The 106945-nt window shown below is 41.4% G+C and overlaps 5 protein-coding genes across 51 annotated transcripts; 2 read left to right on the top strand and 3 right to left on the bottom strand.

The window, feature by feature from the left end:
• Window positions 1-3212: 3212 nt before the first annotated feature.
• Window positions 3213-8569, bottom strand: LOC139576266 (ras-related and estrogen-regulated growth inhibitor-like). 2 transcript variants are annotated; one of them, XM_071402151.1, is made up of 6 exons: window positions 8486-8569; window positions 8142-8194; window positions 5284-7182; window positions 5042-5098; window positions 4799-4872; window positions 3213-4064 (listed from the first exon to the last, which is right to left on the bottom strand). In XM_071402151.1, the coding sequence occupies exons 3-6, from the start codon at window positions 5402-5404 to the stop codon at window positions 3579-3581; spliced, it is 738 nt and encodes a 245-aa protein (XP_071258252.1). In that variant the 5' UTR covers window positions 5405-7182; window positions 8142-8194; window positions 8486-8569; the 3' UTR covers window positions 3213-3578. The 2 variants fall into 2 exon arrangements, with proteins under 2 accessions (XP_071258252.1, XP_071258253.1); XM_071402152.1 differs by lacking the exon at window positions 5042-5098.
• A 2900-nt stretch (window positions 8570-11469) lies between these two features.
• celf1 (cugbp, Elav-like family member 1) lies at window positions 11470-67940 on the bottom strand. Of its 44 annotated transcripts, none has more exons than XM_071402105.1 (16): window positions 65634-65793; window positions 64065-64109; window positions 44400-44522; window positions 33202-33389; window positions 28932-29014; window positions 28076-28124; window positions 27770-27904; window positions 27168-27247; window positions 25658-25819; window positions 19733-19811; window positions 18715-18885; window positions 18360-18476; window positions 18048-18248; window positions 17428-17571; window positions 17131-17304; window positions 11470-15260 (listed from the first exon to the last, which is right to left on the bottom strand). In XM_071402105.1, exons 3-15 carry the CDS (start codon window positions 44501-44503, stop codon window positions 17177-17179), a joined length of 1641 nt encoding a protein of 546 aa, XP_071258206.1. In that variant the 5' UTR covers window positions 44504-44522; window positions 64065-64109; window positions 65634-65793; the 3' UTR covers window positions 11470-15260; window positions 17131-17176. The 44 variants fall into 44 exon arrangements, with proteins under 44 accessions (XP_071258206.1, XP_071258207.1, XP_071258232.1 ...); XM_071402106.1 differs by having other exon boundaries at window positions 11470-13822; window positions 65634-65792; XM_071402131.1 differs by having other exon boundaries at window positions 11470-13822; window positions 18048-18233; window positions 18763-18885; window positions 19733-19799; window positions 65634-65792.
• On the top strand, window positions 65843-69172 carry ptpmt1 (protein tyrosine phosphatase mitochondrial 1). 3 transcript variants are annotated; one of them, XM_071402155.1, is made up of 4 exons: window positions 65843-66016; window positions 67704-67784; window positions 68160-68351; window positions 68489-69172. In XM_071402155.1, the coding sequence occupies exons 1-4, from the start codon at window positions 66014-66016 to the stop codon at window positions 68618-68620; spliced, it is 408 nt and encodes a 135-aa protein (XP_071258256.1). In that variant the 5' UTR covers window positions 65843-66013; the 3' UTR covers window positions 68621-69172. The 3 variants fall into 3 exon arrangements, with proteins under 3 accessions (XP_071258256.1, XP_071258254.1, XP_071258255.1); XM_071402153.1 differs by lacking the exon at window positions 65843-66016 and adding an exon at window positions 66877-67571; XM_071402154.1 differs by lacking the exons at window positions 65843-66016; window positions 67704-67784 and adding an exon at window positions 66972-67571.
• A 6234-nt stretch (window positions 69173-75406) lies between these two features.
• On the top strand, window positions 75407-81997 carry LOC139575052 (NADH dehydrogenase [ubiquinone] iron-sulfur protein 3, mitochondrial-like). Its single transcript, XM_071400007.1, has 7 exons — window positions 75407-75825; window positions 77409-77465; window positions 77728-77825; window positions 78327-78476; window positions 78672-78797; window positions 81230-81349; window positions 81715-81997. The coding sequence occupies exons 1-7, from the start codon at window positions 75771-75773 to the stop codon at window positions 81874-81876; spliced, it is 768 nt and encodes a 255-aa protein (XP_071256108.1). The 5' UTR covers window positions 75407-75770; the 3' UTR covers window positions 81877-81997.
• A 598-nt stretch (window positions 81998-82595) lies between these two features.
• LOC139575051 (complement C1q tumor necrosis factor-related protein 4-like) lies at window positions 82596-94151 on the bottom strand. The gene is made up of 2 exons (XM_071400005.1): window positions 93900-94151; window positions 82596-85675 (listed from the first exon to the last, which is right to left on the bottom strand). The coding sequence occupies exons 1-2, from the start codon at window positions 94040-94042 to the stop codon at window positions 84562-84564; spliced, it is 1257 nt and encodes a 418-aa protein (XP_071256106.1). The 5' UTR covers window positions 94043-94151; the 3' UTR covers window positions 82596-84561.
• Between the last annotated feature and the right edge of the window lie 12794 nt (window positions 94152-106945).

Here is a 106945-nt window from a genome sequence, read left to right as displayed (position 1 = left end):
TGGTGCCCCATAGCGGCCTCTTATATCGCTTATGACTAGAAATGGCGCTGATCAGTTGTGTGTATCCAGCTATATGCCTTAACGCCAAATAAATGGAAGAAATCTGGAAAAGACATGATGATTATCTTTTCCATTCATTTTGGATTGTGGTATATAGTTAGATATACACACCTGATGGTGTGGTGAAAGGATTAATCCTGACATTACTTTTGACATCTGAAACCCTCCAACAAACTTTGATTTTGGAGTGTAATGTCCATTTAATGGTCAACATTTTGTCAGTCTGTCAAATAATGTCTGTTAGTCTGTATCAATTCAGTTTCATACATACATTACCTTTGTCCAAGTGTTCTTTACTCCAACCTGCCTGCTGTAAAGGAACCTTTGTTATTAGTTGGCCTATGCTGCCATCTAAGGATATATATTTTTTTACATATTTTTTTTAACCAAACTAGAATACATATCCTAAAGACCGGAATTGAGGCATTACAACACACACGCTCGCGCACACGCACGAACACGCACACACGTCTGTTGAAAGTCTACTTGTCATCTGCTGCCATCAGGTGGATTTCCCCTCCCAGTACTATCCAATTTGAGGTACTAGTTGTGTCAAAAGGCACCCAATGAAAATAAACAGATCTGAGCGTCCAAACCGAGGTCTCATATGGATTTCCTGTTTATATGTTAGGGAAAAGATCAGATATGTATCAGATATTCCAAATAATTGGCAAAAAATCAGAATTCGGTTGACTGTGAATGCACCCAAATTGTACAAAAACAGCACCCTGATTAAAATGTAATATAGTGGTGCAGCGGTCTAAGGCACTGCATCACAGTATTGCGGCATCACTACTGCCTGGGGTTCAATCCCATAGGGACTTAACCCGGAAGCCAGTGTCGTCCATGATTCGGAGGACGCATGACTCGACCTTCTTCTCTCCCGAGTCTGTTGCAGTGATGAGACAAGATCGTAATCACCAAATTGGGATGAAAAAGGGGGTAAATAAATGGTTATGGTGAGGGTTAGGGTTTCAGTGAAACTCATGTTTAATGAGTGGAATTTCTTTGAATTGCACTGAATTCAACTCTACTTCCTGTCACTCAAATTCTCATTCTATATCCTACGGGGTGGGGCCAATTCAAATTTCAATTAATGAGTTGAATCGGAGTCAATTACAAAATGTTGAATTAAGCCTAAGGCTGGTTTATGTTACTGTAGGGTATCTTCTGCCGCTAGCACATGGAACAGCTTTATTCTTGGAAAAAGTGATATTTTGAAATAAAGCTAATATTTTCAATTCAAGATATTTGGCAAAGGTAAGTGTTTGGAAACCTCAGAATCTGCTTTTTTTGATACTACACTGACCAAAAATATAAACGCAGCATGTTGATCCCATGTTTCATGAGCTAAAATAAAAGAGGCTAGAAATGTTCCATACGCACAAAAAGCTTCTCTCAATTGTTGTGCACAAATTTGTTTACATCCCTGTTAGTGAGCATTTGTCCTTTGCCAAGATAATCCATCCACCTGACAGGTGTTTCATTTCATGAAGCTGATTAAACAGCATGGTCATTACACAATTGCACCTTGTGACAATAAAAAGCCACTCTAAAATGTGCAGTTTTGTCACAACACAATGCCACAGATATCTCAAGTTTAGAGGGAGTTTACAATTGGCATGCTGACTGCAGGAATGTCCACCAGAGCTGTTGACAGAAAATCTCATTTTAATTTCTCTACCTTAAGCCACCTCCAACGTCGTTTGAGACAATTTGGCAGTACGTCCAACCAGCCTCACAATCGAAGAAAACGTTTAACCACGCTAGCCCAGGACCTCCAAATCTGGCTTCTTCACCTGCGGAATCGTCTGAGACCAGCCACCAGGACAACTGATGACACAATGGGTTTGCACAACCAAAGAATTTCTGCAAAAACTGTCAGAAGCCATTTAAGGGAAGCTCATCTGCATGCTCATCGTTCTCACCAGGGTCTTGAGCTGATTGCAGTTTGGCGTCATAACCGACTTCAGTGGGCAAATGCTTACCTTCGATGACCACTGACACAATGGAGAAGTGTGCTCTTCACGAATGAATCTGTTTCAACTGTACCTGGAAGATAGCAAGCGTTTATGGCGTCGTGTTGGGGCGAGTGGTTTGCTGATGTCAACGTTGTGAACAGAGTGCCCCATGGTGGCGGTGGGGTTATGGTATGGGCAGGCATAAGTTACGGACAGCAAACACTACTGCATTTTATTGATGGCAATTTGAATGCACAGAGATTGAGTGACGAGATCCCGAGGCCCATTGTCGTGCCATTCATCAGTCGCCACCACCTCATGTTTCAGCATGATAATGCACAGGCCCATGTCGCAAGGATCTGTACACAATTCCTGGAAGCTGAAAATGTCCCAGTTCTTCCATGACCTCATACTCACCAGACAAGTCACCCATTGAGTATGTTTGGGATTCTCTGGATCGATGTGTACGTTCCAGTTCACGGCATTATCCAGCAACTTCACACAGACATTGAAGAAGAGTGGGACAACATTGACTGTTTTCTGATACACACCCCTACCTCTTTTTTTAAAGGTATCTGTGACCAACAGATGCATATCTGTATTCCCAGCCGTGAAATCCATAGATTATGGCCTAATTAATTCATTTAAATTGACTGATTTCCTTATATGAACTGTAACTCAGTAAAATCTGTGAAATTGTTGCATGTTGCATATTTTTGTTCAATAGCACCCATAAGCTTTGTTTAGTCATCTTCTCCCTGGTCTTCACAACTATCCATCTTTCCATGTGTATAAACATCAAATTACTATAGCCAATATACATTACATTCCTTGCACCCCCCGCACATCAAAGCAACTATAGAAGTCTTTTCTATTGCAGGTGCCCCTAATCGTAAAGGCTCGTATCAGGTTTCAGAAATAGGATCCTTTTAAAGGCCCTTTTTACTCAAAAGCCCTTAAACTGTGCTGAGTATATGGTTAACATGAATATTTGATGGGGCCACTTTAAGTTCCATGTTATCTTCTGTGTATATACAGTACCTCAGATAGTAGGTGTAGTTTGTGGCTTTCAAAGAATATACTTAAACATCTAAGCAGGTAATGCTTTCTACTGCCTTAAATATCGATCTTGAGGAAAGATCAAACACACCTGCCTCTTCTACTTTCAAAAATATACTCTCTGTGCACATCTGCAGAATGTTCATTTTATTCACATGATACTGCAACAAATATTTACATTTTATTACTAGAAGTTTTTGATATTTTGTTTGTATTTTGATGAGACATGAACAACAAACAGAATTGTAATACTCTTATTACGCTTGATTTTAATCTTATCCCCACAAATATTTATAGAATGACATTCTACAGTAGTTGCTAGGTCCATCTTCCGATCGAATGTGTCCAAGTCTCTTATCCAGGTATCCAGGTGTATCACTTTCCATAGAGCACTAACACAGCTATTCTAGAGAGGCACGCTGCCAAAACAACATGTTTCACTTTCCCCCTGTGAATACCCAAATCGCAGACGCTGTTCAGAGCCCCAACCCATCCGGCTCAGTCAGGCAGGAAGTCCCTGAATGAGCTGAAGCTGAAGCTGCGGCCAGGGGTGCCAGGAGGATTGGAGTTGATCCTGGGGATCTTCTCCATCAGCTTGGAGACTGCTCTCCTGCGAAATGAGGCTGGGGAAGTGTCAAGCTGCTGGATCACATCTCCATAAAGAACACTAAAGACGGCAGCTGTCTCTTCCCATCCGTCACGCACTGAAATCTCATGGAAGGGCAGTTTTAGGCCCTGTGACAGGCCTTCTCCATCCTCAGTGCTCACCATTCGGTCAAACTCAAGGTCCTTCTTGTTGGCCACAATAACTATGGGTGGAGGCTCAGGGCTGCACTTGCGGGCGCCTGAAGAGGAGTGGATGTGATTGACGAGGAAACAGAGGCGCATGACCTCGTCAAAGCTACACCTATCTGTTACAGAGTACACAATCACAAATCCATCTCCCCACTTTATCTTCTCTTCGATCAGCAGGGCATCTTCCTCCTTACAATAAATGTATATTTAGATATAGAACTGCAACAACAATGCAAAAATCATATATCAATACAAAAAACTATACACTGAGTATAACAAACATTAGGAACACCTTCCTTAATATTGAGTTGCACCCCCCCAACTCCCTTTTGCCCTCAGAACAGCCTCAACTCGTCGGGGTATGGACTCTACAAGGTGTTAAAAGCGTTCCACAGGGATGCTTCCCACAGTTGTGTCAAGTTGGCTGGATGTCCTTTGGGTGGTGCACCATTCTTGATACACACAAAACTGTTGAGTATGAAAAACCCAGCAGTATTGATGTTCTTGACACAAACAGGCGCGCCTGGCACCTACTACCATACCTCGTTCAAAGGCACTTAAATCTTTTGTCTTGCCCATTCACCCTCTGAATGGCACACATACACAATCCATGTCTCAAGACTTTAAAATCATCTGGTCAGCCTATGTCATGGAAAGAGCAGGTGTTCTTAATGTTTTGTATACTCAGTGTATATGATTGAGTGGAATGTATTTGCAGAAATAATATGGCCAATTGACTGGTAACACATAGGTCTTCAAACTACTGACCATGGTTGCATTATAATGAATACTCAGGATTCTGAATCTGGACAGAAACATGAGTGGTCAATGATGATTAGATAGAATTGTAGGCTATGTCAAAACAACTTAGATTGTTTCATAGGATGATTGCATAACTGTTAGGTTAAGCCAAGCACGCTCACCTGCCCTGCTGTGTCCAGTATTTCAAAGTGTACCACATCACCACCAATAGACATCTCATGTCTGTATATGGTCTCTGCAGAAAGACATGCCAATTGTTTGTCAAACTTGAGTGAGCCATATTTATATTAGATTCATTCTAATGATTTATTAGTCCTTAATACACTAGGCTACACTGCGTCTTTACGCATGGCATGACATATCGGATTAAAGTCGACGCAATCCCTCTCCCTCTGAATACCTACCGAGCGTTGGGTCATACTCGCCAATGAATCTTCTAGTGATAAATCGCACAGCCATTGCTGTAAAATACGAAATGAAATATGAGTTTTATGAAAATTGATTTTGATAGATATTACACGTGTGAAACTGAAGCAAGTCTGGAACTAGAGCGCAAATCAGGATAATCTGATGATAACCCATAACCTATGCTATAATATTTTCTACATCAATGATTGTTTCTATGCTAAAGTGGCTCTGTGCTTACCAGTTTTGCCAACAGCCGCTTGGCCCAATATCACTATCCTGACCGTTCTCGAAGACAAACTGCCTGTCCTTTTCAAAGTTCTTGATAGACCAAAATTGGTGGACATGGTTTCTTTATCCATTGGATGTTGTTAAATTAGTCATCAAATTCAACATTCAAAACCATAAAAAGTTCCCAATTCATATTCGATGCGTTCCCCCGAGCTCTACGAGATTGTACCAGCACCCGCACTCTTGAATAGCAACCTGGACTCAGGAGTAGACGTAACATAGTAAACAAAAAGCCTGGCCATCAAATTAGTATGATATGGTATGTATTAATTTGTGGATGTCCATTATCCATTTATAATATGTTAGGTATTAGAATTCGTATGGTTAGCTAACCTTAACAATTTAACCTAAGTAGTTGCAAAGTTGTTCATTAGCTAAAATGCTAAAGTTGCTCGTGATGACATTCAAACACGCAACATTTGGGTTACTAGACATCCACACTGCCCAATCACCCTCCGAAGACAGTAACATTCTGTCTTATATAATTATACCATAATATTTTGAGGGAGTTTTAAAAGAACTGACCTTTCAATGAGGACTCAAATCTTTTTCCAGTTCACTTCACCTATTTTGTGGGCCGAGTCCTCTTTGCATTCACAATGCTATGTTTAGAAAGGAACCAAGATCTTTTTCCAACATGCACTCTGGGTTTTTACAAAGTGCAGGACAAGCCATTTAATCCAAATGTGTTACTGGACAGCTAGATATACCTACTTACATTTTAGAAGCTAATAGATTGCATTTAGTTAAAGGTACATTTGATTGGTAACATAATACATAGCAATAGAGTAACTGCAGAATAAATAATGCTGTCATTGAAAATTGTACACCCAAGGTGCCCCTTTGTACACCTACTGCCCCTTTAAGAGCTAGAATAGATTGCCTACCCTATGGTGTGATTTTCACCAAATATGTTGTCATCTCACACTATTCAAACTCCACAATCAATAAACAGCTTATGAAGCTCTCTTAGCCTATAGATCACATATAGCAAAACAACTATCAACAAAAATTCAAGTCCTTGACAATTGCTAGTCAATATCCAAAAACAGCAGTTTTTCCCGCGAACATACACATCCTCATAAACTCTCACCAACGTGAGGGTTTATGGCAGGGGAAATAGTGTTGCAGTAGTCTAGTGTGTGGTGCGGGAATAATGACAAGCGAACTTGGAGAGCTTGGCGTTCACATTGTCCTAAAAAAGGGAACCAGACCCCATATTCAAGCAAAGCGAAGTCAGACCACCTCTCGAGATGGTCTCAGTTCGGATCGCTTCGGGGGCTCTTTTGAGGGGTCTGAGTTCTTTTGGAGTGTTCACACTGCACACAAAAAATTAAGCAAACCACAGAGTTCACAAAAATTGTCTGAAAGGGACCAAGTGTGAAAACATTGCGTCTCGGATTTTTGTTTACTATGTTATGTCTAGTCTATGAGACCAGGCTGGAATACCTCAAGTTTTCCTTCTTTTCTGTCTTCAAGCTAGGTTTCTCAACTCCGCAAGATATCATATGGCTATTTGTCATATAGGCGAGAAACTGTGCCTGAATTTCACCAATTTCATAACAGATTCATAAATAATTGACCTATCACAGATTGTTGTAGATGTACAATATAAGCACATCTTCTTACATAAAAAAGGTACATTTACAAAGATTAACTTTAAAGTTACCAAATGTTGTGTATAAATACATTTTCCCATTATATTTTCATACTGAGCACGTGTTCTCAATTTCAGTGGCACATTCACTGACCAAAAGTTTATTTACAATTCAAAACATATAGCATCATGTCAATCTGGGAGCAACTTCAATTGTGTTGATCCGAAGCACTGTCTGTGGTTGCACAATAACTGAAAAAGGAAAAGACAATAGTTAGTCTTGCAGCAGCCACACTTATGTAGCATTATTCTGAAAAACACACTGTCAGGTTATTCATATTGCTTTCACAGAATTTACTTCAGAGGATGAATATCCTTTAGAATATTTGAACATATAATTCATGAAAAATGCAAGGCCTCAAGTGTGCCTCTTTTCTGTTGTGATATCCTGGGTCATTTCCGCTCTCTGGAGAGATTTAATGTTCCTGTTTACTCTAAAGAAAACAATATCAAATTATACTCGACCAGTAAATGGCATGTGTGGACAGAGGAATTTAGGTCATTCATTGAATCTAAAAAAAGATGATTATGATCCAGTGATCACCCAACTATGTATCCCTTAATTAAAAAGTGTGTAGTGTACCAATTCATACAGTGGTTTCCCACTTTCCTTTTCTACTAGCTACCTTGGAATGTGTCACTTTCCCACACTAAAACTCTTGCAGCTTTTACACACTTGTTCATGCTGACAATTCTCCCTGGGAAATGATATTTGACGTTTACATTCGAGTGTTGTTGTTTAGATTGTTTCCCAATTAAATGAAAATAGCCTTCATAGGAATAGTGTTGTGCTAGCTTAGATTTGTACACTACACCATTTTAGATATTATTTTAACCTCATTGCTTAAATATCAAGAAAAACATTCAACATGTAAAAAAAAATATATATATAAATATATATATACTTCTTTTCTTCTGGTATCTGTGTCTTTTCCAGAACCGCATGTGAACTTTGGGCCAGGATTCAGTCTTCTCAATGACAGTTGCCTCTACTCTGACCAAATCACGACTACATGTGAATAGAGGAGGGGAAATGGCTGTTAAATATGACAACAAAAAAGTGAAGTATATTCTACGCCTTACTGCATACATTCAAAACCCAAACATGCATAATTTCCTCCTCAGTTGAGATATAGAACTAGAAAACTTACCCGAGTAGGGGCCTCCCAATCAGTGTGAACTCTTCTCCACCAACCAGCAGCACCTATTAGATGGAAGGATTTTGTCCATAAAAAAAGTGTAGTCTACAAGACTGCACTTGATGCTAGGGTCTACCAACATTGCAGTTAACAGACTTATTTGTGTGCCAAAAATAGGGCAAGCGAAAGTACATGTGTTTGAGAACTGTAATTTAGTAATATCCATAAAATAATTTACAGCAATGGAGTTGGTAAGAGCATAAAAAGATCTGGGACAAGGCTAAAAAGATTTGGCACGTGTGGAAAATTAGTCCTTTCCAAATCGTAATGACACTAAGAATATAAAGCACACAGACCTTCTCAAGTCTAATCTGGTCACCACATTCAGCATCAATGTGGTTTTCAATGAAGATCAGGTCCTCATTTGTCACTTTCCATTGTCGACTTGCAAAATCGACAACTGCAAAAAGTCTTCCATAGTCTTCCTTTGCAAGAAGAGTGTTCACATTTTCTAGAACCACTGAAAGGCAATGGGAGAGTGATCGTTCAGACACAGTAAATTACAAAAACAATGAGTCTAAAGATTGATTTAGCCCTAGGCTGAAATTTTATGTCCATCTTTCACTCCAAAATAGGCATGTATTAAAACGTTTTAGAGGACAATTATTTATCGTAAATAGTCCTTGATGTGTGTTTAATGGTATTGCTTTATCAAAACACCTTTGTGCTGCCTCTCCTCTTCTTCACAGCTGGTGTGGGACATTTCTGGCCACAAGGGTCTGGATAAGGACGTCTGTGGTACATAACTGCTGGGGAACATGAGCCGAAATTGCGTTATTTTGAGTCTATCATATTTTGGGTGGGTGAAGGTGTTCTCTTTAAATAACTTGAACTCGGACATCACACAGTAAGAATTGTAATCTAGAATCAATATGGAGTATGAAGTAATAATTTTACATTAAGAAGTTGAGTGGATATACAGTACCTTGATGGTAATTTGATGCTCTGAGAACTTTGATGACGTGCTAGGGCAGGACACAGAAGTCCTGAACGACAGCTCTTCAATTAGTTTTTTCTCTCCCTCAGAGGGAGATTGATCCTATTCATTAATCTCTGAAATACACGCTTGTTGTGTAACTACTCACTGGCTATAAATTACTTACACACCAAGATTATGCTCAATACATTCAATTGCGACCAATTTTATACAGACGAGACGCATTAATGAAAGCTGCTGTTTTGCCTTTTGATTTCAACAGAACACTCATCAAGTTTATGAGATGTAATGGTTAGCTAATGTGCAAATTTAGCTTGCTCTATTTCAGAGATAATACACTGCACGAATCATTCGACCAATTTAGATTTGTCGACATACGGGTAACGTTAAAGGACCTATCCATTTGATTAAGAACAGGAATTTTCATATGTGCTTGTAATCTCCAGATATCCATTGCTCAAAATCAGCGCCATTTTGCCTGTGAACGGTAGGTGTTACAGTCATTATATTCCCCGGATTACTGTCAAGTAAAATAAATTCCATAAAAAAACTATTGCTATTCGTAAATTAAATTAAAGATTAAAGATGCACTATACATAACTCCCTTCGCCATTTCCTGGTTGCTAAAATTCTAATAGTCGCCTAATTTCATGTTGTGACAAAACAAGCAAGAATAGTGTAGAGATGTATTGTACTGTCTAAACCGCTGTGAAATACATTTTCCATAACAAAAAATATTGTATTTTCAGCTGTTTGAAGCTGGTGTACAAAACCGAAAGAAAAAGACCAAAAAATAAATGTAAGAATAGGAAGCATATAAATAGCGCACATAGAACAGAGCTACTGGTTTCAATGAGATATATAACGCACATTTCTATGTGCATTTGGTCGGTCGCCCAAAAAATGACATATTGCAGCTTTAAGAACCAACATTTGACAATTTTTTTTTTGCAAAACAAGTATTGAATACATAAATGCAGTGGAAGGCAGAAATTGGTGTGAATGAGAAATATGCTGCCACATACCTAAAGAATAACATATATCATTAATAAGACGCCAGCCACTCAAGTCATAGACTGTTCTCTCTACTACCGCACAGCAAGCGGTACGGATGCACCAAGTCTGGAACAAACAGGACCCTGAACAGCTTCTACCCCCAAGCTATAAGACTGCTAAATAGTTAACCAATAGCTACCTGGAATATCTATATTGGCCCCTTTTCTCTAATCTCTTTAAACTCATCACATACGCTGCTGTTAGTCTTATAGGTACTTCATCCCTACCTATGTGTACATATCTACCTCAATTAACTTGTACCCCTGCACATCTACTCTGTACTGGTACGCTGTGTATATAGCCAAGTTATCATTTATTTTTTTACAATTTCTATTTTTCTTTCATTGTTGGGAACGTCCTGTAAGTAAGCATTTCACTATTAGTCTAACCCTATGGTTTACAAAGCATGTGACAAATATTTGATTTGATGAAGACTTTTTATTCCAAAATAAATACATTTAAAAAACTAAATTTTTGAAGGTTCCCATGAGGACTTTTCCAAGCCTCAACACTTTGGCAAAAGCAAACAGAACAGCGTCTGTTGACACCTCTGTGGCAAAGCAACAGCTCCATTTTTTAGGGGGAATACCAGTACTGTAGGTCAAATAATGAAAGTCACAGTGGGGTGCCAAAACACAGAGTTGCCTGTGAATTGTGTATTTAGGGTTTAATATTACTGGATTGAATGACCATTTCCTTGTCAAGATTGTGGGATATCTTTTTTTTATTTATAGGCATTGGCAGAGAAATGTATAACTAACAGAAGCAGACTCCAGTGCTGCAACCTTTGAAATACCTGTCCTTAGTCTTATTTTGCTTGCTCCAACCTGTCCCTTAACATTTTGTGGGTTGGTGAGAAAGACAAACACGTCTGGTAATTTTCAGCACCAGAGCCCATGCTTCCCAAATTGTCTAGTCAGACCTCTCTCTAGTTTGGCCAATGGTAATCATAATGGAGGCCATACTCATGCCACATAAGGTTCGTCAGACTCCCAGCAGGAGAATGGGCCTATCCTAGGCCTAAATTGAAAAGGCTTCCTGCTTTTACAAATTGCAGTAAATCAAGATACCAGTACCAGTCCTCATGTAAAGAAATTAGCTAAACTTGCAGTTCAGGCTCTCAACAGGGATCTGTCAGCCGTGTTCCCCTACCATGAAATGTACTTTGACGCAAGCAAAAATATGTTCAGGAAATGTACCTTTTCTAGTTGACTCAGATATTTCAACACATTATGCCTTCATATTTTGTTCAGAGAAAAGGGCAAATAGTCAGAGACAATTTTAATATTAATTTTAAAAATATTTAATTGTACATAAACAAACCAACCAACCAAATAGGGATCACAATCTTGGCTCACAAAATGACTGCTTATTGAGTGTGCACTTAGCTTCACGCCTGTGGAGACCGTGTTATCCTTAATCCAAAACATTGAAGACAATATCGAACTGAAATTATTAAAAAAGCAACTATTTTGGCCATGTAATAAATTCAGCAATGTCTATGCCTTCACAGCAAAATCACAACATTGTAAAACAAAACAAATATAAAGAAAAGCTTTTAATTGAATTCAACTAAAGGCGACTTCACAGAAATGCATTATTTTATCAATTAATATTACAGCTGTACAAACTAAGGTTTGGTCATGTGGCAACTAAGCTCTACATGGTTGAACTTCTTTGAATTTCAATGTCACATTGTGAAATATAATAACTTTGTTCAAGTAGAAAAGGCAAAAACTGTACAAACCAAATGTTAAATAGAAAATCAGTCACTTTGTACCAATAATAATGCTAAAAATATCCAACAGGTTTCTTTTTTAGGATCACATTTAAATTCAGACCTAGCAGCTGACATATCTGGAAATACAAATCTGTCACAATGTTAAAATTAAATGAGCCCAGTCAAACCAATTACAATTTGTCTATTTTTTCTGCAGGTCAATTAATTTAAGGAGATTCCATCCATTTTTGTTGAACAATGGGAGATCAATAACCCAGAGAAGTGGTTTTTAACAGTGAAAATAATTAAAGGGTAGTTCCGAGTACAGAACACGTGACAGTTCTATGATGTGGGAAGAGGTTCCATTTCTAAAACCCAACCCTGGTTTGAGAAGAGGGCCCTGACGTTAACCAACAGGGATGTAGCCATGTTTTAACTACTGCAAAGACAATGGTTTGTATAGATGAGGACCACTTAAATGATGACAGTGGAAGGGATTCCTATTGCCCAAGTAAAGCAAATTGACGAGGTTAATGCACAACGACACACACTTAACATGGCAAAAGTTATCAGACAAAATCATAAGGTCAGATAAAGCATCACTTCACACGCTACAGACTGTGCCAATGCAATACAACTATATTAAAGACAAGGTATACTAATAAAACCTGTGCTCTCTGGGAGTAAAATACAACGTTTATCAGGACCTGCATGAAAAGGTAGTGTTTAACCTTTATTTAGAGACAAAACAATAACTGAAAACACTCCCAACCCAAGATAATTAATCCCGAAGTGCCTACAAATAAACCTTTAAGGGCACATGCTTTATAACCTGGTTTTAATGCAGGAGATCTTTGATTTTGTTGTTTGACCTAGGGACTACTTGTACTACAGAAAAATCTAAATAATTCCAACAACTAACTTCACCTCAAATCCTAATATAAAATATGGGTCTCTAAAATGAGTCTAAACACACACATGAAAACCTACGAGGTACAACCCACCACATTAACGTTGAAAAAGAAACCAACCCCTACTTTTTGTTGCCCAGATCTTAACTTCAGTGGGTAACGTGTAAGAGATAAATGTGACCAACAGCATCGTTTGGCACTAGTTTATTCATAATTTTATTATTCTATAAACAAAACTCAATCACATTTTGCTGAGGACTTCAGTGCAGTTACAAAAAACGTGCATGCTAAATATATATTTAACTGTGAAAATAAAATAAATTCTGCATATTTTATTATTCAGACTAAGGATGATTTCCACACAAAAGGAAATTAAAAACAGTATGTGTCTGTGATGACTTCACACACTGAAAGACAAAAACGGTGATTCAAGTGTATATCGTTGTCACTCAAAAGAAACTCCCAAAAAATGACCATCATGCCAACTAGCCTAGCACAAAATTACAGTCATCCCCAGTTCAGCAAAATGTGACAAAAGACATCCTAAAAAAAGTGTATAACTTACAAGAGAAAAAACACCCAAACACAGAAGTCGTTTCTATAAATTGATTGGTTGTTTTCAGACACAAAACAAAAACGAAGGTTGGGGGCGCTAGGAAGACCGCTCAAAACGTAATGGAAAAAAGAAATGAGTTCACTATCAAGGTAAAATTAAACAAAACAAAATTAAACAGATTTGGAAAAATCGAGTGGTTATGTCAGTAAGTTCTAGAAAAATAGATTGTCTTTTTTGCTTGTAACAATACTCATGTAGCTTTATACATAGATTTTCTTGGCAGTCTTTCTAGCGCACCCTACTGGCAGCCCCCCCACCCAATAAATGCCAAAAGGTCAAAAAGGTGAACAATTCAAGCATCAGAGAAGTGCAGAGGACAACGAACTGGACGATGAACTTTTGACGTCACATCAACATGCTAGGCAAACGATGAACAAACGGGCACGAAGATATCTAGAATAAAACAAAACAGGGAGACAAACCTAGGTTAAAGCAACAACAGAAAAAGGAGAGGGAAGAAAAAAGAAAATCATGAATGATTATCTTTGCATGGGGAAGGGGGTCACTACCAGATACACAATCTAAACACAGAACATTTAATGTGAGACAGAAGAGGTGAAAGGGTGAGAGGACGGAGGGGGCACACAAGCAACATGCGAACAGAGAATTGAGGTGAGAACTTACAGGACACAACACCGAGACCACCACACTGACTGCCTACTACTGTACAGTCAACATTTGTGACTTAGTATTACGTTTGAGGATTTTTAATATAGTAGTCAAAAATAAAAAGGAAAATAAATAAATTATCAGTAGTATTCCAATTTCAGAAAACAATTCTCCCAAGGGGTTTAATGCCATCTGTCCCAATGTGCCATTATAATTTCCTTACTGATTGTAAAAATTGCAATTTTTTGATATTCATTGCTTGTAATGAGTCACCTGGGTTATGAGCCAGCAATAGTAGATGAAGTGTGCTTTGATAGAATGATCTATGAGAGCTGATTGTCAACTAATCTCAACTGACATTTCTCTTTTGGTTTTGTGCTTTATCTGTTCATAATTCCATCATATGCAATGCAGCTAACTTACATCCACAGCAAAACAGTGAAGTACAGTATCTGGCAAGGAGGTAATTTCTTTTTAAATAAGAGGCAGTTTGTCAATACAATACAGAAAGGGTAAGTAAAGACAGCGCAAACAAACCTCAGACATTTGATATAACAAATTAGTAAAAAAGTTTAAGCTATAAAACATTAAGACTACATTAGTCTGTTTCACTTTGTAAACAAAACAGCTTTTCTGTGAGTGTTTGGCATCATCTCGACCATAATCTGCTGCTATTCTTAAGATTCGTCTTCTGTACGCTTACTCAAAATTATGCCTTTCATACAAAACAAATGTATGAGATGTACAGCAAAGTTTACAGAGATGGTTTAGTTCATATACAACAACTATGAACAACTATGTGCACCCATCAGTTGAGATTCAGTCTTTGGACTTATTTTAATGGCAGCAAATACCCTCGACTTAACCCTGCTTAAGCCTATTTTCTCAGTTGGTATTGTTATACACATGGAAATAATAGTTAAATAGGCACACATCTATTCTTAAAATGTAAGGAGACTACTGTTTCAAAATATTTAGCAGCACTGGCAAATCCTACTCATTGACAGTTCTTTACAAAATTGCCACCTGTTGCACATTAAGAAACACTTGAATAGGGCAACACAGGTCAGTAGTTTAACCCTCACATATTTAAATGTAGTAACCAACGTCACATTAGGATTCTACAAAATACTGTTGAAGATTCTTGAAAAAGATCATTTAAATTCAGAGAAATAATGTAGGCAATAAATAGTTCTCGACACTCCGGAGAAGTATAAAACCCCTAGAAAAATAGAAAAGGCATAATAGTTTTGTAATATACATCTGGACAATTGTTTATTTTAATTTCCATAAAAACACTTCATAAGTTAATGGAAGTCTAAGAAACGGATTACTGTGTTTGTTGTAGTGATAAACATGTATTTAACGTCGCTAATCATGAAACGCTAGCGTTTTTAGTCAATAATAAATACACAACACTGGAATAAAAATCTGCAGGGAAGCCAGTATTTTGAGTGAGTAGTCTCATCTAACCAGCTCAGAGGTAGAGCAGACTACTTAAACTGCGGATGACGAATAATTACAAAACATTTGGGTTAACACCGAGGATAAATAATAATAAAATGTATTATAATATCTACTTAGAGCATTATCTTTGCATCAGTAATTAGTAAAGACGATTGGATAATTTAGGATGAATCTGACAAAATGCTCACTTCGAAAGGGCCCGATGTTGCACTTTTTTGAACATCTTTTCCAGAACACTCACTATTGCTGCAAGCCTAAAATGCCAAGTGATATTCCATTTAGTGTTAGAAGTAGGACTGATGATCTACTTGAACTGACAGCTAAAAACAGAAAGGAAATAGATTGAATGTGAATATTCTAAAATGGGGCGGAATGCTCGTTTGAAGTTAAAGATCATGGCAGAATAGAGACTGTATAAGTTATTCCCACTTAAAAGTCCTGTGAAGGGCAGCATTAGACAGAAGGCCAAATGTACACATCTGACAGGTGGGGAATAAAATGACTTAAGCCAGATGACAGCATAGTGGCTGTGTTCATTAAAACTTAAAGTAGGACCCAATTATACCTCCCTTCACATACATTCAGCACAATATCTGTTCAATGATGCAGGACCCCATATTCTCTATCAGATATCCAATTGAAAAAAAGGGTGAAGTATTTCAGATAAACGACACTACATGCCTGAAGCAAGGGTGTGGCGTTGTGACATTGTCTTGAGACAAATCAAGAGGTTGGCAAGTTAAATATCTCACAAAACCATCCAAGGCAATACTGCTGACGTCTTACAAATCAATTCATTCAGAGTTGTAAAAAAGTATATTTTTGCGCCAAAATATAAATGTTGAGGAAAGAAATTCAAGCTTCTTGTTGGTTGTTGAATAAATAAACAAACAAACAAAAATATAAATAATAAGTAAAAGCCTACTGTATGCATTGTATTCCTGGTACAGCATCACAAAATAGACTTCAGGCAACTTATACAAAAGAAAAGGTCTCGTCTGCTGGAGTGAAGTCAGATCTTGCGGACATGTAGATGATTGATCATTTCATTTGGCAAACAGCTATTGTTTTCTTGCCATTATCCATTTAGGTTTGTCCATCCTCATTTCAAAAAGGCAGTTTTCTGGAAGGCTCCACATGACACTCAGTGTCCTAATGTACTGTATCAGTTTACGAATGCAACCATGGGGATGGTTTGGTTATGATGGGATTCATTTGAAGTGGGGTCAGGGGGCATGGGGCAGGATTAGGTGGTGGTGGGAGCAGGAGTAAAAAATTAAGGGGATATTTTGGCAACTGGCTGTCATTGTGCAACATCATTATGACTTAACTTTTACACAGCAAACTAATGACCACCTTAACTTAAAAAATAGAATTATGTTTAAAAACAAACTACTTCAAAACCAAAACAGAATGTAAGTATCCAGTTTCAGTTGAGCAAAATATACTTATAATTTTGCATGTTTTTTTGGGGTTTTCTGCTTGCGTTTGTTAATACAGAGAATAAAAAGGAGTGACCCCAGCAAAGTGGTCATCTTGTCATGCGTAAAGGGAGAGGGAAGAATGAGGAGAGGGTAGGGGTCTGCAGCAGGGTTTTAGTTTCTTATTTCACACACTCCACTTACCAGAAAAAAACATTTCCTAACCAAGTCCAATTGAGAGATAAAGCGCTCAGTATGGCTTGCTGTCATTTTTGGATCGCTTCAGCTGCACCTTTAGTCGCTTCATACCAATTTGGAAACCGTTCATCGACTGAATGGCGGCCTGAGATGAGACTGGATTGTCGTAACTCACAAAGCCTGTAAGAGAATCCAGTTAAAAGTCATATGCAAGATACAAATCAATCCTTGCCTTCTTAATAAGAACACACTATATACACAGCCTTACTAGTGATGTGCTGTTTTCCCCATCCTCCAGCTTACCAAAACACTTGCTGAGGTTGGTCTGCTTGTCAATGAACACCTTAGCGGAAATAACGTTGCCAAAGGGCATGAACATCTGGAGCAGGTCCTGGTCTCCAAACTCCTGGGGGAGGTGGTATATGAACAAGTTGGCTCCCTCAGGGCCTTAAGAGAGCAGGAAATAATTTATTAAAACGTCTGACACCACAAGATGGCAATGGATACAACTAAGCCAGAGGCAACCATTTTGTTTTTGACAGATTAATATCATTTCAAAATGTTATCTGAGGAGCCTTTTGATACGGATTTCTGCTCATTTTAAAATGAAATTTTCAACAACTAGTACTGTGAAAACATGTCAGAGTGTTGCAATTAAATCTTACCCATGCTCCGACTGTCGCTTGCTGTAGCAGCATATTTAAAACAAGACAGAACCCTCAGCAGGTGACAATACATATTTTCACCAATATGCTACACTAAGGTCACATCACAAATGATTTAACCTAAACTCTTAATATCCCTTGCACTAGTACTACATTCAAACATCAATCACAGCGTAGCATGTGATCCCTGTAGAGCAGACATTTGAGTTAACACAAATCTCCCCATCCCCACTTCAACCCGTTTATGCCCCTACTTGCCTTCCTTCTGGCTCCCTGCAGCACTGACACTCTGTTGGGAGAGCAGGCTCTGGTTGTAGAGGCTGGGGAGGGCAGCAGCAGCGTACTGCTGGATCCCGGAGTAGGCCTGGGTAAGGGCTTCCATGGTGCTACCAGTTCCGTTCGACATGCCCCCGCTGCCTAGACCACCGTTCAGGGCTGCCATTCCTAGACACAGGAGCTCTGTTACAAGATTAGGGCTAGAATACCTTGAATATGTATCATGCACTCTTCACATTTGAGATAATATATTTGTTGTAAATAATGAATACAAATATGTTTGAGTCTGCTAACCTGCAAGTGAGCCCATGTTGAGGCCGGCTCCAGCCCCTGCGGCCAACGACTGCAGCGCCCCTAAAGAGGCCATGGGGTTCACTGAGTTGTTGTTACAGGAGGTGGGTGACGATCCTGCTGTGGAGATGAGTCAACCCCAAAACAATTAATCACCTAGAGGAAAACTCCGGTAGTAGGACTTCAAAGTCTTAATTCACAGACCAGGGAACAGAATGAACGAGAGACTAGGGATGGGGAAGGCAACAGGAGGAAAGGTTCATGAGAAACAATCAACAGTGTTTACAGAGGCAAGTCCATGGAACGAGGTTAAAGATGCATACAGGTGAGGGGGTGAGAGATAAAAAGTGTGACCAACCCTTGTAGGTATCCCATGATGAGTGTGCCTGCTGTCCAGTACCCGTACCTGAGCTGGTGAGCACGCTGAGGGGACTGCTAGAGGTGGTGAGAGCGCTGCTGCCCGTGGGCGTGGCCTGTGTGGCGCTGGCCGCCGCTGCCAGAGCAGCCAGGTTCTGCATGGCATTCAGCCCTGAGACATGCATAATCGGCACTTAATACGGGCCATGGAACCTAGATCTCGCTTAGGTCAATATATAGGCTACACCGAGTTGAAACTAGGATCATGCAATCACTGTTTTTGTTTTAGAGCATGTGAAGCTTACAGCAGAGAGTTGCAGGTACCTTTCCAACACAATCTGAAAATGGGTGAGATGGGAAGCAAAAGTACAAACTTAGCCGCCCACTCAATCAACACAACAAGAACACTGGCCATAACACACAGAAAGCAGATACCCCACAGATCACTGCATTGTTGTAAGTCAAGAACAGGGATAATGAGCTAACTTTGGTAAACATTTTGAACCAACTCAGATGAAGTTTCAATATGAAGTTAAAGCAGGCTTTGTAAAATATTGAATAATTGTAGCTTGCCCCATGACATACCACGTGGTTATCATATTGGAATGAAAAACATTAAATTGCTCCGTTTTTGCCTTGATGAATTCGATCAGTAGCCACTCGCTGCAGCAGACACACTGCTAGAAACCAGATTTAAAAAACACCCGTTTGTGTGTTAGTGTTTACGTCTGGAGTTTCCTGGTGGCAGCGCGTTTCAGCTCAAAATGTGATTAATATATGAGGAGCAGGATTTGAACATGTTCCCTCACCACTGCTTAACACAAACACACCACACTGAACAGATTACGTGGGAGTTCAGGCATGCAGGGAATGATGCACGCAGCAGTATCAATAATGCACATCTTCACCAGGCACATTACTGATGGCAGTTGGACGAGGAGGAAAATACATTTAGCATGCAGGTGTAAGAATGGAAAGGGGGAAGAAGGAAGAGAGGTAGGAAATGTCTTTGTTTTTACCTGACATACCAGACATGGGGTGAAGGTTGTTGAGGGTATTCCCAGAGGTGGCAGACTGCTGGAGGAGCTGTAAATAAAGCTAGACATTACACCAAAACAGAGAACACAAAGGGTCAGGACTGCATCCAGGACTGTGCTTTCAGGAAAGAAATAGCAGAGAGAGACAGAGTGAAAAAAGGTAAAGTGGGTCAGGAGGACAGATGTAGCGTAAAAGGACAGGAAAGAGTGGAGGTGTAAATGTTGGTGATGAAGAGGGAAAGAATCACAGAGAAAAGAGGTGAAAACATGATGCTGAGCAACACTGAGTGGGATGAAATGTGAATTAAGAGGATTTAAATGGAAGGCAAGACAGTGAAGAAAAAGAAGAGGTTGGAAGATTTTCACAGCACACCCATGGAGCAGCACTAACAGCATTGTAGAAAGCTCTGCCGTCTATATTGGAATGGCCACATAATTGGAGGGTCAGAATTAGAGAAGCCAATTGAAAACATACCAGGTCTTTAGATGAGTTGAGACTAGATGGCCATCCAACATAGATAACTGGCAACGATGCAAATATAAATCTAACATCTGTCAAGAAACACAGCAAACCAAATATAAGCAAGGTGGGGAAAATGGGTCTTCATCTAACCTGTCAGATTAAGGAAATGGCCCAAAGACTTATACAAAAGAATAAGATAATGTGTCAACTCCCTAAGGTCAGGGAGAATACTTACGAGGCAAAACTAACAATGTTCAATTCATGGAAACCATATGTCAAATTAAGTCTTATAACAAATTGACAACCTCCAGTTGGCACTGTACAGTCAATGCTCTAGAGCAGGGGTGTCAAAACATATGGCCTGGCCCGCGAGGTGGTCCAATTCAGCCAGCAGGTGGTTTGTAAAAAATAAAAAAAGGAATCAAATCACGTTATTTGCCACATGCTTCGTAAACAACAGGTGTAAACTAAAAGTGAAATGCATACTTACGGGACAATGCAGGGATAAAAATGGAGAAATAATAGACAAATAACACAATGAATAAATACACTATGAGTAACTATAATTTGCCTACATACACGGTGCACCAGTACAGTGTCGATGTGCAGGGGTACGAGTTAATTGAGGTAGATACAGTTGAAGTCGGAAGTTCACGTACACTTAGGTTGGAATCATTAAAACTCGTTTTTCAACCACTCCACAAATGTCTTGTTAACAAACTACAGTTTTGGCAAGTCGGTTAGGACATCTACTTCGTGCACGACACAAGTAATTTTTCCAACAATTGTTTACAGATGGAATATTTCACTTACAATTCACTGTTTCACAATTCCAGTGGGTCAGAAGTTTACATACACTACGTTGACTGTGCATTTAAAAAGCTTTGAAAATTCCAGAAAATTATGTCATGGCTTTAGAAGCTTCTGATAGGCTAATTGACATCATTTGAGTCAATTGGAGGTGTACCTGTAGATGTATTTCAAGGTCTACCTTCAAACTCAGTGCCTCTTTGCTTGAAATCAAAAGAAATCAGCCAAGACCTCAGAAAAATAATTCTAGACCTTCACAAGTCTGGTTCATCCTTTGGAGCAATTTCCAAACGCCTGAAGGTACTACATTCATCTGTACAAACAATAGCAAGCAAGTATAAACACCATGGGACCACACAGCCGTCATACCGCTCAGGAAGGAGACGCGCTCTGTCTCCTAGAGATGAACGTACTTTGGTGCGAAATGTGCAAATCAATCCCAGAACAATAGCAAAGGACCTTGTGAAGATGCTGGAGGAAACCGGTACAAACGTATCTATATCCACAGTAAAACTAGTCCTATATCGACATAACCTGAAAGGCCGCTCAGCAAGGAAGAAGCCACTGCTCCAAAACCGCCATAAAAAAGCCAAACTACGGTTTGCAACTGCACATGGGGACAAAGATCGTACTTTTTGGAGAAATGTCCTCTGGTCTGAAGAAACAAAAATAGAACTGTTTGGCCATAATGACCATCGTTATGTTTGGAGTTAAGGGGGGAGGCTTGCAAGCTGAAGAACACCATCCCAACCGTGAAGCACGGGGGTGACAGCCTCATGTTGTGGGGGTGCATAGCTGCAGGAGGGAATGGTGTACTTCACACAATAGATGGCATCATGAGGGTGGAAAATGATGTGGATATCTTGAAGCAACATCTCAAGACATCAGTCAGGAAGTTAAAGCTTGGTCGCAAATGGGTCTTCCAAACGGACAATGACCCCAAGAAGACTTCCAAAGTTGTGGCAAAATGGCTTAAGTCAACAAAATCAAGATATTGGAGTGGCAATCACAACAGGGAATTTTTACTTGAATTAAATGGTCAGGAATTGTGAAAAACTGATTTCAAATGTATTTGGCTAAGGTGTATGTAAACTTCCGACTTCAACTGTATGTACATATAGGTAAGGATAAAGTGACTAGGTAACAGGGTATATAATAAACAGTAGCAGCAGCACATGTGATTCAAAAGAGTTAGTGCAAGAAGGGCCATTGCAGATAGTTAAATATTTAACCAAATAGCGTACCCGGACAAACTACTTAGCAGTCTTATGGCTTGGGGGTAGAAGCTGTTCAGGGTCCTGTTAGTACCGATGCAAGTCTGAAACGATCATCAAGGACATCAACCACCCGAGCCACGGCCTGTTCACCCCGCTATCATCCAAAAAGCGAGGTCAGTACAGGTGCAGCATCAAAGCTGGGACCGAGAGACTAAAAAACAGCTTCTATCTCAAGGCCATCAGATTGTTAAATAGTCATCACTAACCGGCTACCACCCGGTTACTCAACCCTGCACCATAGAGGCTGCAGCCCTATATACATTAGAGGTCGACCGATTAATCGGAATGGCCGATTAATTAGGGCCGATTTCAAGTTTTCATAACAATCAGAAATCTGTAATTATTATAATAATTTTTAATGTATTTTTTACACCTTTATTTAACTAGGCAAGTCAGTTAAGAACACATTCTTATTTTCAATGACGGCCTAGGAACGTTCTGCCTCGACAGATTTTTACCTTGTCAGCTCAGGGATTCAATCTTGCAACCTTACGGTTAACTAGTCCAACGCTCTAACCACCTGCCTCACGAGGAGCCCGCCTGTTACGCAAATGCAGTAAGAAGCCAAGGTAAGTTGCTAGCTAGCAATAAAATTATCTTATAAAAAACAATCAATCAATCATAATCACCAGTTATAACTACACATGGTTGATGATATTACTAGTTTATCTAGCGTCCTGCGTTGCATATAAATCGATGCAGTGCGCATTCGCGAAAAAGGACTGTCGTTGCTCCAACGTGTACCTAACCATAAACATCAATGCCTTTCTTAAAATCAACACACAGAAGTATATATTTTTAAACTTGCATATAAATCCAGGTTAGCAGGCAATATTAACCAGGTGAAATTGTGTCACTTCTCTTGCGTTCATTGCACGCAGAGTCAGGGTATATGCAACAGTTTGGGCCGCCTGGCTCATTGCGAACTAATTTGCCAGAATTGTACGTAATTATGACATAACATTGAAGGTTGTGCAATGTAACAGGATTATTTAGACTTATGGATGCCACCCGTTAGATAAAATACGGAACGGTTTCGTATTTCACTGAAAGAATAAACGTTTTGTTTGAGATGATAGTTTTCGGATTCGACCATATTAATGACCTAAGGCTCGTATTTCTGTGTGTTATTATGTTATAATTAAGTCTATGATTTGATAGAGCAGTCTGACTGAGCGATGGTAGGCACCAGCACCCTCGTAAGCATTCATTCAAACAGCACTTTCGTGCGTTTTGCCAGCAGATCTTCGCAATGCTTCAAGTATTGCGCTGTTTATGACTTCAAGCCTATCAACTCCCGAGATTAGGCTGGTGTAACCGATGTGAAATGGCTAGCTAGTTAGTGGGGTGCGCGCTAATAGCGTTTCAAACGTCACTCGCTCTGAGACTTGGAGTAGTTGTTCCCCTTGCTCTGCATGGGTAACGCCGCTTCGAGGGTGGCTGTTGTCGATGTGTTCCTGGTTCGAGCCCAGGTAGCGGCGAGGAGAGGGATGGAAGCTATACTGTTACACTGGCAATACTAAAGTGCCTATAAGAACATCCAATAGTCAAAGGTATATGAAATACAAATCGTATTGAGAGAAATAGTCCTATAAATCCTATAATAACTACAACCTAAAACTTCTTACCTGGGAATATTGAAGACTCATGTTAAAAGAAACCACCAGCTTTCATATGTTCTGAGCAAGGAACTTAAACGTTAGCTTTTTTACATGGCACATATTGCACTTTTACTTTCTTCTCCAACACTTTGTTTTTGCATTATTTAAACCAAATTGAACATGTTTCATTATTTATTTGAGGCTAAATTGATTTTATTGATGTATTATATTAAGTTAAAATAAGTGTTCATTCAGTATTGTTGTAATTGTCATTATTACAAATAAAAAAACATAAAAACAAAAACAAAAAAACATTAAAAAAATACAAATAAAATAAAAATTAAAAAAAAAAATCGGCTGATTAATCGGTATCGGCTGTTTTTGGTCCTCCAATAATCGGTATCGGCATTGAAAAATCATAAATCGGTCGACCTCTAATATACATAGACATGGAATCACTGGCCACTTCGATAATGGAACACTAGTCACTTTAATAATGTTAACATACTGCTTTCTCATATGTATATACTAAGATGGGCTGTATGTTCCAAACATAAGCGTTGATGATTGATCACGCAGAGAGAAGACCGCAGAGAAGCAAGATTTAGACATTGCATATAATTTAACAGTTCCATTTCACATCATGCTGTTGAAATAAATCATGTATTATAATTTACCGGTTTCTTGCAGTTATTTTTCCCAGGAAAAGGGAGTGGTTTTGGGCAGTAAATCTCAGTAACCGGGTTTCCACCATTCAACCCTAATCGATACCGCTTGCCGTGCAGTAGCAGAGAGAACAGTCTATGACTTGGGTGGCTGGAGTCTGACAATTTCTAGGGCCTTCCTCTGACACCGCCTGGTATAATGGTCCTGGATGGCAGGGAGCTCGGCCACAGTGATGTACTGGGCCGTACGCACTATCCCTGTAGAGCCTTGCGGTCGGATGCCAAGCAGTTGCCATACCAAGCTGTGCTGCAGGCAGTCAAGATGCTCAATGATGCAGCTGTAGAACTTTTTGAGGATCTGAGGGCCCATGCCGAATCTTTTCAGCCTCCTGAGGGTGAAGAGGCATTGTCCTGACTTCTTCACGACTGTGTTGGTGTGTGTGGACCATGATAATTCCTTAGTGATGTGGACACCCAAGGAACTTGAAGCTCTCGAGCCACTCCACTACAGCCCCATCGATGTGGATGGGGGCGTGTTCGGCCCTCCGTTTCCTGTAGTCCATAATCAGCTCCTTTGTCTTGCCGACATTGAGGGAGAGGTTGTTTACCTGGCACCACATTGCGAACTCAATATACTTTAAAATCAGTAAAACCTAATTAAAACTGTAGAAATGATAATGGATCTACATTCAATTTTGATGGCGATGAAATATAACACATTTTCAGTGTGTCCCTCCGGACCTCTATGTAGACCGAATGCAGCCCCCCGGGGCAAAATTAGTTTGACACCCCTGATCTAGAGACTGTCTAAACCAGTCTGCCAAACAGCAGTGCATTTTAATGTGTCCCAGCTGTAACCCTCATCTTTCTAGAACAAACCTGAGATATTGTAGCCAATTTCAGCCCAAACCTTAATTTGCTTGCAAACACAAACAACAAGCTAAGCGTTGTCCTGAATAACTACCTTGGGGAAATTTGAACCCCCAAAAATTGTCAATTTCTAAACTGGAACATTAACAAGGGCTTCAAGCCAAGCCACGGGTCTTTCCAAAGCTCTGCTGGGGATGGTGCAGGAGGAGGTGGTCACTTACTGCCAGATACTGTGGACCCAGAGAGTTGAGCCCAGTCAGATTCCCCCACATTGAGGCAGCGTTGAGCTGCTGCATCTGCTGCTGAAGCTGCTGGGCGATGCGCTTCTGCTCCTTGTCCTTCTGCGTGTCGGCAAACTTCACTACGATGGGAGACGAACAGCCCTAAAAATTCGGTATAGACAGCAAATGGTGTCATTTGAAAACAATCTTCGATATTCCTCCAGCACGATAACAGCAATTTCAAAATGGCATTACTTGAGTAATGGGCCCTTTAGCGAGTCAATCACATAAGTACGGTATAGAGGAAAACAGCAGGTTATTATGTTATACTAAACAAAAATATAAAACACAACATGCAACAATTTCAAAGATTTTACTGAGTTACAGTTCATATAAGGAAATCAGCAATTGAAATAAATTCATTAGGCCCTAATTTATGGATTTCAAATGACTGGGAATACAGACATTCATCTGTTGGTCACAGATACCTTAAAAAAAGGTAGGGGCTTGGATCAGAAAACAAATCAGTATCTGGTGTGACCACAATTTGCCTCATGCAGCGCAACATCTCCTTCGTATAGAGTTGATCAGGCTGTTGATTGTGGCCTGTGGAATGTTGTCCCACTCCTCTTCAATGGCTGTGCGAAGTTGCTGGATATTGGCGCGAAGACGCCGTTGCACACGTTGATCCAGAGCATCCCAAACATACTCAACGGGTTACTTCTGGTGAGTATTCAGGCCATTGAATAACTGGGCCATTTTCATCTTCCAGAAATTGTGTACAGATCCTTGTGACATGGGGCCGTGCATTAATATGCTGAAATATGAGGTGATGGCGGCGGATGAACGGCACGACAATGGGCCTCAGGATCTCATCACGGTATCTCTGTGCATTCAAATTGACATTGATAAAATGCCATTTTGTTCATTGTCCGTAGCTAATGCCTGCCCATACCATATCCCCACCACGGGGCACGTTGACAACATTGACGCCGTACACGTGGTCTGCGGTTGTGAGACCGGTTGGACGTACTGCCAAATTCTCTAAAACAATGGAGGCAGCTTATGGTAGAGAAATTAACATTCAATTATCTGGCAACCGGTCTGGTGGACATTCCTGCAGTCAGCATGCCAATTGCATGCTCCCTTGAGAATCTATGGCATTGTGTTGTGAGACAAAACTGCACATTTTAGAGTGGCCTTTTATTGTCCCCAGTACAAGGTACATCTGTGTAACGATCTTGCTGTTTAATCAACTTCTTGATATGCCACAACTGTCAAGTGGATAGATTATCTTGGCAAAGGAGAAACGCCAACTAACAGGGATGTAAACAAATTTGTGCACACATTTTTTGAGAAATAAGCTTTATGTGCATATGGAACATTTCTGGAATCTTTCATTTCAGCTCATGAAACATGGGATCTACACTTTACTTGTTCCGTTTAGATTTTTGTTCAGTGTAGAGTCTCTGTTTCTGAGGGATGGGAGGTGTGCAGGTTCAATGCTTACCTCCATAGTTTGTGATTGGTGCATGGATTTGATTGTTGACTGTGCCATCTGTCTTGCTGTAAAAGTGATAAACGCACAACCTGCAGAAGGGGAACAACTCGTAAATGGTTGACATACACGGTCCTGACTCCTGACAGCATTTAGAAACATAACAGAAAGCATACAGCCCAGATTGCAGCATGCTATGGAATCTGGTAAGTTCTTGTTTTAGTTGAACAGCCCCCAAAAAACACACTTGGAACAGTGTCAAACAGATATTTGAATCATCAATTACTAGAACTTAGTCAAAATGCTACATCTAGAATTATCAAGTGATGACCTTGAGATTGGCACATGTTCTGTGAGAGGATTTGTATGGAAGATGTGTGGGATTTGTCAACGAGAGGACAAATGAGAGTAATTCCTTATCACTCATCTGTTTGCAACTATTTTAGAGTGAGTGTGTACGTACCGCATGTAGAGAGACTAATGTTAAAACAACGACCAGTCCTTATAGTATAACTGATAGAGTAAAATGTGTTTGGGTGCGTCTTGAAGGTGTGTGTGTGTGTGTGTGTGTGTGTGTGTGGATGACGATGAAAGGTGAACTGAATCTGCCTCACCACGGCTCAGTCCATCCGGCCCACGTAGTATTCTACATTCCTCGATCTGTCCGTACGGCGAGAACATAAGTCTGATGTCATTCTCATTACACTTTTTCGATATCATCCCTATGAACAACTTCCTGTCTTCCACCGCTGAAAGAGACAATGAGGAAGAAAAGGTTGTTTCATCAAACAATGACTAACTGCATTAGAGACAACATACAACAACAAGGGCAGCTTCTAAGAGGTAGGGCTTCAACGTAAAAACAAATTACCACACCATCCAACAGTCTCCACTGCCTGCAGAGATGTAGCTATACTCACCATTATTCTTCTCACTGTCAGCTGGCTTCATCTGAATGGGGTGATGCATCTGTTGAGGAAAGACATTGCATTTAAACGAAGCAAGAAGTGCTGACAGAAACCGCCTTGATAGGTATGAATGGATGTGTGTGGTAGGCATCCCTATAAAATCTGCGATGCGGAGAACGCAGACAGAATCGCAAGTTTATCATAAAACATGAACAGAATGCATCAGTGATGGGTATTTCCTGCAACTTTCTGAAGAGGCAACGAGAATTCCCCCTGACTGTATGTGCGGTGCACGCATCTACCACTTTGTTAGGCATTAACAATGATGCTAATAAGTATTCCGGTAGATGGAAAGGCTTTCCCAAAAACCTTCTCAATTAAATGTCAACTACAAAGTAGCCTATGCTTACCTGGCAGAATGAGATCATTATTTGCATCAATCCAGTATTTATTTTGCAAACTCTATCATCACATCAGCTCTACAAAAACAGCCTCTTGCTAGGTGCCATTGAAAATAAAGGGTAAATACACACCAAAATCTAAATAAAATGTAGAAAATCTAGACCTCAAAAGCAGTCTCCTGATGTGGTTTAACCATTGTTGTGGACTTATAAAACAACTAAATGGGATGCTCTATTTAAACAAGTGTGATTTTGAGAGGGAAAACATGAAAAAAAGGGGGAAATGGAAACCTGGAAAAACTAAATGGAGAAAACGGAATTTGGGGGGGGGGATATTTTATAGAGCCCTACATCGAGATAAAAGCTGAACAGCAGCACTGACTGTTGTACTACAACCTGTCAAGCTACCCAATACTTTGCCTATTCGATTTACTGATGAAGTTAAAACTTTCACCAATTCTACTCACCCCAGAGAGAATTTTCATGTTGTGAAGGGCATTTTGTGCTTCCAACGCTGATTTGCGAGCGTAATATGTTATGAAACAACAACCTGTTTGGAATGGGGATATAGACAGCTGTTAGACAAAGTAAATGTTACTCAATTTTAAAATGACATTGAGTATCGGTGGGCCATCTATGCCTCCTTTATTAAAAAGGCCGCACGACCGAAAGTAACCACCACAGTTCCCCCCCCTGGAAGCCTCTTCCCCGGAGCTAAAAAACATATTCTGTACATGCGCTACTTCACGCACACATCCCCCTCCCTTCACGTTTCTCTCCCTCATCTGAACCCTTCCTATCAACCAATTTGATCGACATGATGTAGGCTAGCCTACATCTGAGTCTCATTTCTGAACAGCTGATATAAAAACCTGCGATTTGAACCAACATCCGCAATAAAATATATATACAATACCAGTCAGAAGTTTGGACATCCACTCATTCCAGGGTTTTTCTATATTTTGACTATTTTCTACATTGTAGAATAATAGTGAAGACATCAAAACGATGAAATAACACATACAGAATCCCACAGTAACCAAAGAAGTGTTAAACGAATCAAAATATATTATATATTTGAGGTTCTTAAAACTTGCCACACTTTGCCTTGATGACAGCTTTGCACACTCTAGGCCAGGCCTGGGCAAAGGTCGGCCCGGGGGTCGTATGCGGCCCACTACCTGATTTAATATGGCCTGCGGAATTATGCTCAGACCACATAAACTTATTTGTTATTCAAATTAAAAGCCCAATGAATACCTCGCCTTTCTGTAATGATTTAACTCACATTGCTTGTGGGACATTTATTTTGAAGGCACGTATAAATAACTGCACGAGGACAGACAGTGACTGACAGGCTGAGACACACACACACACCACAGTTACAAATAGTAGCTAGCTAGAAATTAAACAAAAATTTGTTTTTCAAAGATTTCAAAGAAAAGGAAAGCAGACAATAAATGTAGGGTGTTCCAGCGAGAGTGGGCATAAAAATATTTCTTTATTGAGGTATCAGGGAAAGCTGTGTGCAAAGAGAGCATCGCTGTCTTGAAAGACTACAACTTGTCCTGACACTTCCAGATGAAGCATGCAGAGAAATATAGGAATGTGTCTTCTGAGCAGAGGGCAAGGGCATCGAAAGAGTAGCTTTCTCAGTTACAAAAGCAGCAAGGACTTTTCACAAAACTGAATTCAGCAAACGACGGAATTGCGAGAGCTAGCTATGCATCTTTAATTATTATTATTTGTTATTTTTATCTTACTTCAAGGTATTTTCTTGAAACTGCATTGTTGGTTAAGGGCTTGTAAGTAATTATTTCACTTTAAGGTCTACACCAGTTGTATTCGGTGCATGTGACAAATACAATTTGATTTGAACTGTCCGACAAAATTGCTAAACATGGCAAGCCATTCGCTGAGGGTGAATTCATTAAAGAATGTTTAATTGACTCTGCAGCAATACTTTGCCTCGACAAGAAAGAGCTGTTTGAAAATGTTTCCCTGTCAAGACGAACAGTGACACAGTGTGTTGAGGACATCGCAGAGAATATGGAACAACAGTTGAAAGACAAGGTAAAGGATTTCACCTATTTCTCATTGGCCCTGGATAAGAGCACTGATGCACGTGACACGGCACAGTTGTTGATATTCTTACGAAGCATAACCCCAGACTTTGAAATTACAGAGGAGCTTGCTTCAGTGCAGTCAATTAAGAGCACAACAACAGGGAAATATTTATTGGAGGTTAATAAGTGTGTGAGTTCTAAAAAGTTAGTGTGACCACTGACGGTTGCCCAAACTTGACAGGAAAAAACATTGGCCTTTAGAAAAGGATACAAGATCAAGTAGCTGAGCTGAACCCAGATCAGAAACTTATTTTCCTGCATTGCATTATTCATCAGGTGCTCTGTAAATGTATTCTGAAAATGAGCCATGTTGTAGATAGCCACGAAAGTGGTAGACTTCATAAGAGCAAAATCTTTAAACCACATGGCAGTTTGTCTCACTGTTGGAAGAGAGTTGGGTCATGCAGATCTCCCTACCACAAACGTGAGATGGATGAGTTTGGGGATGGTGCTTAAAAGAGTGTGGGACCTGAAGTCGGAGCTGGCAAAATTTTTGCAAATGAAAGGAAAATGTGGATTTCCCTCAACTGCAAGATAAAGAATGGTTGGCTGATTTTGCCTTCACCGTGGACATCATGGCCCTCATGAATGAACTGAATTCCAAACTACAAGGGAAGGGCCTTTTTGCACATCAGATGTACAGCCTTGTCAAAGTCTTCAAGGGAAAATGACTCCTCCTGACCCGCCAAGTAGAAGCTAACAATCTCACCCACCTTCCAACACTACTAGTCTGTTCCCTATCAGATGACCAGCGGGAAAAGAATACATCGCCGCTGCGTGCTTGAACGGTGAGTTCTCATTGTTTTGAGGATTTCAAAGTGTTGGAAGATGACACGCTGTTGGTTTCCTCTCGTTTCACCTTCAAAGTGGATAACGCTCCAACTGACCTGCAACTTGAGCTTATCGATCTTCAGTCTGATGCAGTGATTGGAGAACTATTCAAAACAATGTCACTGACGAGGTTCTATGCATCTCTCGATGAACAAAACTTCCCAAAGATTAGGAGTCATGCTCAGAAGATGTTTGTACTGTTTGGGTCAACCTATGTATGCGAACAGACATTTTCAGTGAGGAAATATAAGATAGCTCATCTCTTACTGACTCTCACCTCTCAGAAATCCTGCGCATAGCAACGTCAGAAACTATATCTGACTTCACTGCTCTAGTCAATGCCCATCAGAGACTTCACTCCTCACACTGATTGAGTAGTTTAAATGTAATGTTGAGCTCTCTCTTTTTCTTGTGTTTTGTGCATACCCGTTAACAAGAGTTCTGTCTGTGGTGCTGAATGCAGTGTACATTCCCTCCGTGTAGTTCATTGCATGTTTAATAATGAAATACCAAAAGGAGAACATGGATGTGGTTTATTTCTGTGCATGTTAAAAAAGATAAATAAGTAGCATATTTGATCGTGATTTACAGTAGATATATCTGTCAACACAGCCATACACATGATGTATAATCCTGTAATATGATTCTGGCCCGCAACGGCAAAAATATAGTCTAATGTGGCCCTCCATGGAAACAATTTCCAAGGCCTGCTCTAGGCATTCTCTCAACCAGCATCATAAGGTAGTCACCTGGAATGCATTTCAAATAACAGGTGTGCCTTGTTAAAAGTACATTTGTGGAATTTCTTTCGTCACAGGAAAGGAAGACCCAGAGTCACCCCTGCTGCAGAGGATAAGTTCATCTGAGTTACCAGCCTCAGAAATTGCAGCCCAAATAAATACTTCAGAATTCAAGTAAGTGATATCTCAACATCAACTGTTCAGAGGAGACAAAGTGAATCAGGTCTTCGTGGTCAAATTGCTGATAAGAAACCACCACTAAAGGACACCAATAATAAGAAGAGACTTGCTTGGGCCAAGAAACACGAGCAATGGACATTAGACTGGTGTAAATCTGTCCTTTGGTCTGATGAGTCCGAATTTGAGATTTTTGGTATCAACCGCCGTGTCTGTGTGAGACGCAGAGTAGGTGAACAGATGATCTCTGCATGTGTGGTTCCCACCGTGAAGCATGGAGGTGGTGGTGTGATGGTGCTTTGCTGGTGACACTGTCTGTGATTAATTAGAATTCAAGGCACACTTAACCAGCATGGCTACTACAGCATTCTGCAGTGATACGCCATCCCATCTGGTTTGCGCCTAGTGGGACTATAATTTGTTTTTCAACAGGACAATGATCCAACACACCTCCAGGCTTTGTAAGAGCTATTTGACCAAGAAGGAGAGTGATGGAGTGCTGCATCAGATGACCTGGCCTTTACAATCACCCGACCTCAATCCAATTGAGATGGTTTGGGATGAGTTGGACCGCAGATTGAAGGAAAAGCAGCCAACAAGTGCTCAGCATATGTGGGAATTTCTTCAAGACTGTTGGAAAAGCATTCCAGGTGAAGATGGTTGAGAGAATGCCAAGAGTGTGATATGCTGTGGTAGCGGAGGGAGTAGTAAAGTAGAGAATACTGCAAATAGGCAGACGCTTCGGTTGTTTAGCTACCGGAAAGAGGATTCCAGAGAATTTAGCAACACAGCCAATACATATAAAAAATGCAGGGAATTCTGGATAGGGTGAGGAAGTGTAATGGACACCTCAGCACTGTCACCTTTGCTCTGTGGGGGGTTTTGACTCCTGTCACGCAACACATTGATTTCGTAGACGGCGCCGTAAGGCTCAAAAAGCTCCCGCAGCTGTTCCTCTGCCCAGGACCGTGGGATCTGGCCAACAAACATCTTGATAGCATCGATGTCGGGCTGGTCCGGGTGGTCCAGGGTCCCATTCATCTTCTTTGCCCTGAGAGAGAAAGAGAACGGTTGTTATAATATGGCTACATGACGTGAACTAGGGCAACAGAAGCTACATTTAACAAGCAGTCTTCCCCAGTGGTACCTTAAATATGTCCCTGCTGGAAATAACCAAATTGCATAATACACTAAGCTGGAAGCTTCACAAAATGGTGCCTTCTGAGCAAGGGCTGTTTTGCAGAAAGGTACAATAAAGTGTAGACTATTTCAGTAGCACTGCATAACTTGTAGTCAAGTAAAGTTGTTAAGTGTCAGTTGAAAGAGATGATGTGACTGAGGAAACATTCTAAAATGCATACAAAAACATACAGCACCAAATGCATACTGCCAGCAGAGAAATGACCTATGCAACTAAGACCAATAGCTCTAAAGAGAATGATGTTGAATGTGACATTTGTTTTGAGAGATCTGATCTTTCATAACCAAACAATGATTTATTTCATGTAATATTGAAGGCTGCACAGAACAAAAGAACATCAAGTCCATCCATAATGTGAATGAATTAATAGAAAAGCCATTTAAATATCATTTGAATTTGTGCAAGCACAAACCAACTAGGTTTTCAGTTGACAAACACCTACCTCCATATCATCAGAGAAATCCAATCAAGACTGTCTAACCTAACCTAAGTAGTCAAATTCTGACTAGGCTAATTCTATTTTTATGCATTCAGACACCATATTCAGTGTTTAAGCCAATATCACATTTCGAACACAAATGTAAGACAGATTTATTGAGATTGCACAAAAGATTTCAAATAGGACAGGAATATATCAAGGTACCAAAGTGGGGGGATAAGTGAGCACTAATGATTGATAATAGGATGATCCATTACTAAAAATAGGCCAGAAGGTAGGTTTAGAGGATATCCCTAAAACTAAAACAAGAAAGTGGCATAATCAAGGAAATTGAGGGAGAGGAGAATGATAGTGATATTCTTTTGAAGTTCTTTTGAACTTCAAAAGTTGGTAGGAATGAAGTGCATTCGGAAAGTATTCAGACCTTGACTTTTAACCACATTTTGAAATGTTAAAGCCTTATTCTAAAATTGATTAAATTGTTAGTTTTTTTTCATCAACCTACACATAATATTCCATACTGACAAAGCAAAAAACGTCTTTTTAGAAATATTTGCAATTGTATTAAAAAAAGAAAATCTCACATTTACGTAAGTATTCAGACCCTTTACTCAGTACTTTGTTGAAGCATCTTTGGCAGCAATTACAGCCTCGCGTCTTCTTGGGTATGACGCTACAAGCTTGGCACAACTGTATTTGGAGAGTATCTCCCATTCTTCTCTGCAGATCCTCTCAAGCTCTGTCAGGTTGGATGGGGAGTGTCGTTGCACAGCTATTTTCAGATCTCTCCAGAGATGTAGGATTGGGTTCAAGTCCAGGCTCGAGCTGGGCCACTCAAGGACATTCAGAGACATGTCCCGAAGCCACTCCTGCGTTCTAGGGAAGGGTACCAAAACATTTCTGCAGAATTTGAAGGTCCCCAAGAACACAGTGGCCTCCATCATTGTTAAACGGAAGTAGTTTGGAACCGCCTAGACTCCTAGAGCTGGCCGCCCAGCCAAAGGGTGCAATCAGGGGAGATGGGCCTTGGTTAGGGAGGTGACCAAGAACCCGATGGTCACTCTGACAGAGTTCCAACATCTCTGGAGAGATCTGAAAATAGCTGTGCAACGACGCTCCCCATCCAACCAGAGTGGCGCAGCGGTCTAATGCACTGCATCTCAGTGCTGGAGGCGTCACTACAGACCCTGGTTCGATCCCAGGCTGTATCACAACTGGCTGTGATCGGTAGTCGCATAGGGCGGCGCACAACTGGCCCAGCGTCGTCTGGGTCAGGCCGTCATTATAAAATAAGAACTTGTTCTTAACTGACTTGCCTAGTAAAAATACAAATCTGTGCCTCAACACAATCGTGTTTCGGAGCTCTACGGACAATTCCTTCGACCTCAAGGCTTGGTTTTTGCTCTGACAGGCACTGTCAACTGTGGGACCTTAAATAGACAGATGTGCACCTTTCCAAATCATGCCCAAACAATTTAATTTACTACAGGGCAACTCCAATCAAGTTGTAGAAACAGCTCAGGGAGGATCAATGGAAAGGGGATGAACCTGAGCTCAATTTAAGAGTCTCATAGCAAACGGTCTGAATACTAAGATATCTGTTTTACTTCTTTTTTTTTGTCTAAAAACCTGTTTTTGCTTTGTCATTATGGGGTATTGTGTGTAGAGTGATGAGGAACATTTATTTAATCCATTATAGAATAATGCTGTAACATAACAACATTTTCAAAAAGTGAAGGGGTCTGAACACTTTCCGAATGCACTGTACATTGAGAAAGACCGAGAGAGTACGGAGAGAGAGTGGATACCATTTTTATGTCTCTGCATCCAGTATAAAGGAAGTTAAGAGGTAGTTTCCATAGACTTTCCAAACAATGCTAGTTAGCAACTTCCTTCAAACTGCACACAGACGTAAGAATTATATCCACGAGTTCATCGGACTCGAATTGCCAAAATCCTTTAGTATCACTTTAAGGATACCAGGAAATATGATCTCAACGGACACAAAACTGCCTATTGAAATGTCATGACAAGAGTTCACTTTTTAGTCATTGAAGGACATTCTGGTCCAAGGTAAAACTGTGCCCTCCAATTAAGCATGGTTTGTGCTTAATTGTTTGTGCTCAAAATATTTTTGTAATCAATGTTTTAATTTTTTTTAAATGCAGTCAACGTGTGCACTAGGTTAATAGATAAAACAGATTGCGTTCTCCTGATTATTTTTCATTATGAAGTTTACCAAACAGCTGATTGAGCCGGTCAGGTGTTTGTTTACAAAGAAGTACAATGAGCAAATGGGAGCTGTGTGAGGAGAGTCACTCCTGTGCAGTGCAACATAAGTGAGGTGATGAAGTTACACTTAGTTCTATGAAATTCACAACTGTTGGCCAGCTATATGTTATAGCTATTTAGTTAACTTTCTAAAAATGTGCCAAATTAATTCTCTCCAGCTGTTTATTTGGTTTGCTAACTTGCTAGCCAAGTGGCTATTGCAAGATCAAGCATCTGAATCTTGGTAACAGCAGAGACAATCCCCTGATTGATTAAGATATATAGTTGAAGTTTACATACACCTTAGCCAAATACATTTAAACTCAGTTTTTCACAACTCTTGACATTTAATCCAGGTAAAAAGTCCCTGTTTTAGGTCAGTTAGGATCACCACTTTATTTTAAGAATGTGAAATGTCAGAATAATAGGAGAGAGAATGATTTATTTCAGCTTTTATTTCTTTCATCACATTCCCAGTGGGTCAGAAGTTTACATACACTCAATTAGTATTTGGTAGCATTGCCTTTAAATTGTTTAACCTGGGTCAAACGTTTTGGGTAGCCTTCCACAAGCTTCCCACAATAAGTTGGGTGAATTTTGGCCCATTCCTCCTGACAGAGCTGGTGTAACTGAGTCAGGTTGGTAGGTATCCTTGCTCGCACACACTTTTTCAATTCGGCCCACACATTTTCTATGGGATTGATGTCAGGGCTTTGTGATGGCCACTCCAATACCTTGACTTTGTTGTCCTTTAGCCATTTTGCCACAACTTTGGAATTTCGCTTGGGGGTCATTGTCCATTTGGAAGACCCATTTGTGACCAAGCTTTAACTTCCTGACTGATGTCTTGAGATGTTGCTTCAATATATCCACAATTTTCCATCCTCATGATGCCATGTATTTTGTGAAGTGCACCAGTCCCTCCTGCAGCAAAGCAACCCCACAACATGATGCTGCCACCCCCGTGCTTCACGGTTGGGATGGTGTTCTTCACTTGCAAGCCACCCCCTTTTTACTCCAAACATAACGATGGTCATTATGGCCAAACAGTTCTATTTTTGTTTCATCAGACCAGAGGACATTTCTCCAAAAAGTATGATCTTTGTCTCCATGTGCAGTTGCAAACCGTAGTCTGGCTTTTTTACAGCGGTTTTGGAGCAGTGGCTTCTTCCTTGCTGAGTGGCCTTTCAGGTTATGTTGATACAGGACTGGTTTTACTGTGGATATAGATACTTTTGTACCCATTTCCTCCAGCATCTTCACAAGGTCCTTTGCTATTGTTCTGGGATTGATTTGCACTTTTCGCACCAAAGTCTGTTCATCTCTAGGAGAAAGAACGCGTCTCCTTCCTGAGCGGTATCACGGCTGCGAGGTCCTATGGTGTTAATACTACAGTACTATTGTTTGTACAGATGAACATGGTACCTTCAGGCGTTTGGAAATTGCTCCCAAGGATGAACCAGACTTGTGGAGGTCTACAATTTTTTTCTGAGGTCTTGGCTGATTTCTTTAGATTTTTCCATGATGTCAAGCAAAGAGGCACTGAGTTTGAAGGTAGGCCTTGAAATACATCCACAGGTACACCTCCAATTGACCCCAATGATGTAAATTAGCCTATCAGAAGATTCTAAAGCCATGACATCATTTTCTGGAATTGTCCAAGCTATTTAAAAAGGCACAGCCAAAGTCTGACTCACTGGAATTGTGATACAGTGAATTATAAGTTAAATAATCTGTCTGTAAACAATTGTTGGAAAAATTACTCATGCACAAAGTAGATGTCCTAACCGACTTGCCAAAACTATAGTTTTTAACAAGACATTTGTGGAGTGGTAAGACCACGAAATATGTAGTCTACGGTATGCATAAACTTCAAAAACTTCAAAACATACTTGTTTTAAAGCCTCTGACATGTACAATAACTACTGATTGTAAGTCGATCTAGATAAAAGCAGCAGCTAAATTAATAAAATCCAACTACACTGCAAAAGAAATACAGACTCTGAACCATTATGGGGGACACTTGGGGAGTATGCACCTGTTGAAAACTCGCTCTTCTACCGTTTTCCCATTCGACATCTACATATCAAATTTAAAGTACCAAGTTTTGGAATGGAACATTATGGCAAGCACAAAAAATGTCAAGTCACAAGCTGGTACCAAACTACAGATCAAGAAATTGAGTATCAATATAGACTGATGCTGAAAACACATGACTGAATACGAGGTGGATCCAATATATCAAACAGGTAACATTATAGCCTACTCCCCCCACCAACATGACACCAAAACTAATGTAAAAAACTAAACCTCAAATTCATTTCTGAAAAGCACTTTAGCAATAGGCTATTAACCCTTTGCTAGAAAGAAGAAAAACTACTTACACAGGACTAGAATTCAAAGAGCAATGGTCCACCATCATCTCTGGCAAAAAATCCAGTTTAAAAGAGGCCATGTTTTTGTGTTTCTCCCCTTTTCCAAAGTAAAAAAAAAAAAGATAGCTCACTTTTTCACACCAGAAAATAAGTCAAGATACACAGCAAATTACTAGAGCCTGCTCAGAAACTTTTCTTCAAGAGTGTGAACTTGTGGAAAGAAGCATAGGAGAGGCTGTTGTGGAAAAACTATGGCGAAACTACATGGAGGCTGATGCAAAACTACGAGAAGTAACAAAAAATGGTAAAGAACCGACAAATTCAATTAATTGGACAACGGTGAAACTTTGAACCAGAGTAGAACACACAACAAATCCTCACTGTCCAACAAACTGGGTCTAGATTAACAGAAGAGTAGGCAGGCCACTGAAAGCTGTGGCCCTGGGTCCCACAAAAAAAAGTGCTGATGGGCTGGGGCTTTTTGTGAGCATTTCTCTTAGCCAAGCAGAACTGGGTGCAGCGTCAGATAAATAGAGTGTCAGATTGATGCTGATAAGGACGAGTGACTGTCCGGAATGAATGGGGAACGGGAGCGAGCTGGTAATCCCTGCACTAATATGAAGCTGGGAGACAATCAGGTTCCGGCACTGGGACTCGGTCACCCTGTTGTTCTGTGGCAGTGGGTGGGTGGGGGCTGGGTCATATGACATTGGTCGCATTAACTCCCCACCCTAACCCCCTGACCTTAGGAAACCCACAGGCATGGCAGAGAACACATAAACAAGGAGGGAAACCGGTGTTAACAACCTTTGCAGTGGATGGCTCTATAACCTTTCCCTTTCTTTTGTTTGCGCCATCACAACAACCAGAGGGGTTTCAAAACCACTATTACGATTTAATACACCCCACTTAAATTATAGAAAACACTGCTTTCAAGCTTTCTTGACCATTTCTATACAATGTTTCCCTTGGTCCAACTGAGATATACCGTGTGACTAACATATTTCAGATAATTACTATAGCTCCCGCCTTGTGCCAATCAGTGTCATTTTGTAAATGCCAGATCTCTATGGCAAGACGCATCATTCACCCACATTTCGTCAAAATCGGCCCAGTGTGGTCTGAGATATAGCATGTGGGAATGTTCCTGGGTTGGTGGGAAGCATGCACGCACACAAGCGTTTGATGAAAGCAACGTCTATGTGGGAACATTATGGGGAACATTATGAAATACATCTAAACTGAACAATAATATAAAACGCAAAATGCAACAATTTCAAAGATTTTACTGAGGTACAGTTCATATAAGGAAATCACTCAATTGAAATAAATTCAATAGGCCCTAATACATGGATTTCACGACTGGTAATACAGATTTGCATCTGTTGGTCACAGATACTTTTTTTAAGGTAAGGGCGTAGATCAGAAAATCAGTCAGTATCTGGTGTGACCACCATTTTCCTCATGCAGCGCGAGAGATCTCCTTCGCATATAGTTAGTTGATCAGGCTGTTGATTGTGGCCTGTGTAATATTGTCCCACTCCTCTTCAATGGCTGTGCGAAGTTGCTGGATATTGGCGGGAACTGGAACACGCTGTCATACACGTAGATCCAGAGCGTCCCAAACATGCTCAATGGGTGACATGTCTGGTGAGTTTATAAGCCATTGAAGAACTGGGATATTTTCAGCTTCCAGGAATTGTGTACAGATCCTTGCGATATGGGGCCGTGCATTATCATGCTGAAACATGAGGTGATGGCGGCGGACAAATGCCACAACAATGGACCTCAGGGTCTCGTCACAGTATCTCTGCTGCATTCAAATTGCCATCAATAAAATGCAATGGTGTTAGTTTTCTGTAGCTTATGCCTGCCCATATCATAACCCTACCACCACCATGGGACACTCTGTTTATAACGTTGACATCAGCAAACCGCTCGCCCACACGACGTCTGCTCGGTACAGTTGCAAGTAGGATTCATCCGTGAAGAGCACGCTTCTCCTGCGTGCCAGTGGCCATCGAAGGTGAGCATTTGCCCACTGAAGTCGGTTATGATGCCAAAATGCAGTCAGGTCAAGAGCCTGGTGAGGACAACAAGTTGCAGAAATTCTTCGGTTGTGCAAATCAAGTTTCATCAGCTGTTTGGGTGGCTGGTCTCAGACGATCCCGCAGGTGAAGAAGCCGCATGTGGAGGTCCCCGGGCTGCCGTGGTTACCTGTGGTCTGCGGTTGTGAGGTCGGTTGGATGTACTGCCAAATTCTCAAAAACGACATTATAGGCAGCTTATGGTAGAGAAATTAACATTCAATTCTCCTGCAACAGCTCCGGCGGACATTCCTGCAGTCAGCATGCCAATTGCCCGCTCCCTCTAAACTTGAGACATCTGCGGCATTGTGTTGTGACAAAACTGCACATTTTAGAGCGGCGTTTAAAGCGGAGAAGTAACAGTTTGGACGCTACAGACAGAAGTTGGGGGGGGGGGGGGGGTTGTAGAGCAAAACGGAGAACACCATAACGAGTGAGTCTATTTAAAACATAATAGTTTGTAGTCCAAACTGTTCGGATGCTTCCGATGATTTTGTGAGAAGATGGATTTTCGGTATGTCTCATGGTCTGACAAATACCGCTCCATCTATCACCTTTCACCGCAGATGCGGAAGTGCGACATCGGCGGATTGAGACAGATGCAATGCAACAACAAAAAAATCCCTAGTTTAAAACAGACCGATTTTATGGGGATTTTTTTAGATGCTAATTAGATTCACTGTGGCGCGGACATCGACTCTAGTGGGTTAAAATCGTCCCAGTGCTGTCAGAGATATCACGTACGAACAAACTAATGTACGAAAGCACTAACAGACGGAGACAGATCCACAGTTCCCTTCCCGATTTCATCATGGTGGACAACAAGTAGACTACACAGACAGACATGATATGGGGAATAGGAGACATTGGCCTAACTTATGAATGCATACTGATTAATGGCATATAGTGGTGTAGAACTAAGCTATTGTCACCATGTGTCTAAGTGTTGTCACGATACCAAAATTGACTTCGAAACCAAGTTTAGTATCACGACAGTGTTTCCGCAGCAGTCATTTTACTGTGGCGCTGTGCCACACCAAAATCATTGCCGCCAGACCAAAATAATAACTCTGCCGAGGCACACTTTGAAGATGCTAGATCTATCCACATTTACTTTTCCTCTGCAAACAAAACAAGTAATGAATAGGAAAATCAGATGGGCCCCATATGATATTTTATCCATTTACTTAGTTGGCTTGTTGTGTGTTCTATGCGAGAGAAATATTCCTTGAGGCGCATTCAAGTTGCGAGTGCCATAGGGAGGGACAAGCAGTCAACGCACAACAATACTTGCAATTGCGAAAATTGCCGTTTTAAATGGCCTTTGTTGAAAAGGGGGGGATCCCAGCTTTGCATTCCAACTTTATTTCTCAACTCCTAAATATACCGAACTGCACAATTTTCAACTGAGTTTTTAGCAGCAGTGCAATTCTCTCCAAATGCATAGGGGAGAGTGGGGCTAAATGTAACGGGTCAATTGTAGGGTAAAACGCCACCATCGCTCCTGGAGGACATGAGCCCTAGGATCATGCCTCAGGACTCCCTGGCAGTCCCCAGCCAACCTGGTCATGCTGCTGCTCCAGTTTCAACTGTTCTGCCTGCGGATATGGAACCCTGACCTGTTCACCGGACGTGCTACCTTGTCCCGGCCCTGCTGTTTTTGACTTTCTCTCTCTACTGCACCTGCTGTCTCGACCTCTGAATGCTGAACTGACATTTACTCCTGAGGTACTGACCTGTTGCACTCTCTGATTATTATTTGACCATGCTGGTCATCTATGAACGTTTGAACAAATCGGTCCTTAAAATGGCCATGTACTGTTATAATCTCCACCCGGCACAGCCAAAAGAGGACTGGCCAACCCTCAGAGCCTTGTTCCTCTAGGTTTCTTCCTAGGTTCCTGCCTTTCTAATGAGTTTTTCCTAGCCACCGTGCTTCTACATCTGCATTGCTTGCTGTTTGAGATTTTTAGGCTGGGTTTCTGTATAGCACTTTGTGACATCTGCTGATGTAAAAAGGGCTTTTTAAATAAATGTGATTGAGCCATTGACAAAATTTAGACAGATTACATTTTTGTTGTTGTGCAAAAGTTGTGGCAACCAGGGAAAGTGTTGGGAGGGAAGAAAATTGTGACATTAAGTGGTTTCTGTAATAAGTACAGGCAGGGGGCGTATTACCCCGGTTGTCCGTTACCCCAATTTAACCAAGTTGGCCTACAATACAGTATATTCACTGTGTTTATGAAAAACATTTTTAGACATAAAATTCATCAATAGGATGCTAACTAGTTAAATATCACATTTGGGACTAGGCTAATGATTAGCCCAAAAGGTTGAACGCAGGGTTTGAGCCCTGAACGCTGATTGGCTGACAGCCGTGGTATATTAGACCGTATATTTTTACTGCTATAATTACATTGGTAGCTAGTTTATAATAGAAATAAGGCACCTCAGGGGTTTGCGGTATAGGGCCAATATACCACGGCTAAGGGCTGTGTCCAGGCACTCCGCTTGTGCCTAAGAACAGCCCTTAGCCGTGGAATATTGGTCATATACCACACCCACTATGCCTTATTGCTTAAATACGCAACCCCATGCTTCAGCCTATTTATTTATAGTTTATTTATGCTTCATCAGTTGGCCTACTGGTTATAATGCTTATTGCTAATGGCATACCTCTTAATATGGACCAAGCATAGGCTATATGCATGGTCCAATATGTACAAATAAATTTGAACAAATAATTTCACCAATATGTTATTGGGCTCAGTTCCGTAAGTGGAAAATATATTTTAGATGGTGTCAGCATAATTTAATTGTAATTTATTTTGGAGTAAAATATCCTTTTAAAAAGTCACCTGAGCTTCTCAAGTCCTTCTACATAAAAATATCTGAGGGGTACACCGGACCCCCCAAAACAAGAGGGGGAGGAACCCGCACTTCAACAGTTTATGGTGGAAATCAGCTTTGAAATCAGCATGTTGTGTGTTATTTATATTATCAATTGATGTTGTCTTGCTAGCTTACAGCTGAAGCTAAGTTAGCTTACAAAGCTGAAAGCTACTGGTATCTTCTCGCATTGTAAAGTGTTCTAGCCTTTATGGACATTGTTTGGCAAAAACTATTAACAGTTTCAACATTTCTACATGCAGTGTCGCATTATTCAAGTGTGTCAATTTCTGTGCGTCATGAGTTGGGAGCAAACATGATGTAGCCCAGACTCCTAGTGCAGGCTAGCAACGAGTAAGTGGAGCAGGCACAGTGCGTGCGCCTCGCACTATACGGGGGACATTGGCTGTGCAGAGAGAGTTGATCCGAGACACACATTTGACACAAGTACCGAAATAAAAATTCCTGTACCTTTTCAATACTAGAACATGAAAAACAGTTTGGTACTGAAGTTTCAGTATACAGCGCAACACTAGTGTCTACATTATAGAATAGCAGATGCGGGAGTCATTTTCTAAAATGTCTGCTCGAAACATCCTGAGGCCTTTCAACTTTAGAATCTTGATACACTACCATGCTTCACATGCAATTCTTAACCACTACTTGTAGGCCCAACTAGTATCTACTACTATAGTGTCCTTGTGAATGAGCCCTTGCGTGGCATGTCAAACCAAAGCATACCAGTGTAGGCAGAGGGTCCATTGAAGGGGAAAAAGCAAGGGAGAGAAAGAGTTCTTACCCTCCCATGGTGGGTACCTCCAGGGCAGTGTGGGGAAGCTCACATTGTGGCTGCCCATGCTGCTCCGTGGACAGGTACAAGACTTCAGCGTCGATGCTATCCATCCAGTGCCTTTCACAATCACTACAGAAATACACCAAACAGCACAGGACAAACATGATACTCATGAGTCACAAGAAAAACAAACAGTGGATGGAAAGGACTTACAGTGACTGAGACAAAGACAGTTTGACAGAGGAAAAAGTGTAACATGCATGTGGAAGATATGAAAGAAATCGAAATGTACATGACAAAATTGGAGACGTAAGAATGATTTTAAAACAAATGAATTACAGGCACTGCATGTCGGCTAGACTGTGCATAGACATTCTTTCTGGATGCAAACAAGGGCAGGCAACCTAGAGAACGTTACATAGAATGCACAGCTACTAGAGTAGAGTGATTTGACTTATTGCGTTAAAAGACGATATGAAATGAGTGAACCTAAAAATACTGCCATCTCCTTGGCCTACATTTAAAAAAGGAATTGCTAGTCTGAGTTACTTTGTGCTTCTCTGAATAATTTGCACAACAAAGTCAAGGGATGAGAGAAGCTAGGTCAATGTGTTATCAATCTATGAACAAGGCATTTGTTTAGATTACAACTACCCTGGGGTGTAAAGGTGAAAAACTGCTTTCTGACACGAAGTACACCGACATATACAATTCGCTAGCTGTGTTGTTGAAAGGCTCCAAGATTCAGGACTGTTTACAAGGCAGATGTCCATAGCTACGCCATCATGCCAAAAAGTGTTTAAAGTAGGGATGCACTACATAAATTGGTAAGCATATCGGAATCGGACGATATTAGCTAAAAATCTCAACTTCAGCCCGATGTCCAGTTTAACGCCGATGTGCAAAACCGATGTCAAACAAACACAGTGACAGTGCGCACCAAGGAAGAGAGGCCACAGACAGAGCTGAAACTTCACTGCTTGACATGTATGATGAAATAACTTTTTGATCAGTGTGTGTGTACAGTACCTTGCAAAAGTATTGGCATTTTTCCTATTTTGTTGCATTACAACCTGTCATTGAAATGGATTTTTATTTGGATTTCATGTAATGGACATCCACAAAATAGTCCAAATAGGTGAAGTGAAAAAAATAAATGAAAAGTGGTCCGTGCATATGTATTCACCCCCTTCGCTATGAAGCCCCGAAATAAGATCTGGTGCAACCAATTCCCGTCAGACATCACATAATTAGTTAAATAAAGTCCACCTGTGTGCAATCTAAGTGTCACATGATCTCAGTATATATACACACAACCCCTGTTCTGAAAGACCCCAGAGTCTGCAACACCACTAAGCAAGCGGCACCATGAAGACCAAGGAGCTCTCCAAACAGGTCAGGGACAAAGTTGTGGAGAAGTACAGATCAGGGTTGGGTTATAAAAAATATCAGAAACTTTGAACATCCCACAGAACACCATTAAATCCATTATTATAAAAATTGAAAGAATACGGCACCACAACAAACATGCCAAGAGAGGGCTGCCCACCAAAACTCACAGAGCAGGTAAGGAGGGCATTAATCAGAGGCAACAAAGAGACCAAAGATAACCCTGAAGGAGCTGCAAAGCTCCACAGCGGAGATTGGAGTATCTGTTCATAGACCACTTGAAGCCGTACATTCCACAAATCTAGGCTTTGCAGAAGAGTGGCCAGAAAATAGCTATTGCTTAAAGAAAAAAATAAGAAAACACATTTGGTCTTCGCCAAAAGGCATGTAGAAGACTCCAAACATATGGAAGAAGGTATTCTAGTTAGATGAGACTAAAATTGAGATTTTTGGCCATCAAGGAAAACGCTATGTCTGGCACAAACAACAACTCCCATCACCCCGAGAACATCATCCTCACAGTGAAACATGGTGGTGTCAGCATCATGCTGTGGGGATGTTTTTCCATCGGCAGGGACTGGGAAACTGGTCAGAATTGACGGAATGATGGATGGCGCTAAATACAGGGAAATACTTGAGGAAAACTGGTTTCGGTCTTCCAGAGATGAGACTGGGACTGAGGTTCACCTTCCAGCAGGACAATGACCCTAAGCATACTGCTAAAGCAACACTTGAGTAGTTTAAGGGGAAACATTTAAAAGTCTTGGAATGGCCTAGTCAAAGCCCAGACCTCAATTCAATTGAGAATCTGTGGTATGACAAAGATTGCTGTACACCAGCAGAACCCATCGAACTTGAAGGAGCTAGAGCAGTTTTGCCTTGAAAAATGGGCAAAAATCCCAGTGGCTAGATGTTCCAAGCTTATAGAGACGTACCCCAAGAAACTTGCAGCTGTAAATGCTGCAAAAGGTGGCTCTACAAAGTATTGACTTTAGGGGGGTGAATAGTTATGCACACTCAAGGTATTTTTTTCTGTCTTATTTCTTGTTTGTTTCACAATAAAAAAATATTTTACATCTTCAAAGTGGTAGGCATGTTGTGTAAATCAAATGATATGACCCCCCAAAAAATCTATTTTAATTCCAGGGTGTAAGGCAACAAAATAGGAAAAATGCCAATGGGGTGAATACTTTCGCAAGCCACTGTATGTGTTTCAACTATTTAACTGTACTAGAATGCTTAAAAGGCAGCAAAACTTTTAAATATCAGTTCTCTGTATCGTTTTCGTATCATTTGATTTACACAACATGCCTACCACTTTGAAGATGCAAAATATTTTTTGTGAAACAAACAAGACATGCTCCGGTACTTTGGCGACTAGTATATATTTTTTAAACCTCCCACTTTGGGCTGGATGTGTCAATATGTTCATACATGTATAAACTACGAGCAGAATTACTGTTATACCTCAATTAGCCACGAAATCCCTAGGTCGAAAGCAACTGTTTTCTGGAAGCCGTGCAGTGCCATTTTCTCTACATTTCCTCCCACGTGGGCCTGCCCCCTAGCAATTAGAGATATGGCCAATGACCTTCAGCCCCTTGCCATTTGAGTGACAGCTAGCAAGATGCACACACAGTAGAGAGAGAGCAATGACGTGGTGCACATAGTCGGGGACTATTTTTGGGAAGTGTTTTTTGCTTGTGGGCGCTACTTTCAGAACTACTGACTAAAAAGTATACAAAAGTACTAGAGATCGCCTCCCGAATGGCGCAGTGGTCTAAGGCAGTTCATCGCAGTGCTTGAGGCGTCGCTATAGACCCGGGTTCGATCCCAGGCTGTATCACAGCCGGCCGTGACCGGGAGACACATGAGGCTGGGCACAATTGGCCCAGCGTCGTCCGGGTTAGGGGAGGGTTTGGCCAGCCAGGATTTCCTTGTCCCATCGCACTCTAGCGACTCCTTGTGGGCCGGGCTTCTGCAAGCTGACTTTGGTTGCCAGCTGGACGGTGTTTCCTACTACACATCGTTTACTTAATAAACACCAATAAGAAAGAGTGTCCTTGATACTACTCAACTATAAATTGTGCAGGTTGTCCATGACTCAAGTGAAAACGACATTAGATAAGAGAAAATCATAGGCCTCTAATCTCAGACAAGCATGTGTTCACTTTGTTGTTGTCAAAACTGTTGCATCCCAGCAACACACATAATTGTTGAGAATGCCTTATCTTTTCACATGTCCAATTCATTTTCTGAACCAAGCAATGCACCAATCCTGGGTTATGAATTATTGATCCGTCCTCAGTAAAGTCATGCAATGAGTCCTATCTAACTGTAATATCTCTGCTGTCTGGCTTGATTGTTGTTAATGTACAAAGCACAGGGCCCAGAGGGTTTAAAGCAGGGGTCATCAACTAGATTCAGCAGCGGGCTGCTTCTTCTTGAGCGGATGGTCGGGGGGCCGGAACATAATTATAAATCATTTGTACTCTGCAAATTGACGCAAGAAGCACAAACAGATATTCTATTTGACAAGAACAATCATTTCAAACCTTGATTACATTGGTACACAATCACGTCTCTATTTATGAGCGGAAATACTTGGGAAAAGATTTCCTAAATTAAAATCATTTTGGAGGTGAATTCCTAGTGACTTTACAGTCTTTAATTTCCAAAAACGATAAAAAATGTAAAATGTGGCCCGCCAGTTCACGACCCCTGGTTTACAGGTACACGTTAGCAAGCCTGGTATTTGTCCAATAGTACTGAGCGATAACTGCTTTTTGAAAACAGTTCAGTTTCGGTTTGATTATTTTTTTTATTTTTTTTAATATCAAGGTTTTTAATTTCAGTGTCGCTGATTTTTGAGGAACATTAAATGCACCAAAACATTTAATAAAAGTCCCATGATGGTAGTGACTGACTGCCCATTACGGCTTATCACTTAAACATAATTTATTCACGTTACTTTAATATTTCAGTTGTGTATATACTATAGTGAACAAAAATAAACGCAACATGCAAGAATTTCTAGGATTTTACTGAGGTACAGTTCACATAAGGAAATCAGTCAATTGAAATAAATGCATTAGGCCCTAATCTATGGATTTCACATGACTGGGCAGGGGTGCAGCAATGAGTGGGCCAGGGAGGGCATAGGCCCACCAACTTGGGAGACTTCCTCAAAACTTGAGACATCCGTGGCATTGTGTTGTGACAAAACTGCACATTTTAGTGTGGCCTTTTACTGTCCCCAGCACAAGGTGCACCTGTGTAATAATCAGGCTGTTTAGTCAGCTTCTTGATATGCCACACCTGTCAGGTGGATGGATTATCTTGGCAAAGGAGAAATGCTCGCTAACAAGGAAGTAAACAAATTTGTGCACAAATTGAGAGAATTAATATTTTTATGCGTATGGATAATTTATGGGATCTTTTATTTCAGCTCATGAAACATGGGTCCAACACTTTACATGTTGGGTTTATATTTTTGTTCAGCATAAATGTGTTCTATTTGAGGTCTTTATTATTTCATTCCAAGTCATAATCTTATCTCTATAGAGCTAAGGATTATACTGTCTGACAAAACACCGATTTTAGTAGCTATAAAACGTAAAGGCATTTTTTAAAACCTTTATTTAACTAGGCAAGTCAAATTCTTATTTACAATGACGGTCTAGGAACAGTCGGTTAACTGTCTTGTTCAGGGGCAGAACAACAGATTTTTACCTTGTCAGCTCGGGGATTTGATCTTGCAAACTTCCGGTTACTGGCCCAACGCTCTAACCACTAGCCTACCTGCCGTCCCGGCATACTTATATGACTGCTGAATACCAACTCTCAATCAGGTAGATCGGTACTGGTACCCCCTGTATATAGCCTCGTTATTGTTATTTTATCGTTTGTCTTTTTTTTTTTTTTACTTTACTAAGTAAATATTTTCTTAACTCTTATTTTTCTTAAAAATGCATTGTTGGTTAAGGTACCTGTTGTATTCGGCACATGTGACAAATAACATTTTATTTGGTTTTTGCATTTTCAGGTAGACATAACTCACGAAGCAACTGCCCTCTATCCCTCTTGATTGTGCATTCTTCTGTCTCCATTTTTTATTTTATTTTTTTTATTTTACCATTATTTTACCAGGTAAGTTGACTGAGAACACGTTCTCATTTGCAGCAACGACCTGGGGAATAGTTACAGGGGAGAGGAGGGGGATGAATGAGCCAATTATAAACTGGGGATTATTAGGTGACCATGATGGTTTGAGGGCCAGATTTGGGAATTTAGCCAGGACACCGGGGTTAACACCCCTACTCTTACGATAAGTGCCATGGGATCTTTAATGACCTCAGAGAGTCAGGACACCCGTTTAACGTCCCATCCGAAAGACGGCACCCTACACAGGGCAGTGTCCCCAATCACTGCCCTGGGGCATTGGGATATTTTTTTAGACCAGAGGAAAGAGTGCCTCCTACTGGCCCTCCAACACCACTTCCAGCAGCATCTGGTCTCCCATCCAGGGACTGACCAGGACCGACCCTGCTTAGCTTCAGAAGCAAGCCAACAGTGGTATGCAGGGTGGTATGCTGCTGGCCATCCATGCCCACACAGGCTGGATATTATATGTGGAATGGATTATGATCAATGTAGTTAATTACCACGTTTTCTGCGCTAAACTATGTAGAATATTTGCCTGTTGGAAAGTACAAACCCCTACTGCATTGCACAGTTTGGGCTTGATCTGATTGATCTCTAGAGAAACTGCGCATTGAGCTCAGAAAAAAATTAAACTAAATGGAATTCAAAGAACTGAACCAACCTCGGTCAATTAGTTGGTTTAAAAATGGAAAAATAAACATGTCGGTAATTTTTTCCCCCTCACTATTGTCCAGATAAAATAGTTAAGAATCAGGATAGATATTTTCATGGGGTGAATTGGTTTTGATCTGTAAACAAGATTGATGTTGTGTTGTTGGTTTTACACTGGTGATCAACTTTTTGGATCACTAGTGTAAAACCATACCCACCAAGACACTAAAATGGTTAAGGCCGGTGGCTAGAGGCAGTTCAGAGAGAAATGCATTTAGTTCTAATTTGTCTAGTAGCTCGCCACCTGCTAAATACTTACATTGAAAGAAGACACAAAAAAGGCAGATATTTATTACTAATGGCAGACCACTCTCTCCTTGGCTGCAATAGCAGCAACCAAACGGCTATTATGGAGGGTAATACATTTGTCTTTGAGAGTGGCTCTGCCGTCAAAAAATGTAATCCTCTGCTCTACTGGGAGTAGTATAGCTGGATACCAAAGATAGACAGGGGCGGGGATACTAGGGGATGGGTCCAGAACATTCAGACGACCAAACAAGGAACCTGGGAGTTGCCATGAATAGACACTACTAATAAAACAGTTGCTAAGGAGGTTGGCAGTCTTGCAGGGTTACAACTAGGGTTGCAAAGGGTCCAACATTTTCTGGAAAGTTAACTTTTTTGGGCTAGGGGGAAGTATTTTGAAGTCTGGATGACAAGCGTGCCCAAAGTAAACTGCCTGTTACTCAGGCCCAGAAGATAGGATATGCATATAATTGGTAGATTTGGATAGAAAACACTGAAGTTTCTAAAACTGTGAAAATAATGTCTGTGTATAACAAAACTGATATGGCAGGAAAACCCGAGGAAAATCCATCCAGGAAGTGGGATGTTTTTTGATGTGAGTGGTTTTCCATTGAAAGCCTATTGAGTTTAAAAAGGGGTTAGGGCCCAGATTGCAGTTCCTATGGCTTCCACTAGATGTCAAGTCTTTAGACATGGTTTCAGGCATGATTTCTGAAAAACGACGAAGAATAAGACCTTTTGGTCAGTGGTCTAAGGATTCATACAGTACTGGTTTGCGTGTGTGACTGTGTGCGCGCTCTTCGTTCTTTTTCCTTTCTATTGAATACGCTTTTGTCCGGTTGAAATTTTATCGATTATTTAGATAATTGACACCCTGCGGATTAGTTATAAACATCGTTTGACATGTTTCGACGAACTTTACCGGTACTATTAGGATGTATTCGTCTGCATGTTTTGACCGCCTTTGAGCGAGTGGATTACTGAACAAAACGTGCCAACAAACAGAGTTTTGGGGATATAAAGAAGGACTTTATCGAACAAAAGGACAATTTGTTATGTAGCTGGGACCCTTGTGATTGCAACCAGATGAAGATCTTCAAAGGTAAGCGATTTATTTTATTGCTATTTCTGACTTTCGTGACTCCTCTGCTTGGTTGGAAAATGTTTGTATGCTTTTGTAAGCGGGGCGCTGTCCTCAGATAATCGCATGGTATGCTTTCGCCGTAAAGTCTTTTTGAAATCTGACAAAGCGGCTGGATTAACAAGAAGTTAATCTTTTAACCGATGTACAACACTTGTATTTTCATGAATGTTTATTATTACCATTTGTGTCATTTGAATTTGGCGCTCTGCAATTTCACCGGATGTTGTAGAGGTGGGCCGCTAGCGGCAAGACTTGCTCCAAAGAAGTTTTAAGCGCCGGAAATTTGTGGAATTTTGCTTAAATTCATTTTTTAAAAGTTGGCTTATAACAGTGAACCTTTTTTGTTGGATACACACATGTCAATTCTAGGACTAGTGGCATATTTTGGTTAAACTATCCCCAATTCAATGGAATTGCAACCCTCTGCATACACAGTGCATTCTTCCATGACATGTACAGCTGATTCTCAAGACACCAATGAAATGCTATTGAGCCCACACTACTACACAGTCTGAGCCAAGGACTACATGCTTTCTGGTAAGTTTTGATTGCAATACTGGGTGGGGTGAATATATTTTACATGTCAAACACGATTTTTTGTTAACTAGTAAAAATGCTAGTTAGTTTTTGCCACCATGTGGGTTTGAGCTTGCATGAGCCTGCTAACTGAGTACACATTTTTTTCTAATCTTTACAGGAAAATTACACGGCACTATCTGATGTGTGGAGACATTGCACTGCAGCTAACGTAGAAGGAAACACTGTGTACATTTGCAAATACTGTGCCAAATCATATGTGAAGAATGCAACAAAGATGTAGAATCATCTGGCCAAGTGCATAAAGTTCCTTCAGTGCTCACAAGGAACCTCTGACAAATGTCCCTCTATTTCTATTCGAGGTGAAATTGATGAACCAGACACCTTATCGATAGCAACAGCTCATGGCCCTCCTGGAATCAGATTTTTTTTGACTCAATGGAGGAATGTAGTGTGAGAAATGCTGATGAATATCTTGCTCGAGCTGTGTACGCAATTGGTTCACCGCTGATTCTCACAGGCAATGTGTATCGGAAGAGATTTCTGAATGGTCTTTGCCCAGCATACACCCCTCCAACCAGACATGCTTTATCTACTAATTTGCTGGATGCAGAGTTCCACAGAGTTAAAGTGAAGGTCAAGCAAATCATAGAGAAAGCAGACTGTATTACAATCATCTCTGATGGGTGGTCGAATGTTCGTGGGCAAGGAATAATTAACTACTTCTCCACTCTTCAACCAGTATTCTACAAGAGCACAGACACAAGGGACAACAGACACACCGGTCTCTACATTGCAGATGAGCTGAAGGCAGTTATCAATGACCTTGGACCACAGAAGGTATTTGCACTGGTGACAGACAATGCTGCAAACATGAAGGCTGCTTGGTCTAAAGTGGTGGAGTCCAAAGCTCACATCACACCCATTGGCTGTGATGCTCATGCATTGAAAACAATGGATACACTCTACAAGAGAGCCAAGGAAATTGTTAGGTATGTGAAGGGTAACCAAGTTATAGCAGCAATCTACCTCACCAAGCAAAGTGAGAAGAATAAGAGCACCACATTGAAGCTGCCCAGCATCACCCGTTGGGGTGTTGTTGTCATCATGTTTGACAGTCTCCTGGAGGGGAAGGAGTCTCTCCAAGAAATGGCCATATCAGTCGGCTGGGCTGATATGGACAGCCCCATCAAGAGGATCCTCCTGGATGATGTACTTTGGGAGAGAGTGGTAAGCAGCATGAAACTCCTGAGACCTATAGCAGTTGAGCTTTGCACGGATTGAGGGAGACAATGCCATCCTGTCTGATGTTCAGACTCTGCATGCAGATGTAAGATAAGAAATCCGTACTGCTCTGCCCACTTCACTGTTGCTCCAAGCAGAGGAAACTGCAGTTCTGAAATACATAAAAAAGCGAAGACTTCTGCCTGAAGCCCATACATGCCGCAGCGTACATGTTGGACCCCAAGTATGCTGGCAAAAGAATCCTGTCTGGTGCAGAGATCAATAAGGCCTATGGTGTCATCACTAATGTGTCTCGCCACCTTGGCCTGGATGAGGGCAAGGTTCTTGGCAGTCTGGCGAAGTACACTTCCAAGCAAGGGCTTTGGGATGCAATATGGCAGTCGTGCCAACATATCTCCTCAGCCACCTGGTGGAAGGGACTTTGTGGATCTGAGGCGCTATACCCTGTTGCCTCCATCATTCTCCAAATCCCACCAACATCAGCCACCTCAGAGCGCAACTGGTCCTTGTTTGGGAACACACACCAAAGCACGCAACTGGAAACCAAAACCAGGGTCGAAAAATTGGTGGCCATCCGGGAAAATTAGAGGCTTTTTGAGCCTGACAACGAGCCAACCTCAACAAGGTTGGAAAGTGACAGTGAAGATGAGGCCTCACAGTCTGATGTTCAAGAGGTGGACATTCAGGAAGTCCAGGGAGAAGACATGGAAGCCTGAGAGGAAGACAACCAAAGCTTTAGTTTCTAGATCATCATTTTACAGATGTATGTTTAAAATGTTTTTGGGAGATGCGATGGATCATTGGGGATCATTCAATATTCCCTTTTGTTGTTCAGTGAAATCATGTGAAGAATCAACTAATTTAATTTAAAGTTAAATTAGTAACTAAATAGTTTTAAAAATTATTTATATTGGAAGGCTGGAATCATTTGCAATTATGTCTACATAAGGTAAAATGTTTATGTTTGTCTCCATATAAGGTAAATAAAATAAAAAATAAATCCTCTCACTGTCAACTTCGTTTATTTTCAGCAAACGTAATGTGTAAATATTTGTATTAACGTAACAAGATTCAACAACTGAGACAAACTGAACAAGTTCCACAGACATGTGACTAACAGAATTTGAATAATGTGTCCCTGAACATAGTGGGGGGGAATCAAAAGTAACAGTCAGTATCTGGTGTGGCCACTAGCTGCATTATGTACTGCAGTGCATCTCCTCCTCATGGACTGCACCAGACTTTCCAGTTCTTGCTGTGAGATGTTACCCCCCTCTTCCACCAAGGCACCTGCAAGTTCCCAGACATTTCTGGGGGGAATTGCCCTAGCCCTCACCCTCTGATCCATCAGGTCCCAGACGTGCTCAATGGGATTGAGACCCGGGCTCGTCGCTGGCCATGGCAGAACACTGACATTCCTGTCTTGCAGGAAATCACGCACAGAACGAGCAGTATGGCTGGTGGCATTGTCATGCTGGAGGGTCATGTCAAGATGAGCCTCCAGGAAAGGTACCACATGAGAGAGGAGGATGTCTTCCCTGTAATGCACAGCGTTGAGATTGCCTGCAATGACAACAAGCTCAGTCCGATGATGCTGTGACACACCGCCCCAGACCATGACGGACTCTTGTAGTAGCAGAATCAGAATTAGTTAGGTAACATTGATAAATAAGATGTTGTATTTATATAATACTTGTGAGATATTTGTCATTAGAATGTCTTCTTTTGGATAATACTGTTTGCAGTTATCCCTTCTCTGCTAGGGCTTAGTCACATTGGGCCCCAGAGAGGGGAGAGGTCAGGCCTGTCTTCTTATGGGAATGTGTCTAACTATTTACATGTCCCCTCTGAGGTTGCCCTTATCTTGATTTAGTATATGACCTAAGAGGCTCACTGTCTTTTCTGATCTTGTCCAGGAGGGGGTGTATTTGATATATGCCATTGGATGAGGTAATGTTTTTGGTTCTAAGTGGTACCAAGAACGAGATAAGAACTTAGTTTAGGAGACCAAACTGAACGATAATTTATAGCCAATGCTGTCTGGCTATGTGTGTCTTTGCTATAAAGGATCTCAGTTGCCAATATGTAAGCACTCTCAGAGAATTCATTTATAGACACTGAATTGATCTGAGAGTCACAGGGTTGTGATGAAGCTCATATAATTAAAGATGGACTTTATGATAACTCTGACTTGTGTGTGGTTTGCTCTCTCATGATTTGGTAATACAGGAAATTTCCACGACACTCTCCACCTCCAAATCGATCCCGCTCCAGTGTATAGGCCTCGGTGTAACGCTCATTCCTTTGATGATAAACGCGAATCTGCCCATCACCCCTAGTGAGACAAAACCGCGACTCGTCAGTGAAGAGCACTTTTTGCCAGTCCTGTCTGGTCCAGCGACGGTGGGTTTGTGCCCATAGGCAATGTTGTTGACGGTGATGTCTGGGGAGGACCTGCCTTACAACAGACCTACAAGCCCTCAGTCCAGCCTCTCTCAGCCTATTGCGGACAGTCTGAGCACTGATGGAGGGATTGTGCGTTCCTGGTGTAACTCGGGCAGTTGTTGTTGCCATCCTGTACCTGTCCCGCAGGTGTGATGTTCAGATATGCTGATCCTGTGCAGGTGTTGTTACACGTGGTCTGCCACTGCGAGGACGATCAGCTGTCTGTCCTGTCTCCCTGTAGCGCTGTCTTAGGCGTCTCACAGTACGGACATTGGAATGTATTGCCCTGGGCACATCTGCAGTCCTCATGCCTAAGGCACATTCACGCAGATGAATGAGCAGGGACCCTGGGAATCTTTCTTTTGGTGTTTTTCAGAGTCAGTAGAAAGGCCTCTTTAGTGTCCTAAGTTTTCATAACTGTGACCTTAATTGCCTACCGTCTGCAAGCTGTTAGTGTCTTTACGACCGTTCCACAGGTGCATGTTAATTAATTGTTTATGGTTCATTGAACATGCATGGGAAACAGTGTTTAAATCCTTTACAATGAAGATCTGTGAAGTTATTTGGATTTTTACAAATTATCTTTGAAAGACAGGGTCCTGAAAAGGGGATGTTTCTTTTTTGCTGAGTTTATATCCAATGCAAAAAACAACAACATTTAAATGGTATTAATATAAATTAGCATATATTTCCGTTAATTCCCATATATTCCCGTTAATTCCCATGGAAAGTTTCCACCTCTGAATATTCCAACCCTAGTTACAAGATACACACATTCTTGGGACAAGAAACACCGCTGACAAGTCTGTCATGAATAAACAAAAATGAAATATTTGTCGCAATAATGCATTGAAAGGTCATTACAAGCTGTGAAACCCCTCAGTGAGTACAGTTAAACGCACACAATAATATGATTATTGTGGATAATCAGATTAATATAATAGTTCATTTAAAATGTTTACATACTTTGCAAGACGAACAATTTCCCTAAAAATCCTGTTGTTTACATGGACACATCTGAAATCAGGTTACCTGATGGGACTTACCACAGCGACCATGTTCTTTTTCGACAAAGTCTGCATGCGAAAACTATTTCTAAGATGCATACTATTTTTCTGAACTCACTTCACTCGCGCATAAGATGGAGTCTTGTGCTACCGGTGTTTGCCCATGCACAGAACAAATATGCTGATTTAAGCTGTTTAGACATCCTAATAATTTGAAAGATTATTAAAACATCATGGTTTTCTGAACAAAGGCCTGATTGGTGGAGTGCTGCAGAGATTGTTATCCTTTTGGAAGTTTCTCTCATTTCCACAGAGGAACTGCGGAGCTCTGTCAGAGTAACCATCGGGTTCTTAGTCACCTCCCTGACCAAGGCCCTTTCCCCCCAATTGCTCAGTCTGGCCGGGCGGCCAGCTCTAGGAAGAGTCTTGGTTGTTCCAAAGTTCTTCCATTTAAGAATGATAGAGGCCACTGTGTAGAGTTCCTCTGTGGAGATGGGAGAACCTTCCAGAAGGACGACCATCCATGCAGCACCCCCCCAATCAGGCTTTTATGGCAGAGTGCCAAGACAGAAGCCATTCCTCAGTAAAAGGCACATGACTTCCTGTTTGGAGTTTGCCAAAAGGCACCTAAAGGACTCTAAGGCCATTAGAAACAAGATCATCTGGTCTGATGAAACCAAGATTTAACTCTTTGGCCTGAATGCCAAGAGTCACGTCTGGAGGAAACCTGGCCTCGCTCATTACCTGGCCGATACCATCCCTACGGTGAAGCATGGTGGTGGCAGCATCATGCTGTACAAAGAGATCCTTGATGAAAACCTGCTCCAGAGCGCTCAGGACCTTCGACTGGGGCTAGGGCAGTCATGAAATTTTGTCAGCCGGTGATTGTCAAGCAAATAACTGCCGGTTTCACAGTAATTGATCGTTAATTACCATAAACACATTTACCATCTATTGGCTTCCTACAAGCCAATTTTAAAAGTTCAATAAATCCATGTAATATGGCATATACCATCACAATAAAACCATTATTGATTTTTGACAGGTCTAAAGAAACACGATATGAAGAAAATGTAGTCTATTTCAGAAGAACAGAATAGCATAATCTGAATTGTCCTTATGTTAGGCCCTGATATGGCTATGCCATATGGCTGTGGGCTACACTAGTTCATTTAGCAGACAAGATTTGCTTAGAATTCCATGGCATTATTTTATAGTATGAAGAACACAGCTGAATAAAATAGAAGAGGCACTGAGTTTGAAGGTAGGCCTTGAAATACATCCACAGGTACACATCCAATTGACCCCAATGATGTAAATTAGCCTATCAGAAGCTTCTAAAGCCATGACATCATTTTCTGGAATTGTCCAAGCTATTTAAAAAGGCACAGCCAAATTCTGACCCACTGAAATTGTGATACAGTGAATTATAAATTAAATAATCTGTCTGTAAACAGTTGTTGGAAAGATTACTCATGCACAAAGTAGATGTCCTAACCGACTTGCCAAAACTATAGTTTCTTAACAAGAAATTTGTGGAGTGGTTGAAAAACTAGTTTTAATGACCCCAATCTAAGTGTATGTAAACTTCAACTCTATCTGAAGTACTGTCCACATTTACTTTTTGTCAGCCAACAAGATGAGTAGGCCTAACGAACAGAAAAAGCACTAGACTGTCAATCCACTATCCCCCATAGTACAAAAGTTGACCTATTCTATTCCGTGCGAGAAATAAATATTCCAAACATAGTCTGGGACAGTTGTGGGATGCGATAGATCCAAAATGAATACAACCACGAGCATCAAAAAAACAGTTTTAAGCAATGAGCCTGAAGCAAAAGATGACAACATTCAGCTTAAAATGTTGATAATGCAGACATGACAATAGACTATAAGCGTGAATCTTCCATTAACAGGAAAACGATTTGCTCAAAAGTGACCACAAATGCAATTATACATGTAATGCCTTTATTCTAAAGATGCATTTTAATGGTGAAAATTAACTTTCCCAAACTTGTGTATAGTACGCCAGTTAAGCTCTACAGCCATTGTAAAGCTTATTAATGTGCTTCATTTTACAAATGTATTTGGCCACTTTAGTTGTGATACAAACCTTATCAATACATATAGGCCTATGGGCTAAGCTACATGAGGTGTGTGACTATGATTTGAAAAAGTCAACCAAATAAGTATCTGCTGTTACTTGCCTTAAGATGGGCATCATTCACAAGTGATAGGCTAATATTGTCACCCATCACACCATTCTTGATTTAATGTTGTCTTTACATATACTAAATAATGTGGGGAATTTGTTTTGATTTAGAACGGACCATTATCATGCACCTGTCTCAAAACAGGAGTAGGGGGGGAAAAAATACATGTCATCTATGCACTTAAATAGTTAATGGAGGACGCTTTTCCGGTGGTTAATTTTCATGGCAGCCAGGTAAGCTAAACTCCTGTTGTAAAGAGAAGCAATATGCTTCATATTAGGAAAGTTGAGAAATAAATAGTAGGCCTTGCCTAGAGAAAGCTGATGGGATCCTCTTTTTAATAGAAACCATCACTCGGTTCTCTCACGCAATTGCATAGCCTATAGAAATGTTGCGCAACATGAGCTCATGCTCTCATTAAGTATTTGATTAGACTTTTGATGACATTTGCATTGATGTCAGAGTGATTAGAGGGACAATGGAGTGCTGAATACCAGGCAGTTAGCAAGTTTGGAAAGCTACCAATGACCATCAGCAGCATCAGAGCTTGGAGACGTCTAATTACCGTGACTAAACGGTCACGTGGAATTTGACTGCCGTCATGACTCGTGACCACCGGTGTGGTAGTAATATGGTCACTGTAACAGCCCTAACTGGGGCAAGGTTAATCTTCCAACAGGACAAAAACCCTCATAACACAGCCAAGACAATGCAAGAGTGCCTTCAGGACAAGTCTCTGAATGTCCTTGAAAGGCCCAGCCAGAGGCCGGACTTGAAGCCGATCTAACATCTCTGGGGAGACCTGAAAATACCTGTGCAGCGACGCTCCCCATCCAACGTGACAAACCTCCCCAAATATAGGTGCATCAAGCTTATAGCGTCATTCCCAAGAAGACTCAAGGCTGTAATCACTGCCAAAGGTGATTCAACAAAGTACTGAGTAAAGGGTCTGAATACTTACGTAAATGTGATATCAGTTTTTTATTTTTTTTGCAAAAATGTCTAAAACCTATTTTTGCTTTGTCATTATGGGGTAGTGTGTGTAGATTAATGAGGGGGGAAACAATTTAATCTATTTTAGAATAAGGCTGTAACATAACAATGTGGAAAAAGTCAAGGAGTCTGAATATTTCCCGCATGCACTGCTAAACAAAAAAAAAGCTTGGTCGACCAACAGCCTATCGACCAAACAATCGGCAGTCGAAGAATTAGGGTCAGCCCTAATTCCCGCGCAGACTGGAATCTGAAGATGTTGGGAAAATTCTTCTTTATTGAACAAAATAAAATTCTGAAGATTCTGGATCCCTATTTTAACAGTAAAACAACAGCCTAACTGTCAAACCAAAAGTCATGACAATCACTGCATTAGGTTGCACTTTAAAATATATTGCATTCCTGCATGGACGTGTTAGATAAAAACGTATTTCTTGAATACCATCTTAGCAGTATATTACACCTCTTAATAAACGCTGTGAATTACTTTATAAGTGATTACTTATTTTTTCTATTGCGTGTCCAAGCTTTTTTTGTTGTTGACGCGACCAAATCATGGGCTGGTACCACCAACTGAAAAAGTTAGTGGCGCTAATGCCACCTGGGGAAAATGTTAGTAGAAAGCCCTGTATTCCCTTCCCTCTTCTGCATCATAGTAAAATTCCTCTCCTTGCCCAGTCCAGTTTTAACCCTGACCCCTCACAGATATAATATGTACTTATAAGAATATTTCGAAGATAATTACACAACGCAGAGACAGAGTACGAGACGTCAAGAAGTCAATAGAATTAACAATCAATGGAAATAGTGTTTTTTCTGTAAAAGGGAATTATTTATCAATGGGTCAGAGACATGGGAGGATCTATACAGAGAGCCTGAAATAGTATACTTGTTATTTGGCCATTGGCCCAGTTGTACTGCAAGGACTTCTAATTGGTCAACAGGCTAGGGCTGGGTTATAAAACTAGATCCTGTCCCTTTGTTCTGTGGAGATAATCACTGGATAGCATCACTGAGGACAGGGGAGAATGACCATCTACTTTCAAGCATGATTTGTCCTATATGAATAGACCTATTTTCCTCCCCGATTCGGGGAAAATAAGAATTTGTTCTTAACTGACTTGCCTACTTAAATAAAGGTTAAAAAAATAATAATACAAGGAGGAGTCTGTCACACCTATGTGAAAATTCAGCCAACAGGAGTCATCTCCCTTCACTCAATCATTGAATTACTCCATAGTATTCCACAACATCTGTGTGTCTTTCTTTCAAAATGGCATCTAAAAGCATGTTGACAAATCATGATGCAATAAAAGGAAATAAAGCACCCAGAGGCTAAATCTAAGGCCTCATACACAACCATTTTTTAAAACGACACTGTAGGCTATTGTTATAATTTATGTTATCATCATTACCGTTATAAATGTGGACATCACAGTTATAGGAACAAAGCATTTATTAAAACAACATAAGCACAAGTGTGTAAAATCCATATTAGTGACACACATATGGAAACTGCCCAACTTCACCTATGTTGCTGGCTAGTTACCTCCCAAATAACAACAGGCACAACACCTCTGCAACTAGTAAACACAAGACCTCAATGCAAAAAAATAAAAAATCATTATACTAATTAAATCAACAATAAGTCAGTAAGTTTAACTTAAGTGATAGTGCAAAATGTAAAACGAAAAAAAGAGTGCATTCAAGTGCGTGTTCTGCAGCCAATTATTTTTTGTTGTTTGTATCAAAGTCTTATTGTGCAACATAATGCAGGTACGTTAACTATAAGGCTGGGATATAAGCGACCCAAAATAATTGGCCGCAGAACACACACTAATGCAAAAAAAATACAAAGTACGAATACAGAGAAATTTTTTGATAACAGGATTTTGTAATAATAAAGAAAGGAGACCCCCCCCCCCCCACCGAAACCATGTTTTCCACCTCTTCCCACCCCGCATAGCAACACAGGTTGGTTTGCAGTACCGTGAATGTGTACCTAATAAACTGGCCACTGAGTGTATATTTTGTTTGTATGTATGTGTTAGGCTTTATTTGAGATTATTCTTTACAGAGTCAAGTATATTTATCCAGACCTCAATTGTTCCTTGACTAGCACCATTCATTCTCACCGTCGATAATTCTAATGTTACAACTTCTGTGTTCACTGGCGATTTGAGAGAGTTGGCTATTTCCAGTCTAAGAGCCAACATCTTTTTTTGCAGCAGTGTTGCCTGCCAGCAATAATTGTCTCTGATTGAGAGATTCAAGGAGCTGTCATCGTTAAGTAACACAGAAGATACAACACATTTAAAATGTACATTCATGCACTTCGTCCCAGAAGCATTTAACTGCACGGCACTCCTACATCATATGAAGGAATGTGCCAACCTGATTTAGGGGACACAGTGAACAGTTGGGAGTTAGGGCAAATTTCATCATAAAACTTTTCATGGTGTTAAATACAGTCTGAAAAAACTTTAAATGTATAAATTGATGGTTCGGATTACGGCACACCAAGGTCATATTTTTCCATATTCTGTTCCAGTTAAAGGGTTGTTCGGATTCACTTAGATTTGTGGACCATACTTTTTGAATGACTAGCTCAGAATATGAGGGTACCGATTCCACATTTGGACCATTGGGGAGATGCAAAGCATTATTATGAAATAATGGAGTATGTGCGTGCCATTTTGATTCACAGTTACTTACAAGCACTTGAATGCACTCATGACGCAATTATATATGCACCAAAATTACAATCTGTTTGTCTGAAGTTCCTTGTGAAAGCCTAACACTAAGATCGTATTTTCTAACTTAGCAAAACATTTTGGCAATAGAATAAGCTTTCAAATGATGCCCACCTGACCCAGATTGGGATTTATAATAGAACATTTTTGGATTGCATAAACAACAGTTATTTTGTGATGGGCTGGGCTCCAAACAATAAACTACAAGAGTGCATGCTTCAGTTCCTCAATCGCAAAGCTAGGAGAGCTTAATTGTTTGTTCTTGTTGTACCTACCAACATTTCAATGAATATTCTTAATTTGTTACTGAATGTATCCAGAGTACTTTCAGATTTCCTTACTGGCAAATGCTGTGAAAAGTACAGTAAAAGTACAGTAATCCAATTAAAAATGTAATGTTTGGATTCATTCGTGTCAGGTGAACTGTTGTGTCCTCACCTTTGGTCTGACAATGTCCCCATAATCTCCAAAGTGCTTTCATGCATTTGCTTTTTATATTTCTTCTGTTAGTAACATTTCAATTCGGCCATAAGAAGGCTACGATGGTAATCATTTTTAGAACATCTTGTGCTTTTTCTGCCCACGTGATGAAAATGAATCTCTGGCCATGACTTAAATAGCCTACCTGCCCTGCATCAAGGCATTGAAATAGCCATATTGTTTCAGTGACCCAACATGCTACTACTACTACAGCTCTCTGAATACCATTTTAAGCCAGCTGAGACCATTACTTAGAAGGACTTTATGAGGATGTAGTCTACCTCTAAGCAGTAGATTCTAGTCAGAGAGAAGAGTGGCTGAGAATGCCTAGCCTGATGACTTACCCTGGGTTTGCTTGTCACGTAGGTAATGGTTCTTCTCCCTTTATCCTGTTAACAAATAGATACATATAATGACCAAATCTGTGTGATTGACATTTAACAGCCACTGATTCTCACTTTTGCATTTTAAGCAATAAGACAAGAGTCAGGGCTGATGATCTGCTTCTGAGATCTAAACCAGCTAACATAAATAGTCAAGTTCTCCAGTTTGGAGGACTCCATGGTTCCATGACAACGCAACTGCATTGAATAACTAACACAAGCCATCTTCAACTTGTCATGCATACCACCACCACCCAGTGCAGCACATTACCAGTGCTATAGGTCAAATTGCAATGCACCAGACAGTGACATGACTGAATTATTTGTATGCAATAAGTTTCTGTAAATGTGTCAATACTTCAAAACATTGCTTATGCTGCATCTTGTATGCATAATGAAAAATGTATGTCATGTGAGGTTATGACCACTGGTCTGTTCAATTAAACTCCATCTCATAAAATTAGTCATTACTCCAAACGAACTTGTAGAGAACCAGTTATCATGCATCAGAAAGTCTATAGACACATAACAGTTGCATTTGACAGCTACATTCTTATGTATGAAAACGCTAGATTTGAAAAGAGGTTACATTGTATATGGATACAGCGACCTGTAGGCGTGTGACTTGCCGGTGCACTGCAGAGAGATCCATCGAAGTCACACTTTTATGAAGACACCAGTCAGAATAATTTTTGTTTTGGTTTGTCGTGGTATCTAACAATAATTACTGTATACTGGCAACTTAAATAGTTGCCCTTGAAGAACAAGCCTCAACCGCTGTTTTTGAACTGCCACTGTTGCAACTCACTCGTATGTGGCCTGAGAACAGACGTTCGAGAGAAGTAGACTGACCTCAAACCTCAGTTAGTTTACGAACGTTACTAGCTAACTATTCTATTGATTGATGCAAGGGTTGTAAAAATTGGTAATGTTCAACAGATATCGTCTCGATTCAACATTTAGAAATTGTGAAAAAGGCCAGCCAGACTATTTCGCCATTTTTGTTCTAACTTTACGCGAGTAGAAATAAATAGATGCTTTGCTTGTTTGTTTCTAGTGTATTGAGCATCAAATCCAATACATTACCAGATTTGGCAGCTAACGGTAGCTGTTCTGTGAAACAGCAAGTGTTGTTGCTAGCTAGCCAACTCGTAGAGGCTAACAGTTATCCGTTTAGAACCAGGCTTGGTGGTACTAGTAACGTTAGCTTGTTGATAAGCACACTGACGGGCTATTTCAGTCTTCTGTAAGCTAAATGCAAACATTATCAAAAGAAGAATCATGCGTATTTGGGAGAATTAGCTAGCAGTTTGTATGTTTTTGTTGTTGGTAAGAATGGTTCCATTTAGCAAACAAGTAGCTAGCTTTCTGGAAAGCAGTTTAATGACGCATGTTGTTTGTGACCCTATTTGCTGAGCCAGCTGACTGATCCATAAACAAGCCAAATGTGTGCCGCTATCTAGCATTGGATAACACATTTGATAGCTAGATAAATTAGCTGGCGAATCATTTTACTTTTACCCTACTTACCTGTGTGATGTCTTAACTTTAAATGCGACTACCTACGTGTCTAGCCAACACAGTGTGTTATCAATATTTGCTAAGTGTATGTTTGGTTGCTTATTAATTGTTTCGATTATTTTCTTCTCCAGCTCACTTTTAGACTTGTACTTCTATCTTGCAAAATGGCGGTCTTTCCTGCATTTACCATCAAACTCTCGGAAACAGGCGATTGGGGGTGTGACCGTCGAGGATGTTTTTTTAATTGAAGTGAATGTTGGACCAAACAACGTTAGCTAAATATTTTTTGTAAGCTTTTTCTAAATGTGCGTTATATTTAACAATTTTTCTTGCGTTTTCGGGGCGCCTTTAGACCCATTTAGAATAACAAGTGTCCCCTCTTTCAAAATATGGTAAGTTCTATATCCTTTCTCATGGGAGGATGTTATGTAGTCATTCTGTTATTTTATAGCTCGATTGTCACCTGCAAAGTTATTGCGTTGCCATTCAATATATGTTGATCAGTGCATTTTGATGTAAGTTGCCTCTTCGCCAGGTGCAAGGGAAAAACTACATTTTGAGCAGCATGTGAAACGAATTCTGAGAAGTCTGTTGTAAAAACACCGTCTGAAACAAGCATTACACAGATGTTCATGTTTCTCAGCTGATAGTTCTCAGGTTTTGACAGCTGGCTGATCCTGCCCCAGTATCTGCTTTTAGAGAAGTTGATGATGAGTATGACATGTCTCCTCTCCAAGGCCCAGGAATCTCCGATTCAAACTAGACACCTTGCAATCGTTATGTCGAAATACGTTTGTAATTCACAAAATATGGAGTTTCGCTGAGCAACTGTCTTAATTTAGTCCCATTGTAGCCGATATTCAAATAAAGGTCTAAGTACAAATGTACACGCAATCGAAAGAATGCCTACTCACTCACATCCCAATGATCCCGGATAGCACTAACCTTACTGCCATGCACAGGTCGGAAGTCTACAACAGCTCAATACAATGTAGGTGCCGAATAGTGTTTTTTTCCCCTGTTGCATGTAAAACATTTGTTTTAAGTACATACCGGCCGTCACGGGAGTAAATTTAGATAGTTGCTCATTGAAACCCCACATTTGGTGAATACCGAACGTATTTTTACATAACGCTTGCAGAGCTGTCTAATTGCAGTTTGAATCGGAGCTTCATGTTAGAGACGAGACACTCATCGCTGACTTCTCTAAAGCACAGATACTGGGTATGCGTTTCAAGTTTTATTAGAGGATATGCATACATCGTCCAACGAAATGCTTACTTACAGGTTCCTTCTCAACAATGAAACAATACAAAATAGTTAAAAAAAAAAAAATACGAACAAAGTAAATGGCAGTAGAATAGAATAAACATTTTAGCATAAGTATAATACAGGAAGGCACAATTTATAGTACAATATTTACACGTGTATTGGGGACAAAGGTATAATAAGAGTCTGGTAGCAGCAGTTGTGATGTGTGCTAACGTGCGGGGAATCAGAGCAGGTGGTCAGTTCAAGTGTTCAGCAGTCTGATGGCCTGTAGATATAAACTCTCGAAACGAACCTATGGCAAATATATTAACGTATCTGGTTATTTTTCTTCAACCAAACAATCTACTTTGTGTAATAAGTCTTCCGGGCCACAAGGCGAAGTAGCCTGTTAGGTTGAATAGTACCTCTAGAACAACACGTTTTCGTACCATTAATTTAGATATTGTTGGTTTGTGGTGGGCCATGAATGTATCTCGGATTTGGAATTTGCTTTAACATTAGAGGTGCTGACTACGCTGTAGTGTGAACATGTCTGGGGCGTTAGCAAGGGTACTGTTTTATCCCACATTAGCGTATAATGTTGTCATGGAAAAAGTTTCCTCAAGACGGTGGTTCAATCGCGTGGATCAGACTGTCATTCTAGGAGCCCTGCCTTTCAAATCAATGACTAATGAGGTAACGTTAGCTAGCTAATACATTTTTGTTTTGTGAACTCCAGTCCAGTCTTCTACTTGTAGCTGGCATGCACGAGCTACTGATTATCTAATGGAAAAAAACATTGCCATCAACATTATTTTCTACTTCCAGCTGGTGCAGACAGAAAATGTCAGGGGGGTAATAACCATGAACGAGGAATATGAAACAAAATACTTCTGCAACTCAGCTGAGGTGAGCTGATGATTTACTTACTATAAAAATCAATGGCCGTCCTCATGGAGAGAGGTGTGGAATATCATTTCAGTCCTGCTCCATAGTCTACCTACTTGGCTGCTCATCATCAGGACCTTGATAAACTGATTCAGGTGTGGTAGAGTAGTTAGAACAAAAGCCTGTCTAGGTGGGTTGGCCCTTCTCTATCCATTGGTACAGTAGTTTAATTGCCACAAATAAATACAGAACCTCGCATTTTAAAAACAGTAGCTTCGTGGTGCTCTTGTACGCAAGGTCCGGGAAATGTCCTGTATGTCAAACATTGCTTGTTGTGAGTTTTATAATAGCAAATGTGAATTTGTATTAGAAACAGCTTTGTTTGTTCTGAAACAGGAGTGGAAAGCCGAGGGGGTGGAGCAGCTGCGTCTCAGCACAGTGGACCTGACCGGTGTGCCCAGTCTAGAGAACCTGCACAAAGGAGTGGAGTTCGCACTCAGTCACCGGGAAAAGGGCTCCAGTGTGTATGTCCACTGTAAGGCTGGACGCTGTCGCAGTGCCACACTAGCTGCTGCATACATCATACGGGTGAGTCGGTGGCTTTGGCCAGCAAACGACAGTCTTTGCTATCCATCGATTGCCACTGCTGGCTATCCTGATCATCACTAGTACTGAATTAGTTGTATCTACCTAACTTGTACATCAGTTTGTTGGTCTGTTTACAGATACACTGCTGGAGTCCAGAGGAAGCATGTCAGATGTTGGCCTCTGTCCGGCCACATGTAATAATTCGTTCTTCACAGCTGGAGATGCTTCGGCGGTACCATCAGCAAGTCTGTGGCGGGGGTTCCATTTAAGAGGGAGGCTGCCAGCATACTTATTGCACTTCTACAGAAACTGTAAAATTAGCTTTGTCAAGACAAACAATATGCTGCTTGAAGGGATTTTTGACCTTGAGCTCATTCTTTTACATAGTTGTTATTCAACTGGATTGTATAATTCTCAAATGTTGTATAATTCAAGTGTCATCAGCTCATCAGAGCATGGGGTATAATAAATTGCCGTCCCCATCAAAATACTGAGAGGTGGGTGAAGGGGGTGTATTTAAACGCATGTTTCTACAGAATGTTTACAATTTCTATGTTAAGAAAATTTGTGGTATTTTGATTGTTACTAATTTCACTGATTGTTTGATAGTATTCTATATGGGTTGTAAAAACATATTGGAAAAGAATGACATTATAAAAGGATAGCTATTGATACTTAATCCATTGAAACATAACCGGAGTGAACAGGGGCCTAATTGTCTGGAAAGACCATGTTGAAATGAGCGTTTGAATCAGGAAAGTTTACTCTCACGACCTCTACAAACCAGAATGTTGAATAAAATGACATGTTAACATACTTTAGCGGTTGTCTGTGGAGTTGGTCCTTTTGGCAGTAGGAATGAGACAATATCCACAGGAAAGTATATAATTATGCCGAACAAAAATATAAAATGCAACTTTTTTCATGAGCTGAAATTAAAGATCCCAGAAATGTTCCATATGCACAAAAATATTATTTCTATAAAATTGTGTGCATAAATTGGTTTACATTCCTGTTAGTGAGCATTTCTCCTTTGCCAAGATAATCCATCCACCTAACAGGTGTGGCATATCAAGAAGCTGACTAAACAGCCTGATCATTACACAGGTGCACCTGGTGCTGGGGACAGTAAAAGGCCACTCTAAAATTTGCAGTGTTGTCACAACACAATGCCACAGATGTCTCAAGTTAAGGGAGCATGCAATTGGCATGCTGACTGCAGGAATGTCCATCAGAGCTATTACAAGATAGATAAATTAACATTAAATTACCATAAGCTAACATTTTAGAGAATTTGGCAGTACAGTACATCTAACTGGCCACAACTGCAGACCACGCCAGCCCTAGATATGTCTCTTAACATTCCACAAGGAGTTGAATGTACCTGAACAGAGACTGGCAACTAGGCTAGGCCAAGATACATTCTGGATTAAAAATAGTACAGCAAAAGTTATCTCTTGATGAGATCTATCCAGTGTTAAATTACCTGTCTGAAATTCGCATTAAAAGTAAATGGTAAAACAAAGATCCATCAACCGTTGGTTCTACTTCATCACAGTAGATGGGGTGATGCAAACACTTTTAACAAAGATATATAACTAAGCCAAGACCCATAGTGGGCAGAAATAGCAAGGAAAGCAGAGCCAAGCACGAGCTAGCGAGATCATATCGGCGCGTTCTAGCACTCATCTGCATTTTTCTGTTAGGGAATGCCTACTCTAAAATGGGCGTATGCAATAACTCAATTCGCCTTTAGGCTCCTAAACGTGATTTTTTTAAACTTTTGCAATGGGTACGTCTACAAATCTTTGTCCACTCTGTTCATAACAGTTTTTAGTTTTGTGAACAGAAAACTATATTGACAAATTTAGCAGAATGTCGGCCAAAATCCATCGTCTCCAACCCACAGCAGGTAGGCTTCCTCTCACTCCATATTTGATAGTGAGTGGAAAGGTCTTCTTCTGTGGGTTTTATGGCGGACTACACCCAAAAATGTGTATTGCCGCCACCAACTGGACGGTTTAAAACCAAACAATTTCATTAAATCATACGTAATAGTGAAACTAACGTAATCCAACCTAATAAAAATAGTTACATTGCCAAAACAAACAAAACTCCCACTTCCTTTTAGTTCTCCATATCTCCCTTCTCAGCCTCTAGGACCTGAGAGGGTGGTATGGCTTGTGCCAATATTGCATGTAACTCCTTCGCTGACAAATCTTTCAGCCCCAGGAACTGCTCCGCCGCAATCACTATGATTTTTATCTTCCCGGATCTTCTCTCCACCTTGGCAGTGCCATTAATTACCATAGCTATAAATGCCACAAAGTCCACCTTCTTAACCTTTAAAATGTCAGGATCTGCTGGTGAAAGGCAACCCCTGCATTCTGAAGTGTAGGCCCTACTCTTCTGGTGCACCATTCAAACCCTCAACCCTTTGTCACAACTACATATGAAATGCTCTGTACAACCCTGACTTTGGCCACCTCATTCCCTTTCACCCTTGTGTGGCATTCGGACGACATGGCTTCATGGTTCCCACCGCAATTGCAACGTCACATATTCATCACTTTTATAACACATATGATCCTTTCCACAACTTGGACATCTTGGCTTCTCCCTTCTGCAAACACTTGCAACACTCTGCAAAAATCACTGAAGCTGGATATTCATATCTCCCTCACTAGCTTTAAGCACCAGCTGTCAGAGCAGCTCACAGATCACTGCACCTGTACATAGCCCATCTGTAAACAGCCCATCCAACTACCTCATCCCCATACTGTATTTATTTATCTTGCTCCTTTGCACCCCATTATCTCTACTTGCACATTCATCTTCTGCACATCTATCACTCCAGTGTTAAATTGGTATATTGTAATTACTTCGCCACCATGGCCTATTTTTTGCCTTAGCTCATTTGCACACACTGTATATATACTTTTTTTACTGTATTATTGACTGTATGTTTGTTTATTCCATGTGTAACTCTGTGTTGTTGTATGTGTCGAACTGCTTTGCTTTATCTTGGCCAGGTCGCAGTTGTAAATGAGAACTCAGGAGAACTCCGGTCATGCTCCGGAGACGGGCACATTGCGCACCACTCCCTAGCATACTACTCGCCAATGTCCAGTCTCTTGACAACAAGGTTGATGAAATCCGAGCAAGGGTTGCCTTCCAGAGAGACATCAGAGACTGTAACGTTCTTTGCTTCACGGAAACAGGGCTCACTCGAGAGACGCTATCGGAGTCGGTGCAGCCAGCTGGTTTCTTAACGCATCGCGCAGACAGAAACAAGCATCTTTCTGGTAAGAAGAGGGGCAGGGTGGTATGCCTTATGACGAGACGTGGTGTGATCATAACAACATACAGGAACTCAAGTCCTTCTGCTCACCTGACTTAGAATTCCTCACAATCAAATGTCGACCGCATTATCTACCAACGGAATTCTCTTCGATTATAATCACAGCCGTATATATTCCCCCTCAAGCAGACACATCGATGGCCCTGAACGAACTTCATTTGACTCTATGTAAACTGGAAACCACATATCCTGAGGCTGCATTCATTGTAGCTGGGGATTTTAACAAGGCTAATCTGAAAACAAGACTCCCTATATTCTATCAGCATATCGATTGCGCAACCAGGGCTGGTAAAACCCTGGATCATTGTTATTCTAACTTCCGCGATGCATATAAGGCCCTCCCCCACTCTCCTTTCGGAAAAGCTGACCACGACTCCATTTTGTTGCTTCCAGCCTACAGACAGAAACTAAAACAAGAAGCTCCCGCACTCAGGTCTGTTCAACGCTGGTCCGACCAATCTGATTCCACGCTTCAAGACTGCTTCGATCACGTGGATTGGGATATGTTCCGCATTGCGTCCAACAACAACATTGACGAATACGCTGATTCGGTGAGCGAGTTCATTAGAAAGTGCATTGGCGATGTCGTACCCACAACAACTATTACAACATTCCCAAACCAGAAACCGTGGATTGATGGCAGCATTCGCACGAAACTGAAAGCGCGAACCACTGCTCTTAACCAGGGCAAGGTGACCGGAAACATGACCGAATACAAACAGTGTAGCTATTCCCTCCTGCAAGGCAATTAAACAAGCTAAGCGTCAGTATAGAGACAAAGTAGAGTTGCAAATCAACGGCTCAGACACAAGTGTTATGTGGCAGGGTCTACAGTCAATCACGGATTACAAAAAGAAAACCAGCCCCGTTGCGGACCAGGATGTCTTGCTCCCAGACAGACTAAATAACTTCTTTGCTCGCTTTGAGGACAATACAGTGACACTGACACGGCCCGCTACCAAAACCTGCGGACTCTCCTTCACTGCAGCCGACGTGAGTAAAACATTTAAACGTGTTAACCCTCGCAAGGCTGCAGGCCCAGATGGCATCCCCAGCCGCGTCCTCAGAGCATGCGCAGACCAGCTGGCTGGTGTGTTTACGGACATATTCAATCAATCCTTATCCCAGTCTGCTGTTCCCACATGCTTCAAGAGGGCCACCATTGTTCCTGTTCCCAAGAAAGCTAAGGTAACTGAGCTAAACGACTACCGAGCTGAGCTAAACGGAAGTAGCACTCACTTCCGTCATCATGACCTGACACCCTAGACCCACTCCAATTTGCTTACCGTCCCAATAGATCCACAGACGACGCAATCGCAACCACACTGCACACTGCCCTAACCCATCTGGACAAGAGGAATACCTATGTGAGAATGCTGTTCATCGACTACAGCTCAGCATTTAACACCATGGTACCCTCCAAACTCGTCATCAAGCTCGAGACCCTGGGTCTCGACCCCGCCCTGTGCAACTGGGTACTGGACTTCCTGACGGGCCGCCCCCAGGTTGTGAGGGTAGGTAACAACATCTCCACCCCGCTGATCCTCAACACTGGGGCCCCACAAGGGTGCGTTCTGAGCCCTCTCCTGTAATCCCTGTTCACCCATGACTGCGTGGCCATGCACGCCTCCAACTCAATCATCAAGTTTGCGGACGACACTACAGTGGTAGGCTTGATTACCAACAACGACAAGACGGCCTACAGGGAGGAGGTGAGGGCCCTCGGAGTGTGGTGTCAGGAAAATAACCTCACACTCAAAGTCAACAAAACAAAGGAGATGATTGTGGACTTCAGGAAACAGCAGAGGGAGCAAAAGTTTAAGTTCCTCGGCGTACACATCACGGACAAACTGAATTGGTCCCCCCACACAGACAGCGTTGTGAAGAAGGCGCAGCAGCGCCTCTTCAACCTCAGGAGGCTGAAGAAATTCGGCTTGTCACCAAAAGCACTCACAAACTTCTACAGATGCACAATCAAGAGCATCCTGTCGGGCTGTATCACCGCCTGGTACGTCAACTGCTCCACCCACAACCGTAAGGCTCTCCAGAGGGTAGTGAGGTCTGCACAACGCATCACTGGGGGCAAACTACCTGCCCTCCAGGACACCTACACCACCCGATGTCACAGGAAGGCCATAAAGATCATCAAGGACAACAACCACCCGAGCCACTGCCTGTTCACCCCGCTATCATCCAGAAGGCGAGGTCAGTACAGGTGCATCAAAGCAGGGACCGAGAGACTGAAAAACAGCTTCTATCTCAAGGCCATCAGACTGTTAAACAGCCACCACTAACATCGAGTGGCTGCTGCCAACATACTGACTCAACTCCAGCTCACTTTAATAATGGAATTGATGGAAATTGATAAAAAATGTATCACTAGCCACTTTAAACAATGCCACTTAATATAATGTATATGTATATACTGTACTCTATATCATCTACTGCGTCTTGCCATCTTTATGTAATACATGTATCACTAGCCACTTTAAACTATGCACTTTTATGTTTACATACCATACATTACTCATCTCATATGTATATACTGTACTCAATACCATCTACTGCATCTTGCCTATGCCGTTCTGTACCATCACTCATTCATATATCTTTATGTACATATTCTTTATCCCTTTACACTTGTGTGTGTATAAGGTAGTAGTTGTGGAATTGTTAGGTCAGATTACTCGTTGGTTATTACTGCATTGTCGGAACTAGAAGCACAAGCATTTCGCTACACTCGCATTAACATCTGCTAACCATGTGTATGTGACAAATAAAATGTGATTTGATTTGAACTTGTTCTCAACTAGCCTACCTGGTTAAATAAAGGTGGGAAAAAAATAATTTAAAAAACATGACCAAAACCTTTACAAGGACTGGCGCAGTGGTCGAGGGCACTGCATCGCAGCGCTAACTGCGCCACCAGAGACTCTGGGTTCGCGCCCAGGCTCTGTCGCAGCCGGCCGCGACCGGGAGGTCCGTGGGGCGACGCACAATTGGCCTAGCGTCGTCCGGGTTAGGGAGGGTTTGGCCGGTAGGGATATCCTTGTCTCATCGCGCACCAGCGACTCCTGTGGCGGGCCGGGCGCAGTGCGCGCTAACCAAGGGAGCCAGGGTCACGGTGTTTCCTCCGACACATTGGTGCGGCTGGCTTCCGGGTTGGAGGCGCGCTGTGTTAAGAAGCAGTGCGGCTTGGTTGGGTTGTGTTTCGGAGGACGCATGGCTTTCGACCTTCGTCTCTCCCGAGCCCGTACGGGAGTTGTAGCGATGAGACAAGATAGTAATTACTAGCAATTGGATACCACGAAGATTGAGGAGAAAAGGGGGTAAAAAATAATAATAATAAAAACCTTTACAAGGATCACACTGCATTGGTCTTGGGATAAATGCTCTGACTCTGTAGTTAATATACCATACCTGCACTTGAGTAGGGAGAGGCTGCATATGAAAAAACAAAAGAACACACGATTCATCCGACGTGCTTCAAATCACTCCATGAATATTTTTAATATCTTCAAAATCGATTTCCCAAGATACGCCAGATATAACCCCCTTGAGAAGTGTCCTGCTCGGAAGAGACACACAGACACTTCAAATGTATCAAATCAGTTAAGACACAACACACGTTCCTTCTGACCCGCCTCTCGTGATCTTTACAGCCTTCACTTTACCCAGTACTCTCCACCAGTTTGGATAACTCAAATGGTTTATTCAAAATCGGTACTCTGCTCAGCAGCTCCTCATTAACAACCCGTACTCCTGCTAGATACGAAGGGTCATTATCATCACTGTACACTACTTTGGTCCGTTTTCCATTATTTAGGACAATACGCAAATTCTCCTTGATTCTACCGACATTTTATTCAGAATTCACTTCATTATCCGCTTCCGCTATCTTTCATTCGTCGTTTTGGTCCTGTTTTCAAGCGGAAACGTCAAGCGGATGCCTTACATTTACATCCGGTAGAATATCTGTCTCGTTCTATCTGTGCGTTTAAACTACCCAGCGTTATAAAAAAACAGAAGAAGAAAATTGACAACGTCATTGAACAAATATGGCGGCATCGTTAGTGCGTTTTGTTCGCGGAGGTTTTAGCAGGACTTTGAATCGTAAGTACATTTCGAGCATTAACTATGCACTAACATGCTGTCTTCATTTATAGTTAATGTGCGTGATAACGCATTTATATTGTTGTTAAGATCGCGCTATCTAGTCAGCCAGTTCTCACTTGACCTTCCGTCAAATTGGCTAGCAAGTCAGTGGTTATGTTCCAGGTCGGGATTTTAGTTGTCACACTGCGCATCTAGAGGCTTACTAAACGTGCTGTACGACTTAAACAGACGACCTGAAACGCACATTGTCATGTCAATTTATAACTTGACACTAACAGGCATGTATGCTTATAATACACTATATATACAATGGTATGTGGACACTCCTTCAAATTTGTGGATTTGGCTATTTCGGTCACAGCCGTTGCTGACAGGTGTATAAAATCGAACACACAGCCATGCAATCATCATAGGCAAACATTGACAGTAGGATGGCCTTACTGAAGAGCTCAGTGACTTTCAACGTGGCACTGTTGTCAGTTCATCAAATGTCTGCCCTGCTAGAGCTGTCCCGGTCAACTGGAAGTGTTGTTATTGTGAAGTGGAAACTTCTAGGAGCAACAACGGCTCAGCCGTGAAGTGGCAGGCCGCACAAGCTCACAGAACTGGAACACTGAGTGCTCTAGTGTGTAAAAATCGTCTGTCCAACTGCCTCTGGAGGCAATGTCAGCACAAGAACTGTTCGTCTGGAGCTTCATGAAATGGGTTTCCATGGCTGAGCAGCCACACACAAGCCTAAGATCACCTTGCGCAATGCCAAGTGTTGGCTGGAGTGGTGTAAAGCTCACCGCCATTGGACTCTGGAATAGTGGAAACGCGTTCTCTGGAGTGATGAATCATGCTTTACCATCTGGCAGTCCAATGGACGAATCTGGGTTTGGTGGATGCCAGGAGAACACTACCTACCCGAATGCATAGTGCCGACTGTAAAGTTTGGTGGAGGAGGAATAATTGTCTGGGCTGTTTTTCATGGTTCGGGCTAGGCCCCTTAGTTCCAGTGAAGGGAAATCTTAATGCTGCAGCATACGACATTCTAGATGATTCGGTACTCCCAGCTTTGGGAAGGCCCTTTCCTGTTTCAGCATGACAATGTTCCTATGAACAAAGCGAGGTCCACAAATAAATGGTTTGTCGAGATCGGTGTGGAAGTACTTGACTGGCCTGCACAGAGCCCTGACCTCAACCCTATAGAACACCTTTGGGCTGAATTGGAACGCTGACTGCGAGCAATGCCTAATCGCCCAACATCAGTGCCCGACCTCACTAATGCTCTTGTGGCTGAATGAAAGCAAGTCCCCACAGAAATGTTCCAACATCTAGTGGAAAGCCTTCCCAGAAGAGTGGAAGCTGTTATAGCAGAAAATGGGGGACCAACTCATGTAATGTATCTATTAGCTAGCTATAACCTTGTTATTACAGTGTTATGTAGCCATAACTGAGTCAAGTAACGTGAAAGTGTTAGTCACTTAGCCCCTAGTTAGCGAGCAGTCAACTAGCTCAGAGGAGCGGACCATGCTGGTAATCCAACCCGTTTTAACATTAGTTAGCCATTGAGTACGTAATGTTATTTTATGTTACAGTTGCCAATCGAAGCCCATGTCTCATGCAAGCGAGATCCGAGACTACTGAAACAAAACGTGAGTATACCAGTGTCTAGTAGAATTCACCCAGCCCGTGGCATTTGTCTTTATGGTGTACATTGTAGATAATCATCATCAGTATGTTGAACCCGCAAAGTCCTAGTCCATCCCCAATGTAGTATAATTCTCTAATCATTTAGGTTTAAATTTAGTCCGTGATCTTTGCAACACTGAATACAATAGATGATTGAGTGCAACAATAATTGTATTGCCTCATCCTTTAAAAAAAAAACTATTTCATGTGCCTATCTCTGTGTAGCCACTGTTAGACCCAAGGATGCGGTCACCCATACCCAACTTGCAGTTTTTGGAGAATATGTTGCTGAAATGCTTCCTAAATATGTGCAGCAAGTCCAGGTAAGATAATGTAATTGCACCAACTGCTATAATGAATGGTCAGCTTTAACACAACGACAGCCACACAATTATACAATGTTGAGCAACCCTTAAGGGAAACTATGCTATAAATCCTAAATGCATATGGTGCATCTCAAACATGGGGAACATACACATAAGGTTAGAAAGGAGCCCACACTTGGGAATTAAGCTGGCAACCGGAAGGTTTCTTGTATCAAATCCTAGATTTGAAATCCATTGTGCCCTTGAGCAAGGCACTTAACACCTCACAACAACAAGTCCCCGGGTGCCCATTGTGGCAGCCCCCGCACCTCTCCAAAACCTGTGTGTATGTGTATATTTCAGAGGGGTTGCGTTAAAAGCGGTTAATTTTGTTTGGACCTTGACCACTAAAGTCATTTTAATCTTTATTTACCTAACAATTAGCTATACCAAACGGCAAGCTTTTTATGTCATTTTGAAGCCATATGAGCTTCACAAGGATGCATGTTATATCTTCAGGTGACGTGTTACAATGAGTTGGAGGTGATGATCCATCCTGACGGGGTCATCCCTGTGTTGACCTTTCTGAGAGACCACAGCAACGCTCAGTTCCGAAACATGATTGACCTTACTGCAGTTGACATTCCCACTCGCCAGAATCGCTTTGAGGTACTATTTCGTCCATACCCCCCAGGCTGCTGTTCCAATAGTATACCTCTCTCTTCATGACAGTGCTTTGTTATTTTTGTGGTTATTAACATGTGTTCAGGCACAAACCTAGAATTTAACCAGATTGCTTCGAGGAACCCTGATCTAATCAGAGGTGACGTTTTTATGTCTAAGTCTGTTTTCTTTGGCGAATAGATTGTGTACAACCTGCTCTCCCTGCGCTACAACTCCCGGATCCGTTTGAAGACCTACACCGACGAGCTCACCCCAGTAGACTCCTCTGTGTCTGTCCACAACGCAGCCAACTGGTACGAGAGGGAGGTAAGCCTGACAGTTACATCGTAAGAATGCTTTGCTTGAAGGATTCTAAGATTTCAATGTAACATTTTTGTGTTGGCAGCTCAGGATTTATATTATGCCTGCCAAAGGCAAATTCTAATGAAAGGATAGGTTTGCCAAGCTAGCAGTAATTTACCAAAGTTACCGGTAATTAACAGGTGATCTATGGCAATCTATTTTAACTTTGGTAATTTATACATTTGAAAAATATATATTAATATAGTATACATTTTTTACATCTGTCTATTTTCTCCAAGATTTTCTAGTGGAGACATGATATGGTTCAAGAGAACATATCCTAATTAATGGGAAAAAAAGCATCTGATCAACAAAGGCATTATTTTCAATTAACTCTGCAACTTTTCCAATTGACTTTTTTCACAACTGCCACCAGTTTGGTGACAAAATATGAATAACAAAGACATATTGACATAGTAAAATAAATGTGTGTGGGGGGGGGATATAAAGGATAATTCATGCTGAAACCCATAGTCGACGTCAGAAGTTTACATACACTTAGGTTGAAGTCATTAAAACTCATTTTTCAACCACTCCACAAATTTCTTGTTCACAAACTATAGTTTTGGAAAGTCGGTTAGGAAATCTACTTTCTGCATGACACAAGTCATTTTTCCAACAATTGTTTACAGACAGATTATTTAACTTATAATTCACCGTATCACAATTCCAGTGGGTCAGAAGTTTACATACACTAAGTTGACTGTGCCTGTAAATAGCTTGGAAAATTCCAGAAAATGGTGTCATGGCTTTAGAAGCTTTTGATAGGCTAATTGACATCATTGGAGTCAATTGGAGGTGTACCTGTGGATGTATTTCAAGGCCTACCTTCAAACTCAGTGCCTCTTTGCTTGACATCATGGGGAAATCAAAAGAAATCAGCCAACACCTCAGAATAGAAATTGTAGACCTCTGCAAGTCTGGTTCATCCTTGGGAGCAATTTCCAAACGCCTGAAGGTACCTCATTCATCTGTACAAACAATAGTACGCAAGTATAAACACCATGGGATCACGCAGCCGCCACACCGCTCAGGAAGGAGACGCGTTCTGTCTCCTAGAGATGAACGTACTTTGGTGCGAAATGTGCAAATCAATCCCAGAACAACAGCAAAGGACATTGTGAAGATGCTGGAGGAAACGGGTACAAAAGTATCTGTATCCACAGTAAAACGAGTCCTATATCGACATAACCTGAAAGGCCGCTCAGCAAGGAAAAAGCCACTGCTCCAAAACCGCCATAAAAAAGCCAGACTACGGTTTGCAACTGCACATGGGGACAAAGATCGTACTTTTTGGAGAAATGTCCTCTGGTCTGATGAAACAAAAATAGAACTGTTTGGCCATAATGACCATTGTTATGTTTGGAGGAAAAAGGGGGAGGCTTGCAAGTCAAAGAACACCATCCCGACCCTGAAGCACGGGGGTGGCAGCATCACGTTGTGGGGGCGCCTTGCTGCAGGAGGGACTGGTGCACTTCACAAAATAGATGGCTTCATGAGGATGGAAAATTATGTGGATGTATTGAAGCAACATCTCAAGAAGTCAGTCAGGAAGTTAAAGCTCGGTCGCAAATGGGTCTTCCAAATGGACAATGACCCCAAGCATACTTCCAAAGTTGTGGCAAAATGGCTTAAGGTCAAGGTATTGGAGTGGCCATCACAAAGCCCTGACCTCAATCCTATAGAACATTTGTGGGCAGAACTGAAAAAGCGTGTGCGAGCAAGGAGGCCTACAAACCTGACTGTTACACCAGCTCTGTCAGGAGGAATGGGCCAACATTCACCCAATTTATTGTGGGAAGCTTGTCGAACATTTGACCCAAGTTAAACCATTTCAAGGCAATGCTACCAAATACTAATTGAGTGTATGTAAACTTCTGACCCACTGGGAATGTGATGAAAGAAATAAAAGCTGAAATAAATAATTCTCTCTATTATTCTGACATTTCACATTCTTAAAATAAAGTGGTGATCCTAACTGACCTAAGACATTTATTTCAAGTAAAAATTCCCTGTCAGTAATTGTGAAACTGAGTTTAAATGTATTTGGTTAAGGTGTATGTAAACTTCTGTCTTCAACTGTATATTAAACAACAATGATATTCACTAAATTGATGGTTTATATTTAGGATAATGTTTTACAGCTTTGTCATTCGATTTTTTTATTTAACAATATGTTTTGATTATTTTATATGTTATAAGTCCACACAGGGCCAGAGAACTACAGACACCTGGATAATCTGAAGTACCCAAAAAGGCCATTTTAAAGTCACAAAAATAAAAACTTGAATGTTACCAAAATTCTGGTAGTTTACTGGTAAACTTAGAAGGTTTTCGGTAATATACACTCCCTTTCCAATACTATGAAAGTATTTGTTTTGTGCTTGTGTCATTAGGTGTGGGACATGTATGGAGTTTTCTTCGCCAACCACCCTGACCTGAGACGTATTCTGACAGATTATGGGTTTGAGGGGCATCCATTTAGGAAGGACTTCCCACTGTCTGGATTTGTGGAGGTAAGGTCAGATAAGAATGCTGAGAAATGTCCCATGTAGTGCACATACATTAAAGGCCAAATGTATAACTTAATCCTATCCTAAGATCTGTACATGTGACTTCACAATACTTCAGTATTGTATCTACCACGGGAGGTTGGTGGCACCTTAATTGGGGAGGACGGGCTCGTGGTAATGGCTGAATGAGTGGAATGGTATCAAACGTATGGATTCCATAGGGTTGATGCCATTTAACGTATGGATTCCATAGGGTTGATGCCATTTCCATTCGCTCTATTCCAGCTATTATTATGAGCCGTCCTCCCCTCATCAGCCTCCACTGGTATCTACCATGTTGTTCATTCTGTTCATCTGGTACATCTCAGGTGCGTTATGATGATGAGGTGAAGCGTGTGGTGGCAGAGCCTGTGGAGCTCTCACAGGAGTTTCGTAAGTTTGACCTGAACAGCCCTTGGGAGGTGTTCCCAGCCCACCGTGAGGCCAAGGCACCTGAGCTGCCAGCTGGGGATAAGCCAGCTGACAAGTAACCATCTACCCCAGAGATAAAATCCCCACACCTATATTTAATATTTCTGTACTGTTGATGGACTCATGTCCCACTTGAGCCCACTCAAGTATTTATGTAAATAAAAACAAAAGGTAAACATTTGTTTGTGTTGATATTTTTTCAGTAGTTGGATGTGCTGAATAGTGATTACATTTTGACTGTGTGTTTAAACTGTAGCACTAGTACAAGCAAATTTTATTGGTCACATACACGTGATTAGCAGATGTTATTGCGGGTGTAGCGAAATGCTTGTGCTTCTAGCTTCGACAGTGCAGTAATATATAACAAATTACACATATACACACCTAAGTAGGAATAAATTAAGACTATATATATGGACGAGCGACGTCAGAGCAGAAGTGACTAAGATACAGTAGAATCATGGTGGTAACCCAGACCTTACCTGCCTTACCATAGCAGACCAAATGAGGGCACTGTGTGCATGTTAAAAAGCAGTTCTGTGGTAGTGTGATACCATGGTGCAGGTTATATTGTGACATTTTTAGATTTATACTCAAGACCACATATGCTGTACATGTTTAAATATTATTATTGGATCAAAATGATTTGTATGTCTGAGTATTATTGAGGTCGATCTATGTCTCGAGTCGATTAGCATCATGCTGATATAAGCTCTCCTTATGGGTATGGTCAAGTTCACTGACAGATGTGCCTTCTACCAATAAGAGCACAGAAAAATAAACACAAACTTTTATTTATTCTGCTTCACACGTTCCTAAGCATCCATTGTATAAGAAGTATTTTGAACATCTCAAGGAGCCAACAAGAAGCTGACTGTACTAACACATGGGTTGAATGTACCCAGGGCAAAAGGTTATTTCGTTTACAATCATTCCTTTGTAAGGACAAAGATATAAGCACAAGTCACCAACATACCACTTACAACAAAGTTATTTACCAAAAATCACATATGGATAGAAATACGGTCTCATCACAAAGATCTGCAAAGCTGTTAGACGATTATTCTCCATGACAGCATGCATGAAATTATAAGTCAAAATATTCTGTAAGACTCAATTCCAAAAATCATAATGCTTGTTATCTCTCTGGAAATTGATCTCACTGAGCTCTATGAAATAATACTTTTGGTGGGTTCCTTACTCCCTCACAAGTTATCATGCTAGTGGTTTTTAAATATAATTAAAGCTGTTATACAAATTTGGTCCACTCAACTCAAGAGGACTCTTTCCTATTGCAGTCCATGCACAGAATGATTGAAATTGAACTACAAAGCAAATGCTAAACTATAATTTTCGCATACAAATTGAAAAATTATACATCAGTTTTAAATATTTTTCAAATCGCTGTATTGAAAAAGTCATTCCACCCTCAAAGTACAAAAGTTGCCACAATTAGGGAGTCAAGAGTGTGACGAAGGATGCTCTCCAAAAGTAGGTTGTGTAAGGGCAGCACCACAGGAGTGAGTATATGCCTGACTCAACGCAGTCACAGGCAGGTTAGTTTTTTTTCTTCATGAATCTTGTTCTGGAGGCAGCTATGCAGAGTGGTCACTAGCTGGCACAGCCAGAAAGTCATAAAATCTGATTTTAAACATAACCTTAACTACACAGCTAAACATAATGCCTAGCCCTAACCTTAAATTAAGACCAGAAATACAGTTTTGACTTTGCAGCTGGCCCATCTAGGGCAAATGACTCAGTTCTGCCTCCAGGGCAAGATTCATGACAAACATCAACCTGCTATTCGCATAGTAGATGACTATTAACTGGGAGACTAACTATTGCTGAAATACTGTCTCATTATTCATTGTGTCACATTTTGTGTTTATGCCTTTTGATAAGACGCTAATTCAAAAGGAACACTACCCAGAGATGGTGTAGAGAACCCAATAGGCCCACAACACTGATGTGGAGAATCAAAATACAGTATTTGCAGGAGCGTAAAACGAACATTACAATTGGACTATATGCTATTTTTACATGTTGTTTAAATGACCTCTCAAACTGAGACTGTAATTTGCTGAAGTCTGGCACAATTTGAACAGCATTTTTCTCTCTTGGGGTGTGTGAATTAAACCAGCACGATTATCATAAGGGATGATATAGGCAATTCAATTTTCTCCACAGCGTTGACCATCTGAGGAAACTAATTCAACTCTACTAAGTTAGAAATTAAATTATGAGTCTGGTGCCCCGAGGTCCAAAACTAGCATGTGCTCTGTGAGAATGTGCTCAGACTTCAAGCTACAACCAGGGTGAGTATGGTGTCTGTCTTCGTCCAATGGACAGCCCTGCAGGGTAAAGGGACATTTTATTCTAAAGGTTGGTCATGCTTTTTGGTTCAAAATTTCATTTTATTTCATTGTGATCAGACACTGGCCTCAGCAGAAACTCACTCTAAAATGAAGGAAAAATACTCATTTTGACACAAAACAAGTGTCCCCATTATTTGACCATGCCTTTCAAGACATTTGATAAAGGTATGTTAAAAATCCAGATAAGTAAGTATTAACTGAGACATCATATCCTGAAAATATCAGAAATGCTAGCAAGTAGTAACATCTTCATTCAATTCAAGACTCCAAGTTGGAGTTTGACAAAGTAAACCCATTGAAAGAATTAGCTGGACATAGAATAATTGAGTGTAGTACGTCCACAGCCAACTGTGTTCTTGACACTGTCCCTTATGGCTTCCGGCTCTGCTGTTGCTGCTGATTGGTGGGTGGTTTTTGGAGTTCTGGATAGACCAGGAATCCAGTGAAGGTAATATACTTGGCATGGTTGCTGTATGCTCCAAAGCCATTGCGCTGGTGGCTATAAAGCCAGACGATATCACCACGGCGCAGAGACAGCATCAGACTCTGGCTCTGCAGAGCCTTTTCAGTGTCACTGTCATCGTAGATCATGGCCTGCACCTCCAGGTGGTTCTTCATCAGCTTGACTGATAGTGTTTTGTGGGGAAGCTTGCCAGCATTGAAGGAGAAGAAGTAGGCTCCTGGAATACGGCAGGTGAATACACCTTCGGTGACGTTAAAGTCAGCGCCAATGTTGACAAAGTCTGTGTCAAAGGCGATAGGACGGTGCTCTGGGAAGCCCTGGTCCACCCCTACGATGCTCTGAGTGCGGCCAACAGAGAAAGCTGACCTCTGGTCCTCCTCTTCATCCTCTACCTCCTCTCTCTTCTCTACGTTGTCCCTTTCTCCTAGCCCATCTTGGTCTGTTAGGGTGTGGTCATTGGCAGTCGCCTCGTTTCCATACATACGAGTTGGGTCCTCGTGCTTGGGGTCTTGGAAGGTGTAGGTGTCAGGGTAGATTAGGTAGCCGTTAAAGGTGGTGTAGTGACCTGTGTTGCTGTAGATGGCATAGCGGGGATCACCGTGAAGGCGGAGCCAGACTGTGTCACCAAAGTCCAGCTGCAGCATGGCGCTTTGGCTCTGCACCTTACGCTCTTCTCCCGCATTCTCATCATACACAATGGCCTGCACTTCATTCCTGTTCTTCATTAGCATGACTGACAGGTCACGACGTGGGAATTTCCCCACTGTGAAAGAGAAGTAGTATGCTCCGGGGATGCGGCAGCGGAACATGCCTGCCTTTGGATCAAAGTCCCCACCGATGTTAACATACTCCTTGTCAAAGGTCACCACCATCTTTGGTCCACCCTCCATGCTGCTGGTGCGTGCCACTGAGAAGGCAGACCGCTGTTCTGCATCCTCAGGCAGGCGAGCAAAGGCCCACATGCAGGTTACCTGACACATCAGGCCAATCAGGAGACTGCTAGCTGGTATCGTCATCTTCCTGTTGGGAAAAGAGATTGTTCCAGTTAATTACACAACAAAGTCAGGTGCTTAATCTCAATATAATACACAACAGGTATACTCTACTCTGAATTGACCGTATGTCAACAATCGAATAGCTCAAGGCTTTGCCAGCTCAGTTCCGAAGTCAAATCAGAAACAAGTGATTGTTATTAGTGATTCAGTACCACCTGGATCCATTGAGGATTTAACCTTCTCTGAGACACTTGCTTTGAAAATATGTTTACCCCAAACAGAAGCAGCATTAATCCGTTCCTAATTATCATAGGCTTTCGTTTTACTCAGCTAATGAAGGAACAAAAAAGATAGACAAGAATATTTGCACTCCGCTGCCCGAGGTGCCAAACCAACTGGAGAAAACACACATTCCGCTTCACTCGAAGTCATCCGTTTACTCAACATCAATTATATCATGACTTAATTCTCTCCTGTCTCATCACTATATTGAACCCAATATCTTTGTAAATGTGATAGTGCTTTGACAAAAGAGCTTGCTCAGAAACACGCCAGCAATCAACAGCAATCATCGAAAGGAATTAAGCTGCTGTCCTGAACCTTCTTTTATAATTGCATCTTTGTAAATGTTTTAACATTCTCTATGTGCAAGTTATTATAGTCAGTGAGCATAATTATGTGCACCATTTAGAGGCTTGATCCCAAATACAAAAGTCACACTAATCGGACTGTCCTTTTTTTTTATTGAAGGTAAACAAAGTCTGGTCTACCTGGTCCTATCATAGTTAAATAAAGGTTAAATACAAATAAATAAAATATAATGTGTCAAATGTCTGTGTGTGCTTGCAATAAATATAGATTTTTAGAATCAATGCGGGAAGATTTCACTATCATTGTCATTTCCTAGTACTAATTTGTCCCTATCTTCGGTGAGGTTCAAAACATATATTTGTCTAATGAGATGCTGCTGATGCAATACACATTCATCTTCATTAGTGAAGCCACAACAGAAGCGGACCTGTCAGAAGGCGTTTCAGGCAATGTCTTAAGTTTACTTTACCAACATACAGTAGGTTATTCCATGGGGAGTCTGAAAATTTCAAACAGTAAAGCAATTAAACAGAATTTTTTTTGATCCCATGGGATTGATATTACTATTTATAAACAGCACTTGGGCTGATATGAACACAATACACATAGTTCTTGTCCTTGCGGGGACTGAACTCATCGATTCCGCATGTGATTTCCTGCTGCTCGGGAAGGAAGACTAGATTTGTGTCTTGGGGGTGTGGTTCGATGTGGGTGTGTTATGTTTGCTATATCGTACCCTGGCAGTTATTGTTGTTTGTCCCTCTTGAGTCACGGTCGCAACATTTCGCCCTCAAAATAGTCCGAATTAATCTATGATAAATCAATTATTTTGGACGTTTTGTTCTTACAACTTTCTCACCATCTATTACCGGAGTGTGCATCTGTCTGGCAGTGTTTCACAGCAAATCATGTTACAAAATAGGTTGAGGCAGAAAACAAGATGCTTGCGAATGGATTTTGAATTTTTGAATATTGACAAGTTGCAGTTGGGATGCGCAGCGTCTCAATTCTCCTTTTGCCCAAAACAGTGGCAGACTCAATGATCACTATCAAACACATTAGCAAGTGGCCACTCAATAAAGGGCTTGTGAGCCAATGGTGTTCTTTCAACATAACATTGGTGACATGTTGTTTTATTTAAACAAGTCAGAGGCGCTGCATAATGTTGGCAGGTCTATCTCACTGTCTGTAGGTTCTGCCGTACAATTGGATAGAGCACACTCAGTGCAGCTGGTTCTCTGTGCATGACAAATCTCCCTAGGCGTTACCATCCTGTGTTAGTGGGCAAATGGTCATGATCGAAATCTCCTGTGAAATATCCAATGGAAGTAGGAATGTAACAGCTGTTGCCAATCTCAGTTTTGGAAGATACTGACTTTATGATAAAAAGTATACTATACACATTGTATGTAGTACAGTTTTACACTGAATGATATTGATGCAACATAAGCCGTTTTCAACGAGAGAAATATTTTTGTTGTGTTCAGCTGCTCTTTAAGGACTGTGAGGCTATCGATGAACGACAGTTCTAGTATTGTATGACAGCAGAGCCTCAAGTATTTGCTGCATTCTGCATTTGACCCGCCTGCTGCAAAGAAGTTGCTCATTTCTTTATGGTTGATGCAGAGTGACATGTTGAAACATGCTCCATGAGCGCATCATCCCTGTTTCCATCCAAAGACGAATAAATCGCTAGTGAATAAATTTACATAGCAAGCCTTTGATGCTGACTGAGGGCTGAGTCTTGCCCTTACAGTGAATGTGACATTGTCTGTATAGATATTCATCACATCTTCAATTACATTGGAGGAATTTACAATTATATATTTTTCTATTCAACCAAATATGAACAGAATACATAATCACTTCTATTTTGGATGTTGATAGCTTGTTTGTAATTATTTAATATTCTGAAATCTATTTTGAGTGTGTGCATGTGTGCATGTTTTTTTTAGGGACACTCTGAAATAACTAGGCCTACGGGAGTCCAAAATAAGTTAGAGAGAGCAGCATTTCCTCACTTTAATGCTGTTGGTGAAAAGCATTCCACCACGCTGAGCCATCTGCTGGAGGTGATAACAAACAAATGCTCAGAAATGAATAAGTCCCAATGGTGGCCAAATAGTCTCATCCCCGGAGTGTGGATGGATCCAAAAGTGGGCCTACGTTGTGGAATGTTAATTTAGGTAAGTGCAATAGGTAGACTCTCAGTTAAGGTATAATACTTTAACGTAAATATTAGCCTATCGTACATTTGCAATGAAATTAATCCATTTCTGGAAGTATATTCTCATAGTATACTCAAGTAAAATGTCACATACTATACAACAAATATAATATGTCATATGTGCAACATACTGTACAGTGCATTCGGAAAGTATTCAGACCCCTTGACTTTTTCCATATGTTGTTACGTTACTGCCTTATTCTATAATGTATTACTTTTTTTTTTAACTCCTCGCCAATCTACACACAATACCCATTTAATAGCAAAGTGACAACAGCTTATTTGAAATATTAACACCTTATTTACATAAGTATTCAGACCCTTTGCTATGAGACTTGAAATTGAGCTTAGGTGCATCCTGTTTCCATTGATCATCCTTGAGATGTTTCTACAAATTGATTGGAGTCCACCTGGGGTAAATTCAATTGATTGGACATAATTTGGAAAGGCACACACCTGTCTATATATGGTCCCACAGTTGACAGTGCATGTCAGAGCAAAAACCAAGCCATGAGGTCGAAGGAATTGTCCCTAGAGCTCCGAGACAGGATTGTGTTGAGGCACAGATCTGGGGAAGGGTATGAAAACATTTCTGCAGCATTGAAGGTCCCCAAGAACACAGTGGCCTCCATCATTCTTAAATGGAAGAATTTTGGAACCACCAAGGCTCTTCCTAGAGCTGGCCTCCCGGCCAAACTCAGCAATTGGGGTAGAAGGGCCTTGGTCAGGCCGGTGACCAAGAACCCAAATGGTCACTCTGACAGAGCTCCAGAGTTCCTCTGTGGAAATGGGAGAAACTTCCAGATGGACAACAATCTCTGCAGCACTCCACCAATCAGGGCTTTATGGTAGAGTGGCCAGATGGAAGCCACTCCGCTTGGAGTTTGCCAAAAGGCACCTAAAGACTCTCAGACCATGAGAAACAAGATTCTCTGGTCTGATGAAACCAAGACTGAACTCTTTGGCCTGAATGCCAAGCGTCACGTCTGGAGGAAACCTGGTACCATCCCTACGGTGAAGCATGGTGGTGGCAGCATCATGCCGTGGATGTTTTTCAGCGGCAGGCACTGGGAGCCTAGTCAGGATCGATGGAAAGATGAACGAAGCAAAGTACAGAGAGACCCTTGATGAAAACCTGCTCCAGAGCACTCAGGACCTCAGACCGGGGTGAAGGTTCACCTTCCAACAGGACAACAACGACCCAAAGCACACAGCCAAGACAACGCAGGAGTGGCTTCGGGACAAGTCTCTGAATGTCCTTGAACCCGATCAAACATCTCTGGAGAGTCCTGATAATAGCTGTGCAGCAACGCTCCCCATCCATTCTGACAGAACTTGAGAGGATCTGCAAAGAAGAATGGAAAAAACTCCCCAAATACAGGTGTGCCAAGCTTGTAGCGCCATACCCAAGAAGACTCGAGACTGTAATCGCTGCCAAAGGTGCTTCAACAAAGTACTGAGTAAAGGGTCTCAGTACTTATGTAAATAGGATATTTCAGTTTATTTTTTATTTTTAAATATTTGCTAACATTTCTCAAAAACAGTTTTTGCTTTGTTATTATGGGGTATTGTGTGTAGATTGATGAGAAGAAGAAAAAAACAATTTCATCCAGTTTAGAATAAGGCTGTAACGTAACAAAATGTGGAAAAAGTGAAAGGGTCTGAATACTTCCCGAATGCACTGTATAGTATATTTTGCTGAGATCAGATGTGGTTTGATGGGTTTACTGCTACTTCTTTCTGAGGCAGAGGCTACTACTTTTAAGTGTTCATATAGTGGTGGTCCTATGACATTTTTCTTTCCCCTTTTCTATCCCTCTGTGGATTCTGTGGATGAAAACAATACACAGAGGGCCATTGTTCCTGGGTGAGGACATAACCCCCACATCTGCTAGGGTCAAAATGAAAGAAGCACTTGTCACTACCATGTACAGTTTCATATGTCTCCACAGCTTTTCAGACATGGATATCAGATGCATTTTCTGTGTCCCTATAAAGTGTGTACATGTTTTAATACAGTACAGTGCATGTCATCTTTACAGTTCCAAGGTTTGCAAGCAGAATTGCACACAAAACATCCATTGTGCTCAAGAACAAATATTTCCATAGCTCCCAATAATACCTTGAGTTAAACCCACCCACCGGAAGCACAGTTGGAAACGCTTTGTCTGCTGAATCTTGTATGCAGGGAGACAGGATTACAAAAACCTCAAAATGTGGCATTGACCCACAAAAACATGTAATCAAGCACAAACTAATTTGCAAAAGCACATAACCGTGGCAATAGCACTGCAGTCAAGGGTAAACATCAACAGCTTTGAAAATGATGCCTTGATAATTAGGTTTGCAATAACTCAGCATACCCAACAGCAATCCGGGTGTTATTTATATAGGATTATGTTAATCAGACATCATCATGTTGCTACAGCATATTTCAGGTTCATGTTATATGATACACAGGGTTTAAATGAAACAGACACACAGCAACACAGTGGAATCATATCCAATGCCCTTTTCAGTTGCTTCTCATGTTTTGGTTTGTTTTCAAACCCACCATGGGTCTATTTTGAAATATGAGAAGTGGCTTCAATTATTTATTCCTATTTTTCTTCTGTACTTATTATTTCAATTTACAAGATATACTGCACAGAGGACAATAATGAAAATCAACAGAGAGAAAACAAGTTAAAAGCTTACATTTTCATAGTAACTAACATGAGACTTATGTACGAAATGTGTTTTTACATGTTCAAAGAACATCATTGCCACACACCTAAAGGTAATGAGAGGCACTCTCAAGCGAGCCACTCAATCTTTGTCATAGGCATAATGTGGTGAAATAGTCCCCTCTCTCCCATATGATCAGCCTCTGAACATGACCTGCTCAAACCTAATTCCAGGATAATAGCATCCCTCTTTTAGCTACCTGTGGTAATTAATGTAATCATACATGACAATGCGGTGTACCGCCACTATGCCATAGTTACAACCCTGTAGGCACCAGACACATGGCTGATACCATAGCCTTATCATCCTGTCATTGATCTGTGAACAATAGATCATTTGCTTAGTTGGCGCATTTATCAAAGGAGATGTGCATACATTAACTTAAATTTACAATAACATGTCACGTTAAGTGTTGGCTGTAGATTTTCCTCTCAATAAACTCACCACCCTTCTCTCTGCATTTCCAAAATGTCAATTTCTGCTTAGCATCACCTACTTCTGCTTTGAATAAGGATGTTTTTTTAAATTATCTTTGCACCATTGACATTGGGGATCACATTGATCTTTTTTTCCGACAGTGCATCCCCATGGTTAAGACAATTTGAGTACATCTGCCCCTGAGTGTGGATGCATATCAAAGTGCAGACTTCAGTCAGAGGACCCTGGTATCTGAGATGATATGAAGGGTCCCTGCCGCTTCTGTCCCTTTTATTAGTCACATCCTCGCCAGATGTCATCTCACTGCTCAAGTGGAGCCTTAACACGAGGCAGGGATCTGTCACCATCTGGGATCATTGGCTCAAACGAGAGAAAAGGGGTAGGAGAGAGAGAACCAGCAACAGGGGGAAATGAGAGCAAAGAGCTTTTTAAAATGTCAGGCTTGAGAAGGAATCTGTATCTGTGAAACTATTTTGTACTATTTGACGTTTTGCGCATACCACCATGATTAAAAAACGGAGAGGAAAAGCTTTCCCTGGACTGGCCCTTGATGCACAGTCCCATCGTTTATAATGTGACAGCAGTAACGACCCAGAAGCACAAAGACACAGTCCATTAACAGCGAAGCACGGTTTGTGTTCGTTCTACACCCATCCAACAGGAGCAAGACACCTGGCGAGAATCTCACATATTAATTGTGTGAAGAGAAGAGACGCTCCCTGAGAAGTTGACTTGACAGCTCCCCAAACGAGTCCATAGATGGACTGGCTTCAGATGGGTCTCAAAATTTGCAGGGCGGAGGCAGACTCACAGCAAGGAGTATCAAACACAGCCACTGTTTGGGGACTGCAGGGACCTCTTCACAACCACTGCCCATGGGACAAAGTATGAAACTGACAGGCCATCTTCTCTCTTTCCTTGATGAACATGGCATGGGTACTCATTATACATGATACTCCCATCAGCCCTATCATCAAATCCAATTATATTGGTCGTGTACACATCAATCAATGCAGTTAAACACAATTATCCTTTCAGATCCCTATATCCTACAGTATCATAAACCTCTGCAGTAGGGCAAGATTAGTTGCATTGGAACATTTTTAAATTAGGAAGATTTAATATTAGTAATAAAAAATAAAATACCATCATGACATTGATATTCCCTCTGTGTGATTATTTTTTAGGTCTTGTTTTGTATTGTAAACTTTTGTGGTTCAAACCAGAGATCTAGATAGTTAGCTATAGTGACAACTCTGCTGAATATGTGTATGACTGAGCCTGTAATCCTCCCACTCACATTTTGAAGAAAAAAATGAAAACATCAACTCCCTCTAACTAGGACACCTGCCTGACCGAGTTTGCATTTGTCTTCATGTTCCTTCCTGCTTTTATGTACCAATTGGAATTGGTTAAGATTAAATCCCCCTCTGTGTTTTATCATCTCCTTTCTTCTCTATACCTCCCACTGCTGTTGACAGATCAACCTGAACCTGGGATTGGGTGGGAGATGGAGATGCTTTTCTTTGTTAGCGTTCTCCATGTACTGTAGATTAATTAAGCAATAAGGCACAAGGGGGTGTGGTATATGGCCAATATACCAGTGCTAAGGGCTGTTCTTAAGCACGACGCAACGCAGAGTGCCTGGATACAGCCCTTAGCCACGGTATATTGGCAATATACCACAAACCCTCGAGGTGCCCTATTGCTATTATAAACTGGTTACCAATGTAATTAGAGCAGTAAAAATACATGTTTTGTTATACCCGTGGTATACGGTCTGATATAACATGGCTGTCAGCCAAACAGCATTCAGGGCTCGAACCACCCAGTTTATAATATTCTATATACCATGCCCACGCATCCTCCTGCAAGATGTTATTCCCTTCTTCTGGTCTATGCATTGGAAACACTCAAAAATGAACAAAGGAAGTGAAATTGAGAGTACAGCAGGAGATGTACATAGGCAGAGAGCATTGTATCCGGAGTCAACTAATAAACCACAATCTCAAGCCTACAGCAATCCTCTCACCTCCCTGAGATAAAGAGTGGTACATGATAGATTAAATGATACATTCCTATATACTCAGCAGTGTTTGGCACCCCGTCCGGATTCCATATTGATGTTGCTGTAGATCGGTGCAGACAAACAATGCATGTTGCTTAGACGCGACAGGACTGTAAAATGCACAACATCTACTCCATGCAAGAGACAAAAAGTAACCCCCTCTATACTGCAGTAACCCTTCATTCAAGGTGTCCTTACCTCTGTATAGGAGGAGACTGTGCTGTAGGAGAGGAATGCTCAAAGTTCTTCAAAAGGGCTCTGCACCAGGAAGCGTTCACTGTCTTTGTGTGTATCAACCTGCTGCTGCTGTCTGTGAGGCTGTGTAAGCAGCACACACACATACACACACACACTGGAGGATATGAGAGTGATAAAGGGGCTCCTCATCTGATCAGGGAGACTCTGGAAGTGCAGAGCACTCCTCTACTAAGGCATTTTCTGCAGTGGGGTGACACAAGGGGGTATTGGAAAAGGTGAGGGGATTTTTGATGTGATGTCTTAGCGTGATGTTCCATGTATCTCAAATAGATAATGGGTTTACAGAATGTGTCTATATTTTTTAATTGGATGTTTGTGAATATGTTTGTTTACATGCATGCATAATGTTGTGTGTGTGTGTGTGTGTGTGTGTGTGTGTGTGTGTGTGTGTGTGTGTGTGTGTGTGTGTGTGTGTGTGTGTGTGTGTGTGTTCGAGCGCACCCGTGCGCGTGTGCTCACATGAAAGGGGAGGAGAGAGCCTGTCGGGGTTTAATCACTGACAGGCTTTGTTATATGGCAACAACGTTGCCAATTTCACACCCATCCACATTGTTATAGTCATTATCCTCATTCTCAGTGGGAAAGAGGGTGGAAGAAAGATAGCATGTAATGCCCTCAAATTGAAATTCATCTAACAATACTTATTTTATAATCTCATTCAAATGTCTGTTCCTCCTGCACATATTTAAATGAGCAATCCTTCAATGTGTAACTTTCCCAGTACTTGGCAGACACGCTCTCTTCCTGCAGCAGGTGCTGCTAATTCAGCACCATGTGGACCTCCATTCTGTTCATGTTTGCAGCAAATGACCCATTTTGGCTCAGAAACAAACACAGGAGAGATGATGCCTCCAAAGTTCTCTCACTCTCTGTGACCAGTAGCCCTCCATTCTTCCTCCACTCTCCTGGGTAATCAATAAGACCAAATCAAATCTAATCTAATTCCCAGAGTCAAGGTAAATGCTGCATGCCTGGTATTGAATGGCACATGGATGTTCGGGTTCACGTTTGATAGTGTTTTAATGGTTTCTAGTGTGCATACATCTTTTTATTTACTGAACATTTATTGGTAGGTTTTCTGGTTCAAAACAGATTCTCATTGAGATATCATGAAATGCTAAAGAGATAAGTAATCTCAACAACAAAAACCTGGTTATTCTTATTATGAATGGGAAACGACATTGACAATGGTAGTTCAGGGCAACGTTGAGAGTAATGAGGAACGAATTTGAAGTCGGAGACCAAAATATGGTTATTACAATGTAAAGTGACATCTGAGCCTTTTCTTTCCTAGCATTTGTCATCCTCCTTTTGTCGTTGTTGTAACATGTCACACATGACTTTGACAGCATGGCTATGGAGGGTAGGGGAGACAGTTGGAGGGAATGTTTATGAGGAAAAACCGGCATGTATATTACTTTAATAATACTCTTCTGGTATTAAATCAGGGCCCATCGTTGAGCACGCTCTCATTCAAGGATGCCAAGCACACAAATGTAATGTAGAGGGATCTATTTGATATTTTGGTATTTTATTAGGATCCCCATCTGTGGAAGTTATTCGCTGGTGGCGTGTGGATGAAGAAAAGATGGACTCTGGTTTGATCAGCAGAAGAGGATTGAATATTCCCATATGAGTGATGGAACAAGCGATTTCCATTAAAGCAATCACAATTTCCCCTGGTTAATAATTCAGGATAGAGATCTGCAAACGGTCACTGTCACATTGGCTCTTTCTACTCAATGGTGTACTAAGGACCTCAGTGCTCTCCTGAATAGTTGCTGCGTTCTTGATTTATAGTAAGAAGCCAGTGCTTTTCAGAAGCCAGTGCTTTTTGTCTATGGCTCATATCTCTCCTTAATGTGTACTGTACGCGTCTCAGATGCTGCTACTCATGTTTTTAACATCAACAACTAACATTAAGTAGATGAAAGGCCCATCCGTTCTACCTTCAGACTTCACAATGATGCACACGGAAAGTACTGTTCCACAAACCATGTGTCCCTTTGAAATGTATGTACTGCTAGAGATGGTATGGGGACCCTTTGATATACTGTATCTAAGACCAGAGACTGTTTGAAAGTTGGGCTGGCCTACTTTCCTCATTAGCAATTTTTTTAGTACAGGCTGAGGAACTAAAAATAGCACCATGCAGATATTCTACTTAAATCAGGCCATACAATTGGTACACAATTTGTTATTGGCAATGGATTTTACTGAGATTAGAGATGATCATTTTGAAATGAAGAGATTAGCCACAGCAAGAGGCAATGATGGAATACAGAAATAACACTGGTCATGAGTGTAGTGTTGGAATTCACACACTATGGGAATATTCAACCGTGGTGCATGTCGTCCCTGGAAAGAGCATCCACAACCATGTCGATGTCATTCTAGTCTTATGATTCTGATTTATTTCATTCTCACCTGACAAATTGCGGCCTTCATGCTTCACATCCTGAACTATCATTTTCTGACTCCAGTCTATAATCTTGTTACATACGGAAGTGCTTTCCCCCAAAACCAAAGGGATTCCTCACGCCTGTCCTATCCTATCCCCATCTCAGATGTGGCAACGCAAAGTAAGCTAACATTCCTGGAAATAATTATTCCGCCTGCTATGAATATTACACAATGTGATTTTCGTAATCTGATCTGTCATCTAATTGAGCATGATCTGTGTCGATGTAATTAGGATATATTACAACAACGAATGTAAACTGAATTCTTAAGGATTAATATATCGACAAAAGGGAGGACACCTACTATAACACTCAGACCTACTGGACTGACAGACACACAGTTCTTTCTCAATGGAAAAGAACAGACAGGGGACCAGACTGTACAGGTTTGGTGGTATTAGCAAGATGCCCTTGCAGGTGTAGGCAGTCCACAGTCTAACCTCAAAAGCACAGCCATCATCAATCTATGCCTCACTTCAGCTTGGCTGTGACTTATAGCCTTGCCCTACAGAGGAGAAAAGGGTGCTGTGACAAAGGAGTCAGATTTTCTCCACTTCACTCTATTCTATTCCCAGGAATGACACCAGAACATGATGAATCAATTATTGGAGATTTTTCACACCCTCCCAAAATTTGCTTTGACTCAATTGGTTTAATTTATTCTCTTTTTTTTCGCTCTTTTTTTTTTACAAACTGCTTTCTGCTTTAATATTCTGGCACAGGGAGGGAAGTTATGAACCCCTGTTCCCATAACATCTGACAGTTTGGCAGATGGAGCGGCAATTATAAGGCCTCTATAAATCTGCTCCTTTTCAAAGTCTCTCAGTTTGACTTCCCCACAGGCCCTTGGTTGTGGGGAGACGGTCTGTTGGTTGTAAGCTGTGCAGGTGAAGTGAGGTGCCTTTTTTACAAACAGGCAGACATACAGGCAGCTCACAAGGTTTCAAACAGCAATCAAATGAGGAACGTGTTTTTCTTTGGGATATAAAAGAAAATACAAGGATGATTGACTGATTAGACGTGGATTTCGTTTTTTTTACAAGACATTCACATCATGGTCATAAATCCAGGTCTTTGGAACATTATCTCGACATGTAAGATTACTAAAGGCCTCATGTGGAGAGGGCTGCGGAGATTCTCTTCCAGTAAATTCAAGCTCAGAGATGTTTTAAAGCCATGCAGTAAGGTATTTCAGGATCCAGTAGGGTTAGGGACAAGGTCTGCAGTGGTCTGCAGTGATTTGCAGCAGTGGCTGACACTATGTATATTAAGAACACCTGCAAAATGCAAATCCTTTTCAGAGGAAAGGCTTGCTCCCCCGCTCCCATTTGTCCCAGGCTGAAATGTTAATAATATAGTCCTCACAACTGACAATGACATTTACATTTGGATTCCCTGTCTGGAGGCATGCTGATTCAATTTCTTTCCATAATGTCCTCTTTCCCCCATCACATCATTTATAAGGAGTATTGAGGTTAGTTTCCTTTGAGTTTTCTATTTCCCAGCTGGACACCCCTTCCTTTCTCAAGGTCAGCCACGTATGCATCCCAATGCTATTGGTTCCTCACGACTCACATGTGGCTCTCCTGTGGCTTTCCAATATGCTTGCATGTCTCCTCGATCTGTTCTGCCCTATCTCGCTAATATGATCTAACAACTCTAGTCTATAAGCGGTTACACACTTTAGTGGGCATGGCCATTGGAGATAGACTGTACCATTCGCATCTTAATGACCCCCCCCCCCCCCTCCAGAACTTTCTCAAGAGTCAAAGATACATGAGATGTGAAGGGCTTCCTCAACTTGTGTCACAGTTTCCCATTCACTCATATAACTAATTGCCTACACACCTGACACATCAGATACTTCAGAGTATGGCTACACTGGAATCACAGTTCTTTACACTTTTTGAGACCAGAGGGCTGGAAGAATCCAAATCTTTTAAAGCAATTAAAACACGTCCCCTCTCAAGTTGGTCATACAGGGGAGGCTTTGCTAATGATTCTGCGGCTGCAAAGCAACCGTGCCCACTTAATGAGCATTAATGAATTATGCAAAGGAATGGTGCAGCACTTTACATCGTATAATGAGCATCAATGCCGAGTGCAAACACTCATAGAGCACTATTCACGCTCAAACAAGCAAAAACAATTACTGGACAAAATTCAAATGTGATGCTGTGCATATTGTTTACACATCAAAGACAGAGCCATGTGCATATTTAATCATTGTCAAAGCTCACACGTTGTGTATTTCTTTATTCATTTATTGACACAGGTAAACACATGGCCCGAAGTGTTTCTGAAATCACTGGACATGGATTCGAATAGGATTTGTCTTGAACTGTTCATGCTAGTCTTCAGGACAACGGAGGCTGGCTGAGTATAAACCATAGCGATTGAAATACATAAGTTTGCAGTAGCTTCTTCTTTCGGCTGCTCATCTCTCTTCAACCAACCCCCCCCCCCCCCCAAACACAAATGCTGTAGCTCATTTCCCCATCAAAGCTAGAGTGTCCTGCCTGTATGCCTGATAACCGCTTCAGAACAACCAGATATTGTAATTTACTTTCCTCTCTCTACATTCAATTCCCGGGAACAGTGAAATTCAACAGACAGCGGGTCAAGTAGCCGGAAGGTTGCTAGATCGAATCCCGGGGCTGATAAGGTAAAAATCTGTTGTTCTGCCCCTGTTCCTAGGCCGTCGTTGTAAATAAGAATTGTTTACAAGAAAACATTGTTATTTGTTACATTGTAAAACCTAGCAGTAATACTTATTTCTCAGAGTGAGGCGGATATATAGCATTTTGCTAAAAATTATTTATTATTTGCCTCTCTGAAATGAAACCATCAAGTGATAGATTTCAAACAAATACATGTCTGTCACTGAACAACCGCATGCCATGATTAGACAGTAAAAAAAACACACCAATTTCTTTCATAAGTTCTTTAAACAATAAAAGCTCATTGACCAACATTTCTGAAAATGGATATATAGTGTTGGAATGAAACTCTCCATTTGCAGGTAAATTCCTTTTGTGGATTTCCCTCTATTAAACCTCGAGTCCCACCATGACTCTGGCGTGTTTTGGACTTCCAACGGCCTCTACACTGTTTACGTGCGTAGATTTATACAAGTGAATGCTCTTAGGTGGAGACATTTTTTGGGGGGGAGTGTAGCGGCCTTAAACTGGAATCCAAGATGGCGTAGCAGTAGGACGTGTCTTTGTCTTGTCTTGTCCCGTGTAAATAGTCTTCGTATTTTTCGTATACATTTCGTATATATTTTAATTTCACTTTCCATCTAGGAACTGAATATACATTCCTACATTCCGCCTCACCCAATGTGGTACGGACCTGCTATTTTTTTATACTTTAGAACCGTAACCCCAATCAGAAGCTAGCCAGATAACTAGCTACTAGCTAGTAGTCAGTTAGCCACTGCTGCGGTCTTCACCCTCAACTCGGACACTGCCAGCTTCAATACCGGGCCAATACCTGCCAGTCTGCAAGCGCGATATCAACCCAGAGCATATAGGACTGCTTTTTCTCTACCACATCACCAGATTCCTGACGCAAGCTCTGGACAATTACACCGTATCATCACAGCTAGCTAGCTGCAACCGAGTGGCTACTACTGGCTAACACCTCTGTCCCGAAGCAAGCACCAGTTAGCCTTGAGCTAGCCTCGAGCTAGGCCCATCTGCCGGCTAGCCGAAGAGGTCTACCAGCGAATTCTTGGGCTACAATACCTCTTTTGCCAATTGGACTGGACCTTTTTTATTTTTTTATTATTATTATTATTATTTTTTGCCGACACAGAGCCCTGCCAATCCATCACAACTGGTCTAAATCAGCTACAAGCTAATTTAGCCATTTTTTTGCCGCTGCTAGTAGCTTTTACCTTCTGCACAGACACCAGCCCTGTTATTAGCCTGGATATTACTCACCAATTTACCAGCATCGGACTGTCTCTCGACAACAACGCCGGATTCCTGCCGTAATCCCTGAGCCACTACTTCTGATCCTCACAGCTAGCTTACAGCTAGCGCCACTGCCACGAAGCTAGCACCAGTTAGCAAACACAATTCTACAATTCACAACCTCTCTTTCGCCATCCGGCTTGGATTCTCTGTCGACACGACCACGTTTGAGCAGACCCCCTCCGTCTGAGCAGACCACCCCCCGGGCTACTAACTTTAAACGCCGCGTGCTAGCTTAGTGGAGGCCTCCCTGCTCCATCTACGGCTGCCCCCTGGACACTATGATCACTTGGCTACATAGCTGATGCATGCTTGACTGTCCATTAATTCACGGTACTCCATTCTGTTTATTTGTGTTTTATCTGTCGGCTCTGTGCTTTAACTCAGGATCTGTGTGTAGTTAATCCGACCCTCTCTGCCGAGTCGTCGCCATTTTTACCTGTTGTTGCTGTGTTAGACTAGCACCCTGTTATTGCTGCTGTTATCTTACCTGTTGTTTTAGCTAGCTCTCCCAATCAAGACCTGCAATCACTTTATGCCTTATTGTATGTCTCTCTCATATATCAATATGCCTTGCATACTGTTGTTCAGGCTAGTTATCATTATCATTGTTTTGGTTTGCAATGGACCCTGTAGTTCCACTCTCCGTACCTCTGTTACCTCCTTTGTCCCACCCCCCACACATGCGGTGACCTCACCCATTGAGACCAGCATGTCCAGAGATACAACCTCTCTTATCATCACCCAGTGCCTGGGCTTGCCTCCGCTGTACCCGCGCCCCTCCATACCCCTGTCTGCACATTATGCCCAGAATCTATTCTACCACGCCCATAAATCTGCTCCTTTTATTCTTTGTCCCCAACGCTCTAGGCGACCAGTTTTGATAGCCTTTAGCCGCACCCTCATCCTACTACTCCTCTGTTCCTCGGGTGATGTGGAGGTAAACCCAGGCCCTGCATGTCCCCAGTCACCCTCATTTGTTGACTTCTGTGATCGAAAAAGCCTTGGCCTCATGCATGTCAACATCAGAAGCCTCCTCCCTAAGTTTGCCTTACTCACCGCTTTAGCACACTCTGCCAACCCTGATGTCCTTGCCGTGTCCGAATCCTGGCTTAGGAAGGCCACCAAAAATTCTGAGATTTCCATACCCAACTATAACACTTTCCGTCAAGATAGAACTGCCAAAGGGGGAGGAGTTGCAATCTACTGCAGAGATAGCCTGCAAAGTTCTGTCATACTTTCCAGGTCTATGCCCAAACAGTTCGAACTTCTAATTTTATAAATTAATCTCTCCAGAAATAAGTCTCTCACTGTTGCCGCCTGCTACCGACCCCCCTCAGCTCCCAGCTGTGCCCTGGACACCATCTGTGAATTGATCGCTCCCCATCTAGCTTCAGAGTTTGTTCTGTTAGGTGACCTAAACTGGGATATGCTTAACACCCCGGCAGTCCTACAATCCAAGCTTGATGCCCTCAATCTCACACAAATCATCAAGGAACCCACCAGGTACAACCCTAAATCCGTAAACATGGGCACCCTAATAGACATTATCCTGACCAACCTGCCCTCCAAATACACCTCTGCTGTCTTCAATCAAGATCTCAGCGATCACTGCCTCATTGCCTGTATCCGCCACGGGTCCGCGGTCAAACGACCACCCCTCATCACTGTCAAACGCTCCCTAAAACACTTCTGCGAGCAGGCCTTTCTAATCGACCTGGCCCGGGTACCCTGGAAGGATATTGACCTCATCCCGTCAGTTGAGGATGCCTGGTCATTCTTTAAATGTTACTTCCTCACCATATTAGACAAGCATGCTCCGTTCAAAAAATGCAGAAGCAAGAACAGATATAGCCCTTGGTTCACTCCAGACCTGACTGCCCTCGACCAGCACAAAAAACATCCTGTGGCGAACTGCAATAGCATCGAAGAGCCCCCGCGATATGCAACTGTTCAGGGAAGTCAGGAACCAATACACGCAGTCAGTCAGGAAAGCAAAGGCCAGCTTTTTCAAGCAGAAATTTGCATCCTGTAGCTCTAACTCCAAAAAGTTCTGGGATACTGTAAAGTCCATGGAGAACAAGAGCACCTCCTCCCAGCTGCCCACTGCACTGAGGCTAGGTAACACGGTCACCACCGATAAATCCGTGATAATCGAAGACTTCAACAAGCATTTCTCAATGGCTGGCCATGCCTTCCTCCTGGCGACTCCAACCTTGGCCAACAGCCCCGCCCCCCCCCCCCGCTGCTACTCGCCCAAGCCTCCCCAGCTTCTCCTTTACCCAAATCCAGATAGCAGATGTTCTGAAAGAGCTGAAAAACCTGGACCCATACAAATCAGCTGGGCTTGACAATCTGGACCCCCTATTTCTGAAACTGTCCGCCGCCATTGTCGCACCCCCTATCACCAGCCTGTTCAACCTCTCCTTCGTATCATCTGAGATCCCCAAGGATTGGAAAGCTGCCGCGGTCATCCCCCTCTTCAAAGGGGGAGACACCCTGGACCCAAACTGTTACAGACCTATATCCATCCTGCCCTGCCTATCTAAGGTCTTCGAAAGCCAAGTCAACAAACAGATCACTGACCATCTCGAATCCCACCGTACCTTCTCCGCTGTGCAATCCGGTTTCCGAGCCGGTCATGGGTGCACCTCAGCCACGCTCAAGGTACTAAACGATATCATAACCGCCATCGATAAAAGACATTACTGTGCAGCCGTCTTCATCGACCTGGCCAAGGCTTTCGACTCTGTCAATCACCATATTCTTATCGGCAGACTCAGTAGCCTCGGTTTTTCTAATGACTGCCTTGCCTGGTTCACCAACTACTTTGCAGACAGAGTTCAGTGTGTCAAACAACATTACATAGTATCCCCTCCTCGAGGAAGAAAGCACATGGGCTAATTATACTACACAAAGGAAGCAAAACAATGAAATACATCATTCCAACATTGCTTAAAATAAGTTGTACGATACTAATGAGATATATAAGCAATATAACAATTTAAATGTACAAACTATGGCATAAGGGAACAATGAGTGGATAAGAGGCAAGCAGTAATTTCGATTAAGACATTAATGAGCGCGAGCTAAGGCGGACGTAGTTGATATGCCAATTTCTTCAGCACTTTTGAAATGGCCAGCAACAGAATTCAGAACATGGGCGTTCTTACAGCATTCTCCCTGTACGCCAAGTCAGAACCGTAGGATAAAGAACGGGGGCATATAAGCAGACAATGAAAGCTCTTATAATATTAGATTATGACATTTCTCTAAAACAGGACATAGGCTGCATGTGCACCACCAAGTCAGAACAGTAGGCTAAGTTCTGAGGGGGAGAGGGACCAAATTCTTAGGGTGAGACACATGGGCTACTAACAGCTTACTACACAACATACACTTAGTATTATTTTCTTAGCTACAGTATACATACAGGATCCTGGCATATTACATAATTTATGCAGCAGCATACAAGACATATTTTTGGACTCGCTGTTGTGCTCTGCTCACTTGAACAGGAAGGTGGCGTGGCGGTCCTTCTTGTGAGCAAACTTTGTCATCAAAGTCTGGCATTCTCTGGCTTTATGGGGATTTCAAGACAAGTGGGAACTAAAAAAATATATATATATTGAATGCACTGAAGTCGGAGACTTCCCAGTTGTTTTGAACCCGGCCATGATTGGGAGACCCATAAGGCGGCGCATAATTGGCCCAGTGTCGTCTGGGTTTGGCCGGGGTAGATAAGGATTTGTTTTTAACTGACTTAGTTAAATAAATGAAACGTGGCAGAAATCATTCTGGACTGACAGCATGGCAAATGTATTTCCGGCTCATGGTGTTGTGTGTGAATTTCTATCCTTTTAAGCTTGGAAAAGAGACCCTTTCAAACAGATGTTTTAAATCCTTAAACCCAGACTAGGACCACCTCTCCACCGAATAGCAGGCAGGGGAAGTAAAATATTGATTGCTTTGCAACACTCCCAGTTAGCCACTGATTCCTTCCAAACCACTCATTGTTGAATTTGAGATTCCGACTTGTTTATGTCCAATGGTCGATGAGCACCGATACATTTTCTCTATAATTTCTCTTCATATGACAAGGATTGAAAAATATTTGCCATCAGATTGTCGACATGATTCATGATCGTGACTGTTTGTCTAGCTAGTAAGCTAAGATTTTGAAAGTATGATGTAGACTTGATCAGTCCAATCGAAGCCACGGTAGATATGACATAATTTTATCCGTGGCCAATGACCTGTCTATGGCAGCACCCAAGGTGGCTTGAACTGCCTAGCTCTCCCTGTAGATTCTGCAGGGAAGTAGTGTCCTCATGAGTAACAGAACACCGAGCCATTCACGGCACAACTAGAGAAGATTACCAACGCCTACGCTCGGTTATTTTACATTGTTTGCAAACTGATATGTAACGTGAACGAATGCCAAAACAACATGCAAGACAGGCAAGTTTTTTTTTTTTTAGCTAAACAGGTGGGTCTTAAATTAGGTGGGGCTCTGCCGCCACCTGCCCTGAATGATGGGTCGCCACTGCATGAGACATCCCGAAAACGTCTGTAGCATCCAAATGGTTTGGCCTATAATATGTCCACCATGGAAAGATGAGACTCTACGACCCCAACAAGCTCACAGGACTCGTCTGAAGTCTGTACCGCCGATCTGACAACTTCTGTCTGTAGCGTCCAAACAGTTTGGGTTACACACTAATATGACCCCTCTATGGAAAGGTGAGACTCTCACGAACACATACATGCTTTGCTTTAGGGTGCCCACAAGACTCATCTGAAGGTAGCCAGGTACGAGTAAAACATTTTTATGTAAGTACTGTACTGTATATATGGAATTAGTTTAGTGCCCCCCCCCCCCCAAAAAGGGGTTAAATATGAGTAAAACAATGTATAATAATTTCCTGATCTGTCTTATACAGTACCTCTCAGATATAGGACAGACACTTTAAAATAAACTTCCTTTTGATCATTTTTTTTTAACTCTGTTTTTCCCCTGTATGAATCTGTTATTCAATGGATTTCTATGGGCTAAAGGCAGTAAGGCCGAATCATTTTATATATATATTTTTATATATTCTAAAGGGGTCCTAAAATTCAAAATCAAATAGCTAAATGATCCTTGGTATGACCATCTTAAAATAATTGGGTACAGACGTTCGCATTGGATTCATCTACTTATTCTACATCCGACGATACCAGCCATTAGTCGGTGACATTATCGGGGGCTGAGCTGGACAAGGGTGGATCCCGAAAACGGTTTTTCTCACAAAAATGGCTGAAATGGCAGAGCGGTTTGAGCTACAAATTATTATGACCCAGATTCTCACGGACACACACCTCTATGACGCTCACAAGCCATACAAGAGTCGTTAGAAGTTAAAGGGGTTCTTCTACATAGAAGATCATAGGAAATCCCAGGACATAGTGTTCATAAGAAGCTCACATGGAGCTTGTGACAGCAACTAAACCGTTGTCACGGACTAGTTGGATATTCATTTCCCACTGAGCAAACATTTTTTCTACTTACAACATTCTTATAAATGCATTTAAAAAAAATTAGGTTTATCAGGTTTTATTGCCATTTGTCAATACAACTCAAATGCAGCTGTTTTTGTCAAATTGTTTTATGTTCTACTTGTAGCTCTGGTCGTTCTGAAAAGAAAGTGGTACACCACTTCAATGTGAGGCTAAATATAAGGACAGAGCAAGCAGATGAATGAAAGTAGTGCTGTGGGAAGCCTGTTTACAATGGAGTTAAGAATAAAACATGGACCCTTTGAACCTTGTGTATGTTTGCTTTGCACCTTGCTGTCTTGCCTTGTGATGTGATTATATGATGAGTAGGAAACTAAAAATTGTTTAAGGTGTGATTTTATATATTTTTTTCTTTAACCTTTATGTAAATAGGCAAGTCAGTTAAGGACAAATTCTTATTTACAATGACGGCCTACCCCGGCCAAACCCTAACCCGGACGACTCTGGGCCAATTGTGCGCCGCCCTATGGGACTCCCAATCACGGCTGGTTGTGATACAACTTGTGATACAAATTGAACCAGGGTCTGTAGTGACGCCTCTAGCACTGAGATGCAGTGCCTTAGACCTCTGCGCCACTCGGGAGCCCAAAATCTGCCTTAATCAGGAGTCTGACTAAGACAGAGAAAGACAGAAATTAGTTCTCAATTGGATTGGCACAAACCAGGAAATAAAGTGACCTTACCCTCCCAGATCATCCCCCAGAACCGTGTGATTGATTCTCTCTGCTTCTCTACAGGCTACTGAGTTTTGTGGGAGGGAGAAATGTGGGGCGTCAAATTTCTCTCAGTCCCCTGAGGAATCAGTTATTGTTTTACAAAAGGATATTTATAGAAAAGTATCTTTGATGGAAAATCCTATTTTACTTCATAGAAAGGCTGCAATGTGTCATTGCTGGCCATTTAAAGTTGACTATCTACAGAAGACGTGGTTACAGTTACAGCACGCTTATATGACTACAGCGTTTTAGAGGTTACCAAGGAATAT

Source organism: Salvelinus alpinus, chromosome 5 (assembly GCF_045679555.1).
Source record: "Salvelinus alpinus chromosome 5, SLU_Salpinus.1, whole genome shotgun sequence".
Taxonomy (NCBI): domain Eukaryota; kingdom Metazoa; phylum Chordata; class Actinopteri; order Salmoniformes; family Salmonidae; genus Salvelinus; species Salvelinus alpinus.
Note: the sequence above shows the minus strand (reverse complement) of the source record. Positions and strands in the feature narration are given on the sequence as shown.

Bases quoted from the DNA above. Each gene is read 5' to 3' on its own strand.
- ptpmt1 (XM_071402153.1), top strand. From the start codon at position 67,425: ATGTCTGGGGCGTTAGCAAGGGTACTGTTTTATCCCACATTAGCGTAT. The intron at 67,785-68,159 runs GTGAGCTGATGA...GTTCTGAAACAG, and splicing joins ACTTCTGCAACTCAGCTGAG to GAGTGGAAAGCCGAGGGGGT. The intron at 68,352-68,488 runs GTGAGTCGGTGG...GTCTGTTTACAG, and splicing joins CTGCTGCATACATCATACGG to ATACACTGCTGGAGTCCAGA.
- LOC139575051 (XM_071400005.1), bottom strand. From the start codon at position 94,042: ATGTGTGTGTGCTGCTTACACAGCCTCACAGACAGCAGCAGCAGGTTG. The intron at 85,676-93,899 runs GTAAGGACACCT...TTTTCCCAACAG, and splicing joins CAGTCTCCTCCTATACAGAG to GAAGATGACGATACCAGCTA.
- celf1 (XM_071402111.1), bottom strand. From the start codon at position 44,503: ATGGATAGCATCGACGCTGAAGTCTTGTACCTGTCCACGGAGCAGCAT. The intron at 28,125-28,931 runs GTGAGTAGAATT...TTTCCTCAACAG, and splicing joins ACATGAAAATTCTCTCTGGG to ATGCATCACCCCATTCAGAT. The intron at 17,572-18,047 runs GCAAGTAGGGGC...TGCTCTCTTAAG, and splicing joins TGCAGGGAGCCAGAAGGAAG to GCCCTGAGGGAGCCAACTTG.
- LOC139575052 (XM_071400007.1), top strand. From the start codon at position 75,771: ATGGCGGCATCGTTAGTGCGTTTTGTTCGCGGAGGTTTTAGCAGGACT. The intron at 77,466-77,727 runs GTGAGTATACCA...ATCTCTGTGTAG, and splicing joins CGAGACTACTGAAACAAAAC to CCACTGTTAGACCCAAGGAT. The intron at 77,826-78,326 runs GTAAGATAATGT...TTATATCTTCAG, and splicing joins AATATGTGCAGCAAGTCCAG to GTGACGTGTTACAATGAGTT.
- LOC139576266 (XM_071402151.1), bottom strand. From the start codon at position 5,404: ATGGATAAAGAAACCATGTCCACCAATTTTGGTCTATCAAGAACTTTG. The intron at 4,873-5,041 runs GTAGGTATTCAG...GTCTTTCTGCAG, and splicing joins CGAGTATGACCCAACGCTCG to AGACCATATACAGACATGAG. The intron at 4,065-4,798 runs GTGAGCGTGCTT...ATTTATTGTAAG, and splicing joins TACTGGACACAGCAGGGCAG to GAGGAAGATGCCCTGCTGAT.